This window comes from Jaculus jaculus, chromosome 13 (assembly GCF_020740685.1).
Source record: "Jaculus jaculus isolate mJacJac1 chromosome 13, mJacJac1.mat.Y.cur, whole genome shotgun sequence".
Classification (NCBI taxonomy): domain Eukaryota; kingdom Metazoa; phylum Chordata; class Mammalia; order Rodentia; family Dipodidae; genus Jaculus; species Jaculus jaculus.
The window spans coordinates 43,211,738-43,355,916 of NC_059114.1; the positions used below are offsets into that span (position 1 = coordinate 43,211,738).

Here is a 144,179-nt window from a genome sequence, read left to right on the forward strand (position 1 = left end):
CTCTCTGTGTGTCTGTCTCTCTCAAAAAAATAAATTAAAAAAAAAAAAAGAAAAGAAATTACCTTAAAAAGAAAAGGTTCTGCTGGGCATGGTGGTGCACGCCTTTCATCCCAGCACTTGGGAGGCAGAGGCAGGAGGATTGTTGTGAGTTCAAGACCACTCTGAGACTACATAGTGAATTCCAGGTCAGCCTGGGCCAGAGTGAGACCCTACCTTGAAAAACAAACAAACAAAAACAAAACAAAACAAAAAAAGGTTCTTGTCTGAAACACTAGCTTACTTGTGTACTAGTGAGGGAGACGGAATCTCGGACTCTTGTACTAGTGAGGGAGAGGAAAACTTGGACATGCTCACCAGTGAGGAAGAGGGAAGCTTGTGTTTGGGCACTAGTGAGGGAGAGGGAAACTTGTACTCATGTCCTAGTGAGGCGGAGGGAAGCATGGACTCACGTACTAGTGAGACAGAGGGAGGCTTGCACTTGTGCATTAATGAGGGAGAGGGAAGTGTGGCCTCATGCACAAGATTGTACAAATGTACTAGTGAGAGAGAGGGAAACTTGTATTCGTGTACTAGGTAGGGAGAGGGGAGGTTGTGCACGAGTGATGGAGAGGGAAACTTGGACACGTGCACTAGGGGGTAGAGGGAAGCTTGTCCTCATGGACTAGTGAGGGAGAGGGAAGATTGTACTTGTGCACTAGTGAGGGAGAGGGAAGATTGTACTTGTGCACTAGTGAGGAAGGTCAGGCTGATACTCATGTACTAGTAAGGGGGAGGGAGGTTTGGACCCCTGTAATAGTGAAGGAGAGGAAAGTTTGGACTCTTGTATTAGTGAGGGAGAGGGAAGCTTGGACTCGTGTACTAGTGAGGGAGATGCCAGCTGTACTTGTGTCTGAGTGAGGGACAGGGAAGCTTGCCTTGGTACTAGTGAGGCAGAGGGAAGCTGGGATTCGCAGCTTCTTGGTAGGACTCGTCTGTGACAAGTGAGTGTCTGAATCAGGCTTTGGACATTTCTATCCAAATCATCATGGCCTAAGTTGTGTCTTCTTTCTCTTTTTCTCCTCCTCCTTCTTCAAATATTTCTGGATGTGTGCACATGCACATGTGTGTTGTGGCCAGGAAATAACCTCAGATGTCAGTCTCAGGAATAGCACCCACTTTTGAGACAGGGTCTCTCATTGTCCTGGATCTCACCAAGTAGGTGAGACTGGTTAGCCAATGAACTTCAGAGATCACCTGTCTCTACCTCCCCGGTGTTTGGATAACAGGTGCACACCACTACATCCAGCACTTTTTGTGTTTTTTAATATTATATTTATTGTGAGAAGAAAGAGAAAGAGAGAGAGACAGACAGACAGACAGACAGAGAGAATGTGTCTATAAGGGTACACCAGGGCCTCTTGCTGCTGCAAACAAACTCCAAATGCATGCAGCACTTTGTGCACCTGGCTTTACATGGGTACTGGAGAATCAAGCCTGGGCTGTAGACTTTACAAACAAGCACCTTTAACCATTGAGCCATCTCTCCAACCCCTCACTTCTATTTTGTTGTAATCGTTTTTTTTCTCTCCGGTTATACAAGGTCTGTGTGTCAGCCACTATGAGGTCATGAATACCATAGCCACCTTGTGTCTGAAGACTACATTGCAAAACACTCCTCCCCTCCTTTTGGCACTTAGATTCTTTCTGCTATCTCTTCATCAATGATCCCTGACCCTTGGAGGGTGTGATAGACATGTCTCACAGTGCTGAACATACCACTACCATTTCCTCTCAGCATTGGTGAGTTTTGAGTCACCCCAGTGGTCACCACCATCTGAAAAGAGAAGCTTCTGTAACTAAAAAGGAGATATATTAATGAATATATGGGCATAAACATAAGGAATTAGATGGCTGTTTGGTGAGTATAATATATTGATTTAGCCAGACAACAGTAATGGTTTCCCTACTAGGGTTTATGACCTCCCCAACATAGGCTTTTAATTAGGCTTTCAGTGCCAGTCATGGATTCTCTCCTGTGGAGTATGTCTCAAGTCCAATCAAAGAGCAGTTGGTTTCCCCATAGCACACATGCCACCATTGCACTTGTAGGTATATTTGGCTGGCCATCCAGCATTTTTACATGGGTATTGAAGATTGAACTCAGGTTCTCATGCTTTCATGGCTGAGATAGTTCCCCAGCCCCAGAGCTTATATTTATCTCCTTTTTCTTGGAAGGGGAAAATGAGAAAGGGGGAAAGCTTGAAATGGACACTGAATGGCATCTTTTTTCTCCAGTCTTGCTGCCAGATGCCTATGCCTTCCTTCTACATGGCTTTGCCAGCCTAGCCCCTGGGCCCATGGTGCCAAATTGTCTCATAATTCTAAGAAAGCACAAAACCTTCTGTAACAGACAGCTTCAGTTTCACTGAGATGAACTTCCAGACCAGGCACAGTTGTGGAGGAAAAGATATTTATTGAAGCTTACATGGGAAGTTCCATAATGGCAGAAGAAGCTGGTCTGCTCTTACAGGACCAAACACAGACAGAGAAGCACAAGCCAAAAAGTTGAAAGCCAAAAGCCACACAGCACAGCACACATCAGGAACTCTAGCTTGGCACACTGCATAATTTTAGACTGGAATCTCAAACCCATCACCACACCTTAGGGCAGGACCCTAAGATCCACCTAGTGACACTGCCTCCAGCCATGTGGCTACAGATGCAAACCACAAACTAACAAAACACTGAATATATTGGGGTCCATCTATTCAAACTATCACACCTTCTATCACTGGAAATTATGGGGCTCCTTGAAAGGCCAGGCCCATCTAAGAGAGTGACAGCCAGAGATTGTGGCCAGTTGATGACTTGCTTATTACTCTCTGAAACCCCCTCTGCAGAGGCAGATCTTGGGCAGCAGAGCTGTCTGCTGAGGCCCTGAATTGAGTCTTCATGTGGGCATATGATTTGCCTCTCCCACCCTTATGCCCATCGTCATCCTGTTCCTTGGAGGACACATGAAATATGTGACCTTGTTCTCCAATTGCACTCTCATGGAGAAAACAATAAAACAGGACTGGAAATCTAGCTCAGTTAGCTTGCCTACTATGCACAAAGCCCTGGGTTCAATCCCTACAACTGCATAAACCAGGCATGATAGACACTTGTAATCCCAGTATTTGGGAGGTGGTGGCAGGAGGATCAGATATTTAAGATTGTCCTTGGCTACATAAAGAGTCAAGGATCAGCCTTGGATATATGAAGTCCTGTCTTAAAAACAAAAAAAACCAAAAGTATGTAAGAATAATAAAGTGCTGGGCGTGGTGGCACATGCCTTTAATCCCAGCACTTGGGAGGCAGAGGTAGGAGGATCACCGTGAGTTCGAGGCCAGCCTGAGACTATATTGTGAATTCCAGGTCAGCCTGGGCTAGAGTGAAACCCTACCTCAAAAAAAATAATAATAAGAATACAGCATACAAAAAATGTTCAAAAAAGATGCCCAATACTGCTAATATTAAAAAGAAGAAATGTTTTTTCTTCTGTCAGAATGAAAAATATGGAAACTTCTAGAAGGAGTTTGCATCCCAGCCCCAGTGAATGTATCTCGGCCTTATGACTGGCTTTGATCACAAGAGTGTAGTAGACATAACATTCTAGAACCCAGACCCCTTGCTGAGAAAAACCCCAGGTGCATGGAGAGACCAGTCAGAGGAAAGCTACAGTGGTCCTGGTGACAGCTCAGCCCAGCCACCAGCCAGCTCCAGCTGCCAGCTGTGTGAATGAGACCATCTTGGAGGATCCACCTTCATCAGCACCAGGGGCAGAGAGACCATGTAGTCCATCCCACAAACAGATAAGAAATAATGAGTTGCTGCTCTAAGCCACTGCATGTTGAGGGATTTGCTACTCAATAATAGCAACAGAATAATATATATTGTCATCTTGGATGAAACATAGTACATTGGAAACAACTTAAAAAGCTTTCATCTAGTGCAGCTACCCTAGGAGTGCTGAGCAGCCACTGTGGAAGCTAAAGTGCATTTCATGGTGTAATGAGAAAAGGTCAATGAAAAGAAAAAATTTTATATTGTTTTTATTTTTATTAATTAATTTATTTTATTTTTATTTTTGTTTTGTTTTGTTTTTCAAGGTAGGGTCTCAGTGTAGTCCAGGCTGACCTGGAATTCACTATGTAGTCACAGGGTGGCCTTGAACTCACAGTGATCCTCCTACCTCTGCCTCCCGAGTGCTGGGATTAAAGGTGTGTGTCCAGCTTATTTTTGAATTTTTTTATTGACAGTTTACATATTTATAGGCAATAAACCATGGTAATTCTCTCCCCTACCACTTTGTCTTTGCAACTCCACTCTCTGTCATATCTTCTCCCCCTCTCAATCAGTCTCTCTTTTATTTTGATGTCATCATCTTTTCCTCCTATTTTTATGATGGTCTTGTGTAGGTAGTGTTAGGCACTACAAGGTCATAGATATATCGGCCATTTTGTGTCTGGAGGAGCACGTTGTAAGCAGTCCTACCCTTTCTTTGACTCCTACATTCTTTCTTCCACCTCTCACTCAATGGATCCTGAGCCTTAGAAGGCGTGATAGAGATATTTCAGTGCTAGGCACTCCTCTGTCATTTCATCTCAGCACTATGTTGCCTTCTGAGTCATTGCAAGGTCACTGCCATCTGAAATGAAAAGCTTCTTTACCTAAAAATGAGAGTAGTATTGGTACATGGGTATGAATATTAAGAGAAGTGTTCACTGGGCAGTTTGGTGAACGTAGTCTATACATTTAGCCAGACACCAGCAGATGTTACACCCCTAAGTCTCATGACTTCTGCGGTCAAGGTGTTCAGTAGCAGGCATGTATTCCCTCCCATGGAGTAGGCCTCCTGTCCAATTAGAGAGCAATTGGTTTCCCTCATAACAAACATGCCACTATTGTACCTCTTGGCTCATTTGGCCTGGCTGGACAAATTTAAGGCTTGCAGTGTCCACTGTTGTTTATCTTCACAGATGATTTCTCTCTCTCCCATGGAACTGCATGCAGTATAGCTTTTTCCAGCTTTCTGTCAGCTGGTTTACACAGAGGAGGTTTTAAACTCAGCTCCAGCAGGATTTCTCAGTTACCTTGCAACCCATGTGTGTGGAGTCTTCAGCAATAGGATCTCACCATCTGTCCCTGGTGGGAAACCAAGAGCCTTGGCAATGATCTATAATGTTTTGGAGACATCAGGGATCTCCTTAGCCAACAAACAACTCACTGGACGGTATCCCATCGCTTGCACTGAAAATTTTCTAGTAACAATTTATGGCTTCTGAGTTTTCCATTGTCCAAAAAAGTAGGTTTCCATATGACTTAGTTATATACTCTTAGATTTTGATAAGCCCTCCCTCCACCTTTCCTTTACTCAATCTCTTCCCCTGACCTCACTTAGGCCTTTCCACCCCCATTAATTTGTTTTTCTACTTACATATATACAATAGCATCCTATTAAGTTCCCCCTCCCCTTTTATTCCTTTTATGTCCCCTTTCTAGCTTACTGGCCCTGCTACTGAGTTTTATTCCTACTCACATAGAAGTCCAATCTTTTGTAGCTAGGATCCACATATGAAAGAGAACATGTAACATTTGGCTTTGTGGGCCTAGGCTATCTCACTAAGTATAATCCTTTCCACATTCATCCACTTTGCTACAAATTTCAAAATTTCATTTTTCTTTACTGCTGAGTAGAACTCCATTGTGTAAATGTGCCATATCTTCATTATCCACTCATCAGTTGAGGTACATCTAGGCTGGTTCCATTTCCTAGCTATTGTTAATAGAGTGGCAATAAACATGGTTGAGCAAGTTCTCTAAGGTAGTAAGACGAGTCCTTAGGATATATGCCTAAGAGTGCTATAGATGGGTCATATGGCAAATCTATTTTTAGCTGACTCAAGAACCTCCACACTGATTTCTACAATGGCTGGACCAGATTGCATTCCTTCTTTACCACATCCTCACCGGCATTTATGATCATTTTTTTTCATTATGGTAGCCATTCTGACAGGAGTAAGATGGAATCTCAATGTAGTTTTAATATGCATTTCCCTGATGGCTAAAGATGTAGAATATTTTTTTAGATGTTTATATGCCATTTGTATTTCTTCTTTTGAAAACGCTCTATTTAGTTCCATAGCCAATTTTTTAATTGGGTTGTTTGCTTTCTTATTTAAATTTTTGAGTTCTTTGTATATACTGGATATTAATCCTCTGTCAGATGTATAGCTGGCAAAGATCTTCTCCCATTCTGTAGGCTGCCTCTTTGCTCTATTCACAGTGTCCTTTGCTGTACAAAAACTTTATAATTTTATGAGTGGTTGTTTTATTTCCTGGGCAACTGGGGTTATACTCAGAAAATCTTTGCCAACAGCAATATGTTGAAGGATTTTCCCTACTTTTCCCCCTAGCAGTTTCAGAGTTTCAGGTCTGATATTAAGGTCTTTAATCCATTTGGACTTGATTCTTATGTTTGGAAAGAGATAAGGATCTATTTTCATCCTTCTACAGATACATATCCACTTTTCCCAGAACCATTTGCTGAAGAGGCTATCTTTTCTCCAATGAGTATTTTTGGCATTTTTATCGAATATCAGGTGGCTATAGCTACCTGGTCTTACATCTGAGTCCTCTATTCTGTTCCATTGATCTACATGTCTGTTTTTGTGCCAGTACCATGCTGTTTTTGTTACTATGGCTCTGTAGTATAGGTTAAAATCAGGTATAGTGATACCTCCAGCCTTAGTTTTATTGCTCAAATTTGTTTTGGATATTTGAGATTTTTATTTTTGGGGTTCAAAATGGATTTTTGGATTGTTTTTTTCTATTTCCATGAAGAATGCCATTGGAATTTTGATGGGGATTGCATTAAGTGTGTAGATTGCTTTTGGTAAGATTGCCATTTTCACAATATTGATTCTTCTGATCCAAGAACAAGGGATATTTTTCCATTTGCTGGTATCTTCCACAATTTTTCGCTTCAAGAACCTGATGGTTGGGGTTTGGGAGCTTTGCAGGGTGCCTGGAGTTTACTGGATCAGCTGATCTGTATCTCCTTCAGCAGTTGCTCAGCTGGCTGCTGCTTTCTTCTCCTTTAGATTTCTTGACTCTGTATGGAGGCTGAGGTGAGTGCACAATCCCCTCACCTTGTTTCTGCTCCTGCAGCTCAGCACCACCCGGTGGGAAAGCTGGCAGGATTGCAAACTGGGGCCGCTGGTGCCTAGGCAGCATCTGGCTGGTTTTCTGGAAGATCTTGGTCTCTCCTGCTTCTCTGTTGTGGTTAGTAATAATTTATACATCTTGACTTTTCAGTAGAAGAATGTATTTTGCTGTGTTCCTTTTTATTTCTCTCCCTAGGCTGCTTTGGTGTGGCTAGAATGCCACCATCTTACCTGGAAGTCTGTTTCTTTCCTAGATTTTTTTTTTAATTAGTATGTGAGAAAATTAAATTCAGACATTTCAGCTAACAACTGTGTTTGAAGATTAAGAAGGAGAGGGGGAAGCCTCCCAAACATAATTTCATAAGGGGTCAACCTGGAGGTATAGGGGGTATTTCGGGTGTGGAGAAGGATGAAGGGTAGGAGGGCCATCCAGTCTTCACCAGTTTCAAGGGTTAATTTAGTTAAGGTCTCTTTAGAGTCCAATTCATTCTTTCTACCTGTCCTGAACTTTAGGGATTATAGGCACAATGAAGTTTCCAATTAGTCTCCAGGACTTTTGTTAATCCCTGTATAATCTGAGAAACAAAGGCAGGTCCATTATCAGAGCCTACAATGGTGGGGGGGCCATACCTGGGTATGAGTTCTTCCAGGATCTTCTTTGCCACAATGGTAGCTGTTTCTCTCTCAGTGGGGAAGTCCTTCACCCATCCTGAAAAGGTATCTATAAAAGCTATAAAAACTACTACTTATAGCCATCGTTACCTTGTCTTACCTCAGTAAAATCTACTCCCCAGTACACCCCAGTACTGTATCCCTCTCTCTTTTGTTGAGAGGCTGATGCACAGAAGCAGTGTTGGTAACCTGGAAGATTCGACACTGAGTGACACACCTATAATGAGGTTGAGTCTAAAGATCTTGAAACAAGAGGAGGCCAAGAGTTCTGTAATTTTCCGCCTACTCAAATGGGTGCCCTTGTGGATTTGGTAAACCAGGTCCTTAGCTGTCTCCTCCGGAAGGATGAGGTGTCCTTCTTTGGTATATCTCCATCTGTTCATAGTGTAGGTATATTGAAGGGTGTTGAAATCCCAGTCATCTTGGGCCAAGTAGTTGAGGGTGTCAGGCAAGGTGGGTGCAGACAGTGTGATCAACATACTGGAGGCCCCCATGGCTGCTTTCTTTGCAGCCTGACTGGCCAGTCTATTGCCCTGTGCTTCTGTGGTGTCCCCTTTTTGGTGGCCAGGGCAGTGAATTATGGCCAGTTTCCAGGGCAACCAGAGGGCAGATAGTAAATTGAGAATTTCATCTTTGTTTTTAACAGTCCTTCCTTCTTCTGTCAGTAAGCTCTATTCGCAGTAGATAGCACTGTGAACATGGTGGTTGCAAAGGCATACCTGCTGTCAGTATATATATTTGCCACTCATCCTTTGCTCATTTTAAAAGCCTCAGTTAGTGCCACAAGTTCTGCTTTTTGAGCTGAGGTCCCGGGAGGTAGAGCAGCTCTCCATACAGTCTCTGTTAAAGTTACCATGGCCGCCCCCACGTACTTGGCTCCGTTTTGGACAAAGCTGCTTCCATCTGTGAAGTAGACCATGTCTGGATCCTTCTAGGAGATATCTTTGAGATCTGGCCTGGTCCCTTGGACCTGCTGAAGTACTTCAGTGCAGTCATGGAGTATTTCCAGGTCAGGATTTGGTAGCAGGGTAGCCAGGTTGAGAGCTAATAAAGGCTGAAAGGTGATTCTGGGAGGGTTAAGTAGTAAGGCCTGACAGTGAGTTAGTCTGGCATTTGTCATCCTCCTATCTGGAGGGTTCTTGAGGACCCCCTCTACCTAGTGGGGTGTGGCAATAGTTAATGATTGTCTCAAAGTCAGTTTATCTGAATCTTTAGTAGAAGGGTTAATACCCCTTTTGCCACTCCAGCTCTCTTGTCCACAAAGAGTTGGAAAGGTTTGTGGGCATCTGGGAGGGTGAGAGCTGGTGCTTCAAGAAGGGCCTTTTTAATATCCTGGAAGCCTTGGTTTTTAGTTTCCTCCCAAGCAAAGGAATTTTCATCACCTGGAGTGGTCTCATAAAGGGGTCGGGCCATGTCGGCAAACCCAGGTATCCACAGTCTATAGAACCCAGCAGAGCCCAGAAATTCATGCAATTATCTCTGCATCCTTAGGGTTGGATCCCAAGGATGGTCTGTTTGCATGCAGGGGATAGCCATCTTTTTCCTTCTTTTAATATATAGCCATGATAAGTAAGTTCCAGGGCACAAATGTGGTCCTTTATGGCAGGTACCTTGTAACCCAAGGTGGCCAGGGTTTGTAGAAAATCTCTAGTGGCCTGGAAAATGTGTCCTGATCTTTACCAGGCAGCAGAAGGTCATCAACATATTAGAGGAGACTCACCTCAGTATGAGAGGCATGATAATACTCACTCAAGACCCGATATAAAGCCTCATCAAATAGGGTAGGTCAGTTTTTGAATCCTTGAGGAAGTTGAGTCCAGGTCAATTAGCCGCTAAAGCCCTGTTCTGGATCTTGCCATTCAAAGGCAAAGAGTGGTTGACTTAATTTGGCCAGTGGCAGGCTAAAGAAGGCATCCTTTAGATCTAAAACAGTGTAGACCTGCAGTTCTGGGGAGAGCAAGCTCAGGAGAGTGTATGGGTTAGGCACTGTAGGGTGGATTTCTTCAGCTCTTTTGTTGATTTTCCGTAGATTTTGTAGTGGCCTGTAGTCTTTAGAGCCAGGCTGCCTCATAGGGAGGAGTGGCATGTTCCAAGGAGATTTGCAAGGGACTAGAATACCATATTGTTTCAGTCTATCTATATGTTTACAGATCCCTTGGTGGGTCTCCAGAGTCAGTGGGTATTGTTTTACCTGGATAGGTGAGGCTGTATGTTTGAGTCACTACCACAGGGCTTGGTGAAGTGCTAGCCCTGGGGGGATTAGATTCAGCTCAAACTTCAGGAACCTGTAGTTGTAATTCAGAGAGAATGGCCTGAGGTTGAGTGAGTAATGCATTGGAGAAAAGGCAGTACTCTTCCTCCAAGTCCATGTCTAGGATGCAAAGCACTTCAGGCCATGGTGAAATCATCACTCCATTCCCAGTGAAATGAATCTGGGCCTTCATTTTTTTCAGTAAATCTCTTCCCAGGAGAGGGTATGGGCAGTCAGGAAAAACATAAAAGAGTGGGAAACCTTACCTTTTCCCAGATCTGCAATCCGTTTGGTGGTCCATGGTTACAAATTAATTCCTGTAGCTCCTTTGGACCCAGGTCTCCTTTCTCAACAAGGGTCCCATTGGTGACTTCAAGATGTATTCATCTTCAAGCCCTTGTATTCATGAGGAAGTTGACAGGGTGTCCCTCTACTTTTAGAGTTACCCAAGGCTCAGGGAGGGGAGGCAAGCCCTGTCAGCCTCAGTCATCCACTCCAGCAAGTTCCAGGACCTTTGGTGGATTCCTGGATCCTTCTTGTCTCTTTTTACTCTGGGGACATTCTCCCTTCCAATGGCCCATTTTTAAAAAATTATTTATTTATTTTACAATAGGTGTATTGGTTTTTCTTGAGGCACAGTCATGATGATTCTGCCTCTTGGTGGCTCCAAGGGACCAACCCAGCAAATTGGTTCCTCTTATAGCCTCTAGAGATTCTTTTATCCCCTATACCAGCTTCCAAGAGGCAGCCAATCCTCTAGTTTGTCTATTTTCTGGAGTTTCCCTACTGTTGTAACTTTTAGTGGCCACCACTACCACCTTGGAAAGCATTATTAGCATTGAACCCATCCATACGCTGAAGTTTTCTTATCTGGGGCAGCTTGATTAAAAAAGGCCATGTTAACTGCAATCTGGTTTTCTGGTGCCTTTTGGTCCAGGGGGGTGTAAGTTTTATAGGCCTCTAATAATCTCTCCAGAAAGGCACCAAGAGACTCATCCTTTCCCTGGATTACTTGACTAACTTGTGTTAAATTTGTGTGCTTAGAAGAGACCACCCATTAGACCTTGGTGGTAGACTTTTAGCCACTCCCTTCCTTCAGGTGAGTTGGGGTCCCATTCTCTTGGGTCCAGGAAAGAGGTTGGAAAAGCAGCATTAATGTGGGCTTCATCCGTGGTTGGGCATCCATCCTGCCCTGGGACCAGCTTCTAGCACTCTCTCCAGACAGAGTCCCTTTCCTCTGTAATAAACAAACTCTGGAGGAGCCGCAAACAGTCCTCCCAGGTGGGTTGGTGAGGAAAGAGGACAGTGTCAAGGAGGCCTATGAGAGCATGAGGTTTCTCTGTAAAAGAAAGGTTTTGAAGTTTTCAGTTATACAGGTCACTGGTGGAAAAGGGAAGATAAGGTACTGATTCCCGTCATCATCAGGTGGCCCAGTAGCTTGCAGAGGGAGGGCCACTGTGGTCAGAGGACAGAGTTTTCCTGAATGAGTATGAAGGGGACTAGGAGAGGGATCCCTGGTGGGAGCTGGGGCCATAGGAATGGAAGATAAGGGCTGGGGAGATGAGCTTGGCTCAGCTCCGGAGGGGCCTTGCTGCACATTATAGGGAGGTGGGGAGATCTTCCTCAGGAGAGTCTGAGGGAGGGAGTACTTCTGGAGGATGATTCGTCTTCTCATTCCCCGCGGGTATGAGCGAGAGAATGACGGACTTGTTAGTAGGAGGAATGAGAGGTTTTAGCTGGGGTGGGGGGCCGGGGGCCGGTGGTCAAAGAGGAGGTAGTGCCAAGTCACAATATAGGGTATTTGGTCTGGGTGGCTGGAGTGGCCAGAAATGACCGTCTGGGTTTTAAGAATCAGGTTCAAGTCAAAAGTTCCCTCTGGTAGGCAGGCCACTCAAGGGAACAGAGTTCTAGATTTCACTTTGGCTGCCAAGACTGCCTCAGCTTCCTGAAAATCCTTAAAGTGGGAGAGAACAATGTCAAGGGGGGTTGAGGGCTGAGAGGAAGAATGTCCCATGGTTAAAATAAATTTGAGGGAGACAGAAAGACCAAGAATGATGACAAAGACAACAGTGATGAAATGAAAGTAACGATATGACAAGCCAGACAAAATGGAAGGAAGAACAAGGTGCTGGGATCGGTCAGCTACCGACAATCCTGAATCAGTCCCAAAGGGCCATAGGTAGACAACCCAAGGGCCAGAGGAGGGGTCAAGGCGTCTCTGGGTCTCCTCCAGCTCCAAGACCAATAGCACATCTTCCTGTTCTCCTTTGAGCTCCAGATTGTCTAGACTTCAGAAAACCAAGAGGATTTACCAGTGGCCCTAAAACCAGGTGTCTCTCTCCTCAGGTTGCATGATCCCGGACAAGCCCCCAAAATGTTGGGTGGGGGGGGGGGATCACACAAATAATGAGGCAGAAACAGCTCAAGCTCAACAAAATCAGCAGATGTTTATTATCACTGTGGAATAGGCAAAAGATGACTGATCAGGGACTCAGCCAGACTCAGGAGCTGGGTCTTTGACCCCAAAGGGGTGGCAGGCCTTGTAAAGGAAAAAAACCTCAAACAGGTGCAAGGCAAACAGAGTAACAGTTTCAATGAAGAGTTGTGGTGACCTTTAACAAGATTGGTGGGATCCAGGTGGGGAGATTCTTTGTGACTGTAGTTAAGGAACTAGTGGTTTTGGTTCCAGGATGTTGGCAAGCATAGAGGGTATTCTGAGAGTGGATCTAATTTCTCATTGGTTGGCTCAGTTACAGGGAAAGTCTATGTGGTTATTCCAGGAACTAGAGGGCAGCCTGAGGTCACAGACTAAATGGTGGGTGACAACAAAATGGAGTTACTGTGGCTCTGTTTTGTCTCTTCGTTATTTGGCTTGATGTGGCACACACCTTTAATCACAGCACTTGGGAGGCAGAGGTAGGAGGATTATTGTGAATTTAAGGCCACCCTGAGACTACATAGTGAATTCCAGGTTAGCCTGGGCTAGAGGGATACTCTACCTCGAAAAAACAAATTAAAAAAAGGTTATTTGTAGAAAAACATTTAAAACTATCCTAATGATGTCAAACCATTAACATAGAGAGAAAAATAGGACTGGGGACAAAGGATAGGAGTACTTCCACTCCCCTTCCCCCAAGTGCTGGAGACTGAGCCAAGGGTTTACACATGTTAGGCAAGTGCTCTGCCACTGAGCCACAGCCTAGCCCAGAGGTCACATTAATTCATTTGTGAGTTGTTTGTTTGGCTGTAATAGGGTCTTGCTATGTCATCCTGACAGAACTGGGACTTGTTATGCAAATCATAAAAGTATCATGCTAGCGGCTCTGCCCCTGGGGAGGAAAATCCTTACCCTTACCAAGTTTATGATATAATCTAGGAGCCAGATGTGAACTAAGTAAGTAAATAAACACATGATGTGCTGGGCATGGTGGCGCATGCCTTTAATCCCAGCACTTGGGAGGCAGAGGTTGGAGGATTACTGTGAGTTCACTGAGACTATGTAGTAAATTTCAGGTCAGCCTGGGCTAGAGTGAGACTAAAAACCAAAAGAAAAAAAAAAATGTGACTGCAGAGAGTGCAATAAGCTAAGAAAAAATATGGGGGTTGTGTTGAAGAGATGTCTCAGTAGTTAGTCACTTGCTTTTAAGGCTTGCCAGCCTGGGTTTGATTTCCCAGTACCCACATGAAGCCAGATACACAAGGGGCATATGTTTCTAGAGTTTGTTTGCAATGGCAAGAGGCCCTGGTATGTTCATTCTCATTCTTCTCTGTATTTGTGTGTGTGTGTGTGTGTGTGTGTGTGTGTGTGTGTGTGTGTGTGTAGTGGATTTTTATTTTTATTTTTTAGTCTTTTGAGGTTGGGTGTCATGCTAGTCCAGGCTGACCAGGAATTCACTATGTAGACTCAGGGTGGCCTTGAACTCACAATGATCTTCCTACTTCTGCCTCCTGAGTTCTGAAATTAAAGTGCCACCACATTACACACACACACACACGTATATGGTTTTTCGAGGTAGGATCTCACTCTAGCCCATGCTGATCTGGAATTCACTATGTAGTCACAGGATGGCCTCAAACTCATGGTGATCCTCCTACCTCTAATTGCCAGGATTAAAAGCATGTTCCACCAATGCCCAGCAAAATATGGTGGTGCACACCTTTAATCCCAGCACTCAGGAGGCAGAGGTAGGAGGATCACCATGAGTTCAAGGCCACCCTGAGACTACATAGTGAATTTCAGGTCAGCATGGGCTAGAGTGAGACCCTACCTTGAAAAACTGAAAAACAAAAACAAAAAAGACAAAAAGAAATACAGGGCTAGAGAGACAGCTTAGTTAATACAGTGCTTGCCTTGCCTCGCCTCACAAGTTTGAGGACTTGAATTTGGTCCCCAGAACCCATGTAAAAACAGCAAGCATGATGGCACATGCTTGAAATCCCAATCCTGGTACTGGGAAGTTGGAGACAGGAGGATTCGTCCTGCTCACTGGTCAGCTATTCTAGCTTAATTGGTGTGTTCCAGGCCAATAAGAAACCTGTCTCAAAAAGGGTGGACAGTTTTCTTGAGAACGACACTTGAAGTTGGCCTCTGACCTCCACACACATATGTCCATCCATATGGACATGCATACATATGAATGTGCACACAAATATACACACATGCATAAAACATAAATATGAAATACATAAATAGTAAAAGAACTACAGGAACCTCTTAATAACATTTTCTATGAATAGGATAGCAATGATGCCAACTTCATGGGACCTTCATTCTGAGTTGATAAAATCATTCATGTGCAATGCTTGGTGACAAACAGTGAATTCCAATAAATGGAGATGATGTGCTAAACTCTGTACTATATGCACAAGCTGTTATGCAGGATTTGTTTTAAAGGATGAATGATAAACATATATTCACTAACTGTTACAGAGGCCATGGCTTGGGCCAGAGCAGTCAGGGGACTTCCTAGAGGAGGCACCGGAGGAGCCTTGCTGGACCACACTGTTGGCTGGGCAAAGTCCTCATCCTGTCCTGGAGGCTCCAAAGTGTCCCCACACCAGACAGAGGCGCCGCCAAGGTCCTGCTAATGTGGTTAGCTGGGCTTTATCTCAGAGAGGAGCTTGAGCGGACCGGACCGCAGGGCTGTGGAGAGAGCAGACAGACAGCTGCTGCTGCCCCCAGCAGGAGGGTCTAGAGGTGTGGAACAGGAAGGCCAAGGAAAGGGTTATTTGTTACTGGGTGAGGAGGAAGCAGTAAGTGGTCCTCTGTCCTCCATTAACAGCAGGATGGAGTCAGGCTGGAGCCGCAGGCTTCACAGTCAGCCTTGTTTTTAAACACACACGGCCAGCCCCAGCCTTTTAACTCAAAACACCCCAGGGTTCCTGCAGGAAGAGAACAGTAGCCTTTGGTCTACAAACTCCACAGCTGAGGTGTAGCTTAAGGCATTTCTTTTCAGCTCAGAAACAAGCAGAAGATAAGAATATTGTGATAAAAGGAATTATATTTTATAATGGATTGTTCAAAGCCAAGAAGTCTGGCTAGTTAGAAATGTTTATACTCCAGAGTCCTTGTTGTACATCCACAAAGCCAAGAGCAAACAAAAATGTAGGATTCAAGTACAAACAATTTATTTCTACCTCATACTCCTTACAGTATCTTTCCGGCTCCCGATCTCTACCCAGGACTCCAGGTATGTTCTTCCCAGATCACAGCAAGGCTTCTTGCTATAGACTTCTTGCAGCTCTCATTCTTCGGTTGTTGTGATCCCATTTGGAATGTGAGATAATCAATGGTGAGCCATCAGTGTGAAGACAAAAACTCTGAGTGGCTGAGAAACCCCCAGGGCAGCTCGCAGTCAGCCAGGGGGGATGGGCCACTTGCTGTGGGAAGATGTAGCATTTGGACAGGCACTTATGTTGCTGCCCTGACTCGCTCTCTGACAGGGAGATGCAGTGGGGTCCCTAGGATCCTACACCTTATCACACCCATGGATGTGCAAAGGATATGATAATCCTCTCAGGCCTGTGTCAGCCCCCAGAATCTTCCATGGGTTCTGTAGGGCCACTGAGCAGGGACAGGTGGGCTAAAATGTCCAGTCTAGCCTGGGCAGAGCCCCAGACATCAGAGAAGAGGAAGAAGTAAATACATAGCCAGCTCTGGTAAGAGGCAGTCCGAGGAGACTGTGTGTGTTTCCTAGAGTCTTAAGTTCTTTCTTTACCAAGTCAGACTTTTGCTGATCCCTTCCAGTTGTCCCTGCTCCCTGGACCACCCTAAAACTTCTGTACAGCAGCATACAAGAGAAAACTGCTACTGTTGGGAGACAAAGTCACTTCCATGTGGCAGGAAGATGAGTCTTTAATCAGGCTCAACAAGAATTGGCTGGCCCCAGAATGAGGGAGAGATTTTGAAGAGACTTGATTCAAACCTTACATGCATTCCACATCCACAAACTGGACAAAGAAAAAAAAATTGTCAAATCAGCTATGAACCAGGCAACAGAGGTGGAGTACTACACACACCCAAACCCACACGCTCCCCTTGTTAGCAGGGGGAGGAAAGCTGGTGGTGGCAATTTTTAATTAGAAAGGAGAACTAATAATGGCCTCCCAGGGCTGAGGCACCAGAGCAGCTTAACCCTTGCCACTCCAGGATCGGCTCTTTGCTAGCCTTGCTGGGCTCACTGCAGAATCATTAATAAGTGGGTGCAAGGAGACAAGGAACAGGGGCTGAGAAGGGAAGAGGGCAGGAGCCGCGTTCTCTAGTCTGACCCCTACGCTACGAGTCGCCTGCCGTGTGGCTGTGTTTATCTGCTCGCCTCGTCTCACTCTTCCTTGTCTGTACAAAGGGATGGTGGGATGACCTTGACAGGGGTGTCAGAATCAAATGAGATCATGTATGACAAGGGACCGTGTGCTTGGCACATGATAACGTCTCAAAAGTGATGATTACTACTATTAAATTAGTTTCATTATTACTCTTTAGTCTCCTCTCTAGACTATGTGAGGGCACTATTTCCTCTGATGAGGGGATAAACTACCTCCTGTCCATATTGATTTCTACGTAGGACAGTAATTGTTCCTTTGGCAGACTGCGCCCCCCACCCAGCCCCGTCCTGTCAGCTGAGAGTGGAGTGGGACATCCAAACGGGAGCGTCCAGCAGCTATCCTTTAGAAACAAGGGCCTCCCAGCCCAGCCCCCCCCCCCAACCTTCTCCCTGCCCATGACTCCTCTGAGCAGCACTTGACTTCAACTTAGGTTGCTGCTTGGACAGTTCAGCAATACAGGTACATGTACTCTGCACAGCCAGAAGACATAGGCAGGAAGGAGTGGGCTTAATGCTAAAATAAAACCAGTCATTTTAGGGAGAATTGCTATAATCCTAAGAGAACTCTTCAAATCCCATTTAGGCAGCTAGCGCATAGCACTGTGCTAAGCACATGATAGGTACACAATAAACATCTGTTAAACATCCAAAAGGGAAGGGACAAACAGAATCTGATTCCCACAGGGGCTACTGTTGAGGGACTCACACTAAGATGAAAGAGACATACAGAAACAAATCTTCTTCCACAGAGTTTCCAGCCATAACATTTCTGTTCTTCCAAAATTCATTTTGAAAAGATGTCTCTTCTCTTTTCATCACCTTTACTCACACACTCATATGAAGTTGTTGGTGGTCTCAAGACCCAACCTACTGTAATCAATAAGTGTAGAATAAAAGGTAGTCAATAATTGCATTTACTGATGTCAAGGGCCTCACTGCTGTCCTGATGTGATTGTCTGAAAGAGGTACAGGAGCCCTGAGCCAGCCAGCCATGCGTATTTCCTGCCTGCCCCATAGGATCTTCCTAAATGGGCCCACAGGAGGGGGCGTGGCCTGGGAGCGCAGCATGCTAGGCACTCCAGGGATCTGAAGGAGGACAGCAGTATAGAGATAGTGCCCATAACGGGGAGTGCTTACCTGACAGACACCACGCTGGTTGACTGACATCTGATACATCCTCTTATGGTGGTGGGGGCGGGGGACAGGGTCTTGCTGTGTTTCTCAAGCTGGGCTCAAATACCTGGATCAAGCAATCCTCCTGCCTCAGCCTCCAGAGTAGCTGAAACAATGGCTTCAATATATCTTTTAATTCTCACAATAACCTTATGAAGTGAGATATAGTACCTATGTCCATTCTACATTTGGCAAGCCATGGCCAAGAGTCACACAGCGATCCAGTGTGACTACAGGAGCATTTTAGCCCCACCTCTGAGCTCTTCCTCCCCTCCCCAGCTGTAGTTCAACTCCCCCAACTGTATCTGCCTGGCAATACCTTAGAAAGGACTTCCTAATTTGGCCTTCCATGTATGGGCCTCCCTGTCCTCCAAAGTTTGCTCAGAGGATATGTTCCATTCTCCAGCCTCTCCTGGCTCTCCTCACAGCCTGTGGTAGAATCAGTGCCCCCTCTCCACACCTGTAGTTCAGGGCACGATGCCACAGGCCCACTGTGCTCACAGGGAGGAATTAGGACCCCGTTGACCACTGTGCCTCCAGAACCAAGCACAATCACTGCCACTTGACAGGAACTCAGTAAGCTCCTGTAATTAGAGGTTCATGGCTCCCAGCTAAACACAGTACAGAAGTAAGCCTTGAGCCCCGGGGCATGTCCATGCTGGCCCTGTGTGCTCCCTGGGAAGTGGCTTACTAGCAGTAGAGCATGGAAACAGAAAGAAGGTGAGGACTGAGGAGACTTCAAGGTGACCCTGGGCAAGGGATCACTCGGACTCAGGGATAGTCAGTTTAGCAGGCTTTCAAGCAGAAAGACACTAGTCAAGTGTAGACCATTTGTTGCAGTCCGGTTCGCATTGCTGGTAGAAATCACCCAACCAAGAGCAGCTTCTGGGAAAAAGAGGTTTATTTGGCTTATAGGCTCTAGGGGAGGCTCCACAATGGCAGGGGAAAACAATGGCATGAGCAGAGGGTGGACATCACCCCCTGGCCAACGTAAGGTGGAACACAGCAACAGGAGGGTGTGCCAAACACTGGCATGGGGAAACTGGCTATAAAGCCCTTAAGCCCGCCCCCAACAATACATTCCCTCCAGGAGGCATTAATTCCCAAATATCCATCAGCTGGGAACCTAGCATTCAGAACACCTAAGTTTATGGGGGACACCTGACTCAAACCACCACATTCCGCCCCTGGCCCCCATAAACTGATATCCATACATGATGTAAAATACAATGCATTCAGTCTGACTTTAAAAGTCCCCATAGTTTTTATCAATCACAATGATGTTCATACATCCCCACAGTTCAAGATCTTTTAACTGAGCCATAATACCAAAATATAACCTCAAAAAACCCATAATGGCACAGATTAATATTCACACTGCAAAAGATGGCATTGGGCATAGCAAAGAAACATTCAACCTATACAAGATTTAAAACAACCAGGGCAAATATCAAACTCTGTAGCTTCAAGTCCAGCAACTCTAGCCAGTGACAAATCTTCAAGTCCGATAATTCTAACCAGCAACAAGTCTCTGGCATTCCAAGTCCGCCCCTCCAGCTAAGCTACTCACAGTCCTGGAAAACTTCATCGGGGCCGGCAGCTCCTCGGCAGCCATCTCATGGTCCCGGCATCTCCACTGGGTCTCCACTGCAAGCCACGGTTCATCCTCATGGCCCCATGGGGTCTCTATGCAAGCAACCAGCAAACCTGCTTCACACTGCCCATGGCCATTTCCAAAACACAAAACCATGTTGCAAACTCAATGACCCTCTTTCCAGCATTTCTTATACTCCACGATACCAGGTAGGGTGCCAATTTGTTAATCCAGGGGGGAATAAAGCAGACTTTGAAGAACAGGACACTCCTTGAGCACTCAGGCCCCTTCAAAAGAGTCTACATTCTTCTTGTTGCCCCAGCACAGGTCAGCTAGCCCAGTCTCAAAGGTTGTAATCTCAGTTGCAGCTGAATGTGCAATAGTTCACCCAAAGATTTTTCTTTCTGTGCCATATCCCTCTGCACACACCAGTTCATTTCTACGCAAAGCAACCCTGCACAACTTCTCAGGACATGGGCACAAGAGCAAGCTTCTCACACAAACTGCTAGCCCAGTCCAGGCAGAAGCTCTTTCTCACCCTCAAGCCAAACCTCACAGTCCATAGTTCTTACTGCCTTCAGGTCTTTCAGCTCTGACCAGGATAGACCATCGAGCTGTACTTACAGCACTGCAAGGCATCTCTTAGGCCAAGGTTTCAACTCCTTCCACATTCCTCTTGAAAATCAGCTACAAAAGGCTGAAGCCACAGTCAGGTGTCTAGCAGCAATCCCACTCCTCGGTACCACTTTACTGTTGCAGTCCGGTTCGCATTGCTGGTAGAAATCACCCAACCAAGAGCAGCTTCTGGGAAAAAGAGGTTTATTTGGCTTATAGGCTCTAGGGGAGGCTCCACAATGGCAGGGGAAAACAATGGCATGAGCAGAGGGTGGACATCACCCCCTGGCCAACGTAAGGTGGAACACAGCAACAGGAGGGTGTGCCAAACACTGGCATGGGGAAACTGGCTATAAAGCCCTTAAGCCTGCCCCCAACAATACACTCCCTCCAGGAGGCATTAATTCCCAAATATCCATCAGCTGGGAACCTAGCATTCAGAACACCTAAGTTTATGGGGGACACCTGAATCAAACCACCACACCATTCAAGGGTGGCTCTGAGCCCACAGGCAGAGCAGAAAGCCCCTGGCCTGCCTGCCTGGCAGTCCCTCTCGACCCCTCACGCTCACTGACTTCTTTCCCTCAGCACCTGGGATTGCATCCCAGATAGCAGTATCTTCATCTCAAGGAGGCCTGCAAAACAACTGTCCCCAGGCTCGTTGCCAAGCCCAGGGCTTTGGAGCATTGGGAATAGGAGGTCATTCTCCAAGCAGGCTCAGCTGCCCTTGTTGTCTCATCTCATTGGAGCATTTGAGCAGAGGACAAGACAAAGGACAGCTCTCACCATTGAGACATGATACAGGCTCGTCCCCAGGCTTGGGCTGAGGCAGGTGTCCAGATCCTCCTAGCTAGCAGGGGTGGGGCTCAGCTGTGCCTTCAGCAAGAGGAGGAATGAAACTGCCCTCCAACCCCCAGATCCCACTGTCTTTGTGGAGACTGACCATAGGTGCCTGTGGGCAGGGTGGCCATAATTCATTGTTCAGACTGAGATTCTTCTAAGCTGAAAGCAGACACAGGCATACCTGGACCTGCCTCCGGCCAACTGGGGCATCTGGTCCTTCCACCTGTCGTACTGAGGACAGGCAACCTTCCCCAGTTAGTTGACAAAGATCTAAAGTTCAAACCTGGGACTGCTGTTCAAACTCTCCCAGAAGAAACAGCCACTTCTCTGAGTCACATCATGAGATGTATGTGTCATAACATCATATGTGTCATAACATTATGTAGGTCTTGCTTCACATCGTCTGGTTTCTGCTGTGGGTGGTCTGCACAGAGCACATGCCATGGGGCACTTTCTGGCTGAAGCAGCTACTCAAAAGAGAGGTGAAGGCTGGCACTAAATGGCTGGATGTACAGCATACCTCTGTGGTGGTAAGGTCTCTAGCTGCCTCTTCCCAGGTAAGAAAGGGCAGGATGCCCAGCCACTGGCCTCTGACCTCTGGGGAGAGTCCCTTTGTGAAGCACTGTCTGGGAGACGGGCTGGAGAGCTGGTAGGTACTGTTTGCCCAGGGCCAAATGTGAGCACAGAGCTTCTGGCTCCCCTTCCTCTCTCTCTGCTGTCCCGCCCATGGGAGTGCACCTGAGCCTAACCATCTACACCTGGGTCCCAAGTGAGCTGGGCAGAGAAGAGCTATCTGAGGTAGCCCTTCAGGAATTTTCCTTGGCATTCCTGCATCACCCTGTAATCTGGGACTCCAGGGACAAGTGACTGTAGGGGACCAAGAACTCTTTACTTTGCAGGTTATCTCAGGAGAGAAGAAAAAAAGAAAGAGAAATAAAGGGAGAGAAAGAGAGAGAGAGAGACAGACCTTATAGCCATATGAAAATGTATAGGGAGAACAGTTCTCATTAGTTTCACCAAGTCATAGACCATCAAACCAAGTCCATTAAAAAAATGTTTATTTATTTGCACATGTAGGGGAGGGACCAGGGTCTCTTGCTGCTATAAATGAATGTCCATTTGTCTTTATGTGAGTGGATGGGGAACTGAACCATGGCCTTCAGGCTTTGCAAGCAAGTACTTTTAATTGCTAAGTCATCTCTCCCAATTTTTTTTTTGTTTTGTTTTTGATTTTTCGAGGTGGGGTCTCACGCCTAGTCCAGGCTGACCTGGAATTCACTATGTTGTCTCAGGGTGGCCTCAAACTCATGGTGATCCTCCTACCTCTGCCTCCCAAGTGCTGGGATTAAAGGCGTGCACCACCATGCCCGGCATCAAATACATTTTTTTTAACATAAATACATGACTTGGTCTTATGCCAAAAATAAATATCTGGGAAATTGTTGTTTTATTACATAGGGAAGAGATATTTAACAGATGTGCATGTGTGTGCACTAATATGTGACTATTAACTTCAAAACTCTTTTCACTTCTGTACATCATGGAATCATCTCACAACGTGGAGGTGTGAGGGACTGCGCTCAGGCGACTCAGGGACGGCAGGGTTCAGGGAGAGGAGAGGGACTGGGGCCATGTGCTTTCCTTCTAGTTATCCTTCCAGACCTGAGTCCTGTGCGCACTGCAGCTCTGTAGGACTCGCTTGCTCTCTGGGCAGGCTCTGGCTTCTCCAGAAGGCTCTCTCTTTCTCTTGCTGGTTCTCTGGACCTTTCGGCACCTTCATAAGCTACTCCTTTATCGAACTTCTGAATGACCTCTGTGCATGCATTTCTCACACAAAACGCACAGCGATTGAGAAGGCCACAAGCAAGGAATGAGCCATGCCTAGGAAGGGCCATTCACAGAGAAAAAGCTCGAGCTTCTTGGTATCAAGGATACAGATATTCAACCTTCCCACATTCCACCTAGTGAATCAGCAGAAGGGGCATGGGGTGATGGCTCAGCAGTTTAAAGCATTTGTTTGCAAAGGCTGCTAGCCCAGGTTCAACTCCTCAGTAGCCATGTAAAGCAGATGCACAAAATGGCATGTATCTCTAAAATACATCTGTAGTAGAAGGAGGCCCTGGAATACTCGGTCTGCCCCCATAAATAATAAATAAATCAAATTTAAAATTAGTGAAAGGGAACACAAGCCCAAGTACCCCCAATACTGACAAGGCTAGAAAAAACTAGTCCTTCACCCCCTGCTGGTAGTGTGGTCCCCCCTGAGAGGAGTTCAGCAATGTCAAGCTCTGTAAGAATGTGCAGATCTTTGCACCAGGGGACCAACTCCTAAGAATGCTCCTAAAGAAATAACTCACAGGGCAGTTAAAAGAAAAATTAAGAGAGAATAACATTGGATTTTTTTTGATAACAAAAAATTTAAAACTATTCAGATACAACCTAAAAGAGCAGGTTGATTAAATAATGCTTTATCCACTCAATGTAGTGGTATTCAATCTTTAATATGGTAAATATAAAGACTTCATAAAATGTTTATGATGCATATAAAGTCAAGCAACATAGACTAGCATGTGTACTATGATTGGTACAACATCGGAACACCAATGGCTGTAGGCAAAGATTGGAAGGACAAATTGAAAGATAAAAGCACTTATTAAATTAAGGTGCTGTGTCTATAAGCATGCCTTTTCCTATGCAACTGTCTCCTCCCTGAGCTTCCCTTTTCTCATTTGAAATATAGGATGATCATATTCATCTTCCAGAGATCTTAAAGAAATCTACAGTAAGAGATCAGTAAGTAATCAGGCCAGACAACATCTTAGGGTTACTCCTACACATCTGTTTGGGCTGATACTATTTTCTGCTCCAGTTCCTACACCCGCGTATCATTCTTCCCACCTAGACGGTGGGCTCCTGAAGGATCCTCTGGAGTTAGTACGGTGACCACTCCAGGGTCACTAGGTGAAGAACTGGCAGATGACCCGATGGCTCATTGTCAGTTATGTAGACAAGGGCAGAAGTAAGTAAAGACTAGAAATACTTGGCCATGTGTAAGAGACTGGTGAGACACTTGTCCTCCCACAGGCAGAGCCAGGATGACAAGCCCTGAGGGAATGGCAGTCCCCTGCAAAAGCCCTCTGTCCTCACTTCAACAGGATCCTGGGAGGAAGCCCACGGCCCTCAACACCCTTCCCCTCCCACACCCACACAGACCAGGGCGGCTGCCTCACCACTGCTTGAAACAACGCACACACACGGGGGTGTGTCCCCTGGTGCAGCTCCAAAATGCTGCTGGTCCCTGGAGAAAGTGAGCCAAACGAGGCAAGAGAGCCTTGGCCCACTGTCATAGTCAGTCTTCAGCTTTCTCAAGCCGACACACTTCCCTAGCTCCTTCCTGAGGAATCGAATCAGCCAAAGGACAGAACTGAGCCCTTTATACCGCCTTGCCAGGAAGAACGTGTTTCAGAGTAAGTAGAGGGTGAGCTTGTATCTTTTTTTTTTGAGGCAGGGTCTCACTATAGCCCAAGCTGACCTCTATAGCCTCAGGCTGGCCTCAAAGTCATGGCAGTCCTCCTTCCTCCGCCTCCTTAGTACTGGGGTGAAAGATGTGCGCCACCATGCCTGGCTGCAAGCTCTGTAACTGCTGAGCCTTCTCTCCAGCCTGGGTGCCCTTTGTATAGACACATTTGAAGTTATAATGTGGAAGGAACACTTTTGTAAATGTTGGAACACAGATTTTAATATATGTACACACACACACACACACACACACACACACACACACATATATATAAATTAATTAAAAAAATTTTTTGAGGTAGCATCTCACTCTAGTTCAGGCTGACCTGGAACTCACTATGTAGTCTCAGGGTGGTCTTGAACTCACGGCAATCCTCCTACCTCTGCCTCCTGAGTGCTGGGATTAAAGGCGTGCACCACCATGCCTGGCTTTAGAATATTTTTATTTGTTTATTTACAAGTAGAGAGAGAGTTTGTGTGAGAGGCTTGCTGTTATATCCATGTCCTGGGAAGTTGTGCAGGGTTGCTTTGTGTAGAAATGGACTGGTATGAGCAGAGGGATATGGCACAGAAATAAAATCTTTGGGCTGAAACTTCTGCTTGTTCAGCTGTAATTATATGAGAGATTACAACCATTGAGATTGGGTCAGCTGACCTGCATTAGGGCAATAGGAAGAATGTAGACTCTTTTTGAAGGGGCCTGAATGCTGAAGGAGTGTCCGGTTCTTCAAAGTCTGCTTTATTCCCCGCTGGATTAACAAATTGGCACCCCACCTGGGTATTATGGAGTATAAGAAATGCAAGAAAGACAGTGTCACTGAATTTACAACACAGTCTTGTGTTTTGGAAACGGCTATGTAGCAGGTTTGCTGGATGCCTATGTGGAGACCCAATGGAGCCATGAGGATGAACTGTGGGTTGCTGTGGAGATGCTGAGACCATGAGATGGCTGTTAAGGAGAGCTGCCGGCCCCAGATAAAGTTGTCCAGGACTGCGAGTAGCCTAGCTGGAGGGGTGGAATTAGAACTCCAGAAACTTGTTGCTGGTTAGAATTATTGGACTTGGTAAGGACCCTAGTCGGAGGCTCTATTTCCCAGGACCCACGTTAGGCAGATGCACAAGGGGGTGCACACATCTGGAATTCGCTTGCAGTGGCTGGAGGCCCTGGTGCTCCCATTCTCTCTATATCTGCCTCTTTCTCTGTCTGTTGCTCTCAAATAAATAAATAAAAATGAACAAAAAATTTAAAAAAAAAGAATTATTGGACTTGGAGATTTGTCACTGGCTAGAGTTGTTAGACTTGGAGCTACAGACTGTGATGTTTGCTCTGTTTAAATCTTGTATCGGGCGGGCATGGTGGCGCACGCCTTTAATCCCAGCACTCAGGAGGCAGAGGTAGGAGGATTGCCGTGAGTTCTGGGCCACCCTGAGACTACATAGTGAATTCCAGGTCAGCCTGGGCTAGAGTGAGACCCTACCTCAAAAAAAAAAAAAAAAAAAAAAAACAAACTTGTATCGGTTGGATATTTCTTTGCTATACCCAGTGCCATCATTTGCAGTGTGAATGTTTATTCTGTACCATTATGGGTTTTTTGAGGTTGTTTTGGTATTATGGCTCAGTTAAAAGATCTCAGACGGGCTGGAGAGATGGCTTAGCGGTTAAGCGCTTGCCTGTGAAGCCTAGGGACCCTGGTTTGAGGCTCAGTTCCCCAGGTCCCACGTTAGCCAGATGCACAAGGGGGTGCACGCCTCTGGAGTTCGTTTGCAGAGGCTGGAAGCCCTGGTGCACCCATTCTCTCTCTCTCCCTCTATCTGTCTTTCTCTGTGTCTGTCGCTGTCAAATTTAAAAAAAAAAAAAAAAAAAAAAAAGATCTCAGACTATGGGAATGTTTGAACATCACTGGGAGTGATAAAAACTATGGGGACTTTTAAAGTTGGACTGAATGTATTGCATTTTACATCATGTATGGTAATCAGTTTATGTGGGCCAGGGGTGGAATATGGTGGTTTGATTCAGGTGCCCCCTAAACTTAGATGTTCTGAATGCTAGGATCCCAAACTGATAGAGATTTGGGAATTAACGCCTCCTGGAGGGAGTGTATTGTTGGGGGTGGGCTTATGGGTATTACAGCCAGCTTCCCCTTGCCAGTGTTTGGCACACTCTCCTATTGTTGTTGTCCACCTTATGTTGGCCAGGGGGTGATGTCCACCGTCTGCTCATGCCATCGTTTTCCCCTGCCATCATGGAGCTTCCCCTCGAGCCTGTAAGCCAAAATACCACTCCCCCCAAGCTGCCGTTGGTTGGGTGATTCATGCCAGTAATGCGAACCTGACTGCAACACCCAGCGATTACTTCTGCCAGAGTTGCGAAGGGCGGGCTGAGATCTGCTTCAGTGGAAGGCCCTCCCTGGCTGCCGTGGCACGTAACTGGTCAGAGTTAAGTCCTGTTGTCCGCAGCCCCTGACTTTGAGCCCTTCCAGTTTTCTCCATGGATAAATGTGGTTACAGGTAGATGGGGACCCACTGCCCTGACCCAGCCTAATACCAGGCAACAGTTTAAAAGAACAACAAGAGACCCCCAAGTCAGATCAAAGCCTCTGTGAGTGCAGAGCTGGCTACATCTGTTTCCTGCTTAGGTCTGCCCTGCCCTCAGCCAGCCCTCGGGGCCTACAGCACAAGGGCTTCACGAATGTGGGTTTCTTGGAGAGTCCCTAGCAGCCAGATAACCCTACAGACATTCATGGAGCAACTATGGAGAGAGTGTGGAAAACTGTGATTTCAAAAAGAGAGAGAGAAAGAGCACTGTTCCCAAGGAAATCTCCCTTCCCTATCTCCACGGGCACCCCTGGGAGCCAGGATCTTCTTTGCTGAGGGCACACTGCTTGCTGCCTTCCTCCACCCACAGATGGCAGTGAGAACACATGCTGTTCAGGCTCTCATGTGGCTATGGTGATTCCACCTTTCTTTTTCCCTGGTACTTTTTTAAAAAAATATCTATTTATTTATTTGTAAGCAGGCAATGATAGAGAGAGGAGACAGAGACAGACAGAATGGATACACCAGGGCCTCCAGTCCTGTAAATAAACTATAAATAAATGCACTACTGTGCATCTGGCTTTACATGGGCACTGGGGAATCAAGCCAGAGTCGTTAGGCTTTGCAGGCAAGTGTCTTAACCTCTGAGCCCTCTCTCCAGCCCTGCTGGTACTCTTCATTGATATGTTTGGAATCCTACAAAATGCATGCATTACCAAAATACAATATCACATTCCAAAGTTTTTCTTTTTTCCTTTTTGGTCAATGAGATAAAAATTATTAGTATTGGGCTGGAGTGATGGCTTAGCGGTTAAGGCACTTGCTTGCAAACCCTAAGGACCCAGATTCAATTCTCCAGGTCCCACATAAGCCAGATGCACAGGGTGGTGCCTGCTTCTGGAGTTCGTTTGCAGTGGCTAGAGGCCCTGGCACACCCATTCTCTCTCTCACTTTCTTTGTCTCTCTTCCTCTCTCTGTCTCAAATAAATAAAAATAAATCTTAAAAGAATTATAAGTATCATAGGTAAAAGAATATCTGGAATTTTGTAGTTGGAAAAAGTCTTAAACCACATAATGATTGAATTAGCTTTTAAAAATGTTATTTATTTATTTGAGAAAGAGAAGAAACAAGACAGAGAAAGAGTGAATATGGGTGTACCAGGGACTCCTACTGCTGCAACTGAACTCAGATGCATGCATCCCTTTATATGGGTTCTGGAGAATTGAACCCAGGTCATCAGGCATTGCAAGCATCTTTAACCACTGAACCATGTCCCCATCCCACAATGATTGAATTCTATTCTTGTTTTGTTGTTGGTTATTTTGAAAGTTAAGTTCTAGCTTTTTGGAATGCATACTCAGATAAAGTCATACACCTGTAACACTGGGGTATAAGGCATGCTGCCCCAAAACAGTGTCATGGCACACTGTTTTAGTCTGAAAGAAACTGAGCAACCATTACTGCCAGGTCTTCTTGACCTTCTCCTATCCCTCTCTCCTGAAGACCCTCCAATGACAGGCGTCCAGCGCTGTCCTCAGAGGAAGGATGCTACCCTTAGAGGTCAAGGATAATCTGGACAGACCGGCCTTGCTAAGTCTCCTAGTTCATGACCAGTAGATTGTGCTCAGTGGTCTTTCTGCAAGACTAACTCTACAAAAATAGTTTTCCTTGGTGTTAGGAAAAAAAGCTGAATATGGAAGGAGAGAAAAGACTCAACAGCTGAGACAGGCCTTATTCAGGAAAGCATCTTCCCTTATGGACCAGGATATTCTTGCTGGGAAAGTAGGGGGCCATTAGAATTCTTTCCTTGCAGGGCAGTCCGCCTTGCCTGGGGGTGAGGGCTGGGCTACTTCAGGGAAATGATCATTAGACAGGTGATTTGGGCCATTTCAGGGAAATGGCTATTTGCAATTGAGGCAGGTGGCCTGGGTCATTTCTGGGAACCAGAAGCTTACACATTGTAAAATGACAAGCAGACATTCTGATCCTAACACCTGGGTCTCTGTGTCTGCATTTTTGGAGGCTCCCATGTTACAAGACTTTGGCTCTATATATTTCTTATGCTTTTCTCTTGTTAATCTCTTTTGTTATGGGGGTGTCAGCCATGAACCCTGTTATGGCCCCCAGCTACTGGTGCCACTTTGAGAAGTTGTACAACCTTTAGGAGATGGGGCCCGGCTAGTGGAGGTAGGTCACTTGGGATGGGCTTTTGAGAGTTATAGGTCAGTTCCACTTCCGGTCTGTATGTCATGCTGTCAGCCAGCCTCGTGCTCCTGCAGCTCCAGCTGGCCAGATGCCACACTCTCCTCTCCTCGACAGGCCGCACCTTCTGAAACCATAAGCCAAAATAAGCCTATCTTCCCTTAAATAGTCTCTGCCAGGTGTTTTGTCCCAGGGATGAGGGACGTAAGTTACAGAGCCTGAGATGGGTAAGGAGAAAATAGTCCCTTTTTCTCCTGTGATATTTACGCATGGTAGTCCAAACCACAGATGTTTGAAGCACCCAGTGCATCCCCGCTAGTCCTGCTTCCTGTTGTGACAGGGTCACAACAACCTTATGGCAAGCATGCTCTCATACCTCCCTACCGACTAAGGGTGTTGAAAAGGAAGCTGTCTAAATGCTAGAGAAATGATAGTGTTTTCTACAATGAACTTATTTGTCCTGGAGGCTCGTGGTGGTTGATCTTGTCAACTTGATGGGATTTAGAATCACAGTGGAAACAAATCTCTGGTCCTGTCTGTGAGGGAGTTTCCAGAATAAGTTAACTGAAGTGGGAAGACATATGCTAAATGTGGGTGGCTCCATCCCATGGGCTTGGAGTCCTGTACTGTATAGAAAGGAGAAAGTGAGGGCTGGTGAGATGGCTCAGCAGTTAAAGGCACTTGTTTGAAAAGTCTGATGGCCTGAGTTCAATTCTTCAATACCCACATAAAGCCAGATGCACAAAGTGGCGCATGCATCGGGAGTTCATTGATAGCAGCGGGAAGACCTGGCACACCCAAACTCATTCTCTATCTGTTCATCTCTTTTTTTCACTCAAATAAGTATTTAAAAAAAAATAAAAAAGGAGAGAGTGGGCTAGAGAGATTTCTCAATGGTTAAGGCTCTTGCCTGTAAAGTCTAAGGCTCCAGGTTTGATTTCCCAATACCTGCGTAAGCCACATGCACACAATGGTACATGTATCTGGAGTTTGTTTGCAGTGGCAGGAGGCCCTTGGCTCACCCATTCTCTCTCTCTCTCATAAATAAAATATTTTTTAAACAGAAAAAAGAAAAGGAGAAAGTGAGCTGAGCACCAGTATTTGATCACAGCCATGAGAAAAGTCACTAGTACATGACTATAGCTAAGTTTCATAAACAATCCTGTCAGACCAGCATGCTCGCTGCGGTGGTCTGAATGTATGACCCCATAGACCCAGGCTTGCAACTTGAATCTCTGGTAGGTGGAGTCCTACTGGGGATGAGTATGTCACTTGCTTAGCAGAGCACTTGCTTAGCATGCACCAAAGCCCTAGGTTTCATCCGTAGCACTGCATAAATTGAGGATGGTAGTGCATATGTGAAATCCTAGCGTTTGAGAGACAGAAGCAGGAGACAAAAAAGTTCAAGGTCATCCTTGGCTGCATAGAAGTTTGAGGATAGCCTGTGCTAGAGAGACCCCGTCTCAAAAACAGAATCAAGGCTGGGAAGATGGCTCACTGCATTAAGCATGAGGACCTGAGTTTAGGTCTTCATTACCCACATAAAAGCCAGGCGGGGCGGTGGGGGGGGGGAGGGGGCAGGCGCTGTAATTCCTGCACTGGCAGGGGTAGGAAGACCCTGGGGGCTTGCTGGCTAGCTAGCCTAAGCAAATTAGTGAGCTCTAGGTTTAGTTAGCTCATTGTTTCAAAAAAATAATAATAATGTAGAGAACGATTGACGAAGATGTTTAACATTGACTTATGGTCTCCACACACACAGACCCATGCACCTGCATACACATACGCCCACAGACATGAATACATGCATGCACACCACACACACACACACACACACACACACACACACACACACACACAGTAAGTTATGGTGGAGACAGGTGATGGAGTGCAACTGGGCCACTTTTAATGATGTAATACAAATTTTTTTGTTTTTTGATTTTTCAAGGTAGTCTTGCTCTGGTCCAGGCTGACCTGGAATTAACTCTGTAGTCTCAGGATGGCCTTGAACTCATGGCAATCCTCCTACCTCTGCCTCCCAAGAGCTGGGATTAAAGGCGTGCGCCACCACTCCCGGCTTAATACAAGATTTTAAAAATTTATTTATTTATTTGTTTGAGAGCAAAAGACAGAGAGAAAGAGGCAGATAGAGAGAGATAGAGATTGGGCACGCCAGGGCCTCCAGCCACTGCAAACAAACTCCAGATGCATGCGCCTTGTGCTAACGTGGGTCCTGGGGAATCGAGCCTTGAACCGGGGTCCTTAGGCTTCACAGGCAAGTGTTAACCTCTAAGCCATCTCTCCAGCCCTTAATACAAGATTCTAAAAGATGTTCAAGTTAGATTCAATGAAACAAGGAGACCAAAGATAGTTTGTACAACTGCTATGCTCTGAACTGTGTCCTCTCCAAGTTCATATGTGAGAGCAGCAGCCTCCAATGTGACTGTACTTGGAGACAAGGCCTGTGAGGAAGTGACAGATGAAAAGGGGCCATTGGGTGGCATCCTAATCCCACAGGGCCCTTATAACAAGAGGAAGAGATGCCAGAGCCCAGGCTTTGCCAGGCGTGAACACAGTGATCAGTACACCACGGACAAGCCAGAAGCAAACCCTCACTAGGAGCCAAATCAGAGCCCTGCTCTTGATCTTGAACTTCCCAGGCTCCGGATCGGTGAGAAAGTGACTCTGAATTGCTCAAGCCAGCGTCATTAGGTGCGTTTGTTGCTGCAGCCCAAGCTGCCTAATGAAACAGCGGCGCTCAGTCTGAAAGTTTGAAGAAACACTTTCCCACGCAGGTGTGTGTGTGTTTCACACCTATGTGCGTGTACAGGCGCTGAAGAGACTGGGGGCAGGTCACCAGGATGTTTGCAAGGTTACGACTGCTTGGTGGAATGAGGGGTGACTTTATCATCCCCATTTCAATAGTGGCCATGCAGGGACATTACCTCAAACAATGCTGAGCACTGCCTCCCCTCCACATCCTCGGGAGGGAATGAATGGGCCAAGGCAGTGCCGGGCATTGGTGCCCAGAGGCACCGACGCTGTTCTCCCCAGCGCTGCGGCAGGCCCAGCGTCAGCGCCGTCCTGGCAAGAGTGGCTTTCCTACAGGTCCCGACATGTGTTTCCAGTAACTCGGATTGTGGCCGCTTTCTGGTCTTATCGCTCCTCCCGTGACCTTTGCTGGTTACAGACTTACTGACTGGAGCCAGGTGGATTTGTTTGATTTTTGTTGATGGTTATTAGGAAGAGGAAGTGCCCGAAGGGATTACCTCAAGTTTAAACCTATTTCCAGCAGAGTCCCAGAGGCCTTTAATTACACATCTTGGGTCTGTTTGGTAAAGAAGTGGTCAAAGATGTGCTTTTTATCTCCCTCAGGATCTCCTGCGACTGGCAGCGTTCCCTGTGCCTGGCGGTCGTGTGGACTCCAGGCCCGGGCAGGGAGGAGGGGCCGGCTCTGAGATGTTCAAGGCAGTGCGAGGCACTTTCCAAAGCACAGATCCATCTCTGAGTCTTTGGCAGGCCAGGCCCGGGCACTTTGGGGGCCAGTGGGAGACAGAGGAACTGCACCCGCAGGACGCTGCTCTTTCGTTTTGCAGTTCAGCCATTGCTGAACCGTAAGGATAAGAACAAAACACCTTCCCTCCTCCCTGATCCTTTCTTATTTATTACAGACTTATTTCCTATCTTGCAATGCAAGAGTAACAGCCCAAGCCTCTTTGGGCAGCAACTGGGACAATCAAAATCGAAGTCTAGCTGTGGAGCAGACACGAGTCATGTTCTGCTACAAAAGGGTCTGATCCCAGAGGTCTGCCAGCTGGTCCCCAGAGACCTCTCTTGCATTTGGAGTCCTCCAGGTGAGTAAAAGAGAACAGGTTGCAGGAATCTATTCTCCAGAGCATGAGTACATCACTGTCCTTTATTCAACTTGCCACATGATAAACTTGCTTGAGGTCCAAGACGGAAAGTGTAACATGTCGACTGCAGCTTTCCTGGGGCAGGGTGTTTGGTCTGATGTGATGAATCCTTCCGCACCCGCAGGTGGCCCGGCTAGCAGAGTCCTGGTCTGGAGAAGGTCTTGGAGGTGAAGCTCTCTGCTTCCTGGTTCACCAGGGTGTGGCGGGCTCCCACTGCCATGGGATGCCGCTGCCCAAGCTACCACACTTTCTGTGCCAGGACAGACTGGTCATACAACCTCCTTCCCTTAAGCTGCTTCGGTTGGTCGGGTATTTGGTCACAGCTGATGAGAATGGCAGTCACTGAGGGCCTTAGCACATTTTGGAATAAAGGAAATTTAGGAATTATTTCTTCATTTGTTTGTATTAAAGACACAGCAATGTAGGCCAAATTCATGTGCATATGTAGGCACATTATAGCACTTTCAATGACTCTAGATTTCCCTTTAATTTTTGCCCAAGAGGGATGAGATTCAGGAAGGAACACTTGGTAAGAATGGAACTGGGAAGAAGTGAAATTTGGTGAGAGGTTCCTCTCATACTAGGCTGGCACCACATTCCACGCCCGACAAAGCTAGCTTTCCCTAACTCTCCAGCATCCCAGTGATACCCTCTGGTTGGAGCACATAGCTACTGCACATAGATTTTTGCCCATCTCTGGAAGAATCTTTCAAAGTTCACAAAGCAAGCTGGAAGCTTTCTTCTTCCTCTTCTTCTCCTCCTGCTCCTTTTCTCTCTCTCTCTCTGTCTCTGTCTCTGTCTCTCTCCCCTAAGATCAGCCCAGCTGCCCGTGAGACCCTTGGCATTACTACTGCAACCCTCACCTGCTCCTGCGCTGGAAAATGTGCTGCTGGGTATGGGTGGTATGAAGGTGATGTTAGCTGACCCACAATTGTTCAGGAAAAAGAGGCATATACCCCATTCTATGTCAGTTTGTTAGTTTAGCCCATGTACACGGAAACACCAGAGATGGCCTTCCTCACCTCTGAGAGCCATGGATCCGAATGTCCAGGTTCAAAGCTGGGCAGGGTGGTACATACCTGCCTACAGTTCCAGCACCCAGCAGACCGTGGCAGGAGTTTGAGGCCAGTCTGAGCTACATAGCAAGACTATCTCCAAAAACAACAAGGCGAATAACAAGAGGGAAAAGATCCTAGCTGGATTGTTTAGTAAACTCAGCTCTGACATGTGGCAGATCCTTGTTTGTTTGTTGGAGACATTTACCCCATGCTAGCCTTGAACTCTCTATGTAACTGAGACTGACCTTGAACTTTTGATGCTACTGACATGGCCTCCCAAGTGCTGGGATTATAGGCAGGTGCCACCATGCCTGCCTGGCTAAATCACAACTCCTTAAGCTTTATTTCTTCATCTGTGAGATAGAAAAAATTTCTATCTTATAAGACTGTAGTGGAAATAAGTAAGAAAATACTTACAAGGTGTTTAGCAGCCATGGACATGTAGTGAGAGTTTGGAAAGCAAGGAGGGTTATAAATGCAAATGACGAGTTGTTTTCCTTTCAGTTAATTTTTAAAGATTTCATTCATTTTTATTTTTGTTTGAGAGCAACAGACAGAGAGAGAAAGAGGCAGAAAGAGAGAGAGAGAGAGAAAATGGGTGCATCAGGGCCTCCAGCCACTGCAAATGAACTCGAGATGCATGTACCACTGGCTTACATGGGTACTGGGGAATCGAGTCTTGAACCAGGGTTCTTCGGCTTCACAAGTAAGCGCTTAACTGCTAAGCCATCTCTCCAGCCCCTCAGTTAATTTTTAATTTAAAATAATTATTTGGAGCAGGGTGGGGGGTGGTGGCACACACCTTTAATCACAGCAATTGGGAGGCAGAGGTAGGAGGATCACTGTGAGTTCGAGGCCACCCTGAGACTACATAGTGACTTCTAGGTCAGCCTGGGCCAGAGTGAGAGCCTACCTCAAAAAAAAAAAAAAAACAAAAAAACCAAGAATGGCGTGGTGGCACACGTCTTTAATCCCAGCACTCGGGAGGCAGAAGTAGGAGGATCGCCGAGAGTTTGAGGCCACCCTGAGACTCCATAGTGAATTCCAGGTCAGCCTGAGCCAGAGTGAGACCCTACCTCAAAAAAACAAAAACAAACAAACAAACAAACAAACAACAACAACAAGAACAACAAAAATCATTTGGCCGCATGTGGTGGTGCACACCCATATATATATTTAATATATATATATATATATAATATATATATATAAAAAATATATATATAATATATATATTATATATTTAATATATATATATATAAAATGATTTGAGCCCTGCCACTCTTTGGGAGAATCAGCAGGAGCTGTAGGATTTATTTGGAATTGATGTTCTCTTTTTAAAGAATTTATTTATTTGATACAGAGGTTCAGAGAGAGAGAGAGAAAGAGAGAGAAAATGGGCACACCAGGGCCTCCAGCCCCTGTAAACAAACTCCAGATATATGCACCACAATGTGCATCTGGCTAACATGGGACCTGGAGAATTGAACCTGGGTCCTTAGGCTTCGCAGGCAAATGCCTAACCACTAAGCCATCACTCCAGCCCTGGAACTGACATTCTCTATTGTAATTTTGTTTTATTTTTAAATTTCCTTTGTTGTGACTAGAAAGGAAAAAGATACTGCTCAATTTTAAACATTAACTGTACCAGTTGCTTTGTTACAACAAAATGAAATGTGTACACACAAAAAAACAATTATTTGACAGAGAAAAAGACAGAGAGAAAGTATGAGCATGTCAAGGTCTCTTGCCACTGCATACAAACTCCAGATGCATGCACCACTTTGTGAATCTGGCTTTATATGAGTACTGGAGAGTCAAACCCAGGTCAGCAAGCTTTATAAGCAAGTGCCTTTACTTACTTTTATTTGTTGTTGTTGTTGTTTTGTTTTGTTCAGATAAATTCTCAGTATGCAGCGCAGGCTGGCCTGAAACTCAGAGACCCTCCTGCCTCAGCCTCCATAGAGCTGAGACTATAGGTGTGTGTCCCCATGCCTGATCACAAAGGACCCATTTCTTTTCTAAACAAATATTTTATTCATTTATTTCCTTATTTGCATGCAGAGAGAGAAAGAGAAGAGTGAGAAAGAGAATGGGCACACCAGAACGTTTAGCCACTGCAAACGAACTCCCGATGCATGCGCCACTTTGTGCATCTGGCTTTATGTGGGTACCGGAGAACTGAATCCAGGTCGTTAGGCTTTGCGGGCAAGCAACTTAACTGCTGAACCATATCTCCAGTCCTCAAAGGACCCATTTCTAAAGTAGGTTTTCTACCCACCTCTCGGCCCTGAAGGTAATCTTCCAGGAAACTGTAACCCAAAATCATTGTACAGGAACATCGTTGAGTCACCAGACTGCTCTCTGAAAACTCTGTACAGAGTCATATCTACAAATACCAGGTTGCCTTCATTTTCAAAGTCTTCATAGACCTCCACCCCCAGTTAAAACCTCGTTTAACCATATCCTGTGTTGACTACAGACCCTGGTGAAATGAGGCAGGGAACAAGAGCTGTCTGTCTCACTTAGTGCTGCCATGCCTTCTGAGCCCTCTGACAAGTTCTGAGTGTCCCCTGTGGTCAGCACCATCCAGAAAGAGAAACTAACCAAAAGTGAGAACAGCATTAAGATATGGGCATAAATCTGAGCATTTAGAAAACAATTTTGCAGTGTAATAGATCTATGTGGCCAAACAACTAGCAGCTTCCCTCCCATCACAGCGTCCAGACCCTCAGGGACTGCAGTGGAAGAGGCGGCAGAAAGAGTGGAAGGGCTAAGGGATGGCGAGGAAGGCTTTGCAAGCCTGTCTTTCAGACCCAAAGTGGTTGTTATAGTCCTGACCTTACAGTGACTGTCATTTTCTACACAACACTTGCATAATACTGGGTCCATCAACAACCTGTAGATAATTAAGGACAAGAACAAAAACACATCAAAATAGAAGAGTTAATAATAGGAAAGAAAAGGGGGTTCAGTGGGGGGAAGGGAGAAGAGGAACAAAGGAGGGTGGTGGGAGGGGATTATGTGAATTTTAAATAAAGTTTAATTATTTATTTATTTATTTGAGAGCGACAGACACAGAGAGAAAGACAGATAGAGGAGAGAGAGAGAATGGGCGCGCCAGGGCTTCCAGCCTCTGCAAACGAACTCCAGACGCGTGCGCCCCCTTGTGCATCTGGCTAACGTGGGACCTGGGGAACCGAGCCTCAAACCGGGGTCCTTAGGCTTCACAGGCAAGCGCTTAACCACTAAGCCATCTCTCCAGCCCTTGTTTTTTTTTTGAGGTAGGGTCACACTCTAGCTCAGGCTGACTGGGAATTTACTGTGTAGTCTCAGGGTGGCCTCAAACTCATGGTGATCCTTCTACCTCTGCCTCCTGAGTGCTGGGGTCAAAGGCATGCGCTACCACAACTGGCCTTAATTAAAATCTTTTTTTTTTTGTTATAATTTTTTAATTTAATTTAATTTTTATTAACATTTTCCATGATTATAAAAAAAAATCCCATGGTAATACCCTCCCTCCCCTACCACACTTACCCTTTTGACATTTAAAATCTTTTTTAATAAAAAAAAGAAAATCTGCCATCCTGACAGGATGTACACACCACTGCAATAGCGGTATACAGCCTCAGTGGGTAACCAGTAGCCTTCTGGTTGGCTAAGAGATCCACTTAGTGTAAAGAAACCCATATCTGGAATTGGGAACCAGATCAGAAACCTATGGAGACAAAGATGATTTTCTCCTGTGTCAAGCTCTCCCTAGAGTTTGGCTAAAATACATTATACATACATACATCAAATTCTTCCTAAATTAATAATGCTTATCCCATTTAAACTATGGTGACTTCACTCTCCACTGGAGAATCTGTTCTTCTTTTTCAGAAGGTAGCGAGACCGTAGGAGATAAACTAACCCCTCGCACTTCAGCCAAGCCACAATTGAAACCACAGAGGAATGGGGAGATGAGCAAGAGTGCTGCTTCCATGCTGAACCTGATAATCAGCCCCAGGATGAAGGAGACAGATGCTGAGGATGCTCAACACCTACCAAAGCAGAGATCCAGGGGCTAAGAGCTCATTGCTGAAGTAGACTTAAAATTCACCCACCACAGCTCAGGGAATTTTGTGGAAGAGGGGTTGGAAAGATTCTAAGAGCCACAGGTTGAGACACCATGCCCAGAGGTATTCCCTCCCTCAAAAAAGAACTGACTACTGCTCCCACAATGCATAAACTACAACTCCATGGGGAATTCCTGCAATCCCACTGAGGAGCACCCCCAATGGAATGGGGGCAGGGATGAGGGAAAAGAGGGTACCAACACATGGTATATCCATACAAAACATCTTGTTAATAGTAATAATATACATTTTTAATTTTCTTTTTTTTTTTATTTTTGGTTTTTCAAAGTAGGGTCTCACTCTAGCTAAGGCTGACCTGGAATTCACTACATAGTCTCAGGGTAGCCTTGAACTCACGGTGATCCTCCTACCTCTGCCTCCCAAGTGCTGGGGTTAAAGGCGTGCGCCACCGTGCCCAGTTTAAAACTTTTTTTTTTTTAAGTTTGCAATGGAAACAGCCATTTAAAACAAAAAAGGTGGGCTAGAGATATGGCTTAGTGGTTAAGATGCTCACCTGCAAAGCCAAAGGATCTCGGTTTGATTCCCCAGGATCCATGTAAGCCAGATGCACAAGGTGGCGCATGCATCTGGAGTTTGTTTGCAGGGCTGGAGGCCCTGGAGTGCCCATTTCTCTCTCTCTCATAAATAAAAATAAAATGTTGGTTTTTTTTTTGTTTTTTTTTTTTTTTTTTAAAGAAGAGCTAGCTAGCTACCTCTATCAACTTCTGCCCTCTTCTCCCCACAGGAAGGTCTGTAGGCACCTTGCTTCCTGGGTGTATTACTGAGGATGGGACTCTGGCTGTCCCTGGTCCTCTTACTACTCCAACCATCACAGCCTTACAATCTGCAGGGTGGAAGGCAGAGAAGGCCTTGAGGACTCATAAGCAGGGACTCTGCAGAACTGGCTTGCTTCTCTGCCCTACCTCCATGCAGTGCAACCTGGCCATGCAGTTTTTCAGCTCAGTGCTAATGGAGTTGGTAAACTCAGGTGACTGGCAAGTGTATGTGGAAAAGCCAGGGCCCACGAAACCACTGATATGGTGCGTCTGCACTCCCATGATTTCTGTTTAAATACTGGTAGACCTTTTGGCAAACAGAAAACCTTTTGTGCTCTAAGCATCCACAACTGCCATCTGGGGTCCAATCTGGACATGCTGTGGCTCACAGTGATGGAAGTGGGGTGAAAGAGAAGCCGTATTTCCTGAGCATCATCAGATAAATGAGTGCATGCAGGCAGGACCAAGCTGATGTTCCAGCCTAAGGGCTCTGTGTGTCTCTCCATGTCTACCACCCCACACAGGCCTCTTGATCACTGAGAGTTAGAAAACACTTTTTAGAAAGTTCTCTGCAGACCACTTAAGCCATGGCCCACCCACATCACCTAGGAAAGAGGAAGGAGATGTGAGATTCAGCTCACCAAGAAGTGGAAGGAGGGGTGGATCCAGTGAATTTAATTCCATATGTCCCTGTCACCAGAAAGGGAGGCAAGATCACACCCAGAGAAACTCCCGGAGATCAGACTGCTTTGGAGTGGAGGATGGAATGGTTTTTCACAATTGTTGAGTAAATAGCTCTTATATAGTGTGGTGGTTTGATTCAGGTGTCCCCCATAAACTTAGGTGTTCTGGATGCTAGGTTCCCAGCCGATGGAGATTTGGGAATTAAAGCCTCCTGGAGGGAGTGTATTGTTGGGGGCTGGCTTATGGGTGTTATAGCCAATTTCCCCATGCCAGTGTTTAGCATACTCTCCTGTTGCTATTGTCCACCTTATGTTGGCCAGGAGGTGATGTCCACCCATGCTCATGCCATCATTTCCCCTACCGTCATGGAGCTTCTCCTAGAGTCTGTAAGCCAGAATATGCCCTTTTTTCCCCAAAAGCTGCTCTTGATTGGGTGTTTTCTGCCAGCAATGTGAACCTGACTGCAACAGTCATCATGTTTTCCTATTGAATTTCTTTCTTGAGATGAATGTGGACTAGATTTTGCTGGCGAGGCAGTTTGGGCATCCCTGAAGGCTTGTTGGTTACAGATCCAGGACCATAGGCCACAACCTCACCTTCCCAACCAGGCCTGCTTTGCAACCCAAGGCTTGAGCTCCTTCCACCAATGTCAAGTCTTAGAAGAACTGGATAGGGATGCTCACAAAGCTGTCAGAGCTACGTGAAAAGAGAGTGAAAGGCTATGAATGTGAAAGATTTCCTTTCAGGTCTGCAATAGATCACCACTTAAACATTGGCTAAAGAAAATTGCTCAGCTGGGCATGGTGGCACATGCCTTGAAGGAGGATTCCTGTGAGTTCAAGACCAGCCTGAGTCTACATAGTGAATTCCAGGTCAGCCTGGGCTAGAGTGAAACCCTATATTAAAAAACAAAAAAGGAAAAAACAAACCAACAACAAAAAAGAAGAAAGAAAAGAAAGGAAAAAAGAAGAAAGAAAATAGTTCCATTTAAGAGGACTAATAACAGTCATGAGAGGAGGGTTATTAGTGGTCCAGAGACGAGGTGCTCTGAATACATTAGAACTGGAGACATTTTGAGACGTAAGACAGTACTCCAGAGCCTGGGGAGAAGAAGCTCAGCAGGTAAGAACACTTGTGCAAGCATGAGGACCTGAGTTTGATCCCTACCACCCACATAAAAAGCCAAGCTTAGGGTGGGAGGGATGGCTTAGTGGTTAAGGCATTTGCCTGCAAAGCCAAAGGACCCAGGTTTGAATCCCCAGGACCCACATTCGCCAGATGCACATGCATTTGTAATTCGTTTGCTGTGGCCAGAGGCCCTGGCACTGCCTCTCTCTCTCTTTTACTCTCGCTCTCTCTGTCCCTTTCCCTCTTTCTCTGTCAAATAAATAAATAAATAAAAATGAAATATTAAAAAGCCAAGTTTAGGTGCACATGCTGAGGAGGGCAGAGCTGGGACAATCGCAAGGGCTCTCTGGTCAATCTAACTGAAATATGGTGCAAGCTCCAGGTTCAGTGAGAAACTCTGTCTCAGGGAAATAAGGCAGAAAGACAGACCTCTGGCCTCCACATGTGCACCCTCAGGGCACGTGCATTTGTATACACATGTACATAGACTGCACCCACACACTTCAAGAAAGTGCTCTAGATATAGCATATTGACAGAAGACAGGACTTTAAAACTTGGAGTTAAAAATGCTTCCAGGGCTGGAGAGATGGCTTAGCGGTTAAGCGCTTGCCTGTGAAGCCTAAGGACCCCGGTTCAAGGCTCGGTTCCCCAGGTCCCACGTTAGCCAGGTGCACAAGGGGGCGCACGCGTCTGGAGTTCGTTTGCAGAGGCTTCCAGCCCTGGCGCGCCCATTCTCTCCCTCTCCCTCTATCTGTCCTTCTCTCTGTGTCTGTAGCTTTCAAATAAATAAATAAAAAATGAACAAAAGGTATAAAAAAAAAATGCTTCCAAAAAGAACATAGTTAAGTTTGTGAAAGCAAGAACAAAAACAGCTGAAGGGGATGGATGGTATTAATTAGTGGTCAGGAATGCCTTGGTTTTCTTCTCCTGTATTCACTCTATAAACTTACTCAACTTACTGTAACTTTCTGATAGCTTGTCTCCTTAATATACAGTATGGCTAACAAGCCCTGTTGCTATTGAATTGTATCTGAGTAAAGATGTCTGCTGCATTACTAAACAATATGTCAGCTATTATTATGAAACAACGGTGGAAATTGTATCTGACGAAGTCTTTTTTCCTTAAGTGAGAGACAGAGATCTTTTGGTTTCACTGAGACATACCTGCCTTTGCCCTGGCTCTGACCAGTGCTAGCCCCACAGCCTGAACTAGTCACTTCGTGCCTCAGCTGGAAAGATTGTTCAGATCACTAGCAAGGTGCAGGGAAAAGAAAGTGTGGATAGAGAGCTGGGCATGGTGGTATTTGAGGCACAGACATGAGGATTAGGAGTTCAAGGTCATCATTAGCCACACAGCAAGTTTGAGATTAGGCTGGGTTATATGAAACCATGTCTCAAAAGAAAAATAACTTCCCCCATCCAAGAAAAAAAAAAAAAGACACAAAAACCAACAGTGGATGGAAAAGGGATAAGAGATAGAAGAGGGAACAGAAACAGTACCTTTCAGGAGAGCACGATGTTGCGTTGCTGTTCAGAGTTCATGCTCCCACCACACACAGACCAAATTACTCAGCCTACTCACTTCAGAGCAGAAAGTGGCAAGCCAGGGCTGGAGAGATGACTTAGTGGTTGAGGTGCTTGCCTATGAAGCCTAAAGACCCAGGTTCCATTCCCCAGAACCCACGTAAGCCAGATGCACATGGTGGTGCATGCATCTGGAGTTTGTTTGCAGTAGCTGGAGGTCCTGGTGTACCCATTCTCATTCTCTGTCTCTTTCTCTCTGATAAGTAATAAACAAATAAAAATAAGTGGCAAGCCAGTTAACGTTTTTGAGTTTCTTTTTCTTTTTTCTTTTCAAGGTAGGGTCTCACTATAGCTCACGCTGACCTGGAATTCACTATGTAGTCTCAGGCTGGCTAAAACTCACCGCAGCCCTCCTACCTCTGCCTCCCGAGTGCTGGAATTAAAGGTGGGCATCACCACACCTGGCTATGGGTTTCTATTTTGGGGGAAAAATATTTATTTATTTATTTGAGAGCAAGAGACAGACAGCAAGAGAATGGGACACCAGAGCTTCCTACCACTGCAAACAAAGTTTAGACACATGTGCTCCTGTGTGACTGGCTGTACATGAGTGCTGGGGAACTAAACCCGGGCCATCTGGCTGTGCAAGTAAGCGCCTCCAAACACCGAGCCATCTCTCCATCCCTTCTATTATTTTATTTTATTGAGAATTCAGTGAACTTTATTTAAATTGGAAAACATTTCTTGAAACTGTATGAGTCAAGAAGTTCGTTACAAAAACCACCAAAAATATTTTTAAGGCAGAAATATGTTATCAAGACCAGTTGACAAATGGTAGGGAATGGAAAGAAAAAAAAAAAAAAAACAGGTTATGCTGGGCATGGTGGCACATGTCTTTAATCCCAGCACTCAGGAGGCAGAGGTAGGAGGATTGCTGTGAGTTCGAGGCCAGCCTGAGAATACAGAGTGAATTCCAGGTCAGCCTGGGCTAGAGTGAGACCCTACCTCGAAAAATCAAAAAACAAAAAGCAACAACAACAACAAAAAACCAGGTTATTTACAGAAAACATTATTTACCCATGTACTCAAAGGTGTAGATTTAGTGACAGAAGACTTCAAAATGGGCTGGCATCTCAAGCAGTTCTTCAAAGGCTGTTTCCTTAGGTTCTGTCAGCATCTAATATCCTTCCTCATCCTCAATCTTGGGAGCCAAGTAGTACTTTAAATGTCCCACACCAGCAAATTTATACTCCACAACAGGGGACATCTGTGGAGGTACTGAGTGTTCCAAAGGCCTTGCCAATGGCCTGTAATGTTTTGGGGGCATCAGGACCTCCCTGGCCAACAACTCACTGGAAGTTACCCCATCCCTGGCACTGAAAATTTTCTAGCAACAACACACAAAGGTTTTAATCTGGCTAATCCAAATGCCTGAAGGGTGAATAACCAGGCAGCAGTTAGCCTATAGAACTCAGGAAATGAGAATCAGTGTTTATTGAATTTACAGTGCTTTGATGTGATCAGAGTGTTGGAAAATTATTTGCTGGGTGAGGGCAGCTTTGCCTGCTTGGTGGTAAAAAAATGCAAAGTGATCCCTTTTATAGTAAGATGTGAGGATCAAGTGAACACATATAGGAGTTCCTACATAAACATGTGATGGAATTACAAGAAAAGCAAGAGAAACTCATATTCTCATTTAGGCTGCAGGAACTTAGGAGGAAAAGAATGGCTGATTTATCAAGTACGGTCTAATGACAGCCTTAATGACAGAAGGAAAGAGGAAAGGCAGGGTTTGTGGAAGCTACACGGTCCCGAGAAGGAAATGAATGCCCTGAGTTTGAATTACAGGTTCAGCCTTTTAATGTCCTACCCTTGGAGTTAGCGCTAGGGCTGGCTGGAGAGCCGCAAAGAGTCCTCTGAGTGCCAGGTGCATCTACCTACATTACTTGTTTAGAACTAAAATAGTGTTAAGTTACTCACACACAGGCAAGGACACCAGAGCTTGGGCATGGCAAGCAAATGGCGCAGGATTCCACTGAGGGGTGGGGGTGGGGGGTCCAAGCCCTGGGCCAGCAGCTTTTCTGCAGCATCTTCCCTCAGCTGCTGTTTCACAGGCCCCAGCCTCCAGCCCTGGGGTGTTTCCCCTTGCTTCTGAGGTGTCCTTCTTGTTTTATTTATCTTTGAGAGAGAGAGAATGGGTACACCAAGGTTTCCAGCTGCTACAAATGAACACCCTGTGCACCTGGCTTGCGTGGGTCCTGGAGAATAGAACCTGGGTCCTTTGGCTTTGCAGGCAAGCACCTTAACTGCCAAGCCACCTCTCCAGTCCACTTGTTTTTCTTTCGAGGTATTTGGCTTTTTGGGAAACTTTGGTGGACTTCTGATATAATCATAGCTTCAGAAATGTAAAAAGCAGCCAGGCATGGTGGCACATGCCTTTTAATTCCAGTGAGCTCAAGGACCCCCTGAGATTATGTAGTGAATTCCAGGTTAGCCTAGGCTACAGTGAGACCCTACCTCAAAAACAAAAACAAAAGCAAAAACCAAGTGTAAAAAGCTTCTTCTACTACCATGTAAATGAGACAGAGAACTATCATGAGGCATTGTCTTATGCATCCTCATTGGCTAATAAAATTAACATTGAGTAGGCTAGGGGGACAGCTTAGTGACAGAGAGCTTGCCAAGTATGTGCAATGCCATGGGTTCAAGGGTTCAATGTATATAGTACCACCACACAAACACACATAGAGAGTTAATATTTATCATCAAATGAAGACCCAAAATAACTCTGTTTGCAACACCTCTATGGGGACTGGAGAGATGGCTTTGTGGTTAACGCACTTGCCTACAAAGCTTAAAGACCCACGTTTGACTCCCCAGAACCCACATAAGGCAGACACACAAGGTGAGGCATGCACACAAGGTGGCTTATGCATCTGGAGTTCGATGGCAGTGGCTGGAGGCCCTGGCACATCAATCCCCTCTCTCATCAAAATACAAAAACAACAACAACAAAACAACAACAAAAACACCTAAATGCAGCAAATCTGGTTGCTCATGTTTGTGATTCCAGCACAGGGGAGATTGCCACAAGTTCAAGACCAGCCTAAGATATAGTGTGAGACCCTGTCTCAAAAACAGACCAAAAGAACAAAATAAAACCACAATAAATGTGCCAAAGCAGGCATTGTGGTACATGCTTATAATCCTAGCACTTAGACAGTGGAGGAGAATTATCAGGAGGCCAAGGTCATTCTCAGCTACATAGTGAGTTCAAACCCAGCCTGGGCCACATGAGACCCAGTCTCTAGGGAAAACAAAAAAAGCCAGAGTGGAATAATATACAGAAATTCTACCTCCTCTGAAGGAGCTGATCATTACTAACACAAGACTACACAAGGTTCACGTGGATTCTTTCTGAAGGGAAGAAAATATCATAGATGGCAGAGGAAGCTATGGTGACTTGGAATTTGAAGACGCAGGCAATGCTTCTTGGCCTCTCTTCAGCTACCTGATGTCACCAAAGAAGTGTTCTAGAGAGCAGGCTTGGATAAACTTATGACCTCTGTCAGGCTCTGGGTTCCTAAGACTTTTATGGGCATGCTACCAATAAACTAAGTGTGTAAATGCTCCCCAATCTAGTTAAAAAATAATAACTGCTACTGGTGCTTACACTACATATTTTCTGCAAAACAGTTATTTACCTTTCCCTCTAATAAAATACACACAGCAATACATGAAAGGCAGTAAAAATATCCATGGCTTGCTATTAAACTTGATATATTTTTCCTGACAAGTTTTAATATACTACTTTTAGATGGACCAAGTATTACATTCAATCAAGCACCCAATGAGGACATGACTGATTAGCACCAAGGAACAAACACAATAATGTGTCCCAAGTACAGGGTCTGTACTGAGAACTTAAATGTCTCCCTTGAAAGATCAGATTGCACTTTAAAATGTCAATATACTTCTAGCAATGAGTCACTTGTGTAAAAATGCCACTATAAAAGATATTAGACTTTTTGGGCTTGTTGTTTTAAGTTTAAACTACAGCCTGGTGCATTTTGTTTATCACGTTCTCACGTACTCCAGCAGCAGAGGAAGGGTCTTGGGAATTTCAGAGGCTTTTTTTTTTTTCTTTCGTTTTTGTTAAAGAAAACCTCTAAGCAGGTATGTAACCACTTTGGAGACATAAATATGTAAAGAAAATGATCTTAACAAAGGAAGAATTGTATATACATATATTTGCAAGGAGAGAGAATGAATAAGCATGCCAGGGCCCCTTGCCAGTGCAGACAAACTCCAGATTCATGTACCAGTTTATGCATCTGACTTAAGTAGGTACAGAGGAATCGAACTAAGGCTGTCAGGCTTTGCAAGTAAGAGGCTCTAACCGCCAAACCATCTTTCCAGCCCCAGAATTTTCTTAATCTTTAGTCTTTCTTTGATTTATGGACTCTCTCTTGTTGGGGACCATAGTCCCTTAGAAGAAGCATTTGTTTTGTTGCTGTTTGTTTGTTTTTAGGCAGGGTCTCATTCTAGCCCAAGCTGGTATGTTAATCACGCTATAGCTTAGACAGTCTTGAACCAGTTGGGATTATAAATGTGAGTCACTATACCTGGCTAGAGGAAGCTTTTTTTGTGTGTGTGCTTGTGGTATGTGTATTATCTGTGCACACCCTTTGCACACACATGCAGAGGCTAAAGAGGATGGTGAGCCAGATGCCAAGGAAGCACATGTGTCTGGAATGTGTTTACAGTGGCTGAAGGCCCTGGTGCACCCATTCTCTCTCTCTCTCTCTCTATTTGCTTCTTTCTATTTTTTCTGTCAAATAAATAATATATTTAAATAAAAAATCTTGGGCTGGAGAGATGGCGTAGCAGTTAAGCGCTTGCCTGTGAAGCCTAAGGACCCCGGTTCGAGGCTTGGCTCCCCAGGTCCCACGTTAGCCAGATGCACAAGGGGGCGCACGCGTCTGGAATTCGTTTGCAGAGGCTGGAAGCCCTGGCGCGCCCATTCTCTCTCTCTCCCTCTATCTGTCTTTCTGTGTCTGTTGCTCTCAAATAAATAAATAAAAAATTAAAAAAAAAATGATTTCCCTGTTTCCACAGTGTTCTGGATACATATTCCTTCCCATAGTCCTGACATAAAGAAGAAAAAAACATATTGTGGTCATGAGCTTGAAATGTCTTACATAAAGACAAACACACAAAATAATCTTGCTGAACAATGTCATGAAAATACTCTAATGAAAAATTAGTCTATGGTTTATAAAATAGAGGTATACATGGTTCTGCAAGTTTTTCTGTTCAAACTTCTTCTATGGAAAGTGAAGTTTAAAAATCAGTGCTAACCCATTATCCTCATTTGAAGCTCTGTGGACCCACTATAGGAATTAAGTCTAACCATTTGTAATTCAATGCGATGGGCACGGAGCAGGCATTCAAATTTAATCTGAAAACATAATTATAGAAACTGCTAAATCACAAAAGAGCTTAAGATCCAAAACAAGTTGGAGACCTATATGTAAACTAAGCCTTATTTCATATACAGAAATGAAGTGTAACTCAGAAATAAAACATTTGACTAACAAATACAATGAAAAACTCTTCATTGTCATGCATGTAACCATGATGTACAGACAGCGGGCTTATGAGTCACTGAGTCAAATCTAGAAAAAACTGAACTGCATACCCATTCTCTCAGACTTTCTATCTCTCTGCTTGCAAATAAACAAAAATATTTTTTTAAAAATTAAAAATTTTAAGAGGACATCAAAATAGAAGACAGACTATTTAGAAAGAAAAAGGGAGTGACAGAAAAAGGTAATGGGAGGGAATTATGATCAAAATACATTATGTACATGTAAAATCATCGAAAAAAAGTTAAAAGATTTGGTGAGCTGGGAAGATGGCTCAGCAGCTAGCGGCACTTGTTTGCAAAGCCTGCCAGCCTGGGTTCAATTCTCCAGCAACCACATAAAAATCTGGATGAGCCGGGCGTGGTGGTGCACACCTTTAATCCCAGCACTCGGGAGGCAGAGGTAGGAGAATTGCCATGAGTTCAAGGCCACCCTGAGACTACATAGTGAATTCCAGGTCAGCCTGGGCCAGGATGAGACCCTACCTCGAAAAACAAAAACAAAAACAAAATGTGGATGAAAAAATGGACACAAGCATCTGTTATTTATAATGGCAAGAGACCCTGGTATGGACATACACAGAGACACATGTAAATAAATTAAAAAAAAGTTTCCAAAAGATTTGGTGGTAAGTGATAGTCTATCTAATGGCTCAATTTATCTGCAGTCCCAGTTCAAATGTAAACTGGAAAAAAATCATACATGTAAAACTACTCAATGTTGAGAATCAGAGAAATGCAACACACTAAAGTGACCACATCTAAACCATCTAAGCAGAGTGCCTGCCAAATACGAACTGTGAAATGTTCTGTCAAAATAAAAATGTGAAATAAGGAAGCAGATGGCAATATTCTTGAAAAAAAAATCCCTCACATAAGGAACTGTTTAGACATTGCTGACAGTTCTGCAAATGAAGCGGGATGTCGCTTCAAGGGTTATGACAGCAGGGTGTTCCAGTCCTGTCCCCCCACGCTCACAAGAATGGGCTGAAATGAGGAAACAGCTTTCCACAGGGGACATGACTACAAACCCCAACTGCAAGGCCAAAATGGCTACAGCTTTTGAGGCCAGTCTGGATTTCATAATCAGAAAATAGCTCTACTTTTTCAAATAATGCTTTTTCAAATAATGCTTTGCCAGGGAATCACCTTTTCTTTTTAAGATTTTGTCCAGATTTTCATTCTGGTTTTCTGGGCTGCTTACCACTTTCCAGATGCAATGGTTTTCATTGTCAACTTGACTGAATTTGGAGTCACCTAGGAGACATGCCTTTGGATGTGTGAGGGTGTTTCCAGACAGCTTTACCTGAGGGAAGAGCATCTTGGATGTGGGCAGCATCATCCCAGAAACTGGGATGACTGAATACAAAAAGGAGCAGGCCAAGCCAGGAATGGTGGCACATGCCTTTAATCCCAGTGCTTGGGAGGCAGAAGTCGGGGGATCACCATGAGTTCGAGGCCACCCTGAGACTACATAGTGAATTCCAGGTCGGCCTGAGCTAGCTGCTTCCTGGTCAGCACTGTGGACCAGTCCACTCTTAGCACCATGCCTTCCTCAGTGAGGATCTGTATCCCTTCTTCAATCATGAACCAAAGTGCATCCTTCTTCCCTCTCTCCAGTTGCTTCTGTAACAGATTGAGGAAGTTCAAGCAACCCAGCAACTGATGAAAAATGGTGTATCCTACATTCCTCCCAGACCTTTCTTTAGTATCTATAAACTTGCAATTAGAACTCATAGAAAAAGTGTGCAGCATTATTTCCCACATAAATGACTGTGTTGTTTGTGATGCTAGGGCCTTACAAATGTTTTTCTTAAGGCAAAATCTCACTCTAAACCCAGGCTGGCCTTGAACTCACAGCAATCCTCCTACCTCTGCTTCCCAATCAAGTGCTGGGACTAAAGGTATGCGCCACCAGACCTGGCTGGGCCTTATACCAAGGTATGATCCCTAGTCCAGAAGTAATTTTAATTGCTTTTAGAGCAGGGTGAACAGCACTCAAAACAGGTTGGGGGGTATGATCTCGGGTTCTGAGCTGAGTGAAATCCCACATGAATGCAAGAAACTCCATCATCTTTCAAATACTCTGAATTTTGGGTTTAAGAGAGTTAAACCATACTAATTTTTATTTTATTTGTTTCTGCATGTGTTGTGCCTCAGAGCATGCCAGGCAGGTCCTCTACAACTGAGCTACATCCTCAGCCTCACTTTGGAATTGATGAATTTAGACTAAAACTAAAATTGATGAATTTAGATTAAAACTCTCAAAATAAGCAGATATTGCTTTTTTTTTTTACTATTTTTATTTCATTTTTTAATTTTTTGTTTACTTTTATTTATTTGAGAGCGACAGACAGAAAGAGAAAGAGGCAGATAAAGAGAATGGGTGCATCAGGGTCTCCAGCCACTGCAAACGAACTCCAGACACGTGCACCCCCTTGTACATCTGGCTAACATGGGTCCTGGGGAATCGAGCCTTGAACCGGGGTCCTTAGGCTTCACAGGCAAACGCTTAACTGCTAAGCCATCTCTCTAGCCCAGACATTGCTTTTCAATAAACAAAACAAAACCACAAGGGGCTGGGGAGATGGCTCAGTAGCTTGCTCACAATGTCTGTTGGCCTGGGTATGATTCCTCAGCACACATGTAAGGCTAAATGCAAAGTGGTGCATACATGGCATGTGTGTGCTCCCACACACACCTCCACATGCACACAAATAAGTTAAAACAACAAAAAATTGTGATTGGAGAGATGGCTTAGCAGTTAAGGCATTTGCTTGTAAGCCTGACGGCCCAGGTTCACATCCCCAGTACCCACATAAAACCAAATGCACAAGGTGGTGCATGTATCTGGAGTTCATTTGCAGTGGCAAGAGGCCAGGGCACACCTATTCTCTGTGTGTGCTTGCAAATATATATTTTTTAATTTGAAAAAAAAAAACCTTCTAAAGTTTACTGTTGGTATAATTCAGAAAAATTGTAAAGCCCTAGAGATGGGTGCAGTGGATCATGCCAACCCCCAGGAAGATGGGCTAGGGGATCACCATGAGTGAGTTGAAGGCCAGCTTGGGCTACAGAGCGAGTTCCAGGTCAAACAAGTCTTCAAAAAAACCTGTAACTTAAATAAAAAAAAAAAACAAAACTGTAACTTTTAAATAAAAATACACAGCTAGGTATGATTGTGCATGCGTAGCCTCCTAGCACTTTGGGAGGCTGAGGATGAAGAACTGTAAGTTCAAGGACAGCCTGGATGGTTATATGGCAAGACAATAAAACAAAAATGCACAATACTACTGTAATAATTAAACTGCTTAGAACAATGGTTTAAATTTCAGTCTAGGCTGGGGATGGTGGCACACATCTATCATCCCAGAATTCAGAAGGTTAGAGGCAAAAGGACTGATTCAAGTTTGAGGCCAGATTGATCTACTATACAGAGTTTCAGGCCCGACAGGGCTACATGAGACCTTGTCTCAAAACAAGAAAAAATTAAATCAAGAGGCTCTGTATGTTCACATTGGGCTTTAAAACAATCTATTTTTCTGTGCATTAGATATGGACACTCCAGCAGACTTTCTATGCTGATTCCAGATGTTCATGGGCAGCAGATGAATGAACATTTATAGCTATCCCACGGGGCCTGTGTTGTTTTGTGAGGTAGTTTGACTACCTTGTAGCATTTTTTAAAAAAATATCTCATTTGAGTAAGTAGACTATGAAAAAAATCAAGTGGCTAATACAAGAACCAATGGTGTGTAAATTTAATGCAACAAGATAGAAGTGAAGATCTGGAGAAACGCAGAGTCTAGCCTCAAGTGGGTACACATTCACCAAAGTCTGTGTTCAACAAAGAGAAGGGGCAACAGTAGGGAATGTGCAGAACACGCTGAAAGTAAGGTTTCTACATTGTGTTTAGAGAATGAGGCCTGACTGGGAACTTCAGAATGACCTAAACAGGATCTCTACAACCTTCCCTTTGCCCATTATCTTTTACAAAACCAATGCTCACATACATTTTTTTAGGAATATACTACGTAGGGTATAAAAGAAGAGACCTTTCATTTCTGGTTTTGTGAGGTATGGTCTCACTCTAGCCCAAGCTGACCCAGAACTCACTATGTAGTCTCATGGTGATCCTCCTACGTCTGCCTCCCAAGTGCTGGGATTAAAGGCATGTGCCACCATGCCCTGCAAAAGAAGACTTTCTGATCCAATCTGAGAATACAAGTATGAGCTGTGTACAGAAGGGTAGTCATAGCAAACATTTTAACTTTTAAGAAAAAAATCTGTTTCTAATATAGGCTGAATGATTGTGTAAAATTAGAAAAAATGTTTTAGCAAATCAAAAAATTAAAACATTAATCTACAACAAAAGGTGCTACACAAGAGACATTTATTAACGTTCTTTTGTATTTACATTTTTAATATAGCAACCAAAGTGAATTACCACTTGGGCAGCAAGCACATCATTCTACATTTATAACGCATAGGTTTCTGCTAACACATTGTAAAAGCAAGTAGTACAGTATGTTAGGGATCATCTCAAAAGTTCCAAGCTAATTCTTTGCTTCTAAAACCTAAACCTCTGGTTTTCTAATTACACCATGTCAAGAATTACCCTTTAGTAATTAATCTGCATTTGTCTTTGTCCTTTCTATTTTATACAATGACAACACCTTTAGAATTCCTTGGTACACACCACAGAACAAAAAGTTACTGCAATTTTTTGAACAGACTATGAAAAATTAATGCTTATTTACCAATTAACATTTTTTGATCACACCTTAATGTATTTTGCACTATGGTTTTGCTTCCAGGTGTTCACACACAGTACAACTGAATAAACTTCTAGGTTAATTTTAACAGTAAATAATGGAATATGTGCAGAAATGCAGTCATAACAAAAGATTTAACTTTTGAGAAAACCCCTTTTAAAACAGCCAGCCTTATACATATCTTACACTAAATCTTTAATTCCAAATTTGCTTTGAGATGGAAGATGAATAAAGCAAGATTGCCCCCTACTGACTAAAGGGACATGGCTCATGCTATTTAAAATGACTACAAACAATATGTAAGGCATTATTATTAATACATCACAGACTTGATTGCAAGAGTTTGTTTTTTTTTCAAACATTAACCACTAATGATTCAATGATTACAGAATTCTGCATTAACTATTAAAATTTTACACCTAGGAACAAATAGGGAGAAATGATCTTTTTCAACAGTACTTTATTTTTAAAGCAGGTGATAATTCCTGTGTTCCACATCTCAATTCTCTTCCTGCAGGTATTCTCGTGCTTCTGAAGGGGAATTCATAAACGCAGGAAGGCCTCTGCCAGAAAACATCTGCCACAGAAAGATATTTAACAGTGAATCTCTAGTTAGCTTGTTATTTTGGCTAAGACATCCTTCTGTAGTTAAGAAGGTATGTTTTAAGACACGAGAAGTACATGTTTAACAGTTTCAAGACTACTATACACACACATTGACATTTATTTTCAGTTCTTCACATTGTCAAGGTCCCCAGAACTAGAAATATTGGGTGTGCTCTCTATACAAACTCTGAGGTCAGGAGTTTCTCACTATTCTCTTCTGTTCTAGCAAGTGAACAGAATTGAAGGGGTAAGTCTTTATCCTACATATAACTTGTCCGCAATGATGGAGACAGGAAACAGAATTCAAGTACACAGGTAATTTTCCTAACATACCTGTTGCTACTGTCCACTGGACAATTCTTCCAGATCTCACACCAGGAGAATTCCCAATGAAGATACCAATGATGTCACCCTATACTTAACTAAACTATGGCAAAGTTATAAACAATTGTAAATGCACCTAGCTCATAAGTTAACTTTTTTAGAGTAATTTTCTTTCTTAAAAAAGTATTAGCTTGCATATATGTATGTGTGTGTACAGACAGATGCATGTGGCACCTTTTTTAAAATTAAATTTAAAAAATTGTACTCTTAATATTTCTTCTCCCCCATCCCCATTTCATGGAGGGTCCTCCTCTGTGGGGTTACTGGTATTCACTATAGGGTCCTGAAGGCCTCACAGGTGACACTTTTTGTGTTTGGCTTTATGTAGGTACTGGGGAACTGAACTGGGGTCGTCAAGCTAGCTTTTTGGTATTTTCATTTTTATTTGCTTTGATTAACATATAAAAACTGGTGAATCAATGATGACCATGAACATGTGCTAAAATACAGGTAGCACCGGGATACTTCCTTAATAAACAGCTTTACAATATGCCTCAAAGTCAAAGCCACCCCAAATCATTTTATATACCCTTAGGAGGGCCTAGATCATCATGGTAAAATCCAATTGCCATCGATGATTTAGATGAAAATAACTGCTAGAGAACTACTACTGTCTGGGACCAGGAGGCCACTCACATTGACTTGACTGGAGTGTCACAGACACACTGAGGTTTGTAAGTGACAGGGCACATAGCTATCAGGGACAGTGAACCAGATCACCTTGGAAACAAAAGGGATCTAAAGGCTTACACACCATTTAGGTAAAAAAGGCAATCAGCCGGGCATGGTGGCACATGCCTTTAATCCCAGCACTCGGGAGGCAGAGGTAGGAGGATTGCCATGAGTTCAAGGCCACCCTGAGATGACAGAGTTAATTCCAGGTCAGCCTGGACCAGAGTGAGACCCTATCTCGAAAAACAAAAAACAAACAAACAAACAAAAAGGCAATCAAATCATTTCTCCTAACAAAAAGGTCATTGAAAAAGTTTTCTACTATCTTGCTATTTTATACCACCACCCACTAAATCAAACATTAACTTAAGATGGGGCACTCTTTAATATAATAAGAGAAAAAAATGAAGGAACTGGGAGAAGACAAAGAAAGGCAGAAATTAAGTACATCTACCATATGGAAAAAAAGTTGATCCCTCAAAGATATAGCTTCTACAATTTAAGATTCAATTTTTAATTAAGAAGACACCAATTCATTAATTCCAAGACTTAAAAACTTTTTATTTTTAAAATTTTTTTATTTCCACAATTTTTATTAACATTTTCCATAATTATAAAAAATATCCCATGGTAGGGCTGGAGAGATGGCTTAGCGGTTAAGCGCTTGCCTGTGAAGCCTAAGGACCCCGGTTCGAGGCTCGGTTCCCCAAGTCCCACGTTAGCCAGATGCACAAGGGGGCGCACGTGTCTGGAGTTCGTTTGCAGAGGCTAGAAGCCCTGGCGCGCCCATTCTCTCTCTCTCTCTTCCTCTATCTGTCTTTCTCTCTGTGTCTGTTGCTCCCAAATAAATAAATAAAAAAATTAAAAAAAAATATCCCATGGTAATACCTCCCCCCCACTTTCCCCTTTGAAATTCCATTCATCATCATATTACCTCCCCATCTCAATCACTGTATTTACATATATACAATACCAACCTATTAAGTACCCTCCTCCCTTCCTTTCTCTTCCCTTTATATCTCCTTTTTAACTTACTGGCCTCTGCTACTAAGTATTTTCCTTCTCACGCAGAAGCCCAATCATCTGTAGCTAGGATCCACATATGAGGGAGAACATGTGGCGCTTGGCTTTCTGGGCCTGGGTTACCTCACTTACTATAATCCTTTCCGGATCCACCCATTTTTCTGCAAATTTCATAACTTCATTTTTCTTTACTGCTGAATAGAACTCCATTGTATAAATGTGTCATATCTTCATTATCCACTCATCAGTTGAGGGACATCTAGGCTGGTTCCATTTCCCAGCTATTATAAATTGAGCAGCAATAAACATGGCTGAGCACGTACTTCTAAGGAAATGAGATGAGTCCTTAGGATATATGCCTAGGAGTGCTAGAGCTGGGTCATGTGGAAGATTAATCTTTAGCTGTTTTAGGAACCTCCACAATGATTTCCACAATGGTTGGACCAGATTGCATTCCCACCAGCAGTGTAGAAGGGTTCCTCTTTTTCCACATCCCCGCCAGAATTGATCATTTGTTTTCATGATGGTTGCCAATCTGACAGGAGTGAGATGGAATCTCAATATAGTTTTAATTTGCATTTCCCTGATGACTAGTGACGTAAAACATCTTTTTAGATGCTTATATGCCATCGTATTTCTTCCTTTGAGAATGCTCTATTTAGCTCCATAGCCCATTTTTTGATTGGCTTGTTTGATTCCTTATTATTTAACTTTTTGAGTTCTTTGTATATCCTGGATTTTAATCCTCTATCAGATATATAGCTGGCGAAGATTTTTTCCCATTCTGTAGGCTGCCTCTTTGCTTTTTCACTGTGTCCTTTGCAGTGCAAAATCTTTGTAATTTCATGAGGTCCCAGTGATTAATGTGTGGTTTTATTGCCTGAGCAATTGGGTTGTATTCAGAAAGTCTTTGCCAAGACCAATATGTTGAAGGGTTTCCCCTACTTTTTCCTCTAGCAGTTTCAGAGTTTCAGGTCTGATGTTAAGGTCTTTAATCCATTTGGACTTAATTCTTGTGCATGGAGACAGAGAAGAATCTATTTTCATCCTTCTGCAGATATATATCCAGTTTTCCCAACACCATTTGCTGAAGAGGCTGTCTTTTCTCCAATGAATATTTTTGGCACTTTTATTGAATATCAGGTGGCTATAGCTACTTGGACTTACATCTGTGTCCTCTATTCTGTTCCACTGATCTACATGTCTGTTTTTGTGCCAGTACCATGCTGTTTTTGTTACTATGGCTCTGTAGTACAGCTTAAAATCAAGTATGGTGATACCACCAGCCTCACTTTTCTTGCTCAGTATTATTTAAGATATCTGAGGTTTTTTATGATTCCAAATGAATTTTTGGATTGTTTTTTTCTATTTCCATGAAGAATGCCCTTGGAATTTTGATAGGGATTGCATTAAGTGTGTAGATTGCTTTAGGTAAGATTGCCATTTTCACAATATTGATTCTTCCAATCCAGGAACAAGGGATGTTTCTCCACTTTCTAGTGTCTTCTGCAATTTCTCGCTTGAGTGTTTTAAAGTTCTCATTGTAGAGATTCTTTACTTCCTTGGTTAGGTTTATTCCAAGGTACTTTATTATTTTTTTTAAAATGCAATTGTGAATGGGAGTGATTCTCTGATTTCATCCTTTGTGTGTTTGTTGTTAGCATATATGAAGGCTACTGATTTCTGTGTATTTATTTTGTATCCTGCTACAAGGCTTTAGGTTTTTATCAGCTTCTAACAGTTTGCTAGTAGAGTCTTTAGGGTGCTTTATGTATAGAATCATGTCATCTGCAAATAATGATAACTTGATCTCTTCCTTTCCAATTTGTATCCCTTTTATGTGTGTCTCTTGCCTTATTGCTATGGCTAAGACTTCCAAAACTATGTTAAATAAAATTGGGGACAGTGGACACCTTTGTCTTGTTCTTGATTTTATTGTAAAAGCTTCTAGTTTTTCCCCATTTAGTAATATGTTGGTTGTAGGCTTGACATAAATAGCTTTTATTATATTGAGATATGTTCCTTCTATTCCCAGTCTCTGTAGGACCTTTATCATAAAGGGATGTTGGATTTTATCAAACGCTTTCTCTGCGTCTAATGAGATGATCATGTGATTTTTGTCCTTCAACCCATTTATATAATGTATTACATTTATAGATTTGCATATATTGAACCATCCCTGCATCTCTGGGATAAAGCCTACTTGGTCAGGGTGAATGATCTTTTTGATATATTCTTGTCTTCTGTTTGCCAATATTTTGTTGAGATTTTTTGCATCTATGTTCATGAGGGAGATTGGTCTATAATTTTCTTTTTTTGTTCTATCTTTGCCTGGTTTTGGCATCAGGGTAATGCTGGCTTCATAGAAGGAGTTTGGTAGAATTCCTTCTTTTTCTATTTCCTGGAAAAGCTTAAGAAACAATGGTGTTAGCACTTCTTTGAAGGTTTGGTAAAATTCAGCAGTGAATCCATCTGGGCCTGGGCTTTTTTTAGTTGGGAGATTATTGATAACTGTTCGGATCTCCATGCTTGTTATAGTCTATTTAAGTGATTAATCTCATCTTAATTTAATTTAGGTAGGTCATATAAATCAAGGAAATCGTCCATTTATTTCAGATTTTCATACTTTGTGGAGTATATGCTTTTATAGTAAGTCCCTATGACTTTTTGAATTTATCTGGAATCTGTTGTGATGTTACCTTTTTTATCTCTGATTTTATTAATTTGTGTCTCTTCTCTCTTTCTCTTGGTCAGATTTGCTAAGGGTTTATCAATCTTGTTTATCCTTTCAAAGAACCAACTCTTTGTTTCACTAATTCTTTGGATTGTTCTTTTTGCTTCTATTTCACTAATTTCTGCCCTAATCTTTATTATTTCTTCCCATCTACTGATTTTTGGTTTGCCTTGTTCTTCTTTTCCAAGGCTTTAAGGTGAAGAATGAGGTCATTTACTTGCGACCTTTCTAGTTTCTTAATATAGGCACTTAAGGCTATAGATTTACCTCTTAGAACTGTCTTCATTGTGTCCCAGACATTTTGGTATATTGTGTTCTCATTATCATTTGACTATAAATTTTTTGATTTCCTTCTTGATTTCTTCATTGACCCATTCATCATTTAGTAGTGTATTGTTTAGTTTCCATGATTTTGTGTATGCTCTATAGCCTTTCTTGCTACTGATTTGTAGTTTAATTCCATTGTGGTCAGATAGAATACAAGGAATTATTTTAATTTTCCTGAATTTGTTAAGATTTGCTTTGTGTCCTAATATATGGTCTATTTTAGAGAATGTTCCATGTGCTGCTGAAAGGAATGTATATTCTGCAGCATTTGGATGAAATGTCCTGTATATATCTGTTAGGTCCATTCCTTCTATGACCTCATTTAGTCCAGATGCCTCTGTTTATTTGGGATGACCTGTCAATTGACAAGAGTGGGGTATTAAAGTCACCCACTACCACTGTGTTTGATGTTATCTGTAACCTTAGTTCTAATAGTGTTTGTTTGACGAATTTGGGAGCCCCCATGTTAGGTGCATATATGTTTAGGATTGTAATGTCCTCCTGTTGGAGTGTGCCCTTAATCAATATAAAGTGACCTTCCTTATCTTTTTTGACTAACGTTGGACTGAAGTCTACCTTGTTAGGCATTAGGATGGCATCCCCTGCTTGTTTTCTAGGCCCATTTGCTTGAAACACCATTTTCCAACCTTTCACCCTAAGATAATGTCTATGCTTTGTAGAAAGGTGAGTTTCTTGGAGACAACAAATTGTAGGATCCTGCTTTTTAACCCAGTCTGCAAACCTATGTCTTTTCGTTGGGGCATTGAGGCCGTTGATATTAAGAGATATTATTGAAAGGTGTGTATTTATGTTTGCCATTTTTGTGTGTGTGTGTGTGTGTGTGTGGTTCCTGTTCTACCTTTGCTCTCTTGTGTTAACTAGTATTGGACTTAAAAACTTTTATTTTTCCTGCTGCAAGAGAAAAAGTCATCATCAATCTTATCCAGCTATGGACCCTGCATGCTAGGCTAACAATTCGCCAGGCCAGATATACCAACTGGCTGCATTAGTGGCATGACTGTTAAGGAGGTACCCCACCACTCTCTAATTGGATTTGAGGCTCACTACACAGGAGGAAATTCACACCGAGTACTTTATACACTGGTTAAGAGCTCACAGCATTGGGGTCATAAGCCCCAGTAAGGGTGCTACTACTGTTACTTTGCTCAGTGGACATGTTGTGTATGTCCACAGATTAGAGCTGCTCTCAGCCCACAAGCTTCTTTTCATGGTGGTTAGCAGTTACTGCAGAGACTAATTAACCCGTCAAACAGCTGAAAATGGGTGCTTGGCCCGAAACAGAACTCTGCATCACTCCCTCCTAAGGCCCAGGGAACACTGTAGAAGGGAGCAGAATGTAAAGGACGTAAGAGTTGGAGGATGGAATGCTGCCTCTGGACATAGCATGGCCCTTGCCCTCATGAACTCATAGTAGTTATAGCTGCCTGCACACAACTGGGATGGTCAACATTCTGACATGGATGGGAGACACAGGCTCATGATTTTCTTCAGTGGTATGGTTACTGGCAAGTTGCCCATGCACATGTAAGCAATCCTAGTTAAATTCAAAGGGTTAAAAACAAGACATCAAGGTGGGAGGGGACTAGTTGAGAAGCAGAAGGTGTTCAGCAGGAGTGAGAAAGGGATAAACAGGTTTAGCTAAGTTGGGAAGTCTGAATGTGGGTGGCAGCAATCCATGAGGGTCCTCCTGTACTGAGTAAAAGTGAAAAGGTCAGCTAAGCATTAGCATTGATCTCTCTGCTCCCTGACTCAGACATAATGTGACCAGCTACCTCACATTCCTGCCACGATGTTGTCCCTGTTATGATGGACTAACTCCTCAAACTGTAAGCCAAAACAAACCTTTCTCCCTTACGTTGCTTCTTGTTGGCTATTTTGTCACAGCAATGAGTACAGTAGATAATCCAATGGGTGTGGTGGTGGATGCCTACAATCACAGTACTCCAGAGGCTGAAACTAATGAGTATAAGGCCAGCCTGGGTTATGCAGACACTATCTCAAAAAAATTTCTTTTTTCCCCTCCTAGTTAGAGGTGGGGAGATGGCTCAGCGGTTCAAGGCACTTGTTTGCAAAGCTTGTAGTCCTGAGTTAGTCTAGGTTTGACTCCCCAGTACCCTCGTAAGACTGGATGCACAAAGTCATGCATGCATCTGGAGTTAGTCTGCAGTGGCCAAAGGCCCTGGTACACCCACACTATGTTTATTTCTCTCAAATAAATAAATATATTGAAAATAAGAGCTGGGGAAATGACTTAGTGGTTAAGGCACTTGCCTGAAAAGCCAAAAGACCCAGGTTCTATTTCCCAGGATCTACGTAAACCAGATGCACAAGGTGGCGCACATATCTGGAGTTCATTTGAAGTGGCTGAAGGCCCTGATGTGCCTATTTTCTATCTGCCTCTCTCTCCCCCCTTCTCTATCAAATAAATAAAAAATAAAATGAACCTTTAAAATAAGTAAATAAAACTAACAATTATGTTATGCTTCACTTGCCCAACTGTGTTTGGTACAATGCAAATAGTTTTAGAGTCAATTACCTGTATTAACACTTTATAAGTTACTGCAGCTAACCCTAATTTATAGGTCAGCTAGGCATTATTTCATAAAACTGTACTTTTCAGTGGAGGAAAGGGAATACTATTTAGTAATACACAAGGAACATTCTTTCACTTCCCCAGTTACATACTAGATGACTGCCCTTAGTAGTTCCTTGTAGCTTTTGTTATGAAAAGGGAAACTAACTAAAAAGCTAATTAGTGTACTTTAATTTTTGCTTGAGATCTGATTATGTGGTCCAAGCTAATCTCAAACTCACAATCTCTTGTCTCAGCCTCCAGAGTGCTAGGGTTACAGGTGAGCAACCACACCTACTCTTAGTGTCTGAGTGCCAGGTTCTCCAGTAGTAATACAGCTTTAAAACAGCTGCTTTGGCTGATTAAAAATGTGTCTTTTCACAAAATGGCCTTGATATGCATGACCTCATAGTGCCTGACACTACCTACACAAGACCATCATAAGAGGAGGGAAAGATCACGACATCAAAATAAAAGAGAGACTTATTGAGATGGGGAGGGGATATGATGGAGAATGGAATTTCAAAGGGGAAAAGGGGGGGAGGGAGGGTATTACCATGGGATATTTTTTATAATCATGGAAAATGTTTTAAAAAATTGAGAAAAAATAAGATTAAAAATGTGTTTTTTAGCATCAGTTTTTAAATTTTTTTTTTATTAATTGCTTTTGTATTTGGCATCAGTTTAAAGATTGTACTGTATTTTGGATAGCCTGAAGAAAAAGACACTATTCTTATACACATTTTCTAGTACAGTACCAAAGCTTGGTGCAGCATAAAATGTATGCTTTTTTTTTTTCCCAGTTATGTCAAAGTTATTTAAGAAATGCCCTACCTGTGGTCTTTCTGGCAAAATTTAAACCTGAAGTTAGCTTTTAACCAGGGACATCACCATTAAGGAAACTAGAAGTCAATAAAATAAAGCCTTTATATTTCACAGAATGGGGTCTGAATGCACCTAAATTAAATTTTTCTAAACTGAAGAAAGCAAGTTTTCTACAATTGGATCTGGACAGTTTTTTACCTTTTTCAGTAGACAAAGGAATTTCCCTTTGGGAATTTCCTGAGGATTAGTTAGAAAGGAAGCCATTAGAAAATTCTAAATCTCCCAATCCTATAATTTGGAGTTCTGAGTACTCTGGGAAGCTCTGAAATGAATTCAAATCAACTAGGGTACTGATGCTGAGCAGAAAAGCAAATTAAAACCATACAGCTCTGGTGGAGACCACTCATTTACTTGTGTTCAAGTTCCTGATGCCTACCTGAAGCAGTCAGGCTCCTTACTCAAACACCTGCTAAGGTTACCACAGCACCACTCTCAAAGACTGCCTGCTTCAAATCATGGCATTGTTTGAGATTCAAAGCACTCACAAATAAATTAAAAAATTTTAAATTGCCTTTCTGGCAGTGATGATCTCCCTGCAAGAACATGCCTCATGCCAAGGATCTCCTTCAACCCTCTCCAGAAGAAGAGAAAGCACAAGGAGCAGCACCTGGTTCAGAGCCTCAATTCCTACTTCATGGACGTGAAATGCCCAGGATGCTATAAAATCACCACAATCTTTAGCCATGTGCAAACAGTTTTGTGTGTTGGCTGCTCTACTGTTTCTGTCAGCCTACAGGAGGATAAGCAAGGCTTACAAAAGGATGTTTGTTCAGGAGGAAGCAGCACCAACAGCAGTCTGCCTGATCAAGAGGAGTGGGAAATGATCCCAATAAACACATTTTGGGTGTATTATTAAAAAAAAAATTAAAAATCTCTCAGGGTCTACTGCGAAAGAGGTGGTGGAAAGAAGAGAAGCTTCTCTTTTCAGATGGTGCTGACCACTGAGATGACTCAAAAGGCACCATAGTGCCGAGAAGAAGTGACAGAGGAGTACTCAGCACTAAAACATCTCTATCACACCTTCCAAGGCTCAGGGTGCATTGTGGAAGAGGTGGTGCAAAGAATGTAAGAGCCAAAGGAAGGGTAGGACTGCTTACAATGTACTCTTCCATACACAAAATGGCCTGAATATCCATGACCTCACAGTGCCTGACACTACCTACACAAGACCCTACACAAGGAGGAAATGATAATTGACATAAAAAATAAGAGAGCCTGATTGAAAGGGGGAGGGGGTATGATGGAGAATGGAGGGAATTACCATGGGATATATTTTATAATCATGGAAAATGTTAATAAAAATTTTAAAAAAATGTTAAAAGGCAAGAATTGTGCCTTTGCTATCTCTATGCACCCCTTTCCTAGACCCCACTCTAAAACAATAGAAACCCACAAGGTATCACATGATCCCAATGAGGAGACATTTAAAAAGTACCTTTAATAAATAAAGAGAACTCTGGTCCTGGGGAGATTTGAGAAAGTTTCTGGCATCTTCCGAACTTTTGCATAATTGATAAATCCTCTGAGAAACAGGAGAAAGCCTAATTTGGAAAAAAAAAAAAAAAGGAGTCAAGAATGAATCTATAATTTTCACATTATGTCCATTCCTCACAAATATTCCTTTCAATACATGCTGTCATTTTGTGAATAGAGCCTACTAAAACCATCTGAAGTTTCCTCTGGCATATCCATATAGCCCTCTCCTATCAAACACTTCTCAATAAAAAGCATATTCTCAAGAGTAAAAGTTTCTTTTGTATATTCACGATCCAATTGGTCTCAAAAGACAATAAAAAGATGTGGCCAAACATTGACATTTGAAGTCCTCACTGAGAAGTATACCAGAATCTACCTATTAAGTTCCATAGAAACATCCCAAGATAATCAACTCTGTAAAAGGGAGCTAGAACTGTATTTTTCTCAAATACAACTTTAACCTTTACTGTGAGATTTCTTTTCCTGACAACTGTACATAGAGTTGTCCACTAGATGTCAGCATCTCCTTATGTGCCACCATGATTCACCACAATTCTAGAACCTTTCTGTACTCTTTTAAAAATATTTATTTAGTTATTTAAGAAAGGGAGGAGGGGGGGCAGATAGAATGGGCATACCAGGACCTCTAGCCACTATAAATGAACTCCAGATGAATAGGCCACCTTATGCATCTGGCTTTACATGGGTACTTGGGGAACTGAACTTGGATCCTTTGGCTTTGTAGGCAAGAACCTTAATGGCTAGGCCATCTCTCTACCCCTAGTTTCTACTCTTAAGACTGGTCTTGTATGCCAGCATCAGAATCTACATATATACACGCCTCTTGAAACAACCTGTGAGGCAATGAGGTGGCCTTCCAACAGACTCCTTCCCTTCTGAGGTCTTAAACATAAGTTTAATATCTTTTTAAAAAAAATTATTTTCCTAAGTATCTTCATTTTATTTTATTTATTATTTATTTGAGAGCAACAGAGAGAAAGAGGGAGGGAGGGAGGGATGGAGGGAGGGAGTGAGGGGGGGGGGGAGAGAGAGAGAGAGAGAGAGAGAGAGAAAGAGAGAGAGAGAGAGAGAGAGGAAGAGAATGGGCACGCCAGGGCTTCCAGCCACTGCAAACGAACTCCAGATGCGTGCGCCCCCTTGTGCATCTGGCTAATGTGGGTCTTGGAGAATCGAGCCTCGAACCAGGATCCTTAGGCTTCACAGGCAAGCGCTTAACCGCTAAGCCATCTCTCCAGCTCAAGTTTAATATCTTCATTGAAAGACAGATTACCTATTATACATAAAGTTCACTGCATACAATAAACTGGGTGTTGGTGTATTTACTGTCCATGTGACCATAACCATCATCTAATCTTAGAGCATGTTCATCACTCCTCCCAAACGATGGGCCCTTACTGTCACTACCCATTCAAAACTGTCCTAACATGTTTTTGCCTATAAATAAATCATATACAGCAAGAATGCTCAATAACAAAATATGATCAACCTATCTTCCATGAAATACTGACATAGAAATCAATCCATTAAATGTTTTAAACTTTAAAGCCAGGTGTGGTGGCACATGCCTTTAATCCCAGCACTCAAGAGGCAGAGGAAGGAGGATCGCCATGAGTTCAAGGCCACCCACAAACTACATAGTAAATTCCAGGTCAGCCTGAGCTAGAGTGAGACCCTTCCTCAAAAAGAAAACAAAAATTTTTTAACTGTAATCAATCCATCTGAAAATGCTTATTCTGTTCATTCAAAATCTGTCCTCACAGGAGATCAGTTTTTCTCTCATCTTTATTGTCTTTTAAGCTGTGCCAAGAATCTTGAGCTTGCTACATACGAGCTCTGTTACTGAGCTACAGATGCAACCCCAGCCTTTCTCTGACAGGACATTTTAGAGAAGCCACTGTCCTGCCAGTCATACTTACTATTAAACTTTGAAAATCAAGTGAAGAGGGGGAAAAATAGCATTGTTTCTTTGGGGTTGGAGAGATGGCTTAGTGGTTAAGACACTTGCCTGCAAAGCCAAGGGAACCATGTTCAATTCCCCAGTACCCACATAAGCCAGCTGCACAAGGAATTTGTTTGTAGTAGCTGGAGGCACTGGTGTACCTATTTTCATTCTCTCTCTCTCTCAAATAAACAGACAAATAAAACCATTGTTTTTCTTTCTATAACCACTGAAATTCCAATGAGTAGCAGTAGATAAATGATTTGGGGAAGGAGGGCAGATAATGATGTGGTAAGTGACATATTTTCTAAGAAAAACTCAGGTGCAATAACACATGGTTTTGTCAGCTAAGCAAGGCAGGTCCTGACCTTTGAGCACCTGCTTAGGCATGGGTACTAGACTAAGCTAGCCAGACCCATTAGGTGATAGTTAATGCCACTAATAGCCTCAATAAGGGAAGCTATAAAATGTGTAAACCAAGAGCTGGTGAGAGGAGTGTCAAATTATGAATCTGAATGACAGGCATGGTGGTACAAAACTGTAATCCCAGCACTTGGGAGGCAGAAGCAAGAATATCAGGAGTTCAATATCATCCTCAGCTACAAAGCCAGTTCAAGACTAGCCCGGACAACATGAGACCCTGTCTCAAAATAAACAAACAAATAAATAAAGCAAAGGTCTAAACCAAGAGACAGGACAAAGTGACATGAACTGATTACATCACATTTGGCAGCTACAAAGTAGCCTTGCTATGGATTTGTACAACCGACAGCACTTATGATAGCCTGCCATATATGGCACACACATTTCCTTTTTTTTTTTTTCGAGGTAGGGTCCTGCTCTAGCTCAGGCTGACCTGGAACCTGGAACTTACTATGTAGTCTCAGGGTGGCAATGAACTTGTAGCAATCCTCCTACCTCTGCCTCCCAAGTTCTGGGATTAAAGGCATGCGCCACCTACCACGCCTGGCTCTCCCCTGGCTCCCTGGTATTTTTTGAGGTAGGGTCTCACCCTAGCCCAGGCTGACCTGGATGTAGTCTCACGGTGGCCTCAAACTTACGGAGGTCTTTCTTACCTCTGCCTCCCAAATGCTGGGATTAAAGGCATGCACCACCACACCTAGCCACATTATATATATATTTTTTGAGAGCAAGAAAAAGAGAGAGAGAAAGAGAAAGAGAATTGGTATGCCAGGGCCTCAGCCACTGCAATCAAACTCCAGACACTTGCACCACCTACTGGGCATGTGCAACCTTGTGCTTGCCTCACCTTTGTGCGCCTGGCTACCGTGGGACCTGGAGAGTCAAACATGGGGTCCTTATGCTTCCCAGGCAAGCACCTTAACCAACTCTCTAGCCCCACATTTTATTTATAAAAAATAAGGAAGCCACATTAAAAAAACTTACCTTAATGTTCATTTCTTTGCTTTAATGATTAAATTGAAAACAATTTAAAATAAACAGAGTAAAAACATAATTGAGACCAACAGCCTGAACTGCTTGCATTTTCTTTTAAAAGCCTCTCCTCACTATAAAATAAATCTTATTCTTACCATGGTTAACTAAAGAATTTTGAAAACCCAGTAATTTTATTCACAAGTTATATCTAGTAAGCCCTTACATTTTCTATTGTCTACTAACAGATCTAGCAACAAATAAGCCACATACACACATGAACAGTTCAAGTGGTAATACATCTATATCTGAGGTTGAGCTTGCAAACACCCTTTGGTAGCAACTCACAAGTGAAAAAAATTCCAGACCATATCAGCATGTCCCACTAATCACATATAAATGGCCTAGGAAAACACCCCTAATACTACAAAAAGGCTTTATTAACATGCATGTTACTGTTCAGGTAGAAATAGCCTAATCTGTAAGAAAAATTAAAAAAATACTGGGTGTGGGTGTGGCAGTGCACACCTTTAATCCCAGCACTTGGGAGGTCAAGGTAGGAGGACTGCTGTGAGTTTGAGGCCACCCTAGACTACAGAGTGAATTCCAGGTCAGCCTTGGCTAGAGTGAGACCCTACCTTGAAAAAATGAAAACAAAACAACAACAAAAAACCTGGACGCAGTGGAGCATGCCTGTATTTCCCGCACTAAGGAGGTCGAGACGGGAGGCTGCCTGGAACCTGCTGGCCAGCCAGTCCAGTCTAACTGCAATTCTCAGCCAGTGAGGTGGGTGATGTTCCTCAGTAACACCATTCACAGCTGTCTCCTGGCCTCCATGTGTACTTACACACACAAGTACACACGTGAACAACTAATAATAACAAAAAGAAACACTAAAAATTACATTTTTTGAGGCAGGATCTCACTTTAACCCAGGCTGGCCTTGAACTCATGGTGATCCTCCTACAGCCTCTCTGATGCTGGGATTAAAGGTATGAACTGGAAAAATTAGTTTTAATTGATAGTTAATACTATATATTGAGATAAGGGTTTACTAAAATAATTTTAGTTATAACATTTTCTCTCCTTTTCTTATGCCAAAATCACTTACCTAAAACCAAGAACACCCACCAGAGCCAGTACTGACCATCAAAGTATCCAGGGAAATAGGTGGAAAACTGGAAAAAGAAAAAAAAAAGGCAAATACTTTATAACAGCTTATGACTTTTGATATTATTATGACAAATGCGAATCTATTTCCTTTCATAGAAAAACAACCATTAGTTATCTGCTTTACTTGTTTTGAAAATACACAAAAGAAATTTTTGTTTTTGTTTTGTTTTTATTGAGACAGGGTCTGATGACAGCTCGGGCTGGCTGGCCTAAAACTCTCTTGATCCTTCTGTCTCAGACTCCCAAGTGCGGGGATTACATATGTGCACCATCATGCCTGGCTCAAAATTTATACTTTACAAGACATTTTTACAGACATGGTGGCACATATATCCATAATCCCAGCATTTTTCCTCATAGAGCATTTTCTCTTCTAGCAGTATGGGTCCATGGCAGCTTTATCTTATACTCACTGGGAAAGGCAATGCTTGGCTCCTATCACTGTCTTCTTTCTATTTTTTTTTTTTTTATTATCTACTTATTTTATTTGAGAGAGAGAACAAGACAGAGAACAGGCACACTAGGGTCTCCAACCATTGCAAATGAACTCCAGATGCATGCACCACCTTGTGCATCTAGCTTACATGGGTACTGAGGAATTGAACTTGGGTCCCTAGGCTTTGCAGGCGAGCGTCTTAACCACTAAGCCATCGCTCCAGCCTCCACTATTTTCTTTCTACTAAGGCCCAATTTTGTTCCTTGCCTTGACCTAGAAACTTTATTATGTACATGATCGTAATCCTATACACTTGTCAGTAGTTGGCAAGTGAGAATTAAGGCTTCTGAAAGTGTTCTTCAAAGAGAAAGAAATACAGATGGTCCCTGACAGAGTCTCCCAGTTCGGAATGGTAAACAAACAAAGCACCTTTAGTAGAAGCCATCTTTTACAATTTGACCCTTTCCTAGGCTTGTGATATGTGGTATGATAATCTCTCATGATATGGGCAGCAGCAGAGAGCCACAGCTAACAGCCAGCCATGCAATCCCGAGAAGAAACAATCATCACTCTGATGGGATACTCAGTCATTAGTTGTAGCAAATGTGTTTTCTCACTCAGTGATATTTTCGATTTATAGTGGCTTGTTGGGATGTAATCCATTATACATTGAGGAGCATGCACACTTTCTTCTGTTGAGTACTGTCGTGTTTCAGCACAGTATCTGAAACCACCAGCTTTTAACCCCAAGGGAGGCAGGAATTATAGCAACAAGCTGAAACTTCAGCTCTCTCTGGATACTGATTTAACTAACTTCTATGTCAGGACTTGTTTCCATGGGAAAGAAAAACTTTTCCCATTGTTTTACTGATTTTCTAAGCTATTCTGAGCTTGTTTTTCTGTTAGCTTGAAAAGGATTTCCTAGTATGTTAATTCTCTTGATTGTTTATTTTATTTTCTTACTTTTTTTCTTCAGTTTTCAAGGTAGGGTCTTGTCCTAGCCCAAGCTGACCTGGAATTCACTATGTAGTTTCAGGGTGGCCTCAAACTCACAGCAATCCTTGTACTTCTGCCTCCCGAGCACTGGGATTAAAGGCATGTGCCACCATGCCTGGGTCTATTTTTTTTTTTAATTATTTATTTGCAAGAAAAGAAAGATAGAAAGAGAGAGGGAGACAGGGAATGGGCACACCAGGGCATAGTGCCACTGAGAATGATCTCCACATGCATGTACCACTTTGTGCATCTAGCTTTATGTGGGTATTGGGAAATCAAACTTGGGTCATTAGGCTTTGCCTTAAGAGCTGAGCCATCTTCCCAGCCCCGTGACTGTTTTAAAATTTTGTCAATTTAGTTAAAAAAGAAACTGACAACTAACTTTAATCATTTTCTTTGGTGGCTTTGTAGTCCAAAATTTTAACAAGTTGAGAATTGTGATATAAGATATTTGCCAGGATCGCCAGTAAATGCCTGAAATTTCAGATAGTTCTGAAACCTTTCTATATATTGTTTCACCCTATTCATAATACTTTTACTAAAGTTTGACTTCTAAATTAGTTACAAGTTATTAATAATAACTACTATTACAACAAGTGTAACAATAGAGTATGAACATGGCATCTTTCTCTCCAAAAAGAGAAAGTCTTCTGAAGATCTTAGAAACCTCAGTCTATGATTCTTTTTCTTTCATTATTAACTCAAAACTTTCACCTTTTCACTAAAAGGACGCAAAATTATGGCTTCTCTTTGGCATATCCAAATGGCAACATTGCTATTCTTGTGGTCTGGGGCCATCCCTATGTAAGAGTTACATAAATAAAAGCATTGTCATACCATGGCAACCTCATAACTGAGTTGGCTCCTAAGTGACGAAAAAGGCAGGTTTTGAGAATAACGGATTGAGATTAAATCTTTGCTCAGAATGAAATGCTATTTAAAACTAAGAACTGCAGCTGGGCATGGTGGTGCATGCCTTTAATCCCAGAGCTTGGGAGGCAGAGGTAGGAGGATCACCTTGAGTTTGAGGCCACCCTGAGACTACACAGTGAATTCCAGGTCAGCCTGGGCTAGAGTGAGACCCTACCTCACAAAACAAAACAAACAAACAAACAAAAAGAACTAATGAATTGCTTGTTTACTTCTGAAATTTATTAAATATTTTCTCACACTTTGATCACAAGTAACTAAAACTGAAAAGTGGAGATAAAGCAGGGCTCCAGTATAGTATTTTATTTCTTAATAAAAGAATAATTAACATTTAGAAATTGATTTTGGACTGGGTTCTTAACATAAATTCTGTGTTTTAGATAAATACATATTAGCTGTCTAGAGGGAAAAGCTCATAATCATCAGATTCCCGAAGGATTCTAGAGCCATAAAAAGGCTTCATAGTAAGTAAAGAGAACTGCTGTGTGAAACTACAGCAGACAATCCACTAATCCATTAATTAGTTAAATATGCCAATGCCTATAAGGGTGACAACAGGAATAAACAGATCTGAAGGCAGAGACTACTTTAAAAGCTGAGATCTTCTGAGGCTTAAATTTTAACCGAGAATTCCCAAATCACTGAAGACATACACCTCTGTAATTTACTGCGGAGGCAACTCCCTAATACAGTGGTATTTGTTAAACACTTTTGGATTCCCAAACTTGTTGGCATAACCAAACCTAGAAGAAGGGAAGAATAAACAAGGGAAAAAAGAGGGAAGGACAAAGACATCAAACTACAATTTCAGAAGAATTAATGAGAAAAATGTCTCCTTTTTGGTGGGTGGGTGGTGGGATGTTTTTAAGGTAGGGTTTCACTTTAGCCCAGGATGACCTGGAAACTTACTCTGTAGTCATACGCTGACCTCAAATCCCCTTACCTCTGCCTCCCAGGTGCTGGGACTAAAGGCATGTGCCATCATGCCCAGCTAAAAATGCCTTTTATTTTATTATTTTTTTTTTAAGAATTAAGAAAAAAAAAAGCTGGGTGTGGTGGTGTGTGCCTTTAATCCCAGCACTTGGGATGCAGAGGTAGGAGGATTACCATGAGTTCAAGGCCACCCTGAGCCTACACAGGAAATTCCAGGTCAGCCTAAGCTAGAGTGAAACCCTACCTCGAAAAAAATTTTATTTATTTATTTATTTGCAAGCAGAGGGAGGGGGAAGGAGGGAGAGAGAGAGGGAATGGATGCACCAGGGCCTCTAGCTGCTGCAAACAAACTCCGGATGCATGTGCAACTGTGTATCTTGCTTTACATGGGTACTGGGGAATCAAAACCCCAGTTAGGTTTTGCAGGCAAGTGTCTTAACCACTAAGCATCACTGCAGGGCCAGAATGTCTCCTTATAAATATAGAAACTAACTTCCTTCACATCCATTACTATGTTATTAGCATCAAAAGCAAAGAAAGCAGTTTATGAGGTAGGGAGACCCTACCTCGAAAAGAAAAAGCCTTACTGCCCACAATATTCAACTCATCAACATTTCAAGATAATGTAAGTGAGCAAGAAAAGAAAAAGCCATCAAAAATGCCTTAGTGTTCTTAATTGTCCACCTGTACTCTTTGTTGTTACATACATCAGGACATAAACTAAATCTGATTCAAGTTGCTCTCATTTTGTGTATTCTGGAAGTTCACAAAATCATTTCTGAATATTTGCTCACCTCTTAGTGAGGGCCATAAGAAATACAGATAAGGAACTGGAGAGATAGCTTAGCAGTCAAGGCACTTGCCTGCAAAGCCTAAAGACCCATGTTCTACTCTCCTATAAGTCAGACTTTGCTAGACTTGACCATAAAACTTGTATGTAAGAAACATTTGCAACTGATTTTGGTTCAATTTCATCATGAAACTACAACGAAGACAAATAAGGTTGAGACAATTCAAACAACACAAATGATAAAGTAAACATTCAAAGTTATTCTAATTACTACCTGTGCACAATCTATCTTATCTGATATACAACTTACCCTGACAATCAGGATCCACTTAATTAGAGAAAGACCAAATCCTGAGATGGCCCCATACCTTCCTGCAGCTGAGGTGGTCAGGCAAAAAGACAGGAAGAACCCAATCCAGTTGAAGAGGAATGCCACTATAAAAGTAGAGGAAAAACCATGTCTTGTTAATCCAGGCATAGGCTTGTCATCTACCCTAGCCTCTGCCTTCAATGACTTTCCCAAGACATTAAGACAACCCATCCTCTAAGCATCCCTCCTCCTGTCTCCCCGCTTGAGGCAACAGGACAATACCCTCTCTGAAAATCATGGTTTACCCTGTTCTGTTCACTGTCAAAAATGCCTTACTGAAGCAAGGTGTGATGGTACATGCCTTTAATCCCAGCACTCAGGAGGCAAAGGAGAAGGATTGCCATGAGTTCGAGGCCACCCTGAGATTACACAGTGAATTCCAGGTCAGCCTGGGCTAGAGGAAGACCTTACCTCGAAAAGAAAAAGAGAAAGCCTTACTGCCCACAATATTGAGCTCATCAACATTTCAACACAGATAATGGAAGTGAGCAAAAAAAGAAAAAAGTCATCAAAAATGCCTTAAATGTTCTTAACTGTCCTCCAAACTGAACCCGTACTCTTTGTTGTTACAAACTTCAGGAGGTTAACTAAATCTGATTCAAGTTGCTTCCGTTTTGTGTATTCTGAAAATTCACAAAATCGCTTCTGAATATTTGCTCACTTCTTAGTGAGGTGCATAAGAAATACAGATAACACACTGGAGAGATGGCTTAGTGGTTAAGGTGCTTGCCTGCACAGCCTAAGGACCCATGTTCTACTCTCCAGATCCCATGTGTGGTGGTTTGATTCAGGTGTCCCTCATAAACTTAGATGCTCTGAATACTAGGTTCCCAGCTGATAGAGATTTGGGAATTAACACCTCCTGGAGGGAGTGTATTTTGGGGGGCGGGCTTATGGGTGTTATAGCCAGTTTCCCCTTGCCAGTGTTTGGCACAGTCTCCTGTTGCTATTGTCCACCTTGTGTTGACCAGTGGGTGATGCCCACCCTCTGCCCATGCCATCATTTTCCCCTGACATCGTGGAGCTTCCCCTTGAGCCTGTAAGCCAAAATAAACCTCTTCTTCCCACAAGCTGCTCTTGGTTGAGTGATTTCTACCAGCAATGAGAACCTGAGGGAAATACCATGTAATGCAGACCCACAAAGGTGAGGCAAACACAAGGTCACACTTGCCCACTAGGTGGGACAAGCGTCTGGAGTTGGATTGCAGAGGCTGAGACCCTGGCGTGCCAATTCTCTGTCTCTGTCTAAAAATAAAAAATATAAAAGACTGCGGGCTGGAGAGAAGGCTTAGCAGTTAAGGCACTTGCCTGCAAAGCCAAAGGAGCCAGGTTCAATTCCCCAGGACCCATGTAATCCAGATACACAAGATGGTGCATGCATCTGGAGTTCATTTGCAGCAGCAGGGCTGGAGACCCTGATCATCCATTCTCTCTCTCTCTCTCTCTCAAATAAATAAATAAATAAATAAGTAAATATTAAAAAAATAAAAAATAAATGAATGCCCTGAGCTCTTTGGATGGCATTATCTAAAAAGAAAGAAAAAGAGGGCTGGAGAGATGGCTTAGTGGTTAAGTGCTTGCCTGTGAAGCCTAAGGATCCCGGTTCGAGGCTCGATTCCCCAGGACCCATGTTAGCCAGATGCACGAGGGGGCACATGCGTCTGGAGTTCATTAGCAGTGGCTGGAGGCCCTGGCACACCCATTCTCTCTGTATCTGTCCCTCTCTATGTGCTTCTTTCACTCTCTCTCTCTCTCTCTGTGTCACTCTCAAATAAATAAATAAAAATGAACAAAAAAAATTAAAAGAAAGAAAAAGAAATACAGATAATATCAGAAAATAAATGCTTATAGAACAAAATTCACCAGATAAGGTCATTTAATTCCCGTTCTATATGTATGAGCAGGACTAATGCCAATGGTCCCTGTGGACCTGGAAGATATGGCTTAGCTCATGTAAAAATGCAGCACCCACACTTTCTGTAGGCCCATCCAGAGCACTAGGGTTTGCAGGAAGTAATTCTGCTGTGTGTTTATACTTACTGAAAAAAGTTAACATAAAAATCCCATCGTTTCCTATCCTCAGCTGGTCAGCATCATCAAAATCATCCCGACCCACAAAATCCTCATCCTAAATGAAGGAAAAAGAATAAGGTAAAGTCATATAAATTATTTCTAGACAAAGGAATGACATGAGGAAAAACAGCATATACAAATACCAAAAAGAAAACTTACTGCTTTAGTTCAATGTAAAACTACGAGCAGTAAAAGGTTCAGTGGGGCTTCAATTTTGTTTTATATAAGCAAGGGATACTTAGAGCAGAAACAAATCTTTTTAAAATTTCTCTCAACTTTTTAAAATGAAGTTTACATTTTATAACATTTTAATTAATCACTTAATTAATTTTCTTGCTAAGCAGTGAGCCCAGAACCTCATACATGCTAAGCAGAAACTCTACCACTTAAGCACACCTCAGCCCCATACCATATTTCTTTTAATAATCGCTTCAAAAATTGAGCTTTTCCTTCAGAAAATATATGCCTCTCCTGAGAAGTCCACTCCCATATCTTGAATATGTACTGTTTCTAAGTGCCTTTTATTTTTTTTTTATCAGTGCCCAAGCTTAAATCTATATTAAAACTGTTGCTTAATAAGCTCAAACTTTGCTTCAAAATATATGTATCTTAGGCTGGAGAGATGGTCCAGTAGTGGCTAAAAATGCTTGCTTGCAAAGCCTGCCAGCCTGAGTTTGATTCCTCAGTATCCACATAAGGACAGATGCACAAAGTAATGCATACAGCTGGAGTTCATTTGCAGCGGAAAGAGACTTTAGTGTGCCCATAGTCACCTCTCCCTCTCAAAATAAAAATATTTTAAATATATATATCTCAGGCTGGAGAGATGGCTAAGCAGTTAAGGCACTTGCCTGAAAAGCTAAAGGACCCAGGTTCAATCCCCAGGACCCATATAAGCCAGATGCAAAAGATGGCACATGCATCTAGAGTTCATTTGCAATGGTTGAAGATCCTGGCATGCCCATTCTCAATCTCTCTCTCTCAAATAAATAAACAAAATATTTTATATATATATAAGAAAAGAAAAAAATCACTTATACATTAGGCTTAAATTCTAGGATATCTGTAACACAGGGCTGATTCAGGAAACAACCAGCTCAAGTGCTTTCTGAGAATGAAAGGATAGAACAATCATACATGAAGAACTTATATAGCAATCCACTGCTCAGATCCACTGCATTTTTCTGCTTTGAAATACAGGTCTGAAATGAACTCTCTACCACCAGCAGATAGGAGCTTTTCCAACCTAACTTGAAAACACAATATTGCAGGTCTAGAAAAACCAAGATCCTGACCAAAACCAATGTATGTGGCCTGCCATTCCAAATAATGTACTGAGGCATTTAAAAGTAACGGCAGGCTGGAGAGATGGGTTAGCAGTTAAGGCACTTGCTTGAAAGCCCAAGAACCTAGGTTCAATTCCCAAGGACCCACATAAGCCTGATACACAAGGTGGCACACGCATCTGGAGTTTGTTTGTAGAGGCCCTGGTGTGCCCATATTCTCTCCCTCTCTCACTAAATAAATAAAATATTAGAAAAAAAGTAACTGCATGTAACTTAAAAGGTAAATTGACAAGTGTTCTATATAGTTGAATGAGGGCTCCTCAAATAAAAACAAAATGTTTCAAAGATAATCAAAAGTTGTCGTACGGGGCTGGGGAGATGCTCAGTGGTTAAAGGTGCTTGTTTTGCAAAGAATGCTGGTCTGGGTTCAATTGTCCCTGTAACCACATAAAGCCAGATGCACAAAGTGACAAGGATTTGGAGTTTGGGGCAGTGACAAGAGGCCCTTGTGTACCCATTCTCTCTCTCCCTTCTTTCCTTCTCCCTTTCCTCCTCTCAAACAAATAAATAAAAACACTTTTTTAAAGGTTGTCATATACAGAAAAGGTACTACCAGTGATTTCCTACAGAGTGGGAACCAGAGAAAAGTGAAGTGGCATAGGCAGTTCTTTTTCTAACTTAACACATGTCTTCCACTGTTTGAAATTTTTACAGTATTTCATTTTTTAATTCTTTCAAAATATTAAATGTTCAGGGATGGAGATATGGCCGAGGTTAAGCAGTTTGCCTGCCAAGCCTAAGGACCCGAGTTTGTTTCCCAGTACCCACATAACGCCAGATGTACAAGGTGACGCATAAGTCTGGAATTCATTTGCAGTGGCTAGAGGCCCTGGTTCACCCATTCTCTTCTCTTTCTATCTCTCTCTCAAATAAATAAAGCCAGATGCACATGGTGGTACATGCATCTGGCGTTCCTTTGCAGTGGCTAGGGGTCCTGGTATGCCCAGCCTCTCTCTCTCTTTCCCAATCTCTCTCTCAAATAATAAATAAATAATAAAATATTTGTTAAAAAATACTCCAAAAATACATAAAAGTGACTTCTTTGCCCTCCTATCCTTGGCATCTCGTCTATGATTTTGCCTATAAAATGTTGCTAGGTTAATGTTTTCAAAACTCTACTAGTCCTTTCATACTCTTTCTCAAAAACTCTGAAGGATCCACATGAGCTACATACTAACCTTAAATGTCTCTGCCCAGCATTCAGGATTCTACAAATGGCAGCTCTAGTCCCATCCCCAATCTCCCTTCACAGACTCCCTTGCTCATGCAAAACCCATCGCAACATCCACGGAACTATCTGACTGAATGCATACCTGTATTCTGAGCTCTCCCCTCTGGAATGCTCTTATCCATTAAAACCCTGGGTCCATCACGAACCCCATCTTCCCCCACAATCATCTAGTAAGAAGTCACAGTTCTTGATGTCCAGTGCTCTTGGAAAATATAGATGTGCCTATAGGTGTTTTAGCTGAGTTGAACATTAAGCTCTTTGTTTATCCACTACTAAATGTAATGCATTATACTAAAAAGTGCCCTATATGTCCACAGAATGACAAAATATATTTTGAAGCAAAGTTGGGATTTATTAAGAAACAAGATTTTTGGTGCGTGTGTGTTGCATGCACCCAAATGCAGATGCCAAAGGAAGATGTCAGGTGTTCTATTAACTCATGTGCCTTTCCCTAAGAGGATCTCTCAATGAACCTAGGGCTCCCCATCTTTCAGTTAGACTAGCTGAACAGGAGATCCAGGGACTCTTCTGTCTCTACCCGGCTCAGTGCTGGGGCTATAGGCCTCCCTGTCCTGCCCAGCTTTTAACATGGATGCTGGGGATTGAACTCAGGTCTGCATGCTTATACAAATGCCATCTCTACAGCCCCTAAAGTATGTTCAAGGGAGAGAGAGGCTCCTAAATATGTACACTTGTTAAATAAAAGAATTCTGAAGATTTGTATAATTAATTAAAGCTAACTCCATACTGCTCTAGTTATAATATACTCCAGTGGGTCTGCAAAGTACAGTGACACATTTAAGTGAAGACAGGTGATGGAGAGCAACCTCTCCTTGGGGCACTGGGCAGGAGTTGAGCCATTGTTAAAAGTGCCACTAATCACTATTAAAATCAGTAACTTTAAATTTTTTTTTAAAATAATTTTTTTTAAATTTTTTATTTATTTATTTGAGAGCGACAGATACAGAGAGAAAGACAGGTAGAGGGAGAGAGAGAGAATGGGCGCGCCAGGGCTTCCAGCCTCTGCAAATGAACTCTAGACGCGTGCGCCCCCTTGTGCATCTGGCTAACGTGGGACCTGGGGAACCGAGCCTCGAACCGGGGTCCTTAGGCTTCACAGGCAAGCGCTTAACCGCTAAGCCATCTCTCCAGCCCTTAAATTTTTTTATAAAATATTTTTATGTATTTATTTGAGAGAGAAAGAGGGAGGAGGGAAGGAGGGAATTTTTGGGGGGGAGGGGGAATGGGCATGCCAAGGCCTCTAGATACTGCAAACAAACTACAGAAGCATGCGCCACCTTGTACATCTGGCTTTATGTCAGTACTGGGGAATTGACTCTGGTCCTTTGGTTTTGCAGGCAACTACCTTAACTGCTAAGCCATCTACCTTTCTCTAGGCCTAAAAAAAAAAAAAAATCAGTAAGTTTTATTGTAAGCTTTCTTTCTTTTCCTGTATATAAGCAAAGTGATGGAGGAGGGGTGACTGGCACCCTGACAGATGCTGGACGATGAACAAAAGGTTGCTAGTCAAGCATCCAGCCAAAACACTCTCATGCCAGCACCTGCCGTCTGAAACACTCCCCAGATGTGTTGGGGAAGAAAATGGCCACTGCAACTGCTTGATTCAGATCCTGCAGGTGCAATCCTACCACAAATGTTCAGTTCGTACCAGAACTTTTGCTATCATTAAGCCTTGGACGGCAGATGACCCAGGCCACAGAGAGATCACTTCCTCTGGAGGTCCAGCAGAGGGATTGCTATGGCTGATGCAAAAGGAGAATTGCCCCAGTTGGCAAACACAAGCCTTCTACTGCATAAAAGCTTTGCAGCGATAGGCACAAACACTCCTTTCTCTACAGCTGGCGTGGTAAGTTGATTGAGACACCCTTGCTGCATCTCCCAGTATTGCCAATGAAAGGCTTCTCTCAAGTGATCCTTTCTTGCCTACTTTCAGAAGAGTTCAAGTTTCCAAAACCCAAGGCTACACGAGAGCTGCAGCACCAGAGGGCACTGCCTGCTGCTGCCACGTGCTGATGTCAGATGCAGGGGGACACAAAAGTAGCCAAAGATCTGCACTTGAAGAACCTTTCTTTATCCACCCATGACTTCCACTCAAGGAGAGCAAAAGGACCCCACAGACAGATTCAGCTCATAATCACAAATGGCTTTATGAGCTCATTTTTAAAAATCTTTGGTTTTTCAAGGTAGGAACTCACTCTAGGCCAGACTGACCTGGAATTCACTATGCAGTCTCAGAGTGGCCTTGAACTCACAATGATCTTCCTATCTCAGCCTCCCAAGTGCTGCGATTAAAAGCATGTGCCACCACATCTGGCTTTAAGCTTAATTTTTTAAATTTGATATTTATGAGCTTAATTCAATAAAGTTGTATATGTGTGTCCTCTCCACAAACATCAGTAGCAGCTACTTACCTGACAGCAAAATACTACGTGTGCACAATCAAGGCAAAAGTCTCTATTTCCTAAGTCAACTCCTGCTCCAAGACATTTCAGTCACCCCAGCAGACTTAGTAGCACTCTTAGATACAGGGAAATTGAGATGCTTTTGTGATGTTTAGGCCTCCTTACCTAATCATTTTCAGGAAGAAATGTTTATTATTCCAAAAAAATGTATTTGGTTAACATTTTACTAAGCAAGCACAATCTTAAGTAAAAACTCGAAACTGGATGACAACAATACTTAACTCCATTAAGCATCCCATCAAGTAACATGGATAATGAACTACTTACTCTTCCAGGAACCAAAGGGATTGTAGCTTCTGCCTTGGTTCGCTCAGCTTCATCATAACTGGGCAGTGTTGTAGCCACATTGTAAGATGGGGGCTTTGGAAACCCAGACTCATCTTTGTAGTCAAAATACGCTGCTGAAGAAATGAAGCCATTGTTACATAATGATTATGAGCTGAAGAAACAAAAGGCTTTCCACTAATTGTGGCAAACAAAGGCTAGCCATTTCCCTAAATGTACATATAAAATATCTGAGGCAAAAGACACTTCTCAGTGAATGGAACAGACTTGGGATGGTCTATTTCTGAGTTATTCAGAATCCAGACTCGCTTACATGCTCACTTCCACCTGGTTTTGGAGTAGTAATATTTTAGGCCACTGTGTGATTAAGGTACTTAATTTATTATTGTTGTGATACCAGAAACTAAACCCAGAGCCAGACAAGTACTCTAACACTAAGCGCTATCTCCAACTTTCTTTTTGTTTATTTTGTCCAAGCTCAACTTGCCACCCCTCTCAATCTTATAAGTAGTCTGTACCACCAGGACTGGCAATTTTAATACAGTTATGGAAACATTTAAGCTGAAAACACTTGGTATGAGTCAGGTGTGGTGACATATGCCTGTAATCTTGGACAACTGAGATAACAAGCTTGAGCCCAGCCTAGCAACATAGTAAGCTCTTATCTCAAAAGACCTTCACATGTGTATGTAAATCTGTACCATGGCTTAAGTTAACAAGCATAAAAATCTATTTGAAGAAAACAAAAGAAGCTTAAGATTCATTTGTTACAACTTACCAATTTATAAAGCAAGACCTTGTCTCAAAAGACCAAAACACACGCAAAAATAAATACAAAATAAACCCTTAACATATGCATGTAAATCTGCACTGCGGTTTTGCTCTACCCCAGGCTGTGCTGGAATTCAGTATGTAGTCTCAAGGTGGCCTCTAACTCATGGGGATCCTCCTACCTCTGCCTCTAGAGTGCTGGGATTAAAGGCGTGTGCTACCACACCCAGCTCATTGTGGTTTCTTATTAACAATTTTAAATGAAAAGATTAAGATTCATTTGTTACAGGTCTTTAATATATTTTGACTCATATTTTTGTGTGTATATGTGTGATGTGCATGTGAATGCATATGCATGTTTGTATTAATGTGTAGACATTGATGTCTTCCTCAACTGCTCTCTACCTTATTTTGGAGACAGAGTCTCTAACTGACTCTGGAATTAAGGCAGCTAGCCAGCAGGCCATGGGGATCTTTCTGTCTCTGTCTCCCCAGTGCAGGGATTATAGGAGTGTGCCACTGAGCCTGGCTTTTACATGTGTGCTGGGGATCTGAACTCAGGACCTTGTGCTTGTGTGGCAAGCACTTTGCCAAGTGAGCAATATCCCCAACCCCTGACTCATTATTTTTACTATGTATTATGTTCTCTGGTGTTCTTAAAGTAACTAATTCAGTTACAGCATTCTTTATGGCTATGAAATATTTCATTTTCTCTTTAAATACTATATTGCATTATCACTGACCTCTACTACAAAATATTCCACATAATCAGAAAAGATGTTTAAGTAAATTAAGCTTCTAAGCAATTTTACAATTAAAATTTATAGCTCACAAATATTAATATTTTTCTTTTAAAATCTTTAGTTATGATTATTCTTTTTTGTTGTTGTTTGTTTTTTGAGGTAGGGTCTCACTCTAGCCCAAGCTGACCTGGAATTTACTACGTAGTCTCAGTCTCAGGCTGTTCTCAAACTCACAGCTCTTCTCCAACCTCTGCCTCCCACGTGCTGTGATTAAAGGCATGCACCATCACACCTGGTAATTATTCTTTTGTTACTACTTAGTTTTAGTTATCAATATTCTTTAGTTACAATTCCAAAATAAGTCTTGTTTTGTGAACAGTGCCTTGCTTGGTAGTCTAGGCTATCCTGGAACTCACTATCCTCCTGCCTGGGCCTCCAGAGTACTGGGATTATAGATATAAGACATCCTACTCTGCTGGCTTCCAAAATTTTTTAAATAAATTAATCTTTAATTATGTCACTGACACATTTTCTTTAATGACTTTTAGCAACCAAGAATCTCACCAAGCCTACAGAGGAGCAAAATAAGAATTTTTTTCTATGCCATAAGAAGCTTTTTTTTTTACTACCCAAATTTTTTTTACTGTAATACATTATTATAATTGTCAATCCAACATAATGTACTTCATTTATAGAAAGAAGTAAAAGAAAAATATTCTATCTTTTTTGGGGGGTAGGGTCTAGCCATGTAGCCCAGACTAGACTCAAAAACTATCTCAGTCTCAGCCAACTAAGTGCTGGTATGTGCCATTATATCCAGTTATATTCTACTATCTTTACTGAAGGACTCAGGAAGCCACAATAAGCCTCAGAATCATCAATAGGCCTACGTTTCTGCTTCCCAGCAAGGTCAGTTTCCTGATAAGGGGGAATAGACTGTCTGCACCATGCGTTCCTGTGGTCCTAAGTTTGCTTAAAATAAGTTTGTTTAAAGTTCCTCAAATACACATAGCCAATTACAATAAAGGTTACTTAATCTGCTTGGAATCCCCCTAGCCCCCTGCCCACCAGCTTTGCCCATCAGTATCCTAAGTCTATCAGAAAAATACAAGGACAGTTAACCATTCTCCTACTTCTCCCTACTTTGTTCAAATCCCTATAAAAACCTGTCCCCCTGCTGCTCAGGGCTCTTGTACAGATCCACTGCATTGGTGAAGTCAAGAGACCGAGCTTAAGCCTGAAATAAAGCTCCTTGGCTTTGCATATGTGTTTGGTTCTCCTTGGAGGTCACTGGGGGCACCGAGAACTGGGCACATTTACATAGACTGAAAAATAGTAAAATTCAGCTGGGCACAGTGGCTCAGACCTGTAATTCCAGCATTTTGAGACTGAAGTGGGAGGACTGCTGTGACTCCAAGGCTATTCTGGATTAGAGTAACATCATTCCTCAAAAGCAAGCAAACAACAAAAAAAATCAATATATGTAACCCCAGCACTTGAGAGGAGGAGGCAGGAGGACTGGACATCAAGGCCAGCTTGACCTACAGGAAAGTCTTCACACCAACAATTCAATACTCACTAGCAATAATACAACAAAATAGGAAGAAAGCTCTACAAAAATCCTACATAGACTAAGTGTCAGCTGGGAATGAAGCTCAGTGGCACAGGGCTTGCCTAGCATCCCAAGATCCTAGATTCAATGTCTAGTACCACAAACACCCTAAAGTAAACATCAGTGAGTGGGAAATTACTAAAAGGCTTTCCCTTAAGATTAGAGAACAAGACATAAATGTCTACAATCACAACTTGTAAACAAACCTTTCTTAGAAATTCTAATTGTTACAATAAGGCAAGAAAACGGGGGTGGGGGGCTTAAGAACTGGGAAGAGGGCCGGAGAGATGGCTTAGTGGTTAAAGCGCTTGCCTATAAAACCTAAGGACCCAGGTTCACTTCCCCAGGACCCATGTAAGCCAGATGCACAAGGTGGCACAGTGTTTGTTTGCAGGGGTGAGAGGCTCTGGCATGCCTATATTCATTCTCTCTCTCTCTCTGCCTTTTTCAAATGAATAAAAATAAATATTAAATAAATAAATAAAATAAAATATTAAGAAAAAAGCAGAATTATGTTTTAAAAAATATTTGGAAAGTAAAATATAATGTCAATTGCTGATGACATAATTGTATATACAAAAAACAATAAGAACTCACTGATAGAGTATTAAATATCTGAATTTAAAAAAGCTTCTGGATACAGTTTTTTGTTTGTTTTTCCACAGTAGGGTCTCACTCTAGGATACTAGGATATACCAGCAAAAAACAAGAAATGAATCATAATGGCACATTAACAACAACATCAAAAGACACCAAATATCTAGCAATAAATCAATAAAACTAAATTATAAAATGTTGACAGAATTAAAGACCCCAGTAAATGGAAGGACAGATTATGTTCCTAAATTGGAAGGCATTAGCAAGATGTTAAGTCTTGTGTTCACTTTGGCCACACACATGCTAACATTGGAACAATACAGACATGATTAAAATGGCCCCTTCATGAGGATGACATACAAATTCATGAAGCATTCCATCTTTGCAAATGAGGAGGCTGGGCAGACGGCTCAGTGGAACAAGCACTTGCTGCACAAGCATGAGTACCTGAGTTTGGATCAGCAGCGCTCACGTAGAAGCTGGCCGCTGGGGCGGGCATCTGTAATCCCAGCATGCCTACAGTGAGAAAAGTGGCAGAGACAGGAGAATTTGCAGGGCGGAAGTACTCAGAGGCCAACTAGCCTGGTGAACACAGTGGTGAGCATCAAGAGGCTGCCTCAACCAAAGGTGAAGGTGAGGACTGATGCCCAAAGTTGATCCCTGCCTTCCATACATGCATCCACACTCATACATCACACACACCAAAAAATAAATTAATTTTAAATACTCAATTCAAACTTATGTTCAACTTCAAGCATAATGCAATTAAAATTCTAACAGGCCTTTTTTTCATTTTTATTTTTTGGGTTTTTCAAGGTAGGTTTTTACTCTAGCCCAGGCTGACCTGGAATTTACTATGTAGTTTCAGGGTAGCCTCGAACTCAAGGCAATCCTCCTAGCTCTGCCTCCTGAGTGGCTGGGATTAAAGGCGTGTACCACCATGCCCAGCTTTTTTTTTTTTTTTTTTTTAAAGCAGGGCTTAAAAACTCATGGCAATCCTCTTACTGAAGCCTCCACTCTGCTGGTAATGATTAACAGGATTAAAGGCAGGCACCACCACACTAGCTTTAGCAGTGCTTTGACGTGTCTAGCCTTGTGCAAACTAACAGGCTGATTCTACAATTTACATGAAAATACAGACAGCCAGGAAGAGTCAAAGAAGCTGTGGAGAACAACCTAACACAACAGAACACCTGTGACTATAACCTGACATCCAGATTATAAAGCACAAACCAGGTGTGGTAGTACATGCCTGAGATCCCAGCACTGAAGCAGGAGGATTGTGAGTTCAAGGGAGCAAGGGCAGCCTGTGCTACATAGGAATGCCCTGTCTTTAATTAAAAAAAAAAAGAAAAAAAAAGATTACAAAGTACTAAACTTCAGACAGTAGGTACACAAAGATAAACCAAAGAACAGATCACCCAGTTCATTCATTACTACCTTCCTCCTTCCCCTAACCTATCCTCCCCTCCCTGTTCTAGCTTTAAAAAAAATATTTTATGTATTTGAGAGGGAGATAAAGAGGCAGATAGATAGAATGGGTGTGCTAGGGCCGCCAGTCACTGCAAATGAAGTCCAGACACATGTTACTTTGTGCATCTGGGTTTATGTACGTACTGGGGAGTCGAACCTGGGTCCTATGACTTTGCCAGCAAGTGTCTTAATGACTAAGCCATCTTTCCAGCCCTGCTAAGATTTCCCCCTTAAAGTATCAGGGCCCCATGGAGCTGGGCTGGTCTCAAGTTCACTAGTTCAAGGCTGACCTGAACTTATTTCTGATCCTCTTGACTCTACTTCCCAAATCTTGGGATTACAAGGGTGCAACACTACACATGGCTAGTCCCCAAAGTCTACTTCCTTTATATTACGCATCAGCTGAAATAAATTTACCTCTATAAAAGGATTACATTTTAAAAATAAGATTATATGTTGGAAAGGTGGTTTAGCAGTTCAGGCATTTGCCTGCAAAGGTAAAGGCCCAGATTTGGTATCCCAGAACCCGTGTAAACCAGATGCACAAGGTGGTGCATACATCTGGAGTTAGTGTGCAGCGGCTAGAGGCCCTGACCTACCTCGAAAAACCCAAAAAATAAAAAATGAAAAAAAGGCCTGTTATTTATATATAAATATATGAATTTAAAAATAGGGGTTTATCAGCTTTTTAGAACAGTAATGTGAGTTCTTTTCACCTTAGGCTTACAGACAAAAAAGGGCCAAAGGAAACTTACAGAAATTTGATGTGAAGAAACCCCAATAAATGTTGACTAGATGAGCCTAGGAGTGAGCCTTACTTACAGAGTACCGTGGCCATGGCCAGGTCACCTACCTGCACTCTCAGCAGAGATGCTGCTGTACGGCGGAGGAGCATCACCCACGACCTGCTGTGGAGCCCCAGGCTCTTCTTCATTCTGCAGCTGAAGAAGAATGTCACAGCTTTTAATCAGTTTGTTTGCTTATTTATTAATTGTACTTACTGGTGTGGAAGGAGACATCAGGGCCTTCTGCCAAAGAAAGCCAACACCAGATACTTGTGCCACTTTTATGCATCTGTCTTAAGTAGATAGCTTGGGAATTGAACCCAGGCAAGGGCCTTTAACCATGAAGCAATCTTCTCAGCCTAAAATGTCATATTGATACTCTGGTTTCTCTTCAGATCATATAAATCTTTTGCCTTTTACTAAAATGTCAGATTGTAGTACATGTACAAAGCTAATGAACAAGATGCAAGCTTGAAAACAGGCAAGCCTGTGTTCATACAAAGTTTCTACTTAATAAAAAATAAAAATAAAAATAAAATTTAAATTTAAATTTAAAAACATAGGTAAATCCAAACTGGAGATACAGCTTAGCAGTTAAGGTGCTTGCCTGCAAGCCTAAGGATCCATGTTCTACTCTCCAGATCCCACAAAAGCCCAATGCACAAAGTTAACACAAGCACAAGGTTGCACATGTGTATTAGGTGGCGCATCTGGAGTTTGTTTGCAGTGGCTTGAGACACTGGTGTGCCCATTCTCTTTCTCTGTCACTCTCTAAAAAAAACCAGGTAAGCCCCTTAAAAAGCATCCTACCAGGCCTGGTGGCACATGCCTTTAATCCCAGCATGTGGGAGGCAGAGGTAGAAGGATTGCCATGAGTTTGAGGCCTGCCTGAGACTACATAGTGAATTCCAGGTCAGCCTGGAATACAGTGAGACCCTACCTCAAAAAACAACAAAAAAAAGTATCCTATCTTCAGGAGGTTATCCTCTGGAAATAATCAGACAAAAAGAAAGGGATACAATCAAATGCTACTGCAAGTGGGCCCAGTGGTATATGTACATAGCAATCCTAGCGCTTGGAGGAAGGGACAGGGGCATCAAGAGTTTCAGGACAAACTAGGCTGCATTAAGAAATTTAATCTATCTCAAAAATAAGATGTTTTAAATTTTATTTTTATTTATTTTTTAGAGAGAGCAAGAGAGACACAGAGAGAGGATTGAGAAAGAAATGGCACACCAGGGCCTCAGCCACTAAAATCAAACTCCAGACGCTTGCACCACCTAGTGGACATGTGTGACCTTGTGCTTGCCTCACCTTTGCACCTCTGACTAACCTGGGATCTGTAGAGTCAAACATGGGTCCTTAGGCTTCACAGGCAAGCACCATAACCACTCCAGCCCAAGATTTTTTTTTTTTTTTTGAGACAGGGGCTCAAACTCACTATGATACTGAAAATGACCTTGAACTTACTGATCTAGTGTTGAGATTATAGCTGCTTGCCACCAAATGTTTACATGGTGCTAGAGTTTGAACCCAGGGCTTCTAACATGGGAGGCAAGGACTCTACATCCCCAGTCCCTGAGGAATTTTCGGCCAAATCTTCAGTTACCTCATTTACTTTTTAGTACTGGGAAATGATGCTCTGGGCTTTAGGAATGCTGGGCACGTTTCTACAGCAGAGCTTAACCCTCAGCTTCTTCAGTTATTTTCCATAATTCATACTGACTGGGTGTCTGCCTGTTGGTGCTATGACAGTCTACCCAAGTCACTCATAAAACAAATATTTCATTTAATTTTTCCAGTATGGCAAAAGACTGTGTTTCTTTAAAAAATGAGCTGGCTGAGACAAGGATTAAATCGTAAAAGAATAATTACTGGTGCAACCAATTCGGGGGGACAGATCCTGGTTTCAGTATTAAAAACCAACTGAAGTACTTGGAAAATACCTATCACCACTAATCCATACTGTTACAAAGAAGTCTATCATGGATTCAGGAAGAAAAACAAGGGGTTCAAGGAGTCCTAACATGAAGCAGAGCTACCTACGCAATTAAATTTTAATTGACCAAACCAATCTCCAATTCCTATGCTCTCCCAAACAAGATCATTGCAAAGATTCAACTGCAGATGAATTTTTATTCATATCCATCGTCTGTCATTTTGGTTTGTTTGTTTGTTTTTACCTCCAGGGCTGGAAAAGTAACCCCAGGGTCTTGTTCATGTCAGGTAAGCATTTTACCACTAAGATCATCCCCAGCCATTAGTTGTTTTGAGACAGGGTCTCCCTATGTGCTTCAGGAAGGTCTTAAACTCCCAATCTTCCAGCCTCAACTTCCAAAATTGCATATATGTGCTAATCATGCCTGGTTTGGACAAATTTTTGGAGTCCTAGCAATTTAATCTGAAACTTAAGACACTCACAAAACAATTATATGGTAACCTAAGATATCTTTTTCTAAATGAAAGAATATGGATAAAACAATTATAGGAAAGTTAGATGTTTCTGAAAAGAATTTCTGGGTTTCTGCTTCACCCCAACTGTTTTTAATGTTATCTGAAGCCCCTATAAAGGTATTCTAAGCCTCCTCACAACTAATCATTCTTATGCCAAGGGAAGTTGACAAAAAGCAAGACTCTGCGGGCAAGAGAGTCAAAGATGACTACTCAAGAATGTTCCTGGGGTGTTTGCCTGCAAAGCCAAAGGACCCAGGTTTGATTCCCAGGACCCATGTAAGGCAGACACACAGGGCACCGCTGCATCTGGAGTTCGTTTGAAGTAGCTGGAGGCCCTGTTGTATCCCTTATCTCTGTATATATGCCCCTCTCTCTCCTCAATAAATAAATGAAACTAAAATATTTTTAAAAAGCATGTTCCTTACTGTGAAAGCCACACATTTCAATCTAACTTGACATGACACATCTTTCTCTCCCCCTCTCGTGGCAGGGTCTCACTCCAGCAAGACTGATCTGAAAATCTGTAGCACAAGCTGGCCTCATCTTTGTGTCTCAGCATCCTGAATGCTTAGGCTAAAGGCATGAGTCACCATGCCTAGCTGGCTTGACATTTCTAACCTGCTTTAGATTTCTGGAGCTTGATCAAGGTAATCATATTTCCTCTGCATAACAGGTTTCAGAAAGGAAGCACAGCAATTCTAAGAAATATAGAGAATAGGAGAAATTCAGAGAATAAGAAGCAACAATGTCTTATAGGCCAGTATCTCTCTAAGACAGGTTGCCTATCTCCTAGCAACCTGGAAATGTGAAATTTGATCATCTCCTATCTTGGTAACAGATCCAGCACAAAGAAATTTCAACCTTTTTATAAATTTCAACTCTCTGGTGAGGAAAAAAGAAATATTACCAGTTGTACTTTCTGTCCCATTAAAATTCATTGTACTGTTTTAGACAATTTCCAATTTTAAAAAAATAAAGGAAAAAAGAAAACCCATTACAATGACTATGCAGGCTCCACATAGAGGGGCAATCCCAAGCTCACTCTACTGATTGTCGTCCCATTCTTGAAAAATGATAACTGTCTTCATATTGCTGGTGATAATATTAGGCTTCACCAGGAAAGCTGTTTTAAATACTAGAAGCTGAGGAGATGGCTTACAAAGCCTGCAAGCCAAAGTTTGATTCCCTAGAACCCACAAAAAGCCAGATGTACAAAGTGATGCATGCATCTGGAGTTTGTCTGCTGTGGCAAGAGGCTCTGACATGCTCATTCATTCATTCTCATTCCCTCTCTCTCCCCCCACCTTATATATAAAAATAATATATGACACAATAAAATACCATACTATGAGAGGAAACAACCTTCAAAAAGAAATATTTTGTAAATACCATCTATGTTGATTAATAACTTGCTAGACAACAGAACCTTAAATAGTCTTATTATACTCTGGGAGCCTCAGGACCAGAACATACTAACAGAGGAGAAATATGTGCACTAAAAACAAAATAAGCTAGGAAATTATTATCCTGGTTTCCAATATCAATTTTGACTATTCTTTTCTGTCCCAGAAACCTTTCCTATATAACACTCCTACCTGTGTCCCTGCAGCTAAATCTCTAGGCTCCCTCCTACTTTTCTCTCAGAGAACATGGGTCACTGTCATTTTGCGGTTGAAGTTGGAAAGGCTCTTAGTGTTCCAGCAACTAGGTCAAGTGAGCCCAAGTCCAGCTTAACTGTCACAGAATCCTTCTTGACTGTGGGGTCCTCTAAGAAGCAGGTCTAAAAGGGGCAGGGACTTCTGCTCAGGGTACAATGGTAATTGTACGGCAGGAAGGAGGGGATATAGCCTTTGACCACGACTGGGAAGGCTAGTAAGTAATTGTTGGGGACTGGATTTTTTTCTTCTATCATATAATTTTCATTAAAATTCTGACCAATTTTCCTATCCTTACTATGACTTACATGGCTCTGTTGTTTTTGTTTTAAAGAGGTAGGTCTCACTCATCTAGCACAGCCTGACTTGGAACTCACTCTGTAGAAACAGGCTGGCCTGGAACTAACAGTGATCTTCCCACCCCTGCCTCCCAAGTACTGGGATTAAATGGCATTTTTTTACAAACAGAACTATACCATTACTACTGCATGCCATATAAGAAGCTCAGCATGATGATACATGCTATAATCCCAGCACCCGGGAGTTAGTGGAAGGAAGATTAAGGACTTCAAGGTCATCTTTGGCTTCATGGTAAATCTGAAGACAACTTGAGAACTTCATGAGATTCTGTCTTAAAATACCAAAAATAATAAACTAACAAATCTACAATATAGAAATCATATATACTTTTAAGAGAGCAATTATGAATTTAACAAATTGAAAGACACACGCTCAGGGCTCAAATTTCCCTTCCCATCATGTAACCAGGCTTCATCACTGCCTTCCCCCTAAGCAGTAGATGACCTGCAGTTTCAAAATGAGCAGCTCTGAGCATAAGAAGAGCCAGGACTAGGACGAGGACTCATTAAGAGGCAGCCTTTATTACTTACTGTAGGAAAAGGCTCTATCTGAAGGCCTTTAAAGTCATTCTTGGGCAGTTGCTTGCAGATTCTCACTGCTAGGCCTGCTCACTTTTCTAAAAAAGCATAAGCTTTTCTTTCCTCCTTCCTATGTCTGCTTTGGACGTGGCCAGATCCCTAAGCATACTTGCCCTATTCTAGGCTTTTTCACTGTTTTCTCAATAACTCTCCTTTGTTCTAAAAAATGTCATTCTTAGGTTCTCTAAACTTACTACGGCTGGTGAGAAAGTTGGAAAGTCCTACTAAATAAAGTTCCTGAGTTGGCCAGATAAGGTGATAACAAGTGTAACCCTAGCAATTAAGAAGCAAAGGATCTTAAGAGGATCCCTGTCAGTTTAAGAACAGCCTGGTCTACACAGCAAGTTCTAGGCAGTCAGGTTACATAATGAGACAGTATCTATAAAAATAAAAATAAAAAAAAAAAAACTTGGGGCTGGGGATATGGCACTAACTTGCAAAGCCTATTGGCCTTGGTTTCATTCCCCAGTACCCTCATAGAGCCAGACCCCCCCTCAAAAAAATGGGAGAAGCATTTGGCATTCATTTGCATTGGCAAGACCTTGATGCCCCCAACACACATATGCAAATAAATTGTTTTAAAAACTTCATGAACTCTTACATTCATGGAGACACAGTGTCAGTACTTCATATAAACACACATACACACAAATATGTAACAAAACATAATGCCAAACTATCCAAAAAATCCATAAAATTGCAAGGAGTTGCACTATTTCAATTCTGTTGTTGTTCCTACTTATTGAAAAAGCTATAAAATTCTTATAAATTTTAGCTCACTTCTTTATGTTATTAACAATTTAAAAAATCCTCGACCAGTACTATAATAAGTAGCTTTAAATGTCACTTATCACTTTGAACAATTTTTTCCTTAAAAGACCATTTTTAAACCTTTCTTAACCAAGCCACTACTTCTACATATTCTAAATCCTACCAGAGCAAGACAGTGTAATTACCAGGAAATAAATCAGCACATTTCTTTAGGCAAACAACTGAATATGGTACATTATCCAGAAACAGCCAGAAAGTTTTTGAGAACCATACATTTCTACTGGGTCTAATATAACTGAATTGTGTTACTCTAATCTCACCGTTCTTAATCAGGGATGATACTTTAACTAATTCTGACAAGATAAAGGAGACTCAATGGGCATGGGATCTGAAAAGACATTACTCCAAAGACAATATACAAATGGCCAGCAGACACAAAATGTTCAACATCATCAGGTCACCAAAGAAAATGATGAGGCCACCCTTCAGACACACTAAATGGTAAACTGAAGAAGACAAGAAGTAGTGCTGCTATGTGTTGACAAACTGGAACCTAAACAGGCTGCTGGTGGGAATGGAAACGGTATAGCCACAGCAGAAAAGTCTGGTGGTTTCTCAAGTGTTAAATAGTGTAACACAAAGATCCAGCAATCCTGCAGGTGTGATGGCACACACCTTTAATCCCAGCACCTGGGAGGCAGAAGTAGGAGGACCACCATGAGTTTGAGGCTAGCCTGTGACTACAGACTGAGTTCCAGGTCAGCCTGGGCTGGAGTGAGACCCTACCTTGAACTACCCCCCCAAAAAAGATAAATAAAAGTAAACAAATCCAACAATCCACCCAAGAGAGCTAAAAACAAGCTCACACAAACACTTGTACATGAATGTGCAGCATTTTTTTTCAATTATTTTTGTTTATTTTTAATTTATTTATTTGAGAATGACAGACAGAGAGAGAAAGAGGCAGATAGAGAGTGAGAGAGAGAAAGGGCACGCCAGGGCCTCCAGCCACTGCAAACGAACTCCAGACGCATGTGCCCCCTTATGCATCTGGCTAACGTGGGTCCTGGGGAATTGAGCCTCGAACCGGGGTCCTTAGGCTTCACAGGCAAGTGCTTAACCGCTAAGCCATCTCTCCAGCCCTGTGCAGCATTATTTATAACAGCCAAAATATTCATTAGTTTACAAATGAATAAATCACTCTGATGTGGAGGAACCTTGCAAACATGATACAATGATAAAAAAAAAAGCCACTAATACCATATATTATGCGTTCCTACTCATAAAATGTCTGCAAAAGATTAAACTCTGCAAAGAAAAAGGACGGTAGTTGCTGGTGGCTGGGAAGGTGGGGGGTGTGATGGGGTGGAATAGCAGCTGACTGCTAATATATCTGAGTTTCTTGTGAGAGTGATAGAAAATGTCTTAAAATAGTTATAATGTTTATACAGCCTTATGAAGATAAAAAAAATATTGAACTATATACCTTAAAATAATAACTTCTTTTTTAAAGTTTTACTCCAAGTTAAGGTCTCACTCTGGCTCAGGCTGACCTGGAACTCACTCCGTAATCTCTGGCTGGCCTCGAACTCACATAGATCTTCCTACGTCAGCCTCCTGAGGGCTGAGATTAAAGATGCCTGCCACTATGATCATGACTTTTGTTTTGAGGTAGGATCTCCCTCTAGCCCAGGATGGCCTCAAACTCAGTGATCCTCTTACCTCTGCCTCCCAAGTGATAGGATTAAAGGCATGCACCACCACACCCAATGCACGAATAACTTATGGTGTGTGAATTTTATTTCCAAAATAAGTTAATAGTTCTCATTTTTTAAAAACTAAGCCTATGTTTTTATAAATTGTATTTAAACCAAACCCCCAAATTACCACTTTAAGTCATCATATTCTTGCTACATCAATGTCTGTGCACTCAATGAAGAGGACTGGATTCTAATCCCATTAATTCCCCACAGTAACCAGAGAACACTTATTTGTGAATAGAGAAAAAAAAAGACAAAATGATTACAAACTAATCATTATTTAAAACACGGCAAGTTTTTTTAAAATATTCAATCCTTTCTTGAAGAGAAAATATTACAATCAGATCAAAAGATAGTCTGGCTAAAATCCTATGCTAAAAGCTAAGGACTTATGGATAGTTTTTTTCCTACTTCAATCACTGACATAAAAATAACTAAAAAAATAATAAACCAACCACTGAATTTCAACTATCTCTTAATAGTATAAAAGGAAAACAATCCAAATCCTCTTAATACAGAAATGAAAGCACAAGGAAAAGCAAATGATTAGAATAATGATTTTTTAAAAGGCAATTGTGTAAGATGAAGTCAATTCTCAATACTGCAATGAATCCCCTTAGAAAGGCCAGGGGTCTATAAAGCTTTGAAGACTTGTGTAGCTGTCATTGAGGACATAAATACAGTTCATGAATGCTTGATTTGGCAGGAGAGAAAACACTGTCTTGGGATACATCTAAGTCTTTAGGAATGAGGTAGCAAAAATTGCCAACTATGATCAACTTGATGGGTTTCCTTCAACTTTTTATTCTTTGTGCTAGGTTTAGTCATGATAGAGAAAAGAAGGCTGTAACATAGTTGATACTAGTCTCCAACTTCATCTTTTCTAAGAAGCCAACGCACCAGAAAAAAAAAATCACTAAACTAACCAGCTATGGCTATGGTACACGCAGTGTGAGATTTTTCATAGGCACCAAAATTTTGTCATTAACCTACCAACTCTGGGGATCAGTGTCTTATGTCCAAATACTTCTGGCAAATGGCTAAACCAAGACACTGTTAAACAAATGATCTAGCCAAGGTTTTCTGGCACCCAGCTTCAGTCAAACCTGCAGCCAAGAATCTTCTAGGCTTGTACTCAATGTGTCAAGATTCTATAAAGGCTGGAGAAGTAGGTTCAACCCCTTCCCAACGTCTTCAGAAGTGTAACAGCAGGCCTCTATACTCCCAAATAGACACCTTTACAAAATATCTGAAACTGGGCCTCGTGGCACACACCTACAATCCTAGCTACTCAGGAGGCTGAGGCAGTAGGAACTTTAGTTCAAGATTTGCCTGGATTACAAAGTAAGTTCAACGACAGCCTGGGCAACTTGGTGAGCTCCTTTAGGTTGTCTAGTTTTGCATTTTTTGTAAGAGGTTGGGGATATGACTTACGTGTAGAGCACTCACCTAGCATGCATAAGACCTTGGCACCACAAAAAAAAAAAAAAAAAAAAAAAAAGCCATCTGTACTATTTTAAAAAGCCATGTGCTCACCAGTCTTGATCGCTTCTATACTTGGTTCCTTAGGAAAAATTTAAAAACGTTAAGGCTTACTACACAACTTCAGAAGTATTTGAGGAAAAAATTAAAAGTTCTAAGTAAAGATAATTGAAAATGCACATCTGGGCTGGAGAGATGGCTTAGCGGTTAAGTGCTTGCCTGTGAAGCCTAAGGACCCCGGTTCGAGGCTTGGTTCCCCAGGTCCCACGTTAGCCAGATGCACAAGGGGGCGCACGCGTCTGGAGTTCGTTTGCAGTGGCCGGAAGCCCTGGCACGCCCATTCTCTGTCTGTCTCTTCTACCTCCTTCTCTGTCTGTCACTGTCAAATAAATAAAAATAAACAAACAAACAAACAAAAAATGCACATCCAAGTTGGCTTCCTCCCTTTAAATAGACAGGATATCAGAAAATGTTTACCTTCCTGTTTAAAGAATAAATAGCATTAAAACAGTAAAACAGTAACTAGATCAGACTCACCCACCCTTCCTCCTTCCTTCCTTCCTTCTTTCTTTTTTAAGGCAGGGTCTCACTCTAACCCAGGCTGACTTGGAACTCACTCTTCCTGGTTATCCTCTTATCTCAGCCTCCTGAATGCCAAGATTAAAGGTGTGAGCCATCGTATACCTGAATTAAGGTATGAACATAAGCACACAACACAACATCTTTTTAAAAATGCTAGGTATAATATGACCCAGCTATAGCACTCCTAGGCATATATCCAAAGGACTCATCTCATTTCCTTAGAAGTACATGCTCAACCATGTTTATTGCTGCTCAATTTATAATAGCTGGGAAATGGAACCAGCCTAGATGTCCCTCAACAGATGAGTGGATAATGAAGATGTGGCACATTTATACAATGGAGTTCTACTCAGCGGTAAAGAAAAATGAAGTTATGAAATTTGCAGAAAAATGGATGGACCTGGAAAGTATTATACTAAGTGAGGTAGCCCAGGCCCAGAAAGCCAAGCGCCACATGTTCTCTCTCATATGTGGATCCTAGCTACAGATGACTGGGCTTCTGTGTGAGAATGAAAATACTTAGTAGCAGAGGCCAGTAAGTTGAAAAGGAGACATAAAGGGTGGAGAAAGGAAGGGAGGAGGATACTTAATAGGTTGATATTGTATATATTTAATTACAATGAGTGTAATGGGGAGGTAATATGATGGAGAATGGAATTTCAAATGGGAAAGTGTGGGGGTGGGGAGGGAGGGAATTACCATGGGATATATTTTATAATCATGGAAAATGTTAATAAAAATTTAAAAAAAATAAAATAAAAAAAATAAAAATAAAAATGCTAGGTATAGTGTTGAACTAAGATATGTCAGAGCTCTAAAACAGAAACATATAGAAAAATAGAAGTAGAGAGGACATCCTAATTATTCACTATTTAAAATGATAAATGAGTGGCTCTTTTCAGAAAAAAAAGAAGTTATCACAAAAGAGCCTGGGCTACTGGTATCTGTTCAATAATTCCTTTAGATTATAAGAACAATTTTAAAATTTATTTCTCAAGCCTGAAGACAGCTATTATTGGACTGCCAATAATATCCCTTTTTAATACCCCCAAATTATTTATTTCTCTGTAAAAATTCACAACAGAAGGAAAGCATGCTACACTTGGCATAAAGAAAGGGCACCTTTTAGCCTCCATTAAGATTTCAACACTTGGGCTGGGAAGAAGGCTCAGCAGTTAAAGGCTCCTGCTTGCAAAGCCTGATGGCCTGGGTTCGATGCTCTAGTACCCATGTAAAGCAAAATGCACAAAGTGGCACATGTGTCTGGAGTTCATCCTCAGTGGCAGGAGACCCTGGAGTGCCCATACTCACTCTTTCTGTCTCTCATTCTTTCTCTTCTCAAATAAATAAATAAAATTTAAAGGTATAATACACACATATAAATATTTGCTTAGCATATATATATCCACACACAACCTATACACACAGGTAGGTATATGCTTAAACATTACCTGTAGAGCCCACTGCATAACCTGGTAAAATCATAAAAGGAATCAATTCTTTAAACCAATCAAGACAAAAGACGTGCCTAACTATTAACACACTTAAATCCATTTGATTTGTATACATGTTCTGAAAAATACCTAAACTGTACATACTAAAAATGGAAGTTCTAGCCAGGCATGGTGGCGCACGCCTTTAATGCCAGTACTTAGGAGGCAGAGGTAGGAGGATCACCATGAGTTTGAGGCTATCCTGAGACTACATAGTGAATTCCAGGTCAGCATGGGCTAGAGTGAGACCCTACCTCAAAAAACCAATAATAATAATAATAATAATAATGAAGTTCTATTAATGTAGTCATCTAACCCACTGGAGTAGACTCAAATATAAATATGTAATTCAAGCTTTCCATTCTCTCCACTGCCTTTTCTTCCTTCATAGCTCATACCAACTTTCATGGAGAGTCACAATTGGGAATATTGTTTTGATGAGATTTTACCAGTTGTTATTACTACATGCCATCTTGTGCATCTGCTTAGGTGGGTCCTGGGGACTAAAACTCTAGGCACACTGAAAAACCTCGTCGCAAAAAAATAGTAAGGTGGGGCTAGAGAAATGGCTTAGTAGTTAAGGCGTTTGCCTGCAAAGCCAAAGGACCTCAGTTCGATTCCCAGGATCCATGTAAGCCAGATATACAAGGCAGCGCATGCATCTGGAGTTTGTTTGCAGAGACTGGAGGACCTAGCATGCCCATTCTCGCTCTCTCTCCCTCTTTCTCTTGCTCTCTCAAGTAAACAAATAAATAATTAAAAAAAATAAGGTGGAGTGTGACTATACCTAGAGTTAATGGGCTGAACTAGCTAGCCAATAAACCCTAGGGATCTGTCTGTGTCTCGGTTTCCTCGGCTTTGGTTTTACAAATGTAGGTCATTCCACCCAGTTTTTTAAATTAATTAATTTATTTGAGAGAGAGGCAAAGAGGCAGATAGAGAGAGAATGGGTGTGCCAGGGCCTCTAGCCACTGCAAATGAACTCCACACACACACACTACCTTGTGCATCTGGCTTACATAGGTCCTGGGCACTCAAACCTGGGTCCTTCAGCTTTGCAGGCAAGTGCCTTAACCATTAAATCAGTCATCTCTCCAGCTTATCCACCCAGCATTTTAAGTGGGCATTGTCAATCCAAACTCAGATCCTCATGCTTGCATGTAAAGTACTTTTTACCAATATGCCACCACCCCAGCCTAACACCCCTCAAATTTAAATTTATTGAAGGCATGAGGCATTGTAGTGATTGTCCAGCCTACTGCCCCCTTGCATTGTATTCAACAAACTTTCTTCATCCCCCCCCCGCCCCCCACAAAGTTGGCTACCTACAGGTGAATGCCACCACTATCAAAGAGACAACTACAATGGCTCCAGGAGTGATCAGCAGCAGGTGGCATCCCTATCACTACTTCCCATGGGGAACATGTTAAACATGGAAAAAACTGAGGAGAAGAAGGCCTTACAAAGCAGCTAAGGTGGTCTAAAGGCAATTATGTGTGAGAAATAAGCTGTCAATTAAAAAAAAAAAAACCTGCTATGACTTGGGCAGCAAAATCCCAGGTGTCTGATTATCATGCTTGACAATACATACATTATGTACTCCTACATGTATCCAGTAATTCTCAATACAAATGAAAAGTTACAAAGTTATAAAAAAGGTTACAAAGTTAATTTTAAAAAGAACAAAACAATTAGAAACAGAAAGAATAAACAGCTCCAATCCTTTTATCTTTAAAAATAAACATTTAAAAAATATTTATTTATTTGAGAGAGGGGCAGATAGAGATAGAGGGAGAATGAGCACACCAAGGCCTCTAGTCACTGCAAATGAACTCCAGATACATGTGCCACCTTGTGCATCTGGCTTACATGGGTACTGGGGAATTGAACATGGGTCCTTGGGCTTTGCAGGCAAGCACCTTAACAGCTAAGCCATCTCTCCAGCCCCATAGTTTCTTTTTTTATTTTTTATTTTGTTTTGTTTTCCAAGGTAGAGTCTCACTGTAGCGCAGGCTGATCTGGAATTCATTATGTAGTCTCAGGGTGGCCTAGAATTCACGAGTGCTGGGATTAAAGGCATGCGCCACCACGCCTGGCTCCCCATAGTTTCTTTTAATAGTAATGATTTTGCTGTGAACCCAATTGTTCTAAAAGTAGTATACTTCTTTTTTTTCGAGGTAGGGTCTCATTCTAGCTCAGGCTGACCTGGAATTCATTATGTAGTCACAGGGTGGCCTTGAACTCATGGCAATCCTCCTACCTCTGCCTCCCAAGTGCTGGGATTAAAGGCATGTGCCACCACATCCAGCGAAGTAGTCTACTTTTAAAAGATATTTTAGTTATTTTAAAAGGTGGGGGGGTGGGCATATAGAGTGGGAATGGGTGCTCCATGCCTTCCTCACCATAACGGACACTTCTCCTTGAAAATGTAAGCCAAAAATAAACCCCCCTTCCCTAAACTGCTTCCGATTAGGTATTCTCTCTCAGCAATAAGAGGGTAACTAATACAACTGCATAACATGAAGTGTTTAATTTTATGCTATATTTAGGCACTGGATGAAATAAAATGAAATCATTAAAGAGAAGCCAATCCCTAACTGTTTCTACTCATAAACCATTCTACTGATAAATAATCTCCAGAAAAACATGCAAGTAGCAATTAAATCTCTGATTACAGTAACTACTAAGGCAACAGCAGAAAAAAAAAAACTGTCAAAAATTGTGTCTAGGGCTGAAGGGATGGCTTAGCAGTTAAGGCGTTTACCTGCAAAGCCAGAGGGACCCAGGTTCAATTTCCCAGGACCCACATTAGCCAGATACACAAGGGGGTGCACACGTCTGGAGCTCGTTTGCAGTGGCTGGAGGCCCTGGCACACTCATTCTCTCTCTCTCCCATTTTCTCTGTCAAGTAAATAAGTAAAATAAAATATTTTTTAAAAATTGTGTCTAATTGCTGGGGGAGTAAGAAATTAATACATGTAGTTCTTCGCGCTCACGGGGGCAGCCAAGCTCTTGCCCATCTCGGCTCCTGCTTCCAAGCAGATGGGGCCATCTTCACCTTGGCGCTCTGAAAGAGTCACTGAGCACCCATGCATCCCCGCCATTGTCTGTCTGGGGCTCCTGCTGTTGCTGAATGTTGGCCAGTTCTTAGGCCAAACTAAGAAGGTGGTCAGAAGCACTAGGAAGAAGATTCCGCCGGTTGTGGTGGCGCACGCCGGTAGGATGTTGCTGAAGAGGCAGAGGCAAGAGGATCAGGAGTTCGAGGCCAGCCTGGGCTACACATTATTTTAGGGCTGGAGAGATGGCATAGCGGTTAAGCGCTTGCCTGTGAAGCCTAAGGACCCCGGTTCGAGGCTCGGTTCCCCAGGTCCCACGTTAGCCAGATGCACAAGGGGGCGCACGCGTCTGGAGTTCGTTTGCAGAGGCTGGAAGCCCTGGCGCGCCCATTCTCTCTCTCTCCCTCTATCTGCCTTTCTCTCTGTGTCTGTCGCTCTCAAATAAAAAAAAAAAAAAAAAAAAAAAAAAAAAAGATTCCGGGTGCATTCAAGGAATCCTGGGAGTAGAGAGTCTCTTCATGCCATGCAGGTATCACCGTGGAAACTTCTGGAACTTCTACCACCTTGTTACCAATATGTCCAGGAGCCTTCAGTGTTGAAAACCACCTTGCCTAGGTGGCCCCAATTTCTCCCTGTAACTATGTTGCTGTTTAGAGCAGTGCGTATAACACACAGCCTAACATTCCTCCTGTCATATGAAAGTAGAAAACAAAGCACCCCAAACTCTAGTACTCTAAAACAATCATTTTTAGTAGTTTGATGTAACTACCTCTTTACTTTGTCTATGCTTTCATATAGATACTTATTTTCTTAATGAAAATGAAACCATAGAGTCTACTTGATTACCTACTTTTAAAGCCTAATATTCTGTAACATTCCTTGTCTGTTTCACCTCATCATTGTTAATGGCTCCATAGCATTCCATCGTAAGAAAAACTGTACTTTTCTCTGCTCCCCACAAGGAACATTTGGATTGTTCCTTTTTATATATTTATTTATTTTTGTGATTGTAAACCTCAGTAAATCACCTTTTCACACTTATTTCCTTTTCCAAGAAGTAAGGTTGCTGTTTCAAAAAGAAAAAGAAAGAAAGAAAAAAAAAAAGAAATTAATACATGTAAAAAAAGAAATATCTGTGCAAGGAACTGCTGTAATGAGTAAGAAATGTTTCACTAGAAATGTTCTTAAACTTGATCAGTAAAGCTAGTGTTTGGACTTGTAATATAAGTTATGTTATTCAGAAATATAAGTGACAGCCTAATATTAACAGCGAGATGTACTGTGGTGTCTGATTACACCTTCCTTACTACACTTGAAGTTAACAATGCAAACCTCATTCTACCTAGCCAGCCACTAGAAGCAGCTGTAAAACTAAAGTCCATAAAGCTCAATAAATTTGACACATAATGTTTACCAATAGCCTAACTTATTGGCAACAATAACTTGAGGGTAAAAGTAAGACCTTCAACCTAATTTTCAACATCAACCTGCATTAATTTTCTTCAACTAAGTAGGCACTGTCCACTACTGTAATAACATGGTTCTGACTAAGCAGCTGTACTTGTTCAAAAAGAACTTATAATAATCTCAAGGATTCATTTTAAAGTCTTGAGAACAAATAAACCAGAAACTGTCATTAAAACCTTTTTAAACCTTCCTTTCCTTTTATTTTATAATAAATATAGAAAGTCATTCTCTGCCAGCTGTGATGGTACAAGCCTTTGAATCTTAAGGCATGACGATCTCAAGTTCAAGGCCAGCCTGTGTTACACAGTAAAACCCTGTCTCAAGCAAGATAAGACAAAAGCCATTCTTATGGTAGGATATGTTTTGTGATATAATGTAATGTGCTATTATTATGTATAGGATAAAATAATTTGAAATTCTGTATGGAACCAGTGGTGGCACATCTTTACCACAGGAAACCTCAGGGCAGCTCAACTGAGCCTTGGGTTCTTCTCAAACCACAGTAATCTCCCCTAACAAGTTGTCACCAGTAGGATCCGGCAAGAAAATTAAGAATCCTCTCAGTAGTCCAAAAATCACATGAGAACAAAGCCTGCTAAGAGTGAGTGCAATCAAATACAAAGGACAGTGACACATCTGTGGCTCCTAACATTTACAAACCCTGTTTCCATATTCCTACCAGAATACCAAAGAACTCTCATGGTATAGTCCTCATGTGAAAATTATCTCCTTGAAATAATGTATCATCCTCATCTTTAGCATTTTCATATTTGGGCATAGTGATAAACATCTGTAATCCTAGCACTCAGGAGGCTAAGGCAGGAAGATTGCCGCCTACCCTAGTTTTGTAGGTGTTTGAAAGTCTCACAATAAATAACTGAGAATACAAATATCATTTTTAAAAAATGATTCTTTTTAAAAATTAAGAAAAAATTTGAATGCCAGGTAGAATGGGGCAGGTCTGCAACCTCAGCTACTTAAGAGGCTAAGGTGGAAAAATCACAAGTTGAGGCTAGCCTGAGCAACACAATAAGCAAGACCCCATATCAAAAAATAATGTGAGGGCTGGAGAAATGTCTTAGCGGTTAAGCACTTGCCTGGGAAGCCTAAGGACCCTGGTTCAAGGCTCGATTCCCCAGGACCCACATTAGCCAGATGCACAAGGGGGAGCACGCGTCTGGAGTTCGTTTACAGTGGCTGGAAGCCCTGGTGTGCCCATTCTCTCTCTCTCTGTCTCCCCCTCTTTCTCTCTCTGTCTGTTGCTCTCAAATAAACAAAAAAAATTCAAAAAAATAATAATAATGTGTACTCTAGCAACTTAAAACAAAAAGCCCAAGTGAAAAATGGGCTAAGAATGTGAAGTTATTTCTCCAAAGATAAACATATGGCCAATGCAATGCAAAGATACTATAACTTGTAATGGCTTAGGAAATGGAAGTATTGTTGCAAGGAGAAGCCACTTCACAACCAAAAGATTATTACTAGCAAGAAACCAGCCCTGGGGAGACGACTCAGTGGGTAAGGTGCTTGCTGCACATTATAAGGGTCCCAGAACTCACACCTCATAAATGATGTACACCTATAATCCCAGCACTGGGGATATGGAGACTGAGAATACCTGGGGCTCATTGGCTATCTAGTCTAACCAAATCAGTGAATCATCTACTTTCAGCAAGATCCTGTCTCAAAGAATGTAAGTGGGGCTGGAGAGATGGCTCAGCAGTTAAAGAATTCAATTCCTCAGTACCCATGTAAAGCCAGATGCACAAAGTGAGGCATGCCTTTGGACTTTGCTGGGGCTAGAGGCCCCACTGTGCCTGTATTCTCTCTGGTAAATAACTTTTTTAAGTTTGAAAAAAAATAATAAAAGTGGAGAGCAATATGCTGGAGAGATGGCTTAGTGATTAAGGCACTTGCCTGCAAAGCTAAAGGACCCAGGTTCTATTCCCCAGGATCCACGTAAGCCAAATGCACAAGGTAGCACATGCATCTATCTGGAGTTCATTTGCAGCAATTAAAGACCCTGGCACACCCATTCTCTCTCTATCTGCTTCTTTCTCTATCTCTCATAAATAAGTAAATAAATAAAACAAAGTGGATAATAGTACAGGAAGATACCTGGAGCTTCAACATGCACACACTTAAAAACATGCATGCATGGAAGCACTCCACACATACAAACATGCAAGGGAAAAAAAATAAAGAAAAAAGAAACCAGAATGGGTATGAGGATATAGCTCAGTAGTAGAGCACTTTTCCACCATCTCCAAGGCCCTGGATTCAGCACTGCAAAAACAAAAAATTAAATGATTAAAAAAAAAGTGTTGCAGATATGAAGAAATTGGAATCCTTGTGCACTATTGGCACAAACTTAAAATGGTGTGTCTGCTACAGAAAACTGAATGGCAGTTCTTGAAAATTTTAAAAACAGAATTACCCAGTGACCCAGGAATTCTACTTCTTGGTGGTATAGTCTCAAAAGAATCAAAACCAGACTCTTAAGGTTTTTTTGTTTTTGTTTTTTTGTTTTTCAAGGTAAGGTCTCACTCTAGCCCAGTCTGACCTGGAATTCACTATGTAGTCTCAGGGTGGCCTCAAACTCATGACAATCCTCCTACCTCTACCTCCTGAGTACTGGGATTCAAGGTGTGAGCCACCATGCCTGGCCTTTAAGATTTTTGTACATCCATGTTCATAGCAACATTATGTATAAAGGTCCAACACTAAGGCAAATCTAATGTCCATTAACAAATGAATGAATAAAGAAAATGAAGGATAGCCAGGCATGATAAGTGCTTGCCTGTAATCCCAGAGCTAAGGTGGAAGACGAGTCACACAACAGAGAGAGACAAAATACTATCCAACCTTAGAAAAGAAAATCTGACATGTCCTGTAAGGAAGAACCTTGAAGATTATTAGACTAACACAACAGAACAAATATTGATTCTACCTGTAAGCGGCAACTGCAGTAGAATGATAATCTACAGAAGCTAAACAGGATAGAGTATTGCTAACAGTTTCATAAAGTAAAAAAAGAAAAACCTATACAAGTTGGTTACAGAAATATAAAAGCGTGCTTGATCCAATGAACTACATCCGTGAAAATGGCTGGAGCTAGGCTGTGCATAAAGCCCTCCTTTATTCCCCATCACCAAAATGAAAAGTTAGCCTGGTGAATTTGATCTATTTTCCACAAACAATTTACCCATGTTTATTTTGTTTTGCTTGAGACAGGGTCTCACTATGCTGCCCAGCCAAATATTCTACTGCCTCAGCCTCCAGAGTGCTAGCTAGCTTCAAAATATTTTATAGAAGTTTTCTTTGGTCACACATCATGTAGGCCACAAATATACCAAATTACCTTAAAAGTTGACAAAACAGTGGAAGCATTCTGTAAGTATGGATTCTGAAACGTCAAGACTCTCTCTCACTACATGGGCACTATTTGCCCTTCTTCCAAGATCATGACTTCATCTAATAATATGGTTTTACCTGCTAGAGGATGAATTCTTTGATCTATCAAAATATTCTTTCATAATCCTCTGAGAACTTAACCCAAAAAGGTATCATTCCCAACTCTTTTATAATGTCATCACACCACTATACAAATTTACAAGTGGTGCTTACAAATAGGTAATTTTTTTAGCAGAAAGGAGGTTAAGTCCAAAACTGAACATGCTGCAGTTTGTTTTTCAATGTGTACAGCAGCACTGGCCACTTACACTGGATTCAAATAAAGCAAAAATTATGATATAGGAAGAAATCTATACAATGAGGAAAAGTGGATTTGGAGTGGCAGCAATCCAAACAATTCCAATTAGCAGCTGATGTCCCCAGTGAGCTACATACACCAAGTTTCTCAATACTGGCTATGGGTCTATGGAGACCTAAGGAATGTCCCATATGTTTGGATGCACGCTTACTTTCAAAAATACAAATATAGTGCTGGAGAGATGGCTTAGTGGTTAAGGAAATTGCCTGCAAAGCCTAAGGATCAGAGTTTAATTCCCCAGCACACAGGTAAAGCCGGATGCACTAAGTGGCACATACATCTGGAGTGTGTCTGCAATGCCAGGAAGCCCTGGACCACTAATACTCTTTCTGTGTTTGCCTCTCTCAAATAAATAAATAAAATGCAAAAATAAAAAGAAATAACCTGGGAGTGGTGGTACATGCCTTTAGTCCCAGCATTTGGGAGGCAGAGGTAGGAGGATTGCCATGAGTTTGAGGCCACCCTAAGACTAGATAGTGAATTACAGGTCTGTCTGGGATAGAGAGAGACCCTACCTTGAAAAGCCAAAACCAAAAGAAAGAAATTAAGAAATATATAATAAAATCATGCCACAGGAAAACAGAGCCCAGCCTTCGAATAAAGTCTGTCACTATGCTAAATTCAATTGTGCACAACCACGTGCATACCAATAAAACCAGAAAGGCAAAGAAAGCTAGCAGCATCTGCATAAAGTTTTCCATTACATTTACTTGGCTGGAGAAGCACCTCAATTTGATTAACCAGATCAAATAGAAGTCAGAACAGCCTTTTCTAACATCCGAAAGAGTATCAGGCTCCTATCAAGTTGCCTGGACTATTCACCAACACTCTATAATTCAAAGCCTTTTTAAATATGCATGTTCTCTGATCACATAGTGTCACACCTAGAAATGTATAAAGGAAACAGTTCATAGGTATATGTTAAAGAACTTAACTTCAGTGACGAAAAAGAATTTAAAATATGCTTAGTGACCACCAATAGGGGCTTGATTAAGCTACGGTTCAGCCATGCTACTATCTGCCATTCAGATATTAAACATTTGATACAGGGCTGGAGATACAGGGCTTGGCTAGCTGGTGTGAAGCCCTATCATCAGACCTCAACACTAAAAAAAAATTACAAAAAGATTAAAAATATGTGAAATATATGAAAAAGCACAAAACAGTATTAAAATCTGAACCCACTGTATTACATATGTAGATTGGGTGCCTTTATACATGTTACATGAACATACATGAAAATTAGTGAATGCACATACCTGAGCACATGACACACATGGACACATGCAAAAGGATGCTCATGTGTGGGCAGGAGCCTATGGAACTTCATGAGTGTATAAAGACAGCCTGTATATTTATGCGTGAGTATATAAGAGAATATACATGCACACACATATGTATCTGCTAATGTACATGGCCTCTCTCTGAACCACAATCCTGTTTAAGTAGGTGTGTGTGTATATATATATCCTTGTAATCACAACTTAGTAGCTTTGTGACATTGAGCAAATTAATGAAACTCTTTTGAGACTTGACTTTGTCATCCACAAAATGAGAACAAACCCTGACTCACAAAGGTTTTGTAAGGATTAAGTGAAAAAGTGGATGCTAGCCACTTAGGGCTGTGACACAGTAAATCGGTATTAGTATTCCTTATCGGTACACATGTATACTGATCTATACTTCTGTGTATTTACATAACTGCAAGTCCACAAGAATACCCCACCAAAATGTTAACTTTGAGCCAGGCATGGTGGCACACTTTTAATCCCAGCACTTGGGAGGCAGAGGAGGTACTGCTGTTTGATGCTAGCCTGAGACTACATAGTAAGTACAGGTCACCCTGGGCTAGAGCAAGACATCTAAAGAAAAAAAGTTAACTTCAGATATCTATGGGTAATAAATGTGGGGGAGGCTTTTTTGGCTTTCATATTTTATAATTTTTCTAGGAAGATTATTTTTCTTAAGATTACTTCTTCAAAATAATTTTGTTGCTGGGTTGTTTGTTGTTGTTGTTTTGTTTTTTCAAGGTAAGGTTTTACTCTAGTCCAGGTTGACCTGGAATTCACTATGTGGTCTCAGGGTGGTCTCGAACTCATGGTGGATCCTCCTATCTCTGCCTCCCGAGTGCTGGGATTAATGGCATGCAACTCCACATCCGGCTGTCACTGTTATTTTTGAAACAGGGATATCACTGTACCTCTGGCTGATCTGTAACTCACTATGTAGTCCAGAATGGCCTTGAACTTGTAATTCCCTTCCTCAGCCTTCCAACTGCTGGAATTGCAGGCATGAGCCACCATGTCTAGCAAAATAATTACTTTAAAAAAAAATTTTATTTGTGTGTGTGTTGCAAAGGAATGCCTGTGAGGCTTTACATGGGCAGCTGGGGAACTGAACCCAGGTCAGTAGGTTTTGCAAGCAAGCACCTTTAACCTCTGAGTCATCTCCCTACCTCCCAAAATAATTACTTTTAAAGATGCTTCTATTCTGCATAATGAGAAATCCATTAAACACTACACCAAGGAATGCATAATTTTGACACGCCAACAATTGTATTCTAGCAGTCGACCAATATTACTCACTAACTCAGAAAGATGGCAGTATAAAGGAAACCTACAGTTCTTTAGCTTGTTTGCCTAATCAAGTCAGGATGACAATAGATCAGCTGACACTATCAGATACACTGATGATTTCCTCAATGTTAAGTGAGAATTAATTGATATCTGTGATTCAAATTTTATTAAAGCAGGGACAAACCTGCTGTCTTGCCCAAGGTCATACAAGAAAAGCGTGTTCTAGACCCGAGGCTGAGAAAGGATATAAAGACTAGACTGATCAGCCACAATTTGAGATGTGTTTATGAAACCAAGAAGCTAAATTCTTAACCAGTCATTTCGGGAGTCCAAGAAGGAGGCGGGGGCAGGAAGGAGGGCGGATTACGACACACAGCAAAACAAACGAGAAGCTGACCGCACCAGGGTTAATCTACATATTTTGAGCATATTGGTTTCCTTATTTCTACACTATAGAAAATGTAGCTCTTCTAAGTGACGACATTTGATTTCAATTAAAAAGAGGATGGGCATTTTTGTATGCAAATTATACCATAAATATTTGAACGACAAAACGTAAGTACTTGCTTGAGGTTCCAATCAACATCAGCTACTATCTTGGCTCAATTCCCACAGTTGCGATGTATTAGATTAATCCCTTTATAAATTGTGCACAAGGCCTCTAAATTTCTGAGGCAAGCCAGTTACTACAGATGGGGAGTAAAACTAGCAGCTCCTTCCCCCAGGGCCTCAATTTACAAACCACACACGAGATAATAATCCAATCATCCCCATGCATTTCCTCCCTAGATATGCTATTAAATCTCTTAAAACGTCATCACCGGGCGTGCAAAATATGCCCGGGTACACGCCCTTGTAGCTCCACCGTCGGTGTACAATTTGGGGCATCACCTCAGCTAAACGTCGCCCCTTCCAGATCTACAACTGCAAACTGCGGGTCTGTCTTGGTCCCCCGCTCCAATTTTGACTTTTGTCTTAAAAGAAAAGGAAGGCGCGGGGGATGGGTTCTGACCAAACGAGGCTCTCAAACCCTGAGTAATCGCTTCTCGCTGCAGCGCTAGCGATTTTAATCTTTTCCTCTGCACCCATTTCCTTTACATCTCACGCGTCCCCACCCCGTTTTTCCACTGACATGAAACCAAAGGTGGAAAAAAGCAATGCCCCGTTCTGCCTCCGGGACCCGCCCGATCTGGACGATGAGGCAAACGAGGCGGGGGGGGGGGTGTCGGCTTTTCCCCCGCCCGGGGTCGCCGAGGGCCGCGCCCCATCCGCGGCGGCCTCCACGGAGCCGAGGCCAAGGCCCCAACCGGCCCGCCCAGGCCCAGCGCGGCCTGCCCGAGCCTCGGCGTCGAGTTGAGCGCGGGGCCGGCCGGGAGAGGCCGGAGCCGGCGCGGCGAAGGGCAGGGCCCGGGGTCCAGGGTCCGCGGCGGGCCTCGGGAGCCGCTCACCTGCTGGTACCGGTTGCCGCAGGCCGGCTCCACCGCCGCCAGCGCCGCCAACGCCAACGCCATGGCGCAGCCGGCCGCAGGGAAGGAAGGAGGGCGAGCGAGCGAGCGGAAGGGCGGGTGGGCGCGGGCGCCGCGGCCTGGGGCCCAGGGAGACCGAGGGGAACGCGCCTCGGCCGGCTCTGAATGCCGCCGCTCCGGGAGAGACGCTCTCCTCAGGAACTGCGCGCCGCCGCCGAGGCTCCGCCGCGGCCCCGGGGGAAGAGGCGGGGACGACGACGACGCCGCGGCGCCCCGCCCCGCCCCGCCCCGCCCCGCGCCGCCCCCGACGCGCGCCGCCCCGCCCGGCCCGGCCCGGCCTCGCCCTGCGCCGCCGCCGCCTCTGCGCCTCCCCGACCCGGTGCCGGCGGCCGAGCGGTCCTGGTTGTCCCCTGCGAGCTGCCACAAGGTTCCAGCTCGCTCTTCAGCTGCCACCCTCAGGGTCGGCCAGCGACGGGGCGTGGGGCCAGCAGAGCGTGAAGACAGATGCGAACTTCAGCTTTAGGGATCCATTTTATAAATAAAGTTTTATTGGAACACAGCCGTTCCCATTTAACAAGGCCTGCGAACTCGAAAAGTCCTTGCTGTCTGGACCCTCCACAGAAAAAGTTTGCTGGCCCTAAATCCTAGTGTGGCTTAGTTATCCTTGCATCCTAGTGTATACACAGTCGTTCAGTGTTTAGTAGCTTACAGAAGCCATATTGCCTGAAACAAAACTCTGAGGAGGTGACATGAAAGTGAAGCCTTCAAAGATGCAACCATGCTAAGCTTTCCAGGCCACAAGAGCACACGGAGAAGCCATGACAAGAGAGAGCAGGCCTCACAGAACCGAGCAGCTAGGGTCACTGCCGGGGAGGCAGTGTGATGGGTGTTTCACAGATGATGAAATTATGCCTGAAGAGATTCGATATTTAACCCGCAGAGCTGATAAGAACCTGGAGCTGGAGAGGTGGATTGGGGCTTCTGGCGCTTATTTGTAAAGCCTAACAACCGGGGTTCCACTCCCCAGTCCCCAGTTCCCAGTCCCCAGTAAATAAAGCCAGATGCACAGAGTGGGACATGTGTCTGAAGTTCGTTGGTAGTGGCTAAAGGCCATGGTGCGCCCATCCCCCCACCCTTAAAAATAAAATATAAAAACATTCTAGGTATCTTGAGGTTTCTTTCCCCATCCAAGTTCCGACATATCTATCCCTACTTCCAAGTATTAAACTCACGTATGTACATGCTCGGAGACTGAATAAATTAGCAGCATGCTAAGCTGTGAGGTCTCCCTTCTGTGAGTTATATTTATGTATCCATTTGTACTTTCGTTTATTTCTGAGATTAAAACCAGGGGTTGCGTACATGCAGTGGTACACTCTGCCACTGAGCTACATCCCAAATCCAGAAAGACAACCCTGAAATGTTATACAGTGGGCTGAACAAACATAATGTCCTGCCATGTGGTCTTATATAAGGAAGGAAAATGTCTGATTTTAAATTTAAAAAAATATATCAGTGGAAAATAGAAATCCAGGTTACTTTGTCTAAATTTATGAGTAAGAAGGAATAAAAAAGCATATGTCTGTCCTACCACATATGGCTATTGGAACAACTGCCATCATTATGCTTGTCTGCAGCCCTGTGGCTTTTTCTGGAAAAGAAGTTGCTGCCCTTCTTGTCTATTTCTTTCCTTTTTATATTTATATGCCTCTTGCATGTGGACAGAAGTATATAGATAATATAAATAACAGTCTTTCTCATAGGACTATCTTTCAAAAGCCAAAGAAAATTGTTCTCTAACCTCTAACCTCCCATTTTGTGATGTCCTCAGCCAAAATGTTTTATAGTAACAATAAAGATGTTGGTCCGGTTTTCCTAAGCTTTTTTTAAAAAAATAATCTTTTCCATTTAAAAAAATTATTTAATTTAATTTATTTATTTGAGAGAGAGAGAGAGGGAAAGAGGCAGAGAGAGAGAGAGAGAGAGAGAAAGAAAAAGAGAATAGGTGCACCAGGGCCTCTAGCCACTGTAAATGAACTTCAGATGCAGGTGCCACCTTGTGCATCTGGCTTATATGCGTCCAAGGGAATTGAACCTGGGTCTTTTGGCTTTGTAGGCAAACACCTTAACCAGTAAGCTATCTTTCCAGCCCTCCTAAGCTTTTAATAAATAATTTGAGATTGTTTGCCTTGATTCAATGAGTAGGTAAATTGGAAATTGAAAAATTAAGTCACTAATGTATAAAGCTTCCATTTAGCAAACAAACTATACAATGGAGGGGGAAAGTACATCTCTTGTCCTGTGGATCCATGGCTGGTACAAGCCCAGCAAACAAAGAAGATAATTCAAGGCTGTGAAAATTGCACTCTGGCTTCATCTCAAGTTGTCAAGAGTGTTTCCACTGAGAAAGTTATTAATTTCAGATTGCTGCACTTAGAAACTTATTTCCCCACAGAACAACAGTAATACTTTCCATGTGCAGTATTTTTATGTGAATTGCTGACATTGAATCATCCATCCTGAGAGAGAAGAGAAATAGTGTCGACCAGCAAAAACCTAGCTCATGTCTGCATGGCTTCTTTCCTCAAACTTAGATAAAAATCTTCAGAAGAGATGTGGTCTTTGGTTTTTCACATCCACAAGAGGCTTGACCTAGCTGATGCTGAGCTCAGTAAGTAGTCAATAAGGATGTGTTAATTTTATTCAAAGCCTCATTAATCTAACATCTCACTTGGAGCCTTGAGCTTCTCCAACAGGGCTCCAACTAAACCATGCAGTTTCATGTCTATTCACTGACTGTTTCTTTTCTCACACCATTATCATGAGTTTCATTAAGGACAAAAGGTAATTTTCTTAGCCGGGTGTGGTGGCGCACGCCTTTAATCCCAGCACTGAGGGGGGCATCGCAGAGGTAGGAGGATCACCATGAGTTCGAGGCCACCCTGAGACTACATAGTGAATTCCAGGTCAGCCTGGGCTAGAGTGAGACCCTACCTCGAAAAACAAACAAAACAAAACAAAACAAAACAAAAAGGTAATTTTCTTACAAACTGTAATATAATCCAAATAAAGACATTAACCACTGGTAATCACTGCAGCTGTAGAGCATGTCTTGGACTCTGCTGTTTACCAACATTTAAAAAACAATTTTTGTTGTTGTTTATTTATTTATTTATTTGAGAGCAACAGACAGAAAGAGAAAGAGGCAGAGAGAGAGAGAGAGAGAGAGAGAGAGAGAGAGAGAGAATGGGCGCGCCAGGTCCTCCAGCCACTGCAAGTGAACTCCAGATGCGTGCGCCCCCTTGTGCATCTGGCTAACATGGGTCCTGGGAAGTTGAGCCTTGAACCGGGGTCCTTAGGCTTCACAGGCAAGCGCTTAACTGCTAAGCCATCTCTCCAGCCCTTTACCAACATTTTAATCCCCCACAAAACCATTCAGCAGATGAACAGACTCAAGAAATGTGTATGTTTGCTCAGGTAAAGGAGGGAGTGGTTAAAATGCCATTTCCAATCTGTCTTATGCAAATAGATAAGAATTACTTGGTGCACAGAAGGAAATACAGGGCATAGACCCAAACTGGTCTTCTTCATGGTGAAACAGAGAAGACAAAAAGCACATTTTGACGACTTTTTTTAAAATATAAAAATCCCAAGTTGGAGCTTAGTGATCGAATGTTTGCCTAACATAAGCAAAAGAGCCTGAGTTTCATCCCCAGAAACATACATACTCACATTCAGTTACAGCTGTGATGAACTGTATTAACTGTTGCTGAGAGATAATGAAAAGAATCATGTGAACAGATAGGGTTATTAGGCATGGATTGGAAAGGGAGATTTTAAATAAAATATGATCATCTATGAGGGTCTAGGGAGATTGCTTGGTGGATGAAGTGCTTGCCACACAAGCCTGAGGACCTGTGTTCAGGACCCCAGTATTCACATAAAAGCCAGATGCTGTGGCATGCATTTGTAATCCTAGTCACTCTTTACAGGCCAGAAGGAAGGTGATATAGGAGAATCCTCTTGAAGCTAAGGGCCAGCAAGCCTTGTGAAAACAGCCATGAACAACAGGAGACTGTCTCAAACAAGATGGAAGGCAAGGACCAACATTTGAAAGTTGTGCTCTGACCTCCACACATGTGCAGTGACACATGTGCACCACACTCACACACATCGTATACTGACCCACCCACCAAAAAATTATAAAAACATTATCATCTATGAACTTAAAATTACATAGGAGCACACAGGCATATGAAAACCATGTCAGAGGAACAAGGTGTGTGAGCTTATCAGACACACCAAACCAGAGAACGGTATAACAGCCCTACCTGGATCGTATAAAAGGAGAGGCCCCACAATAGTAGGGTACAGTGCCCTCCCAGTCCATCATCAGGCCATTTGGTGCACACATCATAAAATTCACAGGTGTCAAATTCCAGATCTAGTCCCTGGGGCTTCAGCTGAGCACAATTTCCCTGCCTGTTATGGCCCAGTAGAACTGCCCTTTGTCCAGACCACTGTGCCTTGAGTCATCTCAGCTTCGGCAGCCCTTCCCCTGACTAGCTCTGTGCCGGGTTCCTCACATTACTATCTAACCACCAGCAGGAACTCTCTCTGCATCTGCACAGCTCTCTGGCCCTGCTTGGTGAGCTTGGACCTTGCAGGCATTTAATCCTTTCCCAGCTAATTCTGCAACCTACCTGTCACTGTGTGTAGTATAATGTATCATCTGAGAGTTGACAACTCAGATGGGAAAGGAATAAAAGAATCCATGTTTGCCAGTGGTTACACATGGCAAGAGGCATCAAGAATCCTTGTGATACAGCTGATGAAATTGGCATAACTTATGAATGTATTATTATTCAGCAAATCCAGACCTTATGGAAAGACACAAACATGTCCTCTATGTTATTGATATATCTCCCTCAAGACAAAAGGAAATTTCCATTTATGAGAGTATCTCCTTTCCCATTCCACAAAAAGAAGGAATTCTAATTCCTCAGAGACTCATCCAATCTGTAAGAAACCTTACCACTCTTTACATTTCCTGCTCACTGTCATGACATTCCTTCCAAATCCCTTTTCTCCTTTGATTTAACTGAAGGTGATATTCCAAAGTGAATTCCAAGCCACCTCTCTGAAAGTTACTCATTTACTGGGTCTCTCCCATGTATATATGACATATATGTGTTAGTAAACTTCTGGTTTTTCTTTTGTTTTAAAAAGTATTTTATTTATTTATTGGAGAGAAAGATGAAGACATATACCTATACATATATGTGTGTGTGTGTGTGTGTGTAGAGAGAGAAAGAGAAAGAAGAGAGAGAGAGAGAGAATGGGCACACCAGGGCCTCCAGCCACTGCAAATAAACTCCAGACCCATGTACTATCTAGGTGCATCTGGCTTTCCATGGGTACTGGGGAATCAAGCCTGGGTCATCAGTCTTCACAGGCAAGCACCTTAACCACTAAGGTATCTGTCCAGTTCAGTTTTTCTCTTGTTAATCTGCCTTTTATGGCAGGTGCTTCAGCCAAGTATTTAGAAGAGTATGGAGAAAATTTTCTCTTCTCTTCAAGTTGCTATGAATTGCCAAGAAATGAGGAAGAGCAAAATGTCCATGCCCAAGGAAATCCAGTGTCTGACCCCCATCTTGGGACACAATGTTCCCACCAGTGAAGTCAGCTAAGTGCCTTGACTAAGGAACAGGAAGCATATGGAAGATGCTAAACTTCTCCCCTGCCCCAGGCTGAGAAGGTGAGCCAAGGTTTCTCATATTTCCCAGGGTGGCAGTTTGCTTACTGTGTTTAGGGAACATCATAAGAAACAAAGTTACACCAGGGAAACTCTAAAGCTAGGAGCTTTGCACAGCCTGGGGTGTGCCAGGGGAGAGGCAATATGTGCTAATGATGATGCAGAAGAGGATCCGCCTGCAGGCCCCAGTGGAAGAAGCTGATGCTGGCTTAAACTCGGCTGCAGCACGTGGCCATGCAGGCTGGTTCCCGCACGTCTCCAGGGAACTCTGCCCAAGTGACTTCAAGCAGGCCTCAGGCAAAGAGCAAGAGAGAATCTGCAGCTCTAAATAAGATTACTCAAGGGCCAAGAAGTAATGCCTTCATTCTTACAGTAGGACTGAAATCCTAGCCAAGTGAGTCGGGACTTCCTGTTTGACATTAGCTCTGCAAAGGGGCGATCTTTCAGAAATTTTTAGTCATCAATGCCCAGGGGTAAGGATGAAAACAGACCCCACCTTATTTCTTTGCAGTAAGGTATGGGCAATAGGGTGATGTTATGGTTTAGATCTTAAATGTCCTCCAAATATCTATGTGGTAAAGATTTGGCCCCAGTGTGGCACTATTGGAAGATGATGGAACTTTTCAAGGTGGAGCCTTAAAAAAAAAGTGGCAGACACAGTAAGATGCACCTAGTGTCCCAGCTATTTAGGAGGCTGAGTCAGGAAGATTATTTGAGCCCAGGAGTTCAAGGCCAGCCTAGGCAACATAGTTAAACCTTAAAAAAAAAAAAAAAAAAGAACTAAAAAGAGGCGGGGCCTAGCGGGAGGTTTTAGGTCATTAGAGTGTGTCCCTGAAGCGACATGTGACACCGTTTTTCTTCTTTCTCCCCTTCTGGTCTCAGCCCTGACATGAGCAGCTTTGTTTCACCAGTTGCTCACCCTGGGCTCAAAAGCAATGAGGGCAACCACCCATGGACCAAGTGAAAAGACATGCTTTCTGTTTATAAATTGATAATCTGCAGTACTGTTACAGTAGGGAAAGCTGATTGACAAGTGATAGTACAGGCAGGAACAGCTCCCTGGAGATAAGGCCTCTCCCAAGCTGATGGTGACCGAAGCACAAAACCTCAGATTTAATCTCCAGCTGAGAGACAAGGCACCTATCTGGAGGCTGAATTGCGATACATTCTTGGCTCTTAGAACACCAAGCTCTTCTCTGGTTTTGTGTCTTCTTTGCCTAGTCATCCAGCTTTAACCCACAAACAAACATGGTCAAAAGACTTGCTAACAGCTCCTGCACAACATCAGCTTCCTGTTCCACCAAATATTCCGCTATAAAAAGCTTAGTGACACTTTTTTTTTTTTTTTTTGTCCATTGCTCTAACAAAGGTGATTCTGATGTCACTGGCCTCAAGAGTATTGGTTTAATAACACACGTAGGGAGCACTTACTTTATGTCAGGGACCTTGCTGGACAGTTTATACTTACTGTCCTTTCCATCATTCACAATAAACACAGAAGGTAGAGTCTATTTGTATCTCATCCTATTAATGAGGGAACTGGTAAAATAGAAATTAATGATCGTGTGTGTGTGTGTGTGTGTGTGTGTGTGTGTGTGTGTGCGCGCTGCCGTATACCTTTTAGAAAATTAGGCCCAACTGTTCTGTGTGGTGCCACACACCTGGAATTCTAGCATTTGGGAGTTGAAGCAGAAGGATCAGGAGTTCAAGGCCAACCTGGGCTATAAGAAACCCTGCCTCAAAAGAACGAAAAAAAAAAAGAAAAGAAGAAAAGAGGAGGAGAGGGACGGGGAGGGGAGGGGAAGAGAAGGGAAGAGATTAGGTACATAAGGGACTTTAGAAATCATTCTATTATTTAGGTTGAGCTTTCAATTTTTTTATTTTTTTATTTTTAATTTTTATTAGCATTTTCCATGATGAGCTTTCAATTTTTAAAGATGATTAAATAGTTCAGAGAGATTAAGTCAATGACTGTGATCACACAGTTAGGAAGTGACTTTCAGTTACTACACATCATTGAGGCCTCCTGTTATCTCCAAGTCTGAGCCTTTCATGACTTGAGGATGTGCATCATTTTCAGGTATGCTGTTACAGCCAAATAGTGATTTTTCTTTTCAAGTATTCTGTCCATAATGGATTGGTAAAGTTCAGCCATACAACGCAGGATGAGCAGAAGAGACCTGGCTCTTAGCAGCTCAGGATAACTGCCAGGTGCTTGGTTACCTTTGGAGTTCTCGATCAGTTTCAGAGAACACACCTAAAAATAGATTTGTCACTAGCTCTCCTAGAAGAGGCTTATAACCTAAAAATGTCTCTCCCTTCTACCTTCAGAAACAGCCTCCCCTGCTTGGTTGGGGAGCTGGGGAGGAAGGCAGAGGGAGGGAAGGGAAGGGGGGAGAGAGAGGGGCATCCTTTACACCCTGCCTCCTCTGGATGGGGAGCTGGGGAGGGAGGGAGGGAAGGAGGGAAGGAGAGAGAGAGAAAGAGAGAGAGAGAGAGAGAGAGAGAGAGAGAGAGAAAGTGTCCTTTACCCCCTGCCACCTCTGTCTGGGGATCATACTTCCTTGGGCTCCTGAGGAGAGTGTCTTTTACCAGACAGGAAAGGACTTCGGCAAGAACTCCTTTCTCTCTAGCAGGATGACTTCAATGAGGAGGATGTGGTCTCCAGTCCCTTTTACCTCCTGAACACCAACTGAATGCGACAATGTACATAAAAATACTTTGCAAATTGCAAGGCCCTGGAACTGTCGCACTTCTGTGCCATTTCCTGCCTCTTCAAGACAGTAGCAAGTGGACTGGGAATGTGGTTCAGTGACAGAGTGCTTGTCTGTCGTGCTTAAAGTTCTGAGTTCAATCCCCATGTGTTCTTGTTCTTGTCCTCTCTCTCTTTCTCTCTCTCTGCAACTGGTAATAACGATAGTGACTCAGGTTTTCTAGACACAGAACCCAGGGAGTTTCCCTGGCTTGGGCCTTCTGCAGGTAACTGCATATTGCTGACTTTAGAACCATTGCAGAAAGCAGGCTGAGGCTGGATTCCCAAGCAAGCCACCAGAACTGGGCAGGGGGATGAGGGAGGGTGGGGGGAGACAGGGAAAAAAACTGTTTACTGTGGAAGGATTCTGCAGCAGTGTGAGCCTGGAGTTGATCTTCCTGTAAAGACTTCCATATGGCTTCTTGCCAGAGCCAAGCAGTGCTTAAACTCCATGGAAACTTGTCATCTTAGAGATGACTTCCATCCTTTTTATTTTATTCCTACATTTTCTCACTTAATAGATATTTAATTCTACTCCACAGACAACTCTCTGTTTGAAAACTCCATCTTCAGGGCTGGGTGTGTATGTCCATGGTACAGCTCGGGCTTCGCCTGCACAAGGTTCTGGGCTCAATCCACAGGCCCCCTTCTCCCCAGAGCTATAAAGAGCACAGTGGCTTTTTGAAAATAGTGCTTTACAAGAATACAGTGGGTCCTAGGAACAGAGAATGTCCCCAAAGAGGCCTGTGGTTGAATGGTCAGAACAGGGAGGGTGGCAGGGAATAGCATGTCTGTACTTTCTGTATATGTTTGCCTTCAAACTACATGATTGTGTGTGTATCGTGCTTAGTCAGTGCCCTTCTGTTTAGCTTCATGCTAGGTTCTTAGGGGATATCAAATAAATAACAAAAACAAACAAATATATAAATTAAATAAAAAGCTGTGTGTGGTGGTGCACACCTTTAATCCCAGCACTTGGCAGGCAGAAATAGAAGGACTGTTGTGAGTTTGAAGCCAACCTGGGACTACAGAGTGAATTCCAGGTCAGTCTAAGCTATAGTGAGAATCTGCCTTGAAAAACATAAATAAATCAATAAAAATAAATAAATAAAAGTAAGAACAGTTTAATACATACAACTAACTATAACAAGATTAGTAAAAGTCTTGCTTTGCTAGCAAAAAAAAACAAAAAATACAATGTGTGGATGTAGGAAATGTTAGTGCTCAAACCACACAAGCAAATCCATGTGAATCTCTTGCCCCACAATCATAACAGACATTAGTAATCAGTTATAGCACTGCCACCTAGGTCAGACTAGAGTCCTTCTCACCCTTATTCCTTTTCCAGTAGTCATTGCCAGCTGTCTGAATTTGGCATGTAAAATACAATCAGCCTGGTCACACCCTCCCAACACTTCCACCCACGAATATTTGAGCAAGTTCAATAGAAATTCAAGAAAGGGTGAAATGGCCCTGTGTGTTGAAGGGTCTGTGAAAGAAGCTTCAGGGGAGGCCAATGTTGGCGTGAAGGATGCTCACATTGCAGAGTGAGGACACAGAAGAGGAGGGAGGAAGAACAGACTCGGGCCTGCCATGGGGAAACAATAGCCCACTCAGAGTGGGTTTCCTTTAAAGGCCTTATTATTTGTTCTCTTCCATAAAAAATGTTTAATGCTTTAAAAAATTGATTTATTTACTGGTGTGTGTGTGTGTGTGTGTGTGTGTGTGTGTGTGCATAGGCACACCAATGTCTCTTACTACTGCAAACGAATATCTGTGCAGCTTTACATGGGTAGCTAGTGAATTGAACCCAGGCTGGCAAGCTTTGCAAGTGCATGCCTTTAACCTTGAGTCATCTCCCCTGTACAAACCTTCACTCTGGTGTGATACTGCACCCCCCAGGAAGAAGGGGTGCCCTTTCAAAACTGCATACATATGTAGAGGTACTAGTGGATCTGCAAATAGTCAATATTTGTAGCAGAAAAATTAGAAAACGTAGCTGGTTGTAATGAAGAAAACACAATTGTGTTAAAGTCTGTTATTTCCAGACATTTTTATACATGCATATACTTTTTTTTTTTTTTTTTTGAGAAAATCTCATGTAGCCCAGACAGGCCTCAAACTTACTATGTAGGTAAGGATGACCTTAAACTCCGAAAACTCCTTTCTCTGTCTACCAAATGCTAGGATTACATGCATCTACCACCACGCTTGACTGTTTTTCTTTTTCAATTATTTTGAGACAGGGTCTTGACCAAGTTGCTCAGGCTGTCTTGAACTCCCTCTCTGCAGCCCAGACATGCCTCAAACTTTTAATCATCTTGCCTCAGTCTCCTGAATAGCTAGGATTACATGTTTGCCCCACCAGGCCCAACAGGACCTTATTTTGGGGGGGCAGGTATATGTGTGTGTGCATGAACATGTGCATACATGTATGTGTGTGCACATGTGTGTAGATGCCAGGGGTCAACTTCAGTGTCTTCCTCAATTGCTTTTCAGGTCTCTCACTGAGCCTGGAGCTCACTGATTCAGATTAGCCAACAAGTTCTGAAGATCCTCCTGTCCCCACCTCCCCATTGGAGAGATCTGATCTCCAGTCTCATGCTTGTGCAGCAAGCACTTTACATATCCCCCGCCCCACATTTTTCCTTTCTAGTGCTAGAGATGGAACATGCTATATAAATACTCTACCACTGGGTCACACTCCTAATTTTTTTTGTTATATTTTATTTGCAAGCAGAGAGAGAGAGAGACAAAAGATAGAATGAATGAAAATGGGTGCACTGGGGCATCTAGCCACTGAATATGAACTCCAGGTGCATTCACCACTTTGTTCATCTGACTTTACATGGATATTGGGGAATTGAAACCCGGTCATTAGGCTTAGCAAGCAAGCACCTTTAGCCATTGAGCCATCTCTCTAGCACCTTCCCCCCAATTTGTTATTTTTTGTTGAGGTAAGGTTTCACTCTAGCTCAGGCTGTCCTGGAATTCACTATGCAGTCTCAGGATGGCCATCCTCGTACCTCTGTCTCCTGTGTGCTGGGATTAAAAGCGTGCACCACCAGCTCTGTATTTCTTATAAGCAGCTTTATTATCATATAGTTCCTATATTATGTAATTCTCACATTTAAAAGATAAACCATAGGGCCATCAGTACAGTCACAGTTGTACAACATTCACAATGATCAATTTTAAAATTGTTATTGAAAAGGCAGCTAAGTCCAAAGAGGAATTATTCATGCTAAGGTTCCCATCGCCAACTCAAAACCCAAGTTGTTTGCTTGTAACAGCGGGTCTTCTAGTAAAGCATGGTAGTACATACCTGTAATCACAGCACTCGGGAGGCTGAGGCAGGAGAATGACCACCAGTTCAAGGACAGTCTAGGTTAGAGTATGACTTTGCCTCAAAAAATGTAAAAACAGGGCTGGAGAGATGGCTTAGCGGTTAAGCGCTTGCCTGTGAAGCCTAAGGACCCTGGTTCGAGGCTCAATTCCCCAGGACCCACGTTAGCCAGATGCACAAGGGGGTGCACATGTCTGGAGTTCGTTTGCAGTGGCTGGAGGCCCGCATGCCCATTCTCTCTCTCCCTCCCTCCCTACCTCTCTCTCTTTCTCTCTCTATCTGCCTCTTTCTCTCTCTGTCTGTCACTCTCAAATAACTAAAGAAAAATGAACAAAAAAAATTAAAAAAAATGTAAAAACAAACAAGCAAAATCTGATCTTCCAAAAAAAAAAAAAAAATCAGGAAAAATTTATAATCAGATCCCATCAAGTCAGGGAGAGTTCCTTTTTAACACTGCAAGGAGCTGGTTTTGTTTTTCCTTTCTTGTGTTTTGTTCAGTGAGACAGTGTTCCCTGTAGCCCAGGCTGGCCTCAAGCTCTCAACACTCCTGTTTCCTCCTCCCAAACACTGGAACTATAGGCATGCACCATCACACATGGTTTAGGAGAGTATTTAACATTTTTTTTTTTTATTTGCAAGCAGAGAGAGAGAGAGAAAGAGAGAGAGAGAGAGAGAATGGGCACACCAGGGTTACTTGTCACGGCAAACAAACTTTAGATTGCATGTGCCACTTTGTGTAGCTGGCTTTACCTGGGTACTAGGATATCAAACCTGGGCCAGCAGGCTTTGAAAAAAAAAAAAAAAAAAAAAAAGCACTTTGAATTGCTGAGCCATCTCCACATCCCAGGGAAGCAGGGAAGTAGTTATCCATCACTCCTGCAGTAGAGGAGGAAAAAAAATGACTCTTTTCTAAGTGACTTTTTCATTTGTGCTGAAGATTGAACCCGGGGTTTTGTGTGTGTACTCCAGTCTTGCTCTCCTTGAGAGTAAAGGCTCAAGTATGGTCATGTGTTGCAATGTCAGCCAGGGGCTTTCTCCTCCCAAGGAGTAATCTAGTGGGGAACTAGCTGGGAAAAATGGGAAAATTTGTTCATTGTTCTTATTTTTGAGGCAGAGCCTCGTGTAGTCCATGCTGGAGTCCAACTTACTCTGTAGCCAAGTCTGGTCTTGAACTCCTGATTCTCCTGCCTCAACCTCCCAAGTTCTAGTTACGAGTGCTCTACCACTGAGCTACACCCACAGCCCCTTACTTCATTCCTTGGCTGAGATATAAGTTAAATGCACATAAGGCAGATGAATAGGAGATATATATGTGTATGTGTGTGTGTGTGTGTGTGTGTGTATGTATATGTACATGCATACATGCACACACACATATGGTATTAAAGCCAGGCATGGTAGCTTATGCCTTTAATTCCAGGACTTGGGATACTGAGGTTAGAGGATCACCTTGAAGTTATAACAATCTGGGCTACAGGGTCAGTTCCAGGTCAGCCTGGGCTAAAGTGAGATCCTGCCTCAAAACAACAACAAACCATTTTTATGAACTGCATATATAGGGAAATGCCATAAACACGAGACTCAAGGAAAATGGGGTGATTGACGTTTATAATACATTACCAGCTTCAGAAAGGAATGGGGAAGGCTGGGTGTGATGGGCCTGATCTAGGTACTCAGGACACTGAGGCAGGAGTGTTATAAATTCAATGTCAGTATGGGCCTAAGGTCTCTTGAAGGTAGTAGTGACACATGTTATGAGACAGTGAAGGAAGGAGACTTCTGGTGAATAAAGGCTGCCTTCTTTTAAAAATTTTTTTTTAAAATTTAAAGATCTATTTATCTATTTATTTATTTATTAGAGACAAGGGGGGAGAGAGAATGGGTGTGCCAGGGCCTTTAGCCACTGAGAATGAACTCCAGAGGCATGAATCACCACGTGCCTCTGGCTTGGAGAATCGAACCTGGGTCCTTAGGCTTCGCAGGCATGTGCCTTAACCACTAAGCCATCTCTCCAGCCCAAGGCTGCTTTCTTATGCAGATAGTCTCTCAGGTAGAAATTGTTTGAGAATCAGTGACCTCAGAATCTTACTTGGTTCCCAGTTGGTGGAACCTTTGAGAGAAGAGGTGCACCACTGGGGGTGGCCTTGAGGTTTGTTTAGCCCAGCCCACTACAGGTGCAGGGCTAGTTTGCTCTGCTGTTCTCTGCCACTGATATGTGCAGATGGGAGCCAGCTGTTGTGCTTTCTCCATCAGGAAAATTCCCTTGGAGCTGTAAGTCTGAAATAAACCCTTTCTTCCCACAAAGCTGTTTCTGGTATGGTGTTTTGTGCCAGTGAGGAGAAGGTAACTGCTACACTAATCCTTTTGAAAATACACAGTATCAAAAGAATTACTGGGAAGACAAAGTCAAAGAAAGGTAAGCAAATGGAAGCCCACATTAACATTCAACAGACATAAAAGTAAGCACGGAAGCTCCTACCAAATTTTCTAAAAGCTTAGATTTCTGTATATTTCTTTTCCACTGTAGAATAGTAACCATTTATAGGCCAGGACCTCAGAACCTACTTTAAAACATGAGCTTAGCTTTTGTGTGTGTGTGTGTGGGGGGGTGTGATTCAATCTGTTGAGAGTTGCCTATAAGAGCACAATTATTAAATGCAACTATTAACTGCCTATTGAAGTTTTGGTGTGAACTATACATTTCTTTTAAAAGGAGAATCAGCTCTTGTATAAGTTCATATACTTTATGCAATTACCAGTTCTGTGAAGTAGCTTTTCAGGATAACCAAAAAGTTTTACTCACAGCATACTTTGAAAAGCCGAAAGTGATCTCATTTATGGTTTTAATCCTGTCAGCCTATGTTATTTAAACCACCAACTAGAAAATTAAATTAAGAAATTGCTTAAGAAAATTGCAGTCTAGTGAGGTTTATCACTAGGAAGGTGCTCAGAAGGATCCAATGATAATTATGGAATGAGAAAACTCAAATTTTCTTTCTAGAGCTGAATGTGGTGGTATAATCATGTATCCCAACAAAGGAGGCTGAGGAAGGAGTATCAAGTTCAAAACTAGTCAGGGCAACAGAGTGAAACCTTGTCTCAAAAGAAAAAAGAAAGTTCCCACTGAAGAAGTGATAAATAACCTGATAAAAGATAGACCAATAGAATGAGCCATACGCGATATGAAACTTCAAGGAAGAGGTGTGGCTTGGGTAACTGCACGTATGAGGCCCTGGGTTAGGTTCTTAGTACTGTAAAAGTATAAAAAAGAAAAAAGCCACATAATTGAATCTTAAATATCCTCTTTACAGGGGCAGGGGGAGAGGTATGCGGGAGGAACTATAGATAATTTTAGAGGATGTTACAGTTTAGATATTAAATATCCCCCGGGAGCTCACATTATACAGGCTAGGGACCCAACACCTCTGAAACCACCAGCCAAAGCGGACCTTCCATGCTGGCTTCTCCCAGTGACAGAAGAAGGTACAAGTACAGAGGGTGGTGTGGTAGACAGCTTGACTCTGCCGGGATGAGCATTCCAAGCCAGGCACAGTTTACGGGAGGAGGGGATTTATTTCAGCTTACAGATAAGAAGCTGCTTGCTTCCACAGATCCAAGCAGAGAGAAACTGCAGCAAGCAAAACGCCAGCGCCAGCAAACACACACACCTGCCACAGCTCAGACTTGCTCTCCCACACCTCTGGGCTGGAATTCAGAGCCGCCCCCAGTGACACCTCCTCTAGCCACGTGGCTAGGGATCCAAGTTACAAGTTTAATTTTAACACCTGAGCCAATGGGGGACATACATTCAAACTACCACAGGTCAAAAAAAAAATTTTTTTTTAGGTGAAATGAATGATCCTGGAGAAGAGACAATGGTCTGTACAAAATTCCTCTGAGGTCTAGGTGAGATGTTTGATTTTTTAGTCTCTTCCTCTGTGACATAACTTTAATCTCCTGTTGTTAATGGACTTTCAATAAGAATACTGGAAGGCAGTTGAGCCCTTTGGCAGACCTTGTCTTTAGGTAAATAAAGGAACTTCACAGAAGCCCCTACTCTATATTTTTGGAGTGAGAAGCACTCCAAGATTATTGAAAGATGGCAGGGGTAGTGGGGAGAAGGGAATAGAATCTTCCTTCCTTCCTCAATCTCAGTCCATTAAAGAACCACTCCAAACCTGGGATGTCACATGCTAAGCTCCAACAGTAGAAGTAGATGATGTAAATCAATCCACTTTTATGTGCTTAAGTTAACCTCATTCATTTATGTACTCAAGGTTCACTTATTTATTTATATTTATTTATTTGGAAGAGAGAGACAGAGAGAGAGAGAGAGAGAGAGAGGGAGAGAGAGAGAGAGAGAGAGAGAGAGAGAGAGAGAGAATGGGGTGCATCAGGGCCTTCGGCCACGCAAACGAACTCCAGACGCATGCCCACTTGTGTACATGTGCATCACTGTGCTTTTGTGTCACTGTGCGTCTGGCTTATGTGGGACCTGCAGATTCAAACATGAGTTCTTGGTCTTCGCACACTAGCACCTTAACTGCTAAGCTATCTCTCCAACCCAAGTTTCACTTTAAAAAAAAAAAAACATTTTATTTGAGAGAGACAGAGAGAGAGAGAAAGAGTCAGAAAGAGAGAATAGGCATGCCAGAGCATCTAGCCACTGCAAACAAACTCCAGATGCATGTACCACATTGTGTATCTAGCTTATATGGGTATTGGGAAATCAAACCTGGGACCTTTGGCTCTGCCAGCAAGCACCTTAACCACCAAGTGATCTCTCCAGCCCCCAATGTTCACTTTTTAAACTGCGTGGACAGCTAATGGATTTTGCCTATGAGTCCTATGACTAGCAGAATTATCAAGGATAGGGCTGGAGAGATGGCTTAGCGGTTAAGCGCTTGCCTGTGAAGCCTAAGGACCCCGGTTCGAGGCTCGGTTCCCCAGGTCCCACGTTAGCCAGATGCACAAGGGGGCACACGCGTCTGGAGTTCATGTGCAGAGGCTGGAAGCCCTGGCACGCCCATTCTCTCTCTCTCCCTCTATCTTTCTCTCTGTGTCTGTCGCTCTCAAATAAATAAATAATTAATTAATTAAAAAAAAGAATTATCAAGGATAATGTTCAATGAAATCAGGCAGGCAAAACATAGGACAGACACAACTATTTTAAAAATACTTTATTTAGACTGGAGAGATGACTTAGCAGTTAAGGTGCTTGCCTGCAAAGCCAAAGGACCCAGGTTCAATTCTCCGGGATTCATGTAAGCCAGTTGCATAAAGGTAGCACATGCATCTAGAGTTGATTTGCAGTGGCAAGAGGCCCTGGCATGTCCACAGTCTCGTATTCTCTCTGTGTGTCTCTTTCTCTCTTTGCAAATAAATAAAATGTATAGTTTTTAAATTTTCTATTTATTTAGGAGAGAGGGAGAGAGGCAGGTAGAGAATGGGCATACCAGGGCCTCCAGCCACTGCAAACAAACTCCAGATGCATGTGCCACTTTATGCATTTGGCTTTACGTGGGTACTGGGGAATCACAACCAGGCTGTTAGGCTTTACAAGCAAACTGAACTGCTGAACCATTTCTTCAGTCCCCAGACACAATTTTTAATGAGCCTGACTTACCCCTTAGGCTTTAGGATTTTATCTGGTTTACAGTAAGGTGGTAGGTGCTCATTTTAAATAAGAGAATGAGGAAAGGTGGATCAGATCTGTTAGCTTCTGCCTCCCCTCAACCTCCAGTTTCCACTTCTGAAGCAAACTAGGACAGTGTGTAGCGTCAGTCCTCTGGCTCAGTGGAAACTCGGGTTTTCTCTTTTAGTTTCTATTCTGATGAGACAATTGTGATTTCCACCCTGTCTCAGAACAGCTAAAACTGTGATACATCTCCCAGTATTCAGTGTTATTTTCATGCACTGTTAGGTTTCCTCTTCTCTCCTGTTCCCATTAGACTCTGCTCCCCCGGGATGCCAGACACTGTGGGGAAGGAACACTGTGTGATCCGATGGCATGTTGGGGTTGAGGGAGGTGTAACTGACGTAAGAGAACTTGTCCCTTGGTGACTGCCACCCACAGCAAGCTTGCTCTCCAAATGAGGGGAAATCACTTACTCCACTCCCTGGAGTCACACCCAGCAGCATGGAGTGTCCACCAGCCACTGCTAATCACGAGATGGCCTCTAAGATGTTCTCAGCACAGCGCTCTGCTCCCGGCAGTGGGATTCAGGACTACGTGGAATCTTACCTGATCGATGACAAGGAATGAAAGAGAAAAGATGGGTCTAGAGAGATGGCTTAGTAGTTAAGATGCTTGCCTGTGAAGCCTAAGGACTCATGTTTGACCCTCCAGATCCCACTTAAACCAGACCCACAAAGGTCAGGCAAGTGCAAGGTTGCACATGCCCACTAGATGGCACAAGCATCTGGAGTTTGATTTCAGTGGCTGAGGCCCTGGCGCCAATTTTTTTTTTTTTTTTTTGGTTTTTCGAGGTAGGGTCTCACCCTGGTCCAGGCTGACCTGGAATTAACTATGTAGTCTCAGGGTGGCCTTGAACTCATGGTGATCCTCCTACCTCTGCCTCCCGAGTGCTGGGATTAAAGACGTGCGCCACCACGCCCGGCTCAATTTTTTTTCTCTCTCTCTAAAATAAAAAATAAAAATTGTAAGAAAGAAAAAGATGGTTTGTTCGCCATACTGGATTCTGTCACACTGCTGCTCAGATCCTTTCAATCACGTGGTGCCCACACATATTTTGTGAATATCTACTAACATGCAAAGTCTAAAGGTAAAAGGGCTCCTATTTAATCTAAAGAGAAAGAAAATCTCTACAAAGACATCTTTAAAAATAAAAATTGCAGGACTATAGAGATGATTCATATAGAGATGATGGGTAAATGGCTTACAGTGCAAGAATGAGGACCTGAGTTTGGACCCCAGCACTCGCATAAAAGCCAAATACCGGGACACATGCCTAGAATCCCAGTGCTGGGAAAGCAGACACAGGAGGATTCCAAGGACTTGTTGGCCATCCAGTCTAACTGAATTGGTGAACTCTAGGTTCAGTGAGATACCCTGTCTCAAAAAAATAAGACTTAAAGTAATTGAGAAATATACTTCACATTGATATCTGTCTCCTATATTTACCTAGTCTACACATATGTATGACCACATCCATACACACACACAAAAATGTTTGCCAAGTGTGGTGGCACATGCTCATAAACTCAACGCTTAGGGGCTGAGGCAGGAAGATGAGGAGTTCAAGGCCAGCTTGAATTATCTAGAGAGTTCCAGGCCAGCTGGCTACAAAGCAAAACCCTCTCTCAAAAGCCGAGAGAGAGAGAGAGAGAGAGAGAGAGAGAGAGAGAGAATTTAAGGCCCAGAGATTTATCTCAGTGATAGAATGTATGCTTAATATGTGCAAAGGCCTGAATTCAACCCACAACTCTAAAACAAATAAAATTAAAAGGTAACATTCTGTTTCTTAAACATGGAGCAGCACAGGGAAAAGACACTTAACGCCCATAGGCTCTCTGCTCAAAGCGCTCCTGTGAACATGGAGAGCATGCTTGGAAGTCTAGCATGGGCGCAGCTCCTAGGTACCCTTGACCAAAGAGACATCCTCCTTCATCGGGAGAAGGTCATTCTCTTCCTTGGAGCACACAGCTGGGGGAGGGACACCGGTGAAGCAGTGAGGGAGAAAGAGGGCATCAATCCAGAGAGTCAGATCAGCCAAATCAACCCTGGCGATCCATGGAGTGACAGAAGTCACAGCCAGATCTCCCTCAGTCCTCCTGTCAATCATTAAAATTATGACATTACATTAGTAACAATGAATACAATTGGAACTTGTATGCATGACTGTATAAAATGATAAGTGGTAACTTCTATTCCCATATTTCTAATGGCAACACTCATTATTAGCAATTGTTTATAGATTCTTCTAGAAAACATGTGTATTGTTAAATAAAAACTACAGGGGGCCCATGTTGTGGACCGGACCAGGTTCTTGTACTGGGCCCCAACAGATCAGACTAAAAATCAAAATGAAGCCACCCATGCTGAAGTTTCATGTCATAAGACCATAACTGAGATCATTTTCTAACTTTCCAAGATATCAGAAGAAATGGGCAAGCAGTAACAGCTAAAATGCCCCAAGTAGGCTAGTTTCAGTTGACATAACATTTCATTTGCCTTAATATTCTCACATCAAAAAAGATACCCTGCAGTGGCCTAATGTTAACCAGTCAGTTATTTCTCTTGTGTTTTGTCTCTGGTCTCCTCCACACAAGGAGAGTAATTTGAAATGACAAATCTGCCTTGTATTCTTAGTTACTCCTTTCTTTAGCCTTTGTCTCAAAGAGCAACCTCTTCAGCTTGGCTCATTGGACACTTATTTCATCATGCAATGAGGTGCTGCCCCAACTAAGCAAAAAATAAAAAAGCCAATTAAGATTATATTAACTTATTTTAATTTTGTCCTTTGACCAGCACAGGTCATTTCTTATGAAATATTCATCTTCCCTGTTTCAATAGAACTTGGATTTTTTTTACAGGGCAGCAATATGCCCATTGGAAAATACCTCCAATATTTCCTTGCAGCTAGGGAGGGCCATGTGACCAAGTCTGGTCAATGAGATATAAGCTATTTTGTTATGTAAGTGGCTTCCACAACAACTGCTGTATCCCTGGTCAGTAGGAATGCATATTCAATTCATACATGCCCTGTGTCCTCCACTCTTCTCCGTTCCAGTCTGAAGAAAAAAAATGGCACTGACAGTGGTAGCAGCCATCTTGTCAAGGAGCCGTGTCAGAGAGAGCACGAGAAACAAGAAGCACATTCCCATGACTTCTGAGGCAAGTCATTGCCAGTGTTCAGTCACATGTACAGTCCAGAGTGAGTGCTCTGCCTTCAAAGTTTCCTGTGAGGATTCAAGTGATAATCCATCGTTTTTGTTGGATTTTTTTTTGTTTGATGCTAGGGATGGAACCCAGGGCCTCCTAAATGCTATGCGTGCACTCAGCCATTGGGTTAGACCACACTCTACAATAATGACAGCTTGTCAAGCATGTGTGCTAGTGATGGAACCCAGGGATAGCTTAAAACTGTTGAGTTCTAGGCTTCTTCTTCATAAAAGGGAAGTAAGAATTAACAAATCAGGGATGGAGAGATGGTTCAGCAGTTAAAGATGCTTGCTTGCAAAGCCTGATGGCCTAGGTTCATTTCCCCAGTAGCCACATAAAGCCAGATGCACAAAGTGGAGCATGCATCTGGAATTTGTTTGCAGTGGCAGGAGGCCCTGATGCCCACAGTCTATCTCTCTTTCTCTCTCAAATCATTTTTTAAAAAAGAATTGACAACTTGATCAATGAGATATGAGAACTGACTGGATGATGGTTCAGTGATTAAAGGCACTTGTTTACAAAGCTTGCTAGCCAGGTTCAACTCCTAAGCCACCCATGCAAGTCAGATGCAAAAAGTGGCACAAGCATCTGGTGTTCACTCATAGTGGCAGGCCCTGGGATACACCCCCACCCACCCACCCACCCCCCCACACACATGATGCAAGGTTGGCATCCTGGGAGGAATTAGATCTCTATAAAGATGCAAGAGCATCTCCAAGTCTGCAAACCCCAACTTTGGGTCCTTGTCCAAGTTATCAAAGAACTGAAAACACAGACTCAGAGACAGGTAAATTGTGAATTATAAGATTTATTTTAGGGAGAGTTAGGAGGGAAAGAAAAGCAGGGGAGTGCCAAAACAAAGCAGGAAAGCGCCAGCGCAGGAAAGTCCAAACCAAAAGAAATCCTCTTTCTTAGCCTGGCAGGGGAGACAAGGTGGCAGCCATGTTTCTGTGAGCCAGTCCTTAACTACCTATCTACCAGAAGAAGAAGAAAAATGCTATCTTGCTCCTAATCTGTATCATAAATAAGTAATAACTAAATAAATAAAATTTAAGAGCTTACAAAAATCATTTAAAGGGCTGGAGAGATGGCTTAGCAGTTAAACGCTTGCCTGTGAAGCCTAAGGACCCTGGTTCCAGGCTCGGTTCCCCAGGTCCCACGTTAGCCAGATGTACAAGGGGGCGCACGCGTCTGGAGTTCGTTTGCAGTGGCTGGAGGCCCTGGCATGCCCACTCTCCTCTCTCTCTTTCTACCTCTTTCTGTCTGTGTCTGTCGCTCTCAAATAAATAAAGAAAAATAAACAACAAAAATTTTTTTAAATAATTAAAAAAAAGAATTGAGAGCCTGGTATGGTGGCACATGCCTTTAATCCCAGCCCTGGGGAGGCAGAGGTAGGACAACTGCTCTGAGTTCAGGACTAGCCTGGGGCTGCAGAGAGTTCCAGAGCTCAGCCTAGTCTAGAGTGAGACCCTACCTCAAAAGAATAGCAAAAAACAGTTATTTTGACAACTTGTCACAGAGTATAAGCTAAAACAAAAATTTGGAAACTTTATTCACATGTCAAAGACTTTGAATAAGGCCTAGCATATATGAAGGGCTGAATAAGTATTTATTCATAAATATAATCCTAACAAGTATGAAGAGTACCTCCAATGTGCCAAGCACTATTCTTTTTTTCTTGGCCTATGTATGTATGTGTGGTATGTACACATGTGTGTGGGTGGGTGTGAATATGTAAATGCATGAGCATATGTGAACATGTTTGTGTAGGCCAGAGGTCAATGTTGTGTTTATTCTTCAATTGCCCTCCATCTTATTCACTGAGACAAGGTCTCTCACTAAACCTGGAGTCCACCAATTCAGCTTGACAAAGTGGCCAGCAAGCCCTAGGGATCCTCCTGTCTCTGCTTCCCCAGTGCTGGGATGTACAGGCACGCCTTGGGTCTGCCTTACACAGCTATTCTTTACCCTCTAAGCCAGCTCTCCAGCCTCTTGTTTATTATGGGTCTACTGTGTTGCCCAGGCTGGCCTCAAACTTCTGGGCTCAAGTGTCCCTCAGCCTCAGGCTTTGAAGTAGCCAGGACCATAGACACTCTACTGTGTGCAGGTGGAGCATTTACTTAGAAAGCTTGCAATGGTAAATCCTTTCTATGCCCCTTTGAGATGCAAATCTGCTATTACTGGGAATATCCCCTCAAGAATATAAGAGCCATCTCTTTACAGTCCAGACCTGCACAGAAGTATCTCTCTTCCCAGTTTCTATGGGAGAGTAAGAACCCAACTTATAGTGAGTGCCTGACTCCACCTTACAAAACCATCTCCTATCCTAAAATCCATTTCTCCTCATCAGCTCCAGTTAACAACCTCAAGTAGCTTAATCATGTGGCCTAAACGCCTTCCCATCTTTCGTACTTGGTCTTTAGTACATCCCAGCCTTCAAATGGGGTTTGATCTGGGTGGGCCGAGTGCAGCTCGTATTGCTGTAGTGCTGAGATCTGCCTCATCACCTTCAAAGTGTATTTTGCTGTTTCACCTTGACACATTGAAGGTAAGACTTTATGCCTAGAAAAGGACCTGTGGGTATGGTGGCACACACCTGTAGTCATGGATACTCGAAGGGCTGAGGCAGAATTGCTTGAGCCCAGTAATTCAAGGCCAGCCTGGACAACATAATGAAACAAAACTATAAGAGGGGACCAGCTCTGCAAAGATCCGAAGAAAGAACACTATGGGCAGAGGAAGACCTGTCAAAGGTTTTTCAAGCAATCACATGTTTAGTGTTATAGAGAAACAGTCTCCCTAAAGTCTCATAAGGTTAGCAGAGAGACCCACATTTTGTATGGCCCAGAGATTACACAGTTTGGGAGACCCTTAAGAGAAAGAATGTATAATTACAAACACAGAAGAGTAAGGTTTCGGTCTTGAGATTTCAGCCTCATGAACTTCGCAGAAATTCTACTGCTGCTTGGATCTGAGATGATAAGGATAGAGACCTACAGTACACATGACTTCCTGCCATGCTTTAGAAGCTAAGTGTGGCCTGGAGAGATGAAGCTCTTCCTCATCCCTCTCTCTGCAGAGCGGCTCCAGCTGCCATTCTGAGCTCTGGGGCGGATCCACAGCCACCTGGAGCATTCCAATCACCGGCTCCCAGAGCAAATTTCCACAGAAGCCCTCTGATTGGCAGGTTTGAGTCCTAGGTCCAGCACCATGGCAACAAGGAAGACAGTCAAGCCTGAGATCATGAAGGCTGTCACCTAGAAAAGAGGGATTATTGTACCCCAAGAAGTAAATCCAAGCGCCAACTCCTGACTGTAGATGAACTCTGCCCAAAAACAAACAATGCAGGCCACATGGTTTTGTAAATTTTCTGGTACATGCTTCCCTGGCAGGGGAGGTCCCATGATCAAGAAGGTAGTCTTCCCAAGGCAAGACACATCTGTTGCACCAAGGATGTACTGACCCCTGTGATTTCCCCAAATGCCAGATACATGACTACATAATTTGTGGTGGCAGAGGATGACATGGATGCTGTCAAAAAAAAATTTTTTTCCAGGCCAGAGAGATGGCTCAGTGGTTAAGATGCATGCGTGCAAAGCCCAATGACCTGGGTTCAATTTCCCAGTACCAACATAAAAACCAGATGCACAAAGTAGTGCATGCATCTGGAGTTCATTTGCATCAGCTAGAGGCCCTGGCGTGCCCATTCTCTGTCTCCTTTGCAAATAAAATAGAGTACTTTTAAAAACAAAATAAATTTTCCAGTACAAAGAAACAGGTGAGGGATCAGTTTTAATGATTTATTAAACTCAACATGCACTCAATTAAACATGAGATATTTTAGTGGGTTTTGGGAGTACTGGTCTGGAAAGGGACAGGGTCTTCCTGTATTGCCCAGCTTGACCTTCAACTCACGATCCTCTTGCCTTAGCCTCCTGAGAAGCTAAGAGTGACAGGCATGCACAACCATGCCAGCTCCAAAAACAAGATATTTTGCATTTTTCCCTATATACTTTAAAATAAATGTGTGTTTCATATATGCCCATGTCTCAGTTTGAACTAGCCACATATATGTCGAATGCTCAGTAGCTACATATGGCAGGTGGCTGCCGTAGTGGAGGTCGGGTGTAGACATCTTGGCTGAGGGCTGCTTGCTGTTGTCCCTGTGTGCCTCACAGCCCCCAGCCGCAGTGACCAAGCACAGCAGTGCTCTTGCCTCACGCAGTTGTCATTCTGCGTGTCTGCTCTTGGGCTCAGCTAAATGTGCAGATTAATCATCGTTGGCTTTCGCTCCGCACACAGCAGAAGCACATTCGTTGCCAAATTGCAATTACAGAGTTCTTTCTTTGATGGACTCTGAGTTAATGTCTTTGTGTTTCCCTTATTCCAGAAGTGAAATGAAAGCCACACGCACAAGGCTCCCACAAACCCGCAGCTCCATCAGCAAGTCGTTCAGGCTTGGAGGGAAGGTTGTTAGACTGGTTTTATACGGAGGCCATAAGCATTAGGAAAACAGATAAATGTCAAACTGCTAGTTGCTCAGCTGCACCTCAGCTTTGCTTCCCAAAAGTAATAACTAGATTTCTCCAAAGAATGTCTGCCTTCTCTTCAATTTGCCATATCCAGATAAATAGGTTCTAAGAGACATACTCCTTTCTTGTATGGGAGAAAGAAAAAAACACACGTGCTCTCTCTCTCTCTCTCTCTCTATGTATATGTGTAGGTGTATGTATGCATGCATGCGTGCATGTATATACAAAGCTGGGTGTGGTGTTACATGCCAGTAATCCCAGCACTTGGGAAGCAGAAGCAGGAGGATCATGAATTCAAGGTCAGTCTCAGCTGCATAATGTGTTCCAGACCAGCCTGGGCTGCATAAGACCCTCTTTCCAAATATGTGTGTGTCTGTATATTTCTCCTAAGTGTGGCAGCATAGACGTAATTCAAGACAGATCTGTCCATCTCATTTTGAGAGTGTGGTTTATATTGTGGCTATAGATTTTTTTTTCTATTGCAAAGACCAGTAACTGGTTTATTTTCTCTTCTTTTTCCTTTTGGAGTCAAATTGCAACAGGTGCCTAATAATATGATAGCTACTATACATTGAGCACTTAAAATATTTATTTATTTATTTATTTATTTATTTGCAAGCAGAAAGAGAAATAGAAGAGAGACAGACAGAAAGAATGGGTACATGACAGGGCTTCCAGCCACCGCAAACAAATTCCAGATGCATGCACCACTTTGTGCATCTGGCTTTACATGGGTACTGGGGAATCAAGCCCTGGGTTGTTTGGCTTTTCAGGCAAGTGCCTTAGCCACTAAGCCATTTCTCCAGCTCTTGAGCACCTCCCGTTTTTTTTAGATAGGGTGTCATGTACCCCAGGGGTCCTGAACTCACAATATAGCTAAAGATGACCTTTACCTTCCTCATCCTCCTGCCTCTACCTCCAGAGTGCTGGGATCATAGGTGTGCATCACAGCACCTGGTTTTGTGTGGTACTAGGGATTGAACCCGGGGTTTCCTGCATAGCTAACCAAACACTTTACTCACTTAGCTACATTCCCAGACCCCATTGAGCACTTGCTATATGCCAGCATGGTGCCAAGTGCTAATGATATTATGTCACTTAAGTCTTATCAATGCCTATGATGACTATTATTAACATACCCATTTGGCAAAGAAGAAAACTGAGGTAAGAATGAAAACTAGGCTGAAAGTCACAAGACTTGCCTGACTCCAAAGCCTCACTTGGTGAAGTCTGCAGGCAATTTGGGATCATTTCTGAAATATAAGTCCACCACGTCTTATCAGAATTTCTACCAGAAGGCCTTAAGAGTGGAGGTTTCAGGGCATCTGACAAGATAGGATAGAGTGAATGAGGCCACTAACAAGCAGGACTTGGAGGCAGAAAGATGGGGCTCCTCTTGTGTCCGAAAAATAAAGACAAATGTTTAAGGTCCTGGGCAGGGGAGGCAGTGGATCAATCCTGGCACAGATGGGCTGGATTCCAGTTCATTGTACACGACCTCTGACCTCACTGAGTGGCCTTGAACAAGCCCTTGGCTCCTAGAACTGTGGAGATAATGGCTTTGCCAGGTCTCCCTGAGGGCCTATTTGGAATAACTAGTTAATGGTTATACACTAGTTTGATTAGGCAAAAGGTCCGATAAAATCTCTTCATTGGTCTTGTCAGCATAGATTTTAGCATTTGCGGATTGTAATTGGTGAAGAAAGATGAAGCCGTCCCCTGTTTTGTTGTTTTACTGGAGTCATTTGGCAGTACTAGCTCAGAAAAGAAAATAAAAGCATGCCCATTCATTAACCAACTTGATTGTGAGACCAACCACTATTACTAATCCTTAGAACCTAAATATGATATTGCTAGGCTCAGGAAGAGGGTAGGCATTAAATAAATATCTGTTGAGTGACTAAATGCAAGAATTTAATGCTGCCCAGTAGTGGTGGTGCATGCCTTTAATCCCAGCACTGGGGAGGCTGAGGTAAAAGGATCCCTGTGAGTTTGAGGCCAGCCTAAAGCTACATGAGTTCCAGGTCAGTTGGGCTAGAATGCCTGGGCTGGGGGGATGAAGAAAAAAAAAAAAAGAATTTAGTGCTTGCTCAAATGCTTGGTAAATACCAGGCAGTGGATTACAAATTTTAGACTTTAAAAAAGCTATTTGAGCCAGGCTTGGTGGTGCACGCCTTTAATCCCAGCACTTGGGAGGCAGAGGTAGGAGGATAGCTGTGAGTTTGAGGCCACCCTGAGACTACATAGTGAATTCCAGGTCAGCCAGGCCTAGAGTGGGACCCTACCTCAAAAAAACAAACAAAATGCTATCTGTCTGATGTCACTATTTGGCCTAGAGACTGAGGATGTTCTCATAGACTCTAAATGTAGGTCCCTCTACTGCCAGTGTACAAGGAGTAGTAAGGCCTTCCAAACTAACCCAATAATCATGCCTGTAGCCAATATCCAGCTGTTCCTCACAGCAGAGGGATTAAAGCTCCAGCAACTGATCTCTTGATGACCCTGGAAGTTAGAAAGCTTCACTAGCTACAAACAAGATAAATAACAGAATTTCAGAGTTACTTTTATAATAAATATGAATAGAAAGTATGTTGAATATTTTCATCTTTAATTAATTAATTAATTTATTTATTTATTTGAGAGCAACAGACACAGAGAGAAAGACAGAGGGAGAGAGAGAGAATGGGCGCGCCAGGGCTTCCAGCCACTGCAAACGAACTCCAGACGCGTGCGTCCCCTTGTGCATCTGGCTAATGTGGGACCTGGGGAACTGAGCCTCAAACCGGGGTCCATAGGCTTCATAGGCGAGCGCTTAACCGCTAAGCCATCTCTCCAGCCCTATTTTCATCTTTAAAGAACCACATCTACTGAAGTTTCCACAAGCAAGAGTCAGTAAATTCCTAGTTCAAAATCAAATTCGTATCTCAGTCACATTCTCCCCAACCCTTAACTTGTTTGAGAATAATATGGATGCTGTAGATTTCCACAGAAATCACCTGGCAATTGTCCAGCTGGTTTCAAAACTGGCTGGACCCTGTTAATTATTTAATGCTCTATCCTCAGATGAGATAATACAAAGTCATTTTGAGGCTACTGTATTCTCTCATGCCATGATTCATCCTTCCATCCATCCATCTATTTTTCTATTCTTGCAGTTAAATAAATGGAGGGCCTAGCATATGTCAGGTATTACTCTAGACATGGGCAAAGCACAAAGCAAGAAGTAAACAAAGGTCATGTGCCCTCCTAAGACTGATAGCTCCTTTCAACTCGCAGCCAACAGAACCAGCAGGGCTGAGTGTGCTTAGTAGCTTGATAAAATAAAAGAGCCTTGGAGACTGCTGCTCAGATTTGCCTATGCCAAGTCACTCTTTCAGCAAATATTTACCAAGTAATTACTGGGGTACTTTGGATCAACATCAAGATTGGGTATCATGTCTTCACTTTCTAGAAATGTAGAGGAGGGCTGAAGAAATGGCTTAGCAGTTAAGATGCTTGTCTGCCAATCCCAGGGTCCCAGGTTTGATTCTCCACATCCTATGTAAGCTAGATGCACATGGTGGCACATACGTCTGGAGTTCATTAGCAGTGGCTGAAAGGCCCTGGCACGCCCATTCTCTCTCTCTCTCTGCCTCTTTATCTCTCTCCAATAAATAAATAAATTAAATATATTTAGAAATGTAGAGGAAGAGGATGATCATGGTGGCAAATGCCTAGAATCCCAGCACTCAGGAGGCAGAAGCAGGAGATCTGCTCCAAGTTCAAAGATAGCCTAGTCTATGTAGAAAAAAGTGGGGAATGCATTTGGAGTTTGTTTGCAGCAGGAAGAAGTCCTGGCATGCCCATGTTTATTCTTTCTTTTTTCTCTCCCTCCCTCCTCACAAATAAATTAAAAAAAAATTTTAAGTTAAAGACAGGACTGGAGATATGGCTTAATGGTTACTGCACTTGGTGCAAAGCTAAAGGACCTGGGTTTGATTCCCCAGGACCCACAAAAGCCAGAGGAACAATGTGGCACATGCATCTGGAGTTTGTTTGCAGCATGGCTGGAGGCCCTGGCGTGCCCATTCTCTCAATCTGCATCTCTGTCTATCTATATGCCTCTCTCTCTCAAATAAATAAAAATAAAAGTTAAAGAGGTTGCAGGGGGATACTGGGAGTAGAGGGGCATAAGGAGGAAGAGGGATAGGTAGAGGAGGGGAAAGGAAAGGTCAACCAAAACTCAATACATGATTAAAATGCATTTTATGGAAGCCAGGCATGGTGGTGCACACCTTTAATCCCAGCACTCGGGAGGCAGAGGTAGGAGGATCACCGTGAGTTTGAGGCCACCCTGAGACTACATAGTGAATTCCAGGTCAGCCTGGGCCAGAGTGAGACCCTATCTCAAAAAACAAAAACAAAAAAGCATTTTATGGGCTGTCCTAATGGCTTAGTGGTTAAGACACTTGCCTGCAAGGCCAAAGGTCCCAGGTTCAATTCCCCAGGACGCACATAAGCCAGATGCACAAGATGGTGCATGCATCTGGAATTGGTTTACAGCAGCTGAAGGCCCTGGTGTGCCCATTCTCTCTCTCTCTCCAATAAATAAAATAAAAAAATTTAAATGCATTTTATAGTTAAAAAAGGATAAAAGCAGAAAAGAAGGTAGGGATAGAGGGAGGAAAGAAGGAAAATAAAAGCGAGAAAATAAAAAGAAGAAAGAAATGAAGGAAAAAACCTTCTCCTGCCACCCTGCAGAGATCCATAGCAGACCACTCTCTCCACCCCTATCAACTTATAAAAACAGATTAACAATGAACAAAATGAACAGAAGTTATTCTGCATGCCCACTGTGCATATCTATGTGGGGAGTGTACCCTAGAACCTAGGTTCATAGAGCACCTTAGCAAAAGCAAAGAAGTTTTAGAAAAGTGACAAGACAGGTAAATGATTTTGATGTTGCAGAGTAGCAAAGAATGGGAATTCACTATACATGGGGAACTGAGGAAAGAGAAAGGCTGGTTAGTGGGGTTTATTACATGCACTCGACTGCTGCCTTTCTAGACTAAGGCTTGTGAATTTGAGGCCATTCTCAGCTGCTCAGTGAGACCCTCTTTCAGAAAAACCAACAATAACAAAACCTATACAGCATTAAGTGGTATGAATAAGCAGATGCTGTAAAATTAGAGAAGAAAATTTAGCTTCCTAGAGGAAATACGTGGGACTTCAAAGGATATAAAGTTGGGCGTGGTAGCTCACACAGGTAATCCCAGCACTTAGAAGGCTGAGGCCAAAGGCTTGTCCTGAGGTACAGGCCAGCTCAGGCTACAGTGTGAGACCCTATCGCACACATGCCAATGTTATTTTCAAATACGTATGATGGTAAAATAAGTACATGAAAGGAAAACCTGCAAATGAACTTCATGTATCCAAGCAGAATTTTGGAGTACCTATTGTCCTCAATTCAACTGTACACTCATGGTCAACCTACAACAAAATACCAGAGTCGAAAATCAGTTTTATCTCACATGCTCACCATGGAACAAGCAACCAGGAGTCTTGTGTTGCTAATAATGATGAGGCTTTGCTAAGGTTCAGTAGAAAAGGGCCTGTGATGATCAGCGATGTCTGCCACAGGCCTGGAATTCAACAGTTGATCTATGTGCCATCCCTGTGTTAAGACCAGATATCTAAATTGCCTGGAGAGAAATGGGCTGTAAAACAGTGGTTTTGAAACTAAGTTAGCAGCAGAAGCATTTGTTCATGTGACATTCTACTCAGATTCCAGTCTACTACAAAGCAGGGCTGTCCTCATTGGAGCAGGAGCTGAGCCATCATTAATGCACCGCGCTCCTCACTCACCACAGGACACTCAGCATTGCTGCTTTCCATGTGACGAGGACAGCATATGATCATTTGTTCATACTAAAGTCCATTAAAGGGATAGCTATCGCTATTTTACAGATCTAGAAATGGATGGAGGTCTGCAGAGGCTGTGACAAACCTCAGGTTCATGAGAGAAGGTAGTGAACTAGGAGCCAGATGTCCTCCCTCTTCCTCCGGCTCTGACACCACTGGCCTTAATCTCTGCAGTTCCATGGAGCTTGCTATCTGGCTGAACAGGTCACTTCCAAAGAAGAGAGCTAAATTTGGGTTGAAATTATTACAAGGAGAAAGGCCGGGGTGGGGGGGGGTCCTACTCTTTATGAAATTTTGTGTCATCAACTTCACCCACATAGCATTTCCAACAAGATCCTTTGTCATTGACATACTGGAGGGTCACAGTCCTGAGCAGCCTCCAGTAGAATTTCCTTGTCACTTTATGCCTGTGGTAGTTTGATTCAGGTGTCCTCATAAACTTAGGTGGGCTGGATGCTAGGCTCCCCAGCTGATGGCAATTGGAAATTAAAGCCTCCTGGAGATTGTGTATTGTTGGGGGTGGGCTTATGGGTGTTATAGCCAATGTCCCCTTGACAATGTTTGGCACATACTCCTGTTACTATTGTCCACCTTATATTGGCCAGGGGGTGATGTCCACCTTCTGCTCATGCCATTGTTTTCCCTGCCATCATGGAGCTTCCCCTTGGGCCTGTAAGCCAAAATAAACCCTTTTTTCCCAAAAGCTGCTCTTGGTTGGGTGATTTCTACCAGCAATGAGAACCTGACTGCAAGATCAGGGCTGGGGAGATGGCTCAGTAGTTAAGAGACTTGCTACTTAAGCCTGAGGGTCTGAGAGGGCCTGAGACCCCTGAAGGAGCCCAGAGCCCAAGTAAAAAACTGGGTGTGGCCAAGCACATCTGTAACTTCTGTCTACTGTGAAGCTGAGACCAGAGAATTGTTGGAGCTTGCTGACCATAAACAGCAGCTCCAGGCTGATTAAAAGATCTTGTCTTAAAGGTATACATGGCTGAGAAATAGAGAAGGGCATGTAAAGTTCTCCTCTGGCCTCCACATGGCCCATGCACCTGTATTTATACATGCATATATAACCATGCATCATACATTATACCACACACATTCTACTGTTGTGGGAAACTTTTCCCCTGGGGAGATTTGGACATACGTCTTCACCCCAAATAGGGCTCAGATGGTAGACCATAGTATGATTACACCAATACCAGTTCAATGAGCCAATGAGCTGATTAGGGTCACTTACAGAGTATAAAGAGGGGTTACCTATAGGAACATGGGGCCCCCAAAGCAGCCACTCTGATGGAGATTCCTGTGTCAAAATCACTCCTTGGATGCTCCTCCCTCAGCCTCAGGATTGGGGGCTTACTTACAAAGCATGAGACCCCAAAGACACCACCTCAGTGGAGCTCATTGTATTGGGATTACCCCATGGATGCTCTTTACTCAGTCTCAGAGTGAGGGCTGACTTACGGAACATGTAGACTCCAAAGAAACTACTTAGAAGGAGCTTATTATCCCTTGATCTTTTACCCTCTATATGCTCTATCTCCCCCTGAGGTCACAAGACCTCATGCATTATTGTACACAGCTGATGCAGGGGGCACCTGAGTCTCAGGTGGGGGTCCGATGACCCTCCCCAAGCCTTTGCTCATGAGTTGACCCTACTGCTTTTGATAAAGCTGCAGTGTTTATTTATGCCTGTCAATGTGGAGGAAACTTGCCATACAACGCCTACACACAAACATGCAAAAAAATATTAATGTCAGTGTGCACAAGCAAAATGAAGCCTCAGGTTCACAGGATAGTGCAAGCTTTAAACAGTAAACCGAGCACCATCTGCACTGTCATGAGAGCTGAGGAGAGCAGGCCGGCTCAGCCGCCCTAGTTTCTCTGCTTTATTAAAGCCATGTGGAAACATTGCAGAAGGGCTTGGAATGGAGCAGTGCTGCACAAAAGTGGATGTTTGCTTTACTGCAAGCCTTAGGAGGCAGCCTGTGCCAGGCTCTTAGAGTAAACGGCCAATGGTTAATTGCACTGACTCAGACAGAAACCAGGAGTGACCTGATTTCCTCAAGTCCTCCAGTCTGCATGCTGTAACCACCTTGCTTTCATGATCCACATAAAAGGACCAGGCTGGGGAATGGGGAGATGGTTCAGTAGTTACAGTGCTTGCTTGCAAGTCTGTCAGCCCAAGCCCAGCACTCACGTAAAGCCTAATGCAGGCTGATACAAGAAGTGGCAAAAACCAAAAAAGGAAGACCCCATCTCAAGCAGAGGGCAAGGAAAAGATCAACACCCTGCAGCTGTTTTCAGACCTTCACATGTATGTTGTGTACACGGTCCACTCCCAATGTACGTTAAAAAATGTAAAGCCAGGGCTGGCGGGATGGCTTAGCTGTTAGGCGTTTGCCTACAAAGCCAAAGGACCCAGGTTTGATTCCCCAGGACCCACGTTAGCCAGATGCACAAGGGGGCACATGCATCTGGAGTTCATTTGCAGTGGCTGGAGGCCTTGGTATGCCCATTCTCTTTCTCTCTCCCTCTTTCTCTGTCAAATAAATAAATATTTTAAATAAAGGTAAAGCTGGATCCTGCCCTAGGATTGCTGTAGGTTCCAGGATTTCTTTTTTTAAATTTTCTAATTTTATTTTATTTATTTGAGAGAGAGAAAGAGAATGGGCATGCCATGGGCTTCAGATGCTGAACGTGGGTTCTTTGGCTTTGTAGGCAAGTGCCTTAACCGCTAAGCCATCTCTCCAGCCCAGGTTCCAGGATTTCTTACGTGCTCTGGTCACCTCTTCCCCTTACTTACTGCTCTTAAACCGGTGGCTGGCCTCTGCACTGTTGCTCCCATTCCTTCTTGTCCCAACCACTGAAGTTGTGAGTAAAAGAACAGGGGTTACAGCACTACCGAAGCAGGTATGATAAGGAATGCCAGGCATCCTTCTTCTGGAAACACTTCAGCTTTTGCACCCAGAAGGAGCAGTTGGCTCAGTTTCTCAAGTCCTGGCCTACTAGTAGCTTGCTGGCTTACTGCTCTGTCCCATGTCCGTCTACCACCTCCCAGTCTTTTCACATTCAGCTGTCCAGCAAACAGCTCCTAAATTCTGGTTGCTTTATTTGGTTCAGCAATGTAACTATCTTGGAACTGTGGAGGACTTACACTCCATTTGTTTAAATCTGGGCTCTGCTGCTTTCTGCCCTTGTAACCTTTGGCAAATTACTTAATCTCTCTGGGTTCCAATTTTCTTATCAGGCAACCAGTTAAATTAAAAGTTATTTAAAACATTAGCATGCTGCCTGGCAGGTGAAAACTTGGTTCAAAACATGTTCCAGGCTGGGTGTGGTGGCACATACTTTAATCCCAGCACTTGGGAAGCAGAGGTAGGAGGATCACCATAA

The 144,179-nt window shown here is 42.8% G+C and overlaps 1 protein-coding gene, 2 non-coding genes and 1 pseudogene across 5 annotated transcripts; 3 read left to right on the forward strand and 1 right to left on the reverse strand.

Annotated features, from left to right (window-relative positions):
* Positions 1-52,639: 52,639 nt before the first annotated feature.
* On the reverse strand, positions 52,640-109,739 carry Ndfip1 (Nedd4 family interacting protein 1). 3 transcript variants are annotated; one of them, XM_045132977.1, is made up of 9 exons: positions 109,575-109,739; positions 86,189-86,276; positions 84,310-84,378; positions 80,122-80,252; positions 74,762-74,849; positions 72,662-72,786; positions 68,205-68,271; positions 63,698-63,803; positions 52,640-53,615 (listed from the first exon to the last, which is right to left on the reverse strand). In XM_045132977.1, exons 1-8 carry the CDS (start codon positions 109,635-109,637, stop codon positions 63,700-63,702), a joined length of 735 nt encoding a protein of 244 aa, XP_044988912.1. In that variant the 5' UTR covers positions 109,638-109,739; the 3' UTR covers positions 52,640-53,615; positions 63,698-63,699. The 3 variants fall into 3 exon arrangements, with proteins under 3 accessions (XP_044988912.1, XP_044988911.1, XP_044988913.1); XM_045132976.1 differs by having other exon boundaries at positions 80,122-80,255; positions 109,575-109,728; XM_045132978.1 differs by lacking the exon at positions 84,310-84,378 and having other exon boundaries at positions 80,122-80,255; positions 109,575-109,737.
* LOC123454056 lies at positions 62,806-63,066 on the forward strand (annotated as a pseudogene).
* On the forward strand, positions 84,142-84,248 carry LOC123454325. Its single transcript, XR_006633304.1, has one exon. It is a non-coding gene; the product is annotated as a U6 spliceosomal RNA (small nuclear RNA).
* Positions 109,740-133,727: 23,988 nt separating the features above from the next.
* On the forward strand, positions 133,728-133,885 carry LOC123454421. Its single transcript, XR_006633380.1, has one exon. It is a non-coding gene; the product is annotated as a U1 spliceosomal RNA (small nuclear RNA).
* The last annotated feature ends 10,294 nt before the right edge of the window (positions 133,886-144,179 follow it).

What these genes read in the sequence shown, in the direction of transcription:
- Ndfip1 (XM_045132976.1), bottom strand. Translation starts at nt 109,637, where the DNA reads ATGGCGTTGGCGTTGGCGGCGCTGGCGGCGGTGGAGCCGGCCTGCGGC. An exon ending in TCCCTTTGGTTCCTGGAAGA is followed by an intron (nt 74,850 to 80,121) that starts GTAAGTAGTTCA and finishes TCCTTCATTTAG; the next exon opens with GATGAGGATTTTGTGGGTCG. An exon ending in AGTGGATCCTGATTGTCAGG is followed by an intron (nt 68,272 to 72,661) that starts GTAAGTTGTATA and finishes TTCTTTTTCCAG; the next exon opens with TTTTCCACCTATTTCCCTGG.